We start from the raw sequence: 144,179 nt of genomic DNA, 5'->3' as shown, positions 1-144,179 counted from the left end.
CAGGTCAAACAGGGACCCCTGGGGCCACATCCACTTCTTGACCTAGTCAGTAAATACAGAGACAAAGCAGAAGGTGGCTTTATACTTAAAACTTGGAAGACCGCTTGGCTTTTCCTCTGGCTCTGATGAATCGCATAGCTATTTTCCTTAATCAAGTTCCAGGGTCTGAGAAAAGCAACTTAAAGCAGAGTCTGAAGACAGGCTAACAGATGAATGGAAAGGTTGAAGAGTTGAGAGAGAGAGCGTCGCATGAGATAAAGTGAATAAATAACTAAAGTAACCACCAGGCTCTCACACAGCCGGCTGGCCTGCACCATAGCTCTCAGCTGGCTGGGCCCCGGGACCCCGCAAATACAGGGGAATTTAATTACGCGTGGAAGATGGGCTCTCAAGGGCTATGTTCTGAGAATTTTTAATGTTCTTGCAAAATTTTTGGAATCGTGGTTCTAAAACCGCATATGGTGTTCCCAAATAAATTGGATACACAATGTCTACTGTGTTTTCATGATGCGTCAGTGTAGCGGCTGCATCTAAAAGGGAAGTGGGGTGTGTTTGGCATGACTTACTCATAATTAACAAGGTTGATTCCCATTCATTGTGCTTCCTTTTCTAAGTATTTGTAAGCATGTTTTAAAAAGCAAACCCAGTCTAGAACATCGGCCTGCATTGCCATTAAGCTCAACTGCTTGTAGTTTGAAAAATGTAACCCTTCTCCCCCTTTTTCTGAAAACCAGGACTAGGGCTTCATTTGGGGTACCTCCCCAGGATTTCTCATTTCTTCAAAAATCATTTGAGGGTCATCCCTGTAAGTTCTGAGAGTGATCTGAGACGAAGTTCCCCACCAGGACACCTCAACCTCGCCTTCCTTCACGGCCTGATTCCCTCTTACACATGTATGTCCAACGTGCTCTTTTCTGCTGAAGATCATTTTCTCCGAGAGGAAATGACAGCATTCGCTTAATGGTTCTTTGCCGCGTGTCTCTCACGGGTAGACTCGAAGCGCGGGTTCCTCGCTTCGCTCTCTCAACCTTCCGAGAGATGAAACTGCCAATAGAACAAGTCAAGGACTTATGTCTTCCTGTTTTCTTTAAATAGGTATTTCTTTCTCGAGGCCAGAAGCAGCCTGAAGGTTTAGGCAGTACATTGTAACTTTCCCTCCAGCCTCTAAAAGTCATGGTGCTTAGCAGAGTTCCTGGTACGGATGAGACTCTCACTCGGTGCTGAACTGCTCTGTTTTATAGAGCTGCATGTGAGTGGGAAGTGTGACGGGAGGTTGTCCTAGGTGTTCAGAGCCTCACTCCAGTCTCTCCCTGACCTTGTCCAGGGGGTCAGGGATTGCCTAGGCTACGGAGGATTTCTGACTCAGAGCGCTGAGGGGAACAGGGTCTTTTTTCCCAGAGAAGGTCATCTATCCATGACGTGGTTCAGTATGTGTGTGCGTTCTTGATTCTTATTCCTGTGTGAATAAAGCAGTCCGTGCCAAGAAAGACCTTGTAATTCGCAAGCACTCTGTGTTAGGTGCCCAGAGATCCTCTCTGGCCTTTTTCATTCTTCCTCTAGCAGTCGTTGTTTCTTCCAAGGATGCACAAAGTTGGCTACTAAGGTTAGACAGGTCTGCAAAGTTAGGCCAGATGTTCTCCAAAGTGCTTCCATCCCTAAAAGTCCACGCATCCATAAGGAACTTGGGAAAGTCTTCTGCTGCTCAGGAAATGCTAAGACCCTCTGCCAGTAGGAAAGCGCCCTGCTAGAGCCTGGCAGCGTGCTCACTGCTTCTTCTGCAGCTGCGCTTGGGAGACACACGCGTGTCATTTTTGCTTGGATGACTTACAAGCACCTTAAAGGCAAAAGGTCCAAAACCAAACTCATTTCCTCCCCAATAAGCCCAGTCTCTCTCCTGCATTCCCAGCTCAGTGACCGGTTCCTTCATCCACCAAGACACTCCAAAGAGAAACCTGACAGCGATTTCTAATATTTCCATCTTTCTCGCCACCCAACCCACTTCCTCCCCAAGGCGGTGAGTCATCAGATCCTGTATATCCTTTCTACTTAACTGCTGTAATCTACCCATGTGGACTACTCTCTCGCCTGATAACTGTGACAGCCTCCTGAGTACAGTCCTACCTGCAGTTATCCTTCACCTTCCAAAACTCAGCTTCAGGACCACTTCCTCCATGCAGGCTTCCTAGACTCAGCAGTCTGATTTCAGTACACTTTAAGGATATGTGTCAGGGCACTTACCTTCTGTGTTGAGTGTTGGCTCCCTGTGTCCCTCCCATCACCTCCTGAGTTCCTTTAGTGGAGGCAGCCTGGCTTTCCAGTCCCAACATCCGTGAGAATACTTTTAGACTGAGCAAATGAGGAGGTGCTTGTTTTGAGATTCTTCTGACTGTAGATGCTTACTAGTAACTGAAATCTTTTCTATTCGAAAAGCTCCCCTTCCCTTTATGACTAGAGTCTAGAGCCTTAGGCGATGCCAGAGAGACCATCTGAGTCAACTCCCGGGATGCAGACTGAGGCTGCCCAGCTGCCGCCGAGCACACGCCCGAGCTCTCAGTGGCAGCAGTGAGACCACAAAGAAGAGATGCTCTCTAGTGGGAAAAAGGAGAGAGCGCCCAGAGTTGGTGAAAACCCAGGCCAGAAACGGGGCCCTGGTCCATCCGGCAACGTGCACAAGAGTCCCCTAGAGGAGGAGAGGCACCCCTGCCGGGAAGGGCAGGGGGAGCAGGGAAGCAGAGATGTCAGTGTTACCCGTGGGGACGCAACAGAGGGCTGGGGAAGCAGCCGCCGGACAGCAAATGGAGTGCACCCCGCCAGCCTCTCTGCTTAATGGAGGCGATGCAGACAGTCCCCAGTCTGGCAGAGAAAGAACCAGATGGGAGCGTGGTAAAGCTGACCCCAGCCCCTTACACACACACACACACACACACACACACACACACACACACACAATCACCTGGCATCTTGAGGCTGCAGGTGAGGAGTGCAAGAGGGCTGACAGCTGCAGAGGCCTCACCCACAGAAGCAGTGAGCAGAGATGGCCCTTTTCGGAGAAACAGCAGACGTAGGAGCGGGGTGGCCCTGGGTGGCACTTGAACCCCAGAGGATTACTGTTCTTGCCTACAGATCCCTTTCCGAGAGCCACGCCACCCTGTCTGGCTGTCATCAGTGAAGCGTCTGCTCCCTACCAGCCACGTGGTGAGTGTCTGCTGGCTAAGGTGATCCCCCCCCGCCCCGGGACAAACCCCTTTGATCAGAAATTTTGTTTGGTTTCATCTCAGGGAGACAGATCACAGAGAGGCTTCTGGGAGTCAATAAGGAAATGTTAATAGATTTACTCTGGCTGGGGAGGCCCGTACCAGTGTTTTAATCAGCTTGTGGCTGCTTAATTAACATTGTTGGCATTATTTCTGCTACTGTTAGCAAAATGTAAATATTGAAATGGCGTGTATTTTTCATGGAGCAGGAGAACTGGGCACATGGAACTTGAGGCAAAATCTGGCCGCACCTGAATCCCAGCCCTCAGAAAACACCCTCTTGAGCTTTTGACAAATTTCTTAACTTCCTGACTTCTCTATCTCAGTTTCTTCACTCATAAAAGAGAGACCATGCAAATATTTCTACCGGGGGCTATAAAGATTCATCACCAACTATCCAGAAGAATTTTTTGCAGATGAGAATGGGCCAATGTTGTGTTTTCTCCTATGAGTGAAAGGGCTGGGAGGAGACAGGACACCAGGGGATGGGGCATCACGGACACGAATGATTCTCTATACTTGGCGCTCACTCGGTCTTAGCTGCTCAGGGCATATTCAGTATTTCCGCTCACAGACCATGATGAGCGATGGAGTGTTCCAGAGAATAAGCTAAATAAAGATAGAGTTGTTTGCTGAGAGCTGTTTATTTTCAAACCACAGCTAACATCCAGGTGAATCCGTTAAATCTCTTCGGATCCCAGCTTTCTGGCTTAAACTTCTAGATTCAAACTGTCCACAAGTCAGGAAAAGAGACACTGCAGAAAATAAGGGTATTGGGCCTCACTGAGCAAGCGGTCCTCAAGGGGAAATGTACTCGTTCGTGTCAGTTGAGGAGAAGAAAGTTTGTAGCATCTTGACCAGATATGCATGGTGACTGGTCCTTCTTCCCAGGCTCCAGGCCTTACTCGGAGCTCAGATGCTGCGCTGGTCCACTGAGCAAGGACCCACCGCCACAGGCTGCGGGAGATGAGCGGGGCTGGAGGGTGAAGTCTGCAACTTCCTACACTGGCTTTAATAGTGAAAAATTACCTTCCCTCTGTGTCCTCTGTCATCCTCCCTTCCAGGTTTGCCTCGGGCTTCCATTTTGAATTTAGCCCCAAAGCGCTAGCTTTTGAAAGGGAGGTTGTAGGAGGTGGAAAGATGACGGAACTCGGGGCTCTACGTCTAGCTCCCCCCCCCCCCCGAAGAGCGCCGGTGGGACCTCTGTGCCAGGCCCGTGCAAGCGGGAGGCCGCCGGGGCGCACAGCAGAGCGGGGCGCGTGCAGGCTTGCGACCTTCGGGGTAGAGTCCCACACAGCTGGCGCGCCTGGGACGGGTTACTGAGCCCCTCGCCGGGTCCTCACCAGTAAGGCCGGACGGGGATGGTCATGGGGGTCCTGTGAGGATGAAATGACCGTGTGTATACATCACTCAGAACTGGCAGGGGCCCTTGTTAGGGTCCGTTAGAGGCTAGCTGCCGCGGGCATCTCCGTCCTCGTCACCCTCCAGGCTACTTGTGTGAAGCCCAAGCGAGTGCAGAAATTCATGGCCGACTACACAGAACTGCGGGAATGTGAGTTACGAGTACTTTAAACAGAAGGTCCGGTCCTGAGAGTCTGAGGCACCCCAGACGGCGTAAAAGCCGTCGGAGGGGCTCTCAGCTTGACGCAGGACACGCCAGCGGGCTTGGGAAGGGCTCCTTTGTTCGGCAGACGGGCCGGGGCTCAGGACGGCCGCCTGTCCCGCCCCGGTGCCGCCTGCCGGGAGACTTTCACCAGCTTCGCGGGGCCCGTGACTACGCTCCAGGGCGTCGTGGCTTCCACCGCCTTGCCGGGCCACCTGCCCAGCCAAGGGGGCCCCTGTGCCCTGGGCGAGCGGCGTGCTTGCCGCGTAGGAAGCCTGCAGGCGGTCCGGGGGTGACGGAGAGTGACGCGCGGTGGGACGTGCAGGGGGGGACTCGGGGTCTGCGGCCGGGGCTGCTCTGCCGGCAGCCGGCCTGGGGCGGCGCGAGCCGCCCAGAGCAGAAATGGACCTGGGGGGCGGGACGGGGAGTCTCAAGGAGCAAGGGAAGGACAAAGGCAGACAGCAGGCGGCCCTTTTTATTGGCAGCACAGGGACAAACTTCAGTCTGTCCACCCAGGGCAGAAAGAACGCAACTCTGCTGTCCTCTCACTGCGCTAGTTTCTGCGCACCTGTTTCCACGTGGCAGCGATGGCCTCCAGCCACCCCCGTCCCAATCTCTGTGACTCACACTCACCCCTGCAGCAGCCGTCCACAGCTCCCGGGGTGCAGACGCCGCATCGCGTGTACAGAGCCCACTGACAGCCCGATTCCGATCCCTTACCTTGCTCACCTTTATTTTTTTTTCTCCACTGCACTTGTCACATCTGCTTTCTGTAGAAGATGCTTACTGTCTGTCTTCCCCCACGAGAATGGAAGACCCATGAGAAAGTGGTCGAGAATCGAGACCCTGTGATTGCGGTGGCCTGTGACCACCCACACGGCCTGACTTAGTGTCTGCGACAGAGAGCCTGCGCCCAGGAAGGGCAGGGCTGGAAGGCAACAAATAACTCTACTGTTTACCTCAGGAAATTCCCTCAGAACAGTTTATCAAAGGCAGCGACCTGCTCACCGGCACAGTTTGCTCATCAGCCATGGTTTGCTTAGAAAGACTCACTGTGAGACTCTCCCGCCTCCGTGCCGGCGCGTCCTGGCAGGCTCTGGCCCGGTCTCAGTCAGCACCACCCAGCTCTCCACTCTGAAAGGCCCTCCTTAAGCGGCTTGAGCTCGTGACCCCAGAGTCCTGCAGCATTTTACTTTCAGCTTTTTTCTGAGACACTCTTCAAACTCCGCCAAGGTGGCGTTCTTCCCTTACCTCAGCAGGTTCCAGTCAATGCCCTTTGCTTTATTAATAGGTTGTCTGCTGATATTTTGGGGAAAATCAACATTGTTTTGTCTAATTCTGTTTTCTTCTGCCTAGACCAATAATAGAAAAGATAATAGGTGCTGTGTGCAAATTTGTAGCATGGATGAATGAGCAAAGGAATGGATAGAGGGTCTCCACCCTCTGGTTCCTGCAATTTGCTGAGGGGATTACGCATCTGGCACCTTGGTGGTGGTGCAGGTTCTCAGTCCAGACGGCCTCTGTCATGCCATCAGTCATCCCTTTGGGTCCTTGGCCATTGGATCCTGAAGGTTGCTGATGGGCCCGTCCTTTGCTCTTGGATGTTCTCAGGGCTCCTCCAAGCCCTGAGGGTTCTTGGTTATTTCTGAATCATCATCATTCCGCTGCTTCCAAGCCGCACACAAGCTGCAAAAAACTCACTAGGGCTGTCTCGGCTTTTTCTCCATCTTTTTGATACTTGGAGTTGCACGGGGAGCTGCCCGATGCCTTTGACGGTGCTGTGCTGTGCTGTGCTGGTGGCCCCTTCTCCTACTCCCACACGGCTCCCGCACTTCTGTTTGGGGAACTAGAACCTGCCAATGCCCTAGGGCAAGGGTTGGCAGACATCTTCTGTGAAGGGCTCCATGGTAAATATTTTAGGCTATGCAAGCCTCAAGATGTCTATGGCAACGACTCAACTCTGCCACTGTAACACCAAAGGAGTCGCAGGTAATACACAAATGGATGGTATGTGTTTACAGCAGCAGGCAGCTGGCCTCTGGGACATCAGGGTGTGCTGGCCCCGCGCTCCGCTCTCCTAAGGAATGGAAGATAGGCCTTCCCTCCTCTTGGGTCCACAGATGTATCAAGGTTTGATCACTTCCCCCCACGCCTCAGCCCACGGTGGGGGACAGGATGTATAGCTTCTACTCAGCCCTCCCAACATTGTAACCTGTTTACTTTCCCTTTAATCATTTCTTTCTCCCAAGATAAAAGTCTAGGGGATGAGAAAAAGCTGGCTTTGACAAATGACTTTTTTTCCCCAAAATCTTATTTTATTTTTGTACCTCAGCTTGAGAAATGCCAGGAATTTGACTCTCTTATCTATTCTTCTTGTGGGAACAAGGCATTATTTGTCCAATTGGGAGAAAGTAAAAAAAATAATGGGATATTCCAGAAAGACAGATCAGCTGATGTTTGAAAATATCATTAGCTTTTTATTATAAGGTGGTTCCTCGGGAGAAGGGGGAAGGGAGAGGGAAAAGGCTCGGGCGGCCATCCGTGGGGTGGCTGGGGGAGCGCGCCGTGACAGTGGGCTCCACTCGGGCTCCCACGTCCCCTGGGATGGAAGTCGCTGTGAACCACAGTGTGGCAGGCCTTTCACTCACTCAGTCAGGTGAGGGCCAGCAGATAGGCTTCTACCACTCACACTGAAGAACACTTGTAGGTGGGAGTTACAGACCAGAAAAGAAACTGGACTCTTTCTGGGGGTGGTGTCAGGAGGAAAGAGGCTGGCAGAAGCTCTGGGATGACGTCGCCGAGACCTCTGCCCATTTTCTTCAGGACTGGAAACTGGATAGTGATGAATGAGCAGTTCGATAAAATCAGCAGAGAGGTTTAGCCTGGAAGAAATGCTTGTGAATTAAACCATGGCAGAGGGAGTCTTGCCACGGTTCTCAAACAGGTGTTCCCAAAGTTATGTCATACACGTGGCTGAAGATACCACATGCGTTTAATGTTACGCATCAGAGAGAGGCTCCCATGTAGAATCGGCCACAGTAGTTCCTCCTCTAAAAATGCCTGGCTTCCTGCCTGGAGGTAAAGAATGCCACTTGCATTTACATAGTGCCTTCTGATTTCCAGGCCCGTGCACAAAAGGATGCCCCTTGCACAAAAGTATCTCAGAATATGGGACAGAGACACATACAAATGGGTCAAAGGTCTGGGATAAAAAAAGGAACAAGATTAAATTGGGTAGTATTTTCCCAAATGACTGTTACAGAAGCCGCTCTGGAGGGTGGGGTAGGCTGTAAGGAGGGAAAGCTGGAGGGGGCACTTCAGAAAGAAAGCAGGAAGGAGAGGGCTTGCAGGGGGTGGTGAGAGCAGAGGCAGAGGGAAAATTAATCTGATGCGATCAGTGGGACAATTAGAGAAGAAAATGAGTGTAATTTTAGATCAAGGAAGAGATCCAAATCCTAGAGGAGCTGGACGTGCTGCTCTGCATTTTTATGTCTGAGAACTTGTGTGTGAGAAGTCCTAAGAGGTGGTAGCATGTGACGTGGACAGCGTAGCTTTTAACCCCATTTCCCCTTTGCCTTCACCTTTGGTTTTATTTTCCTTACGCTATCATTTATGCGCTATACCCTTAGGCACTGCCTTTAACCCTTTTTGGGGCAAGACCTAGTAAAAATAAACACACACCATGTTCTCTGCTTTGGCCGTAACCAACACTCATTGCTCTGTTTGCCTTGAATCCTTCTGAAAGTGGGTGTAAATCAGGGGTTCTCATCCTGTGTCTCGCGAAGTCCTGGTGGTTTTTGTAAGAAGCCTGCAGACTTTGAAAGTATACAAACACTGGCTGAAGTGGTACTGAAATTTTTTTAATTACATGTGGTTAATAAAGCAGCAGATCCATTTAAAATCAGAGTTTTCCACTGCTTTGTAGTCTCAATCAAAAGGTACTAAGAGGAAGAATTTTCATAAAATCACAATTGTTTTTTGACATAATGAAAGGTCCTCAAACCCAAAAAGGCTGGAGAGATTTTGTAGGAATGGTTAGCCCTGTTGGAAAAGCATGGCATTTTTTTCTCTTTATGGATATTCAGAGAATATGTATCAAAATAGATGAATATATTAAAGGTCCCATTGGAAATTTCTATAGAAAGTAATTTTAGGGAATTAATTTAGTGGGCAGGTCACTCTCTTTTGTGTGTGTGGGACTCAGGAAATAAAGGGAGTGGCAAAGGCATCAGTTTTATCAAGATCACGTGAGTATGATGTAAGATTTGTAAGCAGACCAATGGAATTCAAGGCGAGATGCCAGCACCCATGGCGCCCAAAGACCTTGCCAGGGAAGTGAGCGTGGATGGCCTTAGGGAAGTCGGTCTCTGCCCTCGGCTTCCAAGTACTCCTTCAAGCCTGGTTTGCCTGAGGACCTGCCTGGGTTCATAAAAGACCCTTTGCCCTTTACTAAATAATGCACATCTCTCCTGCATATTCAATATAACTGTGATTTATTGTTGGAGGTTTGAAAATCTGACTGTGGTAGCCCTGTCTAGGTTCTTGGCTCACAGAAACTGAGACACTTAATAGGACTTGTTTTAAGCTGCTAATCTTGTGGCCATTTTTCTCACAACAACAACAACAAGAAAATGCATACAGTTGATATTTTCATTCTTATAAATATTTTAGTTACAAATGATGATGGAGGTGCAGTCAATAAGAAGGACAGAAATATTTGGGAAAAGGAGGAATGAAAATGCAAAGAGAGTGTAAAAGGAAAATTTAAAAATGTTAAATGTTAAAGAAAAGCTTTGCAAATCAATTTTAGGTGAAAGATGGTGGGTGTCCAATGAGCATGGGCTTCAAATACCATTAGTTTTATTTTAAAGTAACATATAGTTTTATTCTTAAAAAATGTATAATCTGGGAATTAAATCATTTATTTAAATTTATCAAATTTATAATAAAATTTTAGATGTCAATTTTAAGTACACCAAGGGATACACACCTTTCAAAATTGTTTTAGGAGGCATATGAGCAAAAAACACTGAAGGCCATAGTTACAAGCTTTTCATAGTCGAGGCTGTCTGTGTGTTGTTCTTGTACTGCCTCTAGGATCTAATGCAATGCCCAAGACATGGTATATATACATCTCATAAATTTTTGGAAGTAAGATTCTTTTTACGGAAAATCTGCTACTAGAAGAAAACGCAGAAAAGTCCTTTTTGGTGGAAAAATTCATAACATAAAAGAAATCGTAGCACATATAAAGGTGGTAAGCTTTTCCTTTAGGTAATTTCCCTGTTCTTAGTCTATGTGCTTAGGACTGCGGGGGGTGAAGCGCATGAGTCAATCCTGGCCAGTCAGACATCAGCCTCCCCCGGGTGCCGCGCTGGCTCGGAGGTGGGCACGCAGCCCCAGCCTGTCTGGTCAGGGCGTCTGTGCCCTGATCCCAGCGATTATCTCATGAATCGGCAGGTGACTCAAGCGGAGGCTACCAGGCTAATTTCTGAGATTTTGAGGGGTTATAGGAAGGGAAGTTCTGCATCTGCAAAACTGGGATAAGGGTGTACTCTTGAGAAGATGCTAGCAGATTAAATGCAGTGACGCATGTAAACTACTCGTGTCGTAAACTTGGGAGTCAGAGAGCCATTAATGATGCGCGCGCGTTAATGGTTTGGTGAGAAACGTTTCTGTGGAACGTTGGTGGCAGAAATCGGACTGCAGTTGACGGAAGGGGATTCAGTCCCGCGAGATAGTGTAGGTTACACCTGTGAGCAGTGTGACCGTGAAGGAGGAGTGAGAGTCAGTCACAGGAAGGGGTATGAGGTCAGGAGTGCGCGCGCGCGCGTGTATGTGTGTGTGCGAGTGTGTGTGTGTGTGTGTGTGTGTGTGTGTTCTATGCAATTTGAATATGTTTATAGACCGAGACAGAATCCAAAGGGACAGTTCAGAGAAGAGAGAGCAGTTCACAAAGGAGTTTGTTAAATCAAGGGCAGGAAGGGGGCACTGAGAGGAATTATTATTGAGTAGGTTGGGCCCCTCCTCTGAGACTCCAGAGACGGGCGTATGTGATGGTTCTGTTAACAAGAAGAGGCTGAGAGTTTTCACTTGATGACTTCTGTTTCGATTTAAAGTTTGTTTGAGAGTGGGGAAGGATCACTTTTTTTTCTCTAATTCAATGAAAATTTTTATTTTTTAATTTAAAAAATTAGCTTTATTGAGATACAATTGACAAAGTTATAAGATATTTAAAGTGTGCATTGTGGTGATGTGATATACTTACACACTTGTCCCTCTATGTCCGTGTGGGATTGGTTCCAGGACCCCCATAGATACCAAAATCTGAGGATGCTCAAGTCCTTTATATAAAATGATGTAGTCTTTGCATATGATCTACACACATCCTCCCATATACTTTATTTTATTTTTGGGGGGGAGGATTGGGGAGGTACTTGGGTTTAGTTTATTTATTTTTAGAGGAGGTACTGGGGATTGAACCCAGGACCTTGTGTGTGCTAAGTATGTGCTCTACCACTTGATCTGTAACCTCCTCCCCCACCATATACTTTAATTCAACTCTAGACGACTTATAATAACTAACACAATGTAAATACTACGTAAATAGTTGTAAATACAATTCAAATGCTATGTAAATAGTTGCCAGTATGTGGCAAATTCAAGTTTTGTCTTTTGGAACTTTCTGGATTTTATTTTCCTAATATTTCTGTTGTACAGTTGGTTGATTTCTGCAGATGTGGAACCCACAGATCAGGAAGGTTGACTGTGCATTGTGAGAGGATTCTCTCCATCTAGTCGACATATTTATCACCTCACATTTTTATCGTTTTATGTGTGCGTGTGTGTGTGTGTGTGGTTTTTTGGGGTTGGGTAAGAACATTTAAATTTGCTCTTTTGGCAAATTTCAATTATACAATACAGTGTTACCAACTATAGTCACCATGTTTTACATTAGCTCCTCAGACCTTATCCATCTTACAGCTGAAAGTTTATGTCCTTTACCAACCTCTCCTTACGTCCTCCACCCCCTGGCAACCTGGCAGCCACTGTCTACTCTGTTTCTATGAGTTTGAGTTTGTTTGTTGTTGTTTTTGTTGTTGTTTTTAGATTCCACATATAACTGATGCCATGTAGTATCTGTCTTTCTCTGTCTGGCTTACTTCACTTAGGGTAATGCCCTCAGAGTCCATCCATATCCACATGGTCACAAATGGCAGAATGTCTTTCTTTCTCACGGCTGAATAAGATTTCATTATATATATAATCCATTCATCTGTTGACAGATGCTCAGGTGCTCAGGTTGTTTCCATCTCGTGCCTATATGAATAGAGCTACAGTGAACATAGCAGTGCAGGCATCGTGTAGGCACCCTATTTTCATTTGCTCTGGACATATACACAGAAGTGGGTTTGCTATATCACATAGTAGTTCTATTTTCAAGTTTTTTAAGGAAACTCTTACTGTTTCCCGTAGTGGTTATACCATTTCACATTCCCACCAGCAGTGCACAGGGTTTCCCTTTTCAATGCATGCTCATCAACACTTGTTACCTCTTTTTATGACAGCTGTTTCAGCAGGTGTGAGGTGATATTTCATGGTGGTTCTGAGTTGCATTACCCTGGTGATTAGTGAAGTTGAGCACCTTTTCATGTGCCTATTGGCCATCTGTATATCTTCTTTGGGAAACTGTCTGTTCAATCTTTCTTCCTATGTTTTAATTGAATTGCTTTCTTTTTCTTTTCTTTTCTTTTTTTTTTTTTTTTTTTTGCTGTTGAGTTGTGCGAGTTCTTTATATAATTTGGATATTAACCTCTTAGAAAATACATGATTTGCAAACGTTTTCTCCCGTTTCCTAAGTTGCCTTTTCATTTTTTGATGTTTTCCGTTGCTGTGCAGAAGCTTTTTAGTTTTTGTAGTAGTCCTGCATGTTATTTTTGCTTTTGTTGCCTTTGCTTTGGAGTCAAATGCGAAAAGCCACTGCAAAGACAAACATCAAGGAGTTTATCACCTGTTTTCTTCTAGGAATTTTATGGTTTCAGGTCTTACATTCAAATCTTTCATCCATTTTGAGTTAACTTTTGTGTACAGTGTAAGATGGGGTCTAGTTTCATCCTTTTGCCTGGCTGTCCAGTTTTCCCAACACCATTTATTGAAGACACTGTCTTTCCCTATTGTATATTCTTGACTCTTTTGTCATAAATTAATTTACTATATATATACATGGATTTATTTCTGGACTCTCTATTCTGTTTCATTAATCTGTGTGTCTTTTTAAGGCAGTACCACACTGTTTTTATTATTACAGCTTTGTAATATAATCTGAAGTCAGGAATTGCAAGGCCTCCTGGCTTATTCTTCTTTCTCAAAATTGCTTTGCCTATTTGTGGGGGTGGGGGTCTCCCTTATGGTTTCACACAAATTTTAACATTGTTTTTTCCTTTCGTCTGAAAAATGCCATTGGAGTTTTGATAGGGATTGCACTGAATCTATAAATTGCTTTGGGTTAGTGTGGATGTTTTAATAATATTAGTTCTCTTAACCCATGATCACAGAATAGCTTTTCATTTATTTGTGTCTTCTTTAATTTTTTATCAATGGCTTACAGTTTTTAGTGTACAGATCTTTTACCCCCTTGGCACAACTTATTCCTGGGTACTTTATTCTTTTTAATGCAATTGTAAATGGAATAGTTTTCTTAACTTTTATTTCTGATTGTTCCTTGTTAGTGGGTAGGAATGCAACTGATTTTTGTACATTGATTTTGTGTCCTTTACTGAATTTGTTTAACAGTGTTGGTGGAGCCTTTAGGATTTCCTATATATAATATCAAGTTATCTGCTAATAGATACAGTTTTATTTCTTTCCAATTTGGATGCCTTTTTTCTTTTTCTTGCCTAATTGTCCTCACAAGGATTCCCAGTACAATATTGAATAAAAGTGAGAGTGGGCATCCTTGCCTTGTTTCTGATCTTGGAGGTAAATTTTCAGCTTTTTACCATTGAGTATGGTGTTAACTGTGGGCTTGTTATATGTGGCTTTTTAACGTTGAGGTTTGGTTCCTCTGTGCCCAGTTTGCTGAGAGTTTTTATCATGACTGGATATGGAATATTGTCAGATGCACTTTCTGCATCTATTGAGATGACCATATGGTTTGTACCCTTCATTTTGCTAACATGGTGTCTCACACTGATTGATTTGTAGAAGTTGAACCATCCTTACATCCCTGGAATAAATCCTAATTGCTCGTGGTGTATGATTCTTTCAATGTATCATTGAATTTGGTTTGCTAATAATTTGTTAAGGATTTTTGCGTCTGTGTTCATCAGGGACAGTGGCCTGTAACATTCTTTTCTTGTAGTGTCCTTATCTGGTGTTGGTATCGGGGTGATGCTGACCCTGTAAAGTGAGTTTGGAAGTGTTCCCTTATCTATTTTTTTGGAAGAGCTTGAAATCTGAAGGGACAGTCAGAGATAAGAGTACTTCACAGAGGAATTTCTAAAAGGGCAACAAGAAAGGCATTGAGAAGAATTATCCTTGAAGAGGATAGGCTTGTTCTCTGAGACTGCAGAGAAGGGTGTACGTGATGAGTATGCAGGCGGGGAGTTGAGAGTTTTCACTTGATAAATTGATTATAAAATGTGGTGGGGTGAGGGGAAGTGTATCACATGATTACGTCCTGAGTAAAACAGCCCATGCAGGTGTGCATTAGGGCTGTGTGTGTGTGTATGCATGTTTATTACATAGGGGGCTTGAGTAGCATGTGCTGAGAAAAGGGAGGCAGGGGTTCACCAAGGTTCAACTAGAATGACTCATAGGGAGCAGTGAGGACCACGTAGGAGTAGAACCCAGATGTGTGGTGGCCTCAGTCTGATGGTTGTGAGCCTGTCTTCATCTTTGAATTCTAAACCAGGTATGTGAATGGAGAAGTCTGATGATAAGACTTCACTAACAGCATAGGTAAAACACGAACAACTGGTATCTATAGCACATTTTGGAGAGACTGCCATTTGGATCCTGTCTAATGTACTCTTTAAAGAATCCCGTCTCTCTACAGCGAGTGTAGTAGTTTTCCAAGGATCTCCCCATCATCATTTTATGTATAACATATCCTAGGCCTTAATAAGGCTGCGGATCTTAAATCACAGACGTTAGATCTCAAAATTCATGTAGAGATCTTCTAGCCCAACCATGCTTTTCGAGACAAAAACAATGATGCTCCGAGTCCGTATGCTGGCTAAGGATAGATCCCGTCTTAGGAACTTAGTTCTGCTAACCCAGATCAGTGTCTTCCCCACTGTATTGTAAGTTTTTTCTCCCACATACTAAATTTTTTTGTACTTTTTCCTCCTAGAGGTCAAAGCTCCAATTAATTTATCATTAAAAAAATTATTTGTTGTCAGAATTTTTTTTTTAATGTGTGGTATTTCCTACTTTTCCAAAGTGGAAAGATACGTTATTTTCTCTGAAATTGCATCAATTAATTACAGTAATCCTATTCATGAGAAAACTTATTTCCTAAATGGTTAAATGATTTATTCAAAGATTTAAGTCTGTGGCAATACTGGCTCACTCTCCTGGACTTTTCAATGTTTTCCCTTATATATGAGGCTTCAGTTTTAAGTCTAAGAATTTTTCAAGATGGAATAAACATTTTCTAGATGAAAAAATAGACTTAACGAAATTAATATAATCAATTAGAGGCTACAAAGTCTTCAGGTTGTATAAATAGACCAGAATAAACAAATTAAATGTCTAAATAAGTAAGTTTTTATTTAGGAAGTGTTTACTTACTTACAAGTTCAGTTGATCATTTTTGAACTGTATCTTACCTAATCATTTGAAAGAAAAAGCTTAGTTTAATACAATTATCTGTGGGAGAAAATGCCCTGATTTTACTCTGGATGGAATCCTTCCAGTTTTTCCTTTCTTTCCCCACTGACTTTAGAAAGTAATATGTTCATTTTAAATGCTAAAGTAGTGTTATTTCAAATATGTAGTCTTTTTAGCCCTCACAAATTCTTGCTGGATCAAATATAAATAGAATGGAACTAACCTGCACGTCATAAGAAAAGGTTTATTAGAATTTAAAAAAAAAATTTAGACGTGCCGGTAGGTGCAAAAACAACATTTAGATGAATATACAAAAATAAATTATTTTTTATTTAAAATATTTTGGTGTATATCTTCTGGATTTTTAAAACACGTTAGATTCCTCCATTTAGGAATAAAATACTTTAAAGGTAATAGATACTAGCACACAAATTGTTTCTATAATTAAGCTTTTTTTAAAAAAAGAAAAATAGTCACATTTTGAGAAACTAAAAATAATGAGGAGTTTTTGTTTCCACCAAAGGGTATTTTTTGAACCAAAACAATGTATAAGAATTTGCGCTACCTGTGAACAGTTTTCAAAGGGATAGACACTTGTTCTTGTTTTAGTAAATGGTTTGTCCTAACATTGTCATGGATCTATCAAGTATTAGATTTGCATCAGTAAATCACAGTTTTGAAAATCAGCCAAAATAATGTCAGTCAAGTTAATTTCAAAGTGGAAAACATTCTATATAGCACATCGTAGTGTCTCTTATCTCTGTGAAATTGAAGGCTGTAAATCAGCCGTAATTGCAGATTTTGGGGTTAGTATGTGTTGTGCTGAAATCCTTCTGCTATCCCCGCACATCTAAAATCTGTGACATGAAGGGTATGGCAGACTTCCTGATGTGTCTATAGCTAAACAAATGAAGATACACATATGATGAAGGCAGCAAACCACAGAGTACTTATCCTCAGAGAATGCTAACCTGAAATTTATATTAAAAAATAAATATAATAGGCAATAAAACATCTGTGATTGACTGAGAGGCATTCCTCGAGAGTTGTGTGAATAAATTTGAACCTCAGAGCCAGAGCAGTATTTTACCACTGACTCATTTCCTATGATAAAATAGGTTTCCTGAGATTTAACTTGAAAATAAATGAAATTTCTAGCAGCTTCATTACAGCAATAAGACAACTTTAAGACAGTGCTTCTTGAAATTATAATCATGTTTGTGAATTTCAAACAAAGCTCGAGTTCAGAATGCCTCAAGGTCATGATAATATCTTTTCCTCCAAAGTACTTGTAACGAATGGATAAAAACCTGAAAGCCTGTAATCTGCATGTTGTTTTGGTGCCATGATATACTTTCAAAAATATAACATCCTGGGAGAATCGTGCTGAGAACGACCAATGCAAAGCCTTGTACAGATCAGATCATTAAGGACACCAACTAAGGGCGGTAAGTAGTCAGTAGCTGTGAGGAGTGGACAGTTATTGGCCCCCCGTTACTGGCTTGCGAAGTATGGAGTAACTAAGGATGTGAAGTGCTTATTACAGACTGGATAGTTATACAGATATATATTAAGAACTGGCACAAAAGTGATAAACTGAACCGTAGAAAAATGATTTTGAAGCAATTACTAATCAGGAAAAGATTCTAATAAATCAATCAGCATCAAGGTTGCTCTTCATCAGCTGGATTCATGGTATTGCAAACTATTTACATTTGTAAATGGCTCACCTGGCTTAGCAATGATATTCAAATAATTTCCATAATGTCGCCTGACAAGGACATCTTAGAGAATTGCTTATTTAACTCTGAGGTTCTAATGGAACAAGGAAGATGCAGGGGAGTAAAGGAGGAGAGGGGGAAAAAAAAACCACACAAAACCATATAGAGAGATGAACATATAAAGAAAACCCCACCAAATCCAGAGGAATAAAATTTTAACAAGTATCAACAAATAGAGATTCAGCTAATGTCACAGTGTGTGTACAGATGTAGAATTGTGCAAATTCTCTATGATGGTGTATCTGTAAGTAATTTATATAATTGCAGAACAAGCATTGATATTCTAAACCCTTTGTCATACATTTGGTGAAAACCATACAGTACATGGGCCTGTTTGTATGCTGTAGCCTTTCTGAGTAGCATATATTTAAACTTCAAAGCAGAACAACAGAAGTAACAATACAGCATTAACATTACTTTCCAAAAAAAATCAGTAATAACTTTCCTACATGCTTGAAAAGCCTCTAAGGTGAAACTGTGTCTGGAGTTACGCAGTAAGTTCCACAGAGCATTTAAATTTTACCCTGTGGTGGAATTTCATTATATTATACACCTCGCCAGAAATTACTTTCCAAATTACTCTCTGTGCTGAATTGAACAGAGAGTGCATAAGCAAAGAAAGAAAAGTGCTTTAGAGATAAAAAAGCAAAGAGGGACAAGAGTTCTTTAGCAAATACTCATTCACAGTCAAAGTCCCATTGTCTTCTGCTGGCCTCTTAGAAGCATATGAAATTGGAATCAATCTCAGCCCTCAGTGAGCACGCACTCTACTCAGGCAGAGAGGACTGGTACAATAGGAAACAGATAAAAATGAAAAATCTCTACTCACTCTCTGTGGATGATCTCGCCCACTCTTCTTGCTTAGCTATTATCTGTATGGTTTGGCCAAAAACTCCCTGGACATTATCTCCACTCCCACCTCTTTTCTGTGCCTCATATGTGCTTTTACAGCCCACGCTGGTATTCCAACAGTTCTTTAAATCGATCTCTAAAACCAGATGACAAGAGCTACTTCCTTTTCTGCCTTACAAAAAATACAAATTGTAGCGTAACCCTCCGGTCATCGACTCTTCCCTTTCCTTCACATCGTCCCATTTAATTAGACTCCCAGCCCACCTCTGAAATACTCCTTAATTCTCTCCCTTCCTACTGCCTGAGTTCATAGCATCATCTTTGGTTTGCCCTGTTTTAACAGTTTCCCCAACTAATCTCAGTTACTCCAGGGTCTCTTTCCTGCAACCCACCGTCATCATTGCTACCAGTTATCTAATGCAGATCTGACCACATGGAGCCCTTATTTAAATAGTCACAGTTTCTATCTATAGGGAAGACTGAAATCCTCAGCATGACAGACAAGACTTAACAACTTTTCTAGTCTTCTTTCTCACCACTCCCACCTCCCATACTGTATCCCATCAACATTGAACTGTTCATAAGAGCTGAAAATAATGTCTTTCCATTACTCTGTGCCTCTACACATATCTTTTACTGCATTAAGATGTCTTTCTTATCCACTTACTTACCCTTCAATACTCCAGTAAAATGTCACTTCCATCTGTGGCATTAATTTATCCTTCCCATGTGCTCTCATAGTACAACTGCATACACGTCTCTGTTATAACCATGGCAATATGGTTGTCTTACTTTGCTAGACTCTGGGTCATTTTTGCAACTTTTGCTTGAATTGAACAAATTTGACAAGGGCAGTGATTCAGAGAAACAGTTTGTTAGGGGAGACAGTTTACCAAGTCTAGGCTGAGAAATCAGGGAATTACTCCAGTGACACAATCCAGTCTTAAGAATAATTACAAATCAGCAGGCTAGGAAGGAGAGAAGTAAGACCGTTACAGGCAGAACAACAAACATGTACAGAAAAGGACTGTTACGGTCAGTAATCCCTACGTACGGGCTAGTGGTAACATTAGAAACACGTATATATAAGCTAAGGGAAATATAAAAAGCGAATTGATCTTGATCCTAAAAATAATTTTAAGATGCTGCCAAGTATGTGGATGAGTTGGGCTAATGTGCAAGGATGCAAGATTTCATTCAACTGTACTTAGCAATTCAAGCAAAGAATTTAGATTTTTTGTACTGATCTGGGTTGGCATTTGTTGGGTAGGTGGGACATAAGTAGACAGGTGGTACAAGGGAAGCAGAGATTTTACTAAGAGTGGTTCAGATGACAGATCTTAGTTGCAGGCTGGGCAGAAGAACTGGGAAGAATCAAGGAACATAGGCTCTTGTTTTCAAAAACCGGATATACTGAGGCCGAAAAATTGAAAGTTTGTAATTTATGGATCAAATAGGTATTTATGAAGGACTTACTATGTGCAAATACTGTTTTAGGCCCTGGGAATACAGCAGAAGGGGAAAGTCAAAAATCCCTGTGATGCTTGTTGAAGTTCACGTTTTCAGAGGTAGAGCAGTTCTGGAAGATACAGAAGGCGTATGTTGCCGTGGGAAAGCATTGTACGTGAAGCATTGCACGCGAAGGCATGGGGCACTGGAGTTTAGGAGAGCAAGAAACTCTCAGGAGAATGTATTACGTAAGTCATAAACACGGGAAGGAAATCAGTCAGGACGCTGTCAGCACTTGGATGATAAGAAAAAAAGCCAGGTGCAGAAGTCTTCAGTGAATGTGCAGGAGTCAGCAGGAGGCTGCCACGTTGTAGAGGTGAAGGTGGGCGAGGCAGGTGTAGGCAGATGCAAAAGCTTCACTGGAGCAGGGGTGCTTACTAGAAGGCAGATGGCGAGAAGCGGAAGTTGAGAGGAAAGAGCCTGCCCTGCCCTCTAACCCCACAGGGCACACGGAGACTGAGAAGAGGCGGGTTGTAGTTAAGCAAGTGGAGAAGGCATTTTAGGAGCCCTCTCGGGGCGGTGTTTAACCGCGGGGTGAGTGAGGGCGCCACAAGCCTGGGAAAAAGGTAAAAGAGGACGAGCAGCAGAGGGAAGCTGGTTCAGAAAAGGGAAAGCCCAGGGAACGGTGAGGATGGGTGTGCGGTGGGCGACAGGTGACCTGAGGAGTTATGTTTTGGGCAGCGATCAAGGACTGGATGTAGCCAACTCAAATGTTACCATAAGCACAGATGGAACAGGTTGAGTCCAGATTTTAGAGAGACTTCCCAAGTGAGATTTCCAGCCTCACCAGTCATAGACTCTATGACTTCGAAGTTCTGTGAAATGCTTCCTGTAGAGCTTGCACATAGCAATTCTTAATTATTAGCTATTGCTGATGTGCGGAAGCCCACGGAAGTGCTGGAAGTTGGATGGAGCTGGTGGGTAGCTGACACCCTGGGAAAGAGGGCCGATCTGTTGATGTTGAAGCCAGTCCGAGGGGAGGTCCCTGGTGGAACTGGAGGCCAGTGTACTGAGAAGCTGAGCGTAGGCTGACGTCGGACTCAGTGCACTGACATCGATAAAAACAGAAACACCCAACTTAAAGCCTCAGTGGCAAAGACACCATCCCTAGTGGTCTCTCCTAACATTCTCCTACCAGAAAGTGAGCCTAGCTCTGTGTTTATTTGTCCCACCACTTGGCTAAACCCGAGAGCCTGGGGTAGGCAGTAAGACAGGATAAAGAATAGACGTGTCAAAAGAAAACCATGCCTGTTTGTAGAGGTGTGTGATCTCATTAAAGGTGCGGACTGAGGCGGGAGTGGAAGGGTTAGCATGTAAAACGTGGCCTCAGGGCTTTGCCCTTTACTGTGTGACTTTGGTCGTAAGGTCTCCTGAGCCTCATTCTCTCCAACACGGAAATAATATTTGCCTCCCGCAGTTGCCACAGGACAGATATGCACCGCTGTGTACAGAGTTCAGCATTGTAAGCACTGCTATAAAATACTCTTTAAATTCTAGCTACTTGACTACAGGACCACAACTGTAAATCCAGACCTACTGGACATGAGATTCGTGTTTCCTGTTGCCACTGCTTCAACATGTGTGTCATTTCCTGAAGCTTTACTAAACCCCCTCCATTATCTGAACAAAAGGAAAATGCGGTCTCTGGCTCATCCTGAAGGAGGAAGATGGAGGATAGTAGACAGAAGGTTCTGGCTCCCTAGGGCAAACATGCATTTAGATCTTACGATAAAAATGTACAAGATTTACATCTGAAGGACAGAAGAATTGTTACATAATGTAAAATTGTGTCAGGGATAAGAATTATATAGATAAGCAAGTAGGACCAAGAAGAATAAGGTTCAAAAAAGAGTTTCATCTTCCTGTGACCGAAGGGCTACCATATGGGCAGCTCGCTTTTAGTGTCGGTTGCTGAGACAAATTAAAGGAGTTGGACTTCTTCTGGCACTGCGATCTAACAAAGCTAGATTGGGTCCACGATTGATTTTGATGTCTTCACCACAGCATATAAAACTATGAATTTAGGTTCTTAGAGAACGCAATATGTTTTTCCCCCTTGAAGGAAAGCGGGGAAAGAAAAGAGTTCACTGTGATTCCAGATCTCTGTGCGTGAAGGGTTGACTGTTGAGTACAGATACAAAGAGGAAAGGACACACCTAATTGTTTGTGTTCTTTCAGAAATCCTGTCACATGTTATATGACTTTGCTGCTCTGTGTCTTGTTTAATCATCTGAGTTGTTTCCTGTAATGTGTTTCAACACATTTGTAAGAAACGATGTACTCAAGCTCTCCTACCTAACAGAAGACATCCTAACTACTCTTGAAAACAACAAACTGAAAATCTTCCTGTACGAGTATACGAGTACCTGTGTTCAGATTTAGAATTTAGTAAAAATGGCGAGATGGCAAATGAAAACAGAATTTGGATTTTGTATTTATTACACCGAGTTAGAGCAAGGTGGTATAAAATTTATGCAATAAACATGTTAAATATAGATAGAGAGTTCTTTGGTATCCTTAGGTTAAACACTATTAAACTAATTAAAACTAAATTACATCTGTTTAATAACAATTCATTTAAAGTGTGTATGTCAAAAATGTGACAGTCTTTGGAGTTTCTAAAATGGGATTTGACCTGAATATCAACTCTGTACATCATCCCAGTTAAGAATGATTAATAAAAACAAGGAGGAGAGACACAGAAAGGAAATATACTTGAGGAGGAGACAACGCATTGGTAAGGAGCTTCTGGAGTTCGAGGTTATGTATAGTGATTCAGTGATCAGAAAAAAAAAGCAAATGCTAACAAATATTTTCAGCAATTCTGTTTGTCTATCATAAAGCTCAGTATTCCCAAAGACATCTTAATTTGTCTGCTTGATTCAAGTTATTCTCATTAAACTCCAATAATGTGACTCGTGTACAGAATGATAAGCTGAGGCAGACAGCAAATTCAGAGGCACAGACGGCAAAGAGAAGTACGCTGAACTTTCAAAACTGGCGTTGGGTGTGACTGTAAACTCGATAGCACCTTGCTCGTGTAACTCTGCTTGAATTAGCTAAAGGTATTTCTTAAGGCTATGCTGGTTTTCTTTTTCTTTTTCCTTTTTTTTGGGGGGGGGGTGGAGAAGGAGAGGTAATTAGATTATTTTAATACTTCCCATTTTTGTAGCCTGTGCCATTTAATACATACATTGATTTAGTAATAAATATGCTACTATTACATAAAGTATAGTATTTTTAGTATTCATAACTCACTGAAATTAGTAGTTATCTCAAGAAAGGAATAAATATCATACCCAGATTCCAAACTAATGCTTAAGAAGTTACGATGAACAAAATCTAAAAATAAACACATTGGGCATTATTTTAAAGCATGATTCCTGCAAACATAGGAAGACGGAAAGGGCGTGGATGAGAAAATGGGCTCAGACTAAGGCACTTTGTTCAAGCTGCCACGATCTGTGAACTGTGCTGTCCAGCCTCGAGCCCTGCGTTCTGATGTCCAGTGTCACATTTTGCTACCTACTGTCATAATGTGAATGGCACTAGAAGCTCCTTCAAAGCACAGTCCGTTCTACGGTAACGAAGGATAAACTCTTCTAGCAAGTGCCACGTTATGCAAAATCACACAATAAAAACCACAGAGCTTATGGGAAAAAATGGGGTTAAGGGCACAACACTCAAAAACGTCATTAATGAAACAAAAATAGAAATAATAAACAACGGCAGCAGAGTTTTACATGCTAGATGGTTAAGGAATATGTAAGCCCTGCGTCATCATGAGAAAGATCTGAAGTTCGCAGGTGTCGCAGCTTGCTGAGTTACTGTGGAGCGCTGGAAGGAAGGCTGTCTGAAGTCGGAAAGTTGGTGCCACCAGACGAGGCGGCGCCTCACACACGTGAAGAGCTGAAGGCGCTGACAGATGTCGGAAGTGCGTGCATGCGTGCACTTCACGCATGTCTACACAGCCTGGACTGGCCGTGTGCAGCTTTCTGCTTTCATCCATGTTTCCCATTGTGAAACTGCACATTAAACGTAAAATGCATGTAATGCTTAAATCACTCCCTAATGTATCAAAGATGTCGGAACAAATCTGCCTTTTCAAAGTGTTACAAAGGAGCTGATTGTCCTGTGGTTCCACATAGCTTTGAATCCCCTCCAATGCACACAGCCAGTGTCCAACAAATGTCTTCTGAAAAGAGGTCTAAATTAACATTTAGGGGAAAAAATTCTATAAATGGAATGCCAAGAATCTTCCTGAAGCAAGAGAAAAAAAGAAAAACCACCAGTGGAACAGAACTGTATTTGACAGAATCCTCAGAGTCCACCTACGAGGTAGATATTCTCTGGTTTACAGATGGGAGAGTTAAGGCTTTGAAAGCTCTGGTACCTAGTGAGCAGCAGAATAAAGTTTGAATACAGTTTAGCCTAACATCTTTGCTTTTTACCAAACAAAAAAATTTATAATTTAATATTTTATAATATACTTTACATTATAAAATCCCAAACTTAGGGAAGAGACAACAGCAATGTTACCATGCTCCCCCTGGAGCTCTTTTACTTACATCTTTTAAAAATAGCAATAATTACTCTTTTAAACATATGCACTTTATGTTCTAGGAATGACTGAATGAATTGGAATCACCTTTTAGAATTTTACAGTGTCCTTTAAGGAGCTCTTTAACCACAATTCTTTGACAAATGCCCCTCCACTAGTGTTGAACACACCAGTGATAAATACCTTAATACTTCAGGTTGCTGGAGGCTTTTAGTGATGTCAGCCACATAGAATTGTTACCATCTCAGAAGTTAAGAAACGAAACAAAAAAAGGGAAAGGGATTCCAAGTGGAACCAGACAAAAAGAGAACACGTGTGACTGTTACACACGATGCACTATCATGTCAGTCCATTAGCCAGCAGAAAGGAATCATCTAATTGTTATGTTATTAGAACAACCTAATCTAATTTGGTTACGGTTATACGATGTTAAGTCACAGGAGCAAGAAACTTAATGACAAAGAAGATGGGTGAAAAATGAGTAGAAGTGTAAGTGACAGATGGCTAAAGCAACAAGGTTTAGAGGCAGGGATGGGAGTGTTAAGCAGGAAACACTCAGCAGACAGGACGAGAAAGAAAACTGCTGGCCACAAGGACACACAAAAAGGAAGCCAAGGGTATGGGTGACAGCTGCTGAAGATAGTGTGGCACAGCTAAGTCCGTCCATCAGCAGCCTCACTCAGTAAAGCTTAGGTATTTCGACTCTAAAACTGTGGAACAGTTTTAAAACAATTTAAAACAACAGCCTGAAGTAACTGGAGGGGGAGAGGAACTGAAGCAGCATCCAGCGAGCAGGAAAGCTATCACTCAGGTGACTCACAGGTCGTTTCATTACACCACACGCTGGAGCAGAGACAGGGCGTGAGAGTGTGAACTCCCAGTCAGGTAACAAGATCAATTCACGTGGAAGTTCCTTCCCCATCAGGTTGTAGTTGATGTTTAGTACTAAATAAAAAACTCATATTGACTTCTTTCATTAGGCATTTACCTATTAACTTGTACGTTAAATTACAGTTTTAATTTACGAGTAACTAACGGGAGACCCCTATTTCCTTTAATTACTGTAACACAGTGGAGAACTGACTTGGAAACCCAGGGACCTGTGTTCTAATTACAAGTCAATGTAAATTTGTTGCTGAACTATTTATTTGACCTCTCTAGAATTGTTTAAAATGATTAAAACCATATATATAGGGTCCTTTTCAGCTCTACAATTATTCCTTAGTGTTGTTAACTACGTATCTTTGAATTAAAATTACCAATAAAGTGTAACAATTTTCACACCCGGGGCGGGGGGGGGGGCTTTTGATTTTCATCGGACTGAAAAAAACACGTTCTACTACAGTGCTTCTCAAACTTCAATGTCCAAATGGATCTTACCTGCCAATCTTGTCAAAACATAAGATTCGGCGATCAGAGACGGGGCTAGAGACCGAGCGTCTAATAAGCCCCCAGGTGACAGTAACCACCACTGGTCTGGGGGCCGCACCTTGAGGAGTAAGGTTCAAGGATCTGAAGAAACTGTAACGCTAGGCTTGCCCGGGTATTATGGGAGAATGGCGACTATGACCAGGAATAAAACACTCATTGGGAATATATTCCAGATTTGTGTCTGGGATTTGTGCTCATCTGGGAGGTGAGAAGTGGGCGGAGGAACGAGAAAGGTCTTAAGTTGATAACTGAAGCTGAATGATGGAAGTTCGTTAATACAGTTGTCTAACCACAAACACCAATTAAGGGGAAAACTCTGTCTACTGAGATAGGACGGAGGCATTAAGTTGCAAGAAGGGTGGCTATAATGTGAAGCTAGAAACGGTATGTTTGTATTTGAGGATCTCACACGTGTTTTCAGCTTTTAAAATACAAAATTGCTTGTTTACTTTTTACATCTTTGCCTTAGGACAAACTTGAGACTCAACTTACTCAGTATTTGAGAAGAAATCAATTTAAAAACCTTAAATTGGTTAAGTGGCATGAGATTTGATAATGTTATCAATGTCCAGACCACCTAACCTTAAAAACAAGGATATACAGTGTGTTAAACAAAATGTTGTGCCATGTAAAAAACATGAATATCGGCAGTTTATTTTTTACAAGGCAGAAAAAGGGATTTAGGCCATAGAATACGGAACAAATAGCCTCTGAAAAGCAATCACTGGTGAAAAAACCCCACTAAATTCAAGGTAATGATTACCTTTGGAGAAGGGGCGCGGTAGGGCCAAGGCCAGGGAGAACGTAAGAGGCGTAACAGTTCCATCTGCGCTGTTCTGTGTGTATTTCACACATTACAAGGGGTAAAGGCTGGAAAGCACGCGGTGGCGAAAGAGTAAACGCGCAGGTGTTTGCTGTGTGCTCTTCGTATTTTTGTGCCGTTTGAACGCTCCATTTTGTCCTTAATGTGGGTAATTGATACTTTTCTATTTATACTTCATTTGCAAAATCTAAACCAAAAAAAAGGTAACTTAGAGGGAATAAGTGTATTTAAGGGACCAAAGAATAACTGAAAAACCAAGGGTTTTGACGACCAGTGCACGTATTCTAATACTACGGCTTCGAACTGAGATTTTTCTATTGAATTCTTATCAACAGATTTTCTGAAAACAAGTATTCAGCCAAGATAGAATCCTACGTTATGTTCAGTTTCACTGAACAGTTCTGTACCCTTTTCTCTTGAATGAAAAAACGTGCTTTCACATCTATGCTCCATTTAAAAATATTAGGGCAAAGAAGAAATTTTGTTTGAAGTCCTGAGCTACTCATGAAAGTATATCATTTCTTCATTTTATAGCCTTCAAAGACTTTTTACGTGTTAGAGTTACTTCCAAGTTTCACAGCAACCTTTAAAAGTGTACACATAGAAGATCTCATTTTTAAGTGGAGTCTATTATTAAATGTTTGTATTTTATTATTGGGCTATTAAATAGTCTGAACAGAAAATACAAGGGTAAACCCAGAATCTCCTTTCTCTTGGCTTTGGGTTGCATTATATACTTGCATTCTACATCTTTTTGCTTTTAAAATAATTTTAGAACATTACGGAAATTTCTTTGTAGCGAAGAGAGATTAGAGTAATACTTATTGTGGATGACTAGATCTGTCAGCCGTGAAACTCTGGCACTGCAACTTTTTCTCCTATACAGCAGTTTATCAACTGCACAGCGTTTCTGCATCTATACTGTCTGAGCTTCACGATACCCTGTGATGTGGGAAGAACAGGATTTACTGACTCAACCCCATATAGATAAGGAATACTGGGGCTTAGAAAAGTGACTTGTCCTTTTCCTGGAAACTATATGGTGATCCAAGAACTACATGAATGAATTACCAAAGTTTGATTATACTAACCTTATATTTAACGTTGAAGTAAAAATGCCTCAGAAGTATTAGCTAAAATATTCCTAACGTAACGAGGCAGCATGGCTCCTTATCCTTCCTGGGCAAGCCTGGGTGTTCGTGGCTGCTCCACACTAAATTAGATCTCTAACATCCAGTATGAACTCGAGGGACCCATTCCTTAAGTAGGTGCTTTGAAACCCACTTCTGAAATAAATCCTAATCTCAAAAAATCAGTTTTTCTCTCAGTTGTAGGAAAAAAGTCAAGCTCTCTTAATAGTCAAGGTGAGGCCTCTATTAACAGCTGCATCTTGCGAACACTCTCCCGTCAGCTAGTTCACTGTGAGAGAGAAGACTCTGAGGTTCACAGTGGTAATAGTGATGGCAAGCCTTTAATTCTCACCTAACATTTAAACAATTTCCTGTATGCTAAGGCTGGGCTAAAATAACGTATGAAAAGTAGAACACTCTGGAAAGTTAAACCCCCGCTCCAGCGGCCGGTGCTGTGGCGGGAAGGCTGTGCTGGAGCGCCGTCGGGGTCCGGAGAGTCTGCCGCTCCCCGGGGAGGCAGGGCGCGCTCTCCCGTCAGAGGCCCTGCGAACTCTCCTCAGCCCGGCAACTGGAGCGACCCCAGCGCCCACCCTCTCTCAGGACTTCTGTCTCTTCTTCCAAGCCAACCTCAGCCACAGGGAGCTACCTGAACAGGGACGGGCTACTTTCCGATATTTAAGCTACCGCCCAACACTGAGAAAAGCTTCACTTAAAAAAACTGTTCAGTCACTATCCCCTCATGGTATTTGTTTCTCATAGACCGAAGCACATCTGCTGTGGCTCAAGTTCTTCTGTACTACAGTGCTGGTTTAAGCAGCAAAAATTTGATGGCTTGGCTTCCACATCACCCCCATGTTGATTCAAACGTAAACATTTTTATCTATATTTCTTTCTTGGAGGTGACTGAATTACTGTATTAATACAGCACACTAAAGATACCTCACACGCCTTCATTTTTTATTTTCCCAATGTATGAGTTTGCCTAACTGTCAGAACAAACCTAGGGGACACGACACGGATAACTGCAAAGTTATTCGACACCAGAATGGCCTGAATGTTTTTATAAAAGGACCCCCTCCAACAACAAAAAAATATCGTGAGTAATACGAATAGCACCCTAATTGAAATCCTTTAAAAAGGGAAAACCGTAACATCACAAATTACCCTTAAGTTTTTAAAAACCTGAATGTGTGTCTTCCTTCCCACTCAAGACAAACAAGTTTCTATGATCCTGTTTCTTCCCAATAACATTAAGTACTTTTTCTTAAAACTCACAAGGCGGTCTATGATTAGTAGGAAACCTTTAGCAGAAACAAAAGATGGAAGATGAGACCGCAGCAAGAGAGCACGGCAAATCCAACAAACCTACTAGTGCGCAAGTCACCGGAAAACAGCAACAGCAACAGAATAGATAGAAAGAATTAACAAGATACAGTAAAAGTTATGTCTTTAAAGCAGTAGATTATAACAGGGTGGGAAATGTTTAATATGTGTCCTCCTGAAAAGCAGTTACCATCTTTCAAGTTAAAAAAAAAAACAGCTGGTATACTTCCACAGCATCTAGATTTATTTATGGTATAAAGCCATAGAACTGTAGTAGTATTATTCCTTTCCCACCCTGGCAGAGAATAAACATGAATTCAGAAGCACAGTGGAGTGAAAACAAAGAAGAGTAGAGAGAAAAGGCAGCAGAGAAAGACAGAGAAGGTGACTACAGAGCCACAGAAGTGTTTATTGAGCATGCTACAGAGGCGAGCAGAGTACACACAGAGGGAAATTAAACCACCACCAAACCTCCCAACTTTGTTAGAAAATTAATTTTTAATTGTGCCGCTTTCAAACTATACTGAATTTTACATTTCTAAAGATGTAAAAACTCAACTAATAGAAAATATACATGACCATTCTGTCTACATAGATAACAGAATCTATGAATCTTGAAACTAAGTACATCAATTTCAAAAAGTATTGGTCATTTAAACAGAATCAACAATTCAGATTGACAAGAACTGTTCAAAGTAATTTGACCTGTAGATTCTGAGCCATGTTTTTATTAAAGTCAGATCTATTCCTAAATACAAAATATTTTGAAGATTTATTAAAACTGAATATTACAATGCAAGGTAAATTAAGACTAAAGGCACATAAACTTTGGTCCCACCTGGTTGTCAGTTTTAGAAAACTGCCACAAAATTAACCTTCCTGCAAATTTCTGCAGTACACTTTCTTTATCTTTGAAAAATACATGCACCAGTTCCTGAACTAGCTAGACCAGTCTGCACATGCTCAGAAATCCACAACCATGTTCCAAATCTTAATTACAAACTAAGGATGGCAATATATATTTAAATGCACGTAAGTCATGTCAACTTCAAAAACATCTACGGAAAATATTCAGCCACAAACAAGACATTACTTAGTGCTGACATTTATATGATACGTCCCACAAGAGTGTGTACAAAAAGGTTAAGATTCCACAATGCTTTCCACGTAGGGCTCAAACTTACAGAAATCACTTTGTTGTCTTAAGAAATTAATACTCTGCATCTTGTTAATTGTAACTAATGCCTACATTCATAACTGAATCTAGACCAGAATTGTGAGATACAAAAGGCCAATGTTTTTTCAAAGCAATAAAGCCTAAGGTAGTAAAAACTAAAAAACGTTGCTTTATTCTTTCAGTGTCATGTATCTTATTTGATTAACTAGAAATAAATGTGACAAGCCAATAATTCAAAATAAGTTCCAAGCAGGAGAAACAAAAACTTAACCTTTTTACACACCCCTGCCTAAACAGATTATAATTCCCATGTAACAATGTGCCCTAGACAACCAATGCCTTTTTTCCTAGTAAATGCACAATAGCAACACTAGTTTTCCTTTTTAAGGCACGTATGTCAACTAAGTTGAAAAAGGAAAGTAAAATTAAACTAAAATTTTAAACAGACAATAAAAATGGCTTCCCTACAGAACAGATGAAATAGAGCAGTTAATGACTCTGCCTTTACGTATGCCATTTCATTTCATAACCAAGGAATGACAACAGCATGAAAAAAAAAAAAAAAATCAAACTCTGGTCCCCACTTTTCTGAACAGTCAGTAGGTGATGACACCAAACAATGTGATTCACCTCCAATCTTCATCTCCCCCTGTTTTTAAATTGTTGACTTGGAAAAAGACACTCTCAGATGGTGGTTTTCACCAAGGTTATAATTGTGAAGATCAATCAAGGCCTGGATAGCTTCCTCCACTGTTGCCATCTGAAGAAGAGCCATTTTGTGATCTCTTCTGAAACAAAATTATAAAATTAGAAACTTTAAAAAAAATATAGGAAAGGCTTAAATACTTAACTTTTGCTCATTCCAGAATTAAAGATTTCTATAAACAAACAAAACTATTTGAAGACAATTTTTACTTCTATCAAATCACCAATTTAAAAACAAGAAAGCTTGCTTACTGAAAAAACTTAAAGGCTTTCACAGTGCCCCCAGTGTTAGCGAACAGTGTTCGCAGATCCTCTTCTGCTACTGAAGGACTAGGGAGATCAGATGGAAAAAAAGAGTAGAGATTAGTAACAAATTTTACATTTTATTCCTAAAATGTACATCCTTAATACACTCTAGCTTTCATACTTACGGGATATTGGATAAGTGAAGGGTTGCTGAAGGAGGAAAAATGTTCTGAAAATTTTTGGATCCAGGTTTCTTAAAACGATGCAATGGGGAATTACCAAAATCTTTTGTTAGCCCTTGATCATCGAGTCCCTCTCGAGGTAGCTGAACAGTCTGATGTTTAGACAGAGTAACACGAATAATTTTTCCATACATTTTCTGTCCATTAAGATGATTCATGGCTATAAAGAAAGAGTGCCTATTAAAAAACAGTATCAAGGTTCAAAGCAAAAATAATTCTTCTTTTAGAATAGCTGAAATGCCCGAATTGTCATAATTCTAGAATAAATCATGAATTTACAATAGCCACTGGTGACAAGACAAATTCCTTTGCACTAGACAAGGCATTTACACAAAAAAAGCCAGCTTCTTTCACAGAATGAAAATCCAGATTATGAGTATCTCTTTCCTGACAGTCCTGATAATGCCCAAGAAGGAAACTAAGTACCCGCCTGTAACTTTTCTCCCTTCTGCTCGGTATCCTAACTGCCAAGTCTCACGATACTCTTCCTCCTAATTCTCTCTCAAATTCATCTTCCCTCCGTTCTGCGCTTTGCACTGCCATTATTTTTCATCTAGGTAACTCAGTCAGTCTTTTATCTTCTGGTTGGAGTCTTCTCCAATCCATCCTGTACACAGCAGCTAGAGGACTCTCAATTACAAGTCTGATCATGTCTCTACTGCTTAAAGCCCTGAACTTACTCTTCAACATGGCTTACACCTTCCTCAGTCTGACCCCGACATCCCTCCCGAGCCTCCCTGAACAGGTGTTTATTGGTGATACACAGTATTCGTTAGTCCTGAGAATCAAGTGGTAAGACAAGAACCATCCCAGCGCTCACGGAACTTCATTCCCGTAGCTCAGTACTCTACTCCCCCGTGCTCAAGTTCCAGCTGGAGAAAACCTACTTCCTTCAGCTAGAATACTGCACTTCTACCCCTAGCCTGGTGTGCATGCTCTTCTCCTTGTACCACTTCCCATCTCCCTCACTATCCCTCCTAGTCTACTCATCCTTCAGTGTTACTCTCACAGGACGGCCTTTGCTTCCTCCTCTAGAAAAGTTCAGAACCTCTCTAGCCATTCCCCATGCAGTGTCCTTTACTTTTTATAAGTTCATCACAATTTAATTATCTACATCCTCCTTCAGACTGTAAGCTACATGAAAGCAGGGACCAGTGTCTCCATCCCAGCACACACCACAGTGCCTAAACACAGAACATCACAGGGCTACTTCTTGAGGCAGCAGTTAGGTTATTTTTGAACTAAATGAATTGGTCTGAGATTAGAGAACAGTTATACATTTTATGTTTTATTCACAATTGAAGAAAACCATTTCATAAGTCATCTAGTTTAGCTACACTGGAGTCTATTTGACCACTCAGATCAAAGTATTAGAGGTATTAACAACAGAGAGGTGAAGGCAGGATGGAAGAGCAGGGAATTGAGACCAAAAGCCCTCCTCTCCAGTATTTTTTAATTGGATTAGTATTCTACGGTACACAGTCTGACACAGGAGATACCCAGAATCTGTTAAATCCATGCATCTTGTCATACTTACTTGCATAGTATAAACCAGTTAAATATAAAACAGGTCTGAAAAGGAAAATGCTATAAAAGTGTAAGGTACCATTCTGAAAAATCTTTTTTCTCTTACAGCTTCCCTAATTTGTAAAAACAAGTTTACTCTCCCAGTTGTAAGATAATTAAGTACTAGGGATGCAAAGAACAACGCAGGGAATATAATCAACGCTGCTGTATGTCACTAATACAATCTGTTAAGAGTACATTCTAAGAGTTCTCATCACAAAATTTTTTTCTATTTATTTCTTTAATTTTGCATCTATAGATGATGGATGTTCACTAAATTTATTGTGATAATTACTTCATGATGTCTGTGAGTCAAATCATTACGCTGTACCTTTTAAACTTATACAGTGCTATATCTCAACAAAACTGCAAGGGAAAAAAAGCTTACTGTTCCTGATTGTTTTATTGCAGTTACATATTTGTAATAGTTTTTTCTTAGATCTTCAGCTGAGGCTAAAAGAGAAAAATCATCTATCAGGCCTAAATTTTTTTTCTCACTAGTTGCTTACACTGTATTTCGCATACACTTACAAATTTACACTTAAAAAATCAACTCAATTACCCAAAATTATGGTATGTAAACTCCTTTAAAACTTACTTGAAATATAAAATATTTTTTAAAGTTCCGTAATTCTATTGTTATAAGTGAACAGAACTTTGCTTATGAGGAAGTGCTATTACCTCACACAAAATGTGTTATAAGGAATGAGTTTTGGGAGTAACGTGGCATAAAGAAGTAGACTAAGGCTGTCGTAAGAAAAGCTGTTTTAGTTCAGCTTTGAAAAGTTATAAAAATACTGCACCAACAGCTGAGCTCTGAGATACTGAAGGGCACAAATAAGAAAACAATAAAAAGCTCTAGGCATAGTAATCTACCAAGAGAAGACGGATGAAAGAGAAATGGGACTAAAATAAAGCAAAATAACCAAACAGCTACCTCAGGAAGCAGCCAGGTAATGAGAGAGATTCTAATTCTCGTCAGCTGATTGCTGATAAAAGGATCTGAAGTAACCTAGTGGACGGGGATTGGCGGGGGTGAGGTAATTTGAATACCAGGATTTTTAAGTGTATTAAAAATAAAAAAAGCTTGTCAAAAATTAAGGTATATATATTGATTAAACAAATCAAAGCAGAGGAAAATTATTGGAATAATTTTAAATGGGTCAAGTTTAAATAACGGGACTCTGAATATCCTGAAATCTGTTTCAAGAAATACGGCATCAGTGAACAAAGCAATCAATGATAAAGGAGGGAAAAGTCAGTGTTGCACATTTTCCCCCATTTTCTCAGTATCATTTTTTATTTTCCCTCTTTTCTTTTTTTGGGGGAAGGTCTACTGAAATCTCTCCTCTGTCAGATTAGCAATACCTCAAAGTGTGACTGAGAGTTCTGCATTATTCATTCATGAAGAAGTGAAAGCCCGTGTGTACTTAACACACTTAAAAATTACTCAAATACTGTTAACACTAGAGTTACAAGATTTTTACTCACTTTACAGCATACTTTGCTAGATATAGTTTAGTAGGTAAAGGTCTATTCTATGAAGAACTAAGTTTACTTTTAAGAGGGCAGCTACATATTAAATAAACATAGTTGAAGCGTTTTTGTAGTAGTTCTTGAAAATATGACTTGGATAAACTAGATAATCACTTCAAAGAAACTACTCTGGCATTTCATTAGAATTCGTTTATTTTAATCATTTAAGATCAGTACAGTATTTTTAAAGCTAATTTACAAATCATAGTATTTCTAAAATACTCAGTTTAAGAAAATACTAGTACATCAATTAAACAGGCTATGGTAGAAATTTTATTAAAGAAACATTTTAATGCTGGGAAATTTTAAAACTCTGGTCTAAAATGATTTAAGACGGCCTCTAAGATCTGCAAGAATCCCACTCACACTCCTATGCCACTGGCTGTATCTCAACTTTCCTTGCCATTTATTCCTCCCATGCTACTGCCTGAGCATGAAGACATCTACCTACATTATTTCCAAATAGAGTCCCATGAAAACAAAACATAAGAACAGAGCCCAGAAACAAAGCTTATTACTTTTTTTTAAAATTTCACTAATTTTTTTCAATAGTACACCCTAGTTTCACGTGCCTGTGTGTCTGCATGTGTCTTTTAAAGGCAATGGTGCGAGTAGTACTTTTACGGTCATACACTCCAAGAAAGCAAAATCTACCCTAACAGCAGTGAGAAATAGTTATTTGCCTCTACATATAGTCCAAAAACTATAAATCATGCTATTAGTGAGTCAAAGCGTTAGTGTTAAAAAAACCTTATAAAAAACTAGGGGTAAAAGATTTATAAATGTAAGTACTATTATAGACTGAGCCATATTTTCCCAAAATTCCTTACGTTGAAGCTCTAACCCCCCAATGTAACCATCTGGAGGCAGGGTCTAAATGAGGTCACAAGGGTGAGGCCCTAACCCAGTAAGACTGGTGTCCTGAGAAGCAGCGGAAGAGACACCAAAGCCTCAGAGGCTGAGAAAAGCCTGAGCGGCAAGGCCACGCCGAGGACACACGGAGGAGAGCGCTGTCCGCAAGCAGGGAGAAGGCCTCACCCGCACCGGAAACCCAACCTGCGGGCACCGGACTGCGGGCCTCCAGAACTGGGAGGAAGTAAATTTGTTGTTTAAGCCACTCAGTCTGTGGTATTTTTTAATCACAGCCTGAGCAGGCAAATATAACTATAGTAAAAATTAAAATATCATTTATTTAAAATAGTCCTTGTGTAAAACAAAACCCCCCAAAATCCAGAAGAACTCGGTTAACTTCTACTTCAAGTACTTCTCAACCGTAATGCCCATGTGTCCCTTATTTACATGAGCGCGGCCAGCAACAACGCACTGTAAAACGCTGCTTTCAAAGTGTACAGAGACAACGGCAAGAACCAGCACCCCCCCCCCGAGTACAGACGGGGACACAAGCAGAGGCAGGTCAAAGGATTTAGTGAGCATCTACCTATGATGCGATCAACACCAATGTGACTTCCGTTAAAGATGGCTATCTCCATTTAAAACAACAGCCGGATGTATGAAGTGTTAGACACTGAGCCACTGCAACAGCTGGTAAGAAACACTGAATCTCAAATTTACTTCTATCTGACTCCAAACACTAAAAGGTCCAGTTCATCATGTTGTTAGTTTGTAAGTCTTATTTGGTATTAAGAAAGAAAATACAAGAGTTTTTACATCCAAAATGGCAAATTTCAAAATGAACAATGAAAGTACACCCAGCCTGAGGTATCTTCTTCCCTCAATCTCAATTAACAGAATTTTATGCTAAGAACATACTGACATTTACAGTCAATCAGAGTAAACATGCAGCTATAGTCTAGATTTATGATTTAGCTTTGTGCATGAAGTCAAACAAGATGTTAAATAATTGATGATTTAATTAAATTATCTATTAATGTAAGCGTAACTTGTCTAAAGCACATTTTAAGATTCCAAAAGAGATTAACAGTGGGGTATTTGGTAGAAGTTTTCAATTTTGTAGGAACCTGGTTATATCCAAGATACATTTTCTGTGTGACTCTTTTCATTATTAAGTTTAGTCAAATACTTAGAAATTACTTTAGAAGAATTAAAATAACATAGCATTAATCAGAATTCTGTGGACTCTATGAACAGTTAACTTCAATTACAGGGAGTAACCAGGAATGAAAAATACTAAGGATCTTTAATATAAATGTCATAATTATTATGTAAAATTGTAACTGCAATTTTGGGGTCAAAACATTTTTCCATTAGACTGCACCTGAGAAATGGCTAAGAGGATAGCAGAAAAATACAAATATGTTCATTATGTACAACTATTCTCATTAAAATATGAAAATTAACATGACATTTTGAGCCCTGACTATTAAAAAAATAAATGGTTTCTTACTGACAAAAAGGGGTTTGTTTTTATTCACAGATTTAATTACAAATTTGAAATCAGATTTGAAGCTGTATAGAGTTTAATCTTACCCAGTTGTGACTGGTTTCCATCAGCCATCTGTATTAGAGCACTGTCTTTCTTATTGTACAAAATCTTCACACGCTGCACATCTCCATAAACACCTTTTTCGGAGCCACAGAGAGGTAATCCAAAAATGGAATTAATCTTACGTGCAAGTCAGCTAAAGATTATCTTTCTGACATATTAATGAAACATTCAGACATCAACATGATCACTCATTCAAACTCATCATTCTCACAAATGAATAAAGAAGATCAAGATTTTGAACAGTGAATTTTGAAAAGAATAATTTTTGATAAACCCTCAAAGCTATGTGAATGATATTAAATTAAAGACCATGCAAAATAAATCAGCATGCATTAAAACAAATTTTGTGTCTATGGAGAGTTTTAAATAGCAAAGAAAAATAGCAAAAGATTTACTATTCAACTTTAAGCCAAAGTGCTAGCTACAAATAAGAATTAAGGTGAAACAAAAATCAAATCAATAATAAAAGTATAGTGCTAACAATAACATACCGAAGAGGGTAAACAGACTTTGGGGCGTAACCATCTTTAGAAGGAGAGAAGAGCAAGCAGCGTAAGACAAGAAGAGAGAAGAGTCGAGGAAGAGCGGAGATGAACAGATCATCCATAACGAAGGGTGGTTCCCGCAGAATGGTGAGGTGGTCATGGATCATGGTTCAAGGCGGTTAATTGGGGCAAGTTGGTCCGAGGAACATTTGTTCAAGCACAGAAGCATGAACATAGGGAATGGAGACGGGGAATGAAGACAAGGACAAGGAAAATAAAGGATAAGACAGGGAAGGGAATGGGCATTTGGGAGAAGACAAGGAAAGGGGAGGTGAACACACAGGGAAAAGGATGAAATGGGGAAGGGAAACAGCAATGCAGAAGAAAAAAATAAGGAATCGGGGAACAAAAAAAAAAATAAAATATAGGTCAGTACATAGGAAATGCAGGATTTGGTCAGAAAATGGTTGGTTTATGTACTGTACAAGAAAAACTGAGTAAAATGTAGTCATCCAAGACAAATATGGGTAAAGTACATCTATATCAAAGAGTAAATTACAGCATTTCATCTCAACATAGGGAAGGAAAGCATGCACAGGAATTTTAAACTTTGAACTTTAACTGCATAAGCATGGCTGGTTATGAAATGCAGGCAAAATTCTTAAATAAAAAATAAAGGCACTCTGATTCAAACATTTTAGCATGCAGAACTGTGAATGACAACAGTATTAAATGATAAAATAAGCCTAATGTTCGTATTAACAGAGGCCAATTAAAAATGAAACAAATATTCAAATTAGACATCATAAACTGATACACTGAGATTCCCACATTTCATACCAGCTTTCATAGCAATCAAAATAAAATATACCAGACATAAAATGTACAACTAAAGAAAATAACTCAGCAATAAATTTTACTTAACAGGGTGGGGGGGGGGATAAAGTTGAAAAATATTTTTAGAAGACAATGACTAATAACTGCAAAGAAAAAATTACTAAGAAAGACTGGAAGAGTGCCTCGTCAAGATCTTTGGAAGAACCTTCAAAGAAAAATGTATTAGAGTAGTTCACATAAAATAAGATTTAAAAAAAATGCAATGACACATAAGCATGAAATGAACAAGCAAATAATTAGAAAAGGCAAAGAGCAAAATTGTTTTACAGTTAAATTTGCAAATTAGATCACATTTGCCTTTAAGAATAACAAAAAGATAAAAAGCCAAACAATGGTACTTCACCATATTTTTCTTAGGAAAAATAGGTAGTTAGGTTAAAAAAAATATATATTTATATATATATAAAAAGAGATATGACCGTCTAAGGAAATAAAGTATTACCTAAACAAGTACATAGATTTTATTCAGAAGTAGAAACATACAGAAAATACTCTGACTAATGAATGTACATAAAAAGAAAGGCAAGTGCAAAATGAAATAAACATGAAAAACTTTCACAAATGAAATGAAGTTACAGAACGAACGCTACCAAATCATTTTACTAACCTCTTCATTTAAATTGCTAACCAACAGGACTGTGTTGCCACCAGCTGAGACTCCAGGCATACCCACTCGGCCGGCAGCCGCCGCGGCAGCCGCCGCGGCAGCATTTGGAATAGCCAAAGGACTCAGAGCTCCTGGAACAGCTGCAACAGGAAGCCCTAATTTTAAAATAAAGCATATTTTACGAAACACACACAAGTCGTTTACAAAAACCAATTTAAGCATGATGGCTGCATGGCTTAGGGCTGGCCGTTCCAAATGGTTCCTGAAAGTTAATTTTTATAACATTTAGAAAAATTGTTTGCTGATAAGTGTTAAGTTAGTGAAAATTAACTGGTTTCAATGAAATCATTAAATATTAGAACTAAGGTACATACCTGTATTATGTTAAAAAAAATTAAATACACAACATTCCATTTCCTTTGGAAAAGCAAACCAAGCATAAAGGATATATTTCCAAGTCAGAGACTTGAAAAACTCACTTCCACGGTTTATAATGAGGAGACAAATCTAAAAAAAAAATCATCTTCAACATAACAGTAATTTATTTTAGACAAGTGCTATCTTCTTCATAAACTCGTATTTGAAATCAGACAAATTATAGATTAAAAGAACATATGTGAATCCTTCATTCTTAGAGACAAATCACCCTGATCATTATTTCATTTACTCAAGTGACCTAAAGAAAATCTTACCAAAATTTGTTTTTCTTCATTCCACACACTCAAGTAGTTATAATGAACACAAGTTTCTCGAACACAACACTTGCCCAGAAGAATGAGAAAGTCACTGTATCACACAGGCTTTCTCTTTCAGTACTTCCCTCTTTTACCTACCAGTTTTAACATTTTCTTCTTAATTCTTACATACTAGCTTATTTCTCAATAAATATTACTGCACTAAAGAAACAAATTATACGCCCTTTTTTCCCTTCTCATGATAAAGGAGACAGACATTTTCAATCCACATAAAGTTAATTCATGACATACCTGGGTAGAAGCCCTTAGTACTGTTGTCCCATAAATTCATGTTTATTTCTTTTCTCTTTCCAGCCTTCTTGTATATGTCATAAGGATGTTCTGTTACCTCTGGTTTCAGATCTTACTTTTAGCCAAGTTTTTCTTGTCTTTTTACCTTACAGAAACTACTACGACCTTTCACTGGTAGTCTGAAGGGTTCTCAAAGATTGATAATTCTTCTTAACTTCTTTAGTTTTTGACTTATAAAATTTTCCCCTCCAATCTCCTTTTCTCTCACCAGTGAAATGACGTTCCTTATTTGTATTATTTCTCTGTATGGGTTTATTTTAGCTTTCTCATGCCATTTTTTTTTTAATCCCCCTCCTTTTCCCCTAACTTCTCTATTTTTTTTTAGACTTTACTTTTTTGTTTTGGAAATTTTCCAACATACACAAAAGTAAAGAGACTAGAATAATGAGCCCTGTGTATCCATCACAATCATTTAACAAATACTAACTCACTGCCAATCTTGTTTCATCTACTCACCAATTTTATTTTTAAAGTAAATCCAGAAATAAGGATCTAATTTTAAAATAGAAACTTCTCATGTCTGGTAATTACTGATGCACAATAGTGTCTAGTGCCCTTTAGGACCCACTGGTGTGGATCTTTTAACTACACTGTGGCAGCACTGAATCCTCCCCATTAAACACCACAGGTCTCAGTACACTTTACAGGCTGTTTCCATTTAACATTGAATGGCTATCTTAATACGCTGCCAATGTCAAGTATAAAGATATATTCCTAACTCCCAGGCATGTACTCACAGTCATTTTGTTCTTGCATACTCTTAGACATGTAGTTAGATTCCAAAATGTATAGTTCTAAGTTACTTATTACTTGTCTTTCCCTGTTGGTATTTCAAGAAAAATGACTAATTCATGAAACATATAAAATACCAGTAAATTTGACACATCAGTCTAAACACAACAGCCTAAGGTTAACATTTCATTTCTGCAGAAAATGGTTTCTTCTAAAATACATTTCTACCATGCCAATATACAATTAAACAATCATAAAACTTTATCAAAATATTCAAAAGATGAAAAATTTAAATCTGGGATTTATAATGGAGCAACTTGGTATTATTTAAAACATTTCAAGCCTTATCATGGAAAAGTAATCACTGAGAATTAAAACAATAATTAAAATGAATTTAAAGGTCTAGGCTAAAGCCCTTTTTTAAGTGTGAGGGACCTGAAAGACTTAAAACAAAAAATACCATATTTTAATAAACATTACACTTTAGTATAAAAATAAGACTAATTTTCTAGGGGAAAAAAATCAGTGAAATTTTGTGGCTCAAAGTAGACACAATTTACCTCCAAGTAAGGAGATAATGGAAAGCCTAGCAAAAAGCAGAATGTAAGCTATGTTGCTACTGTCCAAACACTGCTTCACAGTCTCCCCACTTCCCCTCACTACGCTGGGCCACTGCACTGAGCCAGAACATCTATTCTCCTGTCAAATGATGGTTCTTCATTCTAGGCAGCCCAGAGCACGGTGCAAGAGGACTTTAAGAGATGAGGGCAGGCACTGTCCTTAATGCCACTAGCATGTACTTCTCTTCCACTATTTCTTCTCCCAGGCTGGTAACTTAGGAAAACTACTTCGGCTATCCTTCGGAGTTCTCAATCACTGGGATAGTCTGAGGTTCTTACTGAAGTCTCAGAAGACAGATCCCACAATTTCCCTCAGTACACGCTTCTCTAAAAAACTACTTTGTCAATAAGGTAAATTTTTTAACGTTTAATCTCAATGCTGTCTACTACACAAAAATATAAAAACCTACAAAATGTTTCATGATGCATTATTTATACCATAATGATAAACTGTGAAAAGGAATTCTTTATTGTATTTTTCATATTAATGTTAACTCCTGGCCATAAGAGAAGATGATACATTTACAATCTTCCCTTTGTAAAAATTATATAAAACATGTTATACAACACTGACTCTAATGGATTACTTTCAGCTGTAGAAATAACTTCGATGACTTACATCTTTAGCTAAGGTAGCAGGTATGCTGGAAAAAAAAAAGCACTTTATGCATACATTGATGATGGAGGATAAAAACGCAAGGAAAAAAAAGGTGTCACAAAGATCCCTTCTATGTGAAATGATCTTTATCAGCTGGGCCACCCAGACACTGTGAGGGATTCAGCAATTTTATAAATTTCTTCTACTAGGTCTGATACATTGCTCTCTCTTCCCTTACTACATGGGTGGACATAAAGCCCCATGTCTATCTGATAGAGACTGAAAGCCCGGGGGATGAAGTGATATAAATTGTGTATCTACCCCTTTACCCCTCAGGTCACATTTTGCCTAGGCACACTGACACCCCTAACCTTGTTCACTTCAACTAAATTTGGTAACTTACCTTAAATCATTCACAAATTTTACCTATGATTTTTAATAAACTTTTATTTTAGAACAGTTTTAGAATTACAGAAAAGTTAAAAGATTCTACACAGTTCCTACATAAACCAGGCACGCTTCCCCCCTCCATTACTACCATCTTACAATAGTATGATATAGTTGTTGCAATTAATCAGCCAATATTGATATGTTATTATTAACTGAAGTCCATGAAGTATTCAAATTTCCTTAATTTGCATCTAACGTCCTTCATTTCCCCTTCCTGACTCCATTCTCACGGAGCATCTCAATCCTCCTACGCCCACACAACCGCTGAGCCTGCTCGCGGCCGGTGTGATGACCAGTCCCCTTCCTGCTCGCCCAGGGCCAGACCTGACCATGCAGCCCGAGCGAGCTGCAGTGCCTGCTGCGAACCTTTTAAATGCTCTGCAGTGCCAGGCCCGGGTAAACCTGGGCTTACATTTGGGCTATGCTTTTCATTTGGATTTGTAAAGTATTACAGTGAACACACACACACACACACCCCCAAAACTGATTCCACAAACATGATGTTGTTCAGTGTCAGCAGTTTTCTAGTCTATTCTCAAGAGTTCCCGAAAATTCCACCAGACGTATGTCTTGCACCCTATTTTCAATCTCTTTATGTTCATCAAGTATCTTATACGACTAGGTTCAGAATTCTCTCAAAATTTTCAATCGATTAGTTCTCACAAAGGTCCTAAGAAGTATCTCTGTATTTCATAGGCCCCAACATTTCCACTATACTCCTGATTCAACCCACTACAATCAAGTCTAGGACTTAAGCTAGCCTTCAAAGCAAATACTAGCGAGTATGAAGTGAGCATTCATTTTACACAGCAGGCACTGTGCAAGGTTCTTTTATTTATATTATTAACACATTTAACCCTCATACTAGCCTTAGAACGTGGGCATTACCATCATTATATCCATTACAAATGTGAAAGCTGAGACTGAAGCCGAGCCAGCTTTTGAACTGAGGACGTCTGGACTTGGAGCCCACACTTAATGATGAAGCATACTTCCTCGCTGCCAACATTTCTACTTGGGCCCTGATTTGCTCTTCAACTACCATCCCATTTCTCCTTCCTTACTACAGCACACTTCTTCAATGAGCAGTAAAAACTATCATATTTACATCTTTAATCCTTTATAATTCGATTTATACCTACTCCTGTGAATAAGGATAAACCTTATGGTAACTACTGAACTGAATAGGCACTTCTCATTTTAATCCTATTTCACCCCTCAATTTCTTGCTTCTTTATTTTCCCCACAATATAAATGGGCACTGCTTAAAGTTTCAAGTCTTTAACCTTCCTGCTGGCTTATACCCGGGAATTTTAACCAAAGTTTTAAATATCACTCTTCTGGCCTTTCAGAGCCTCAGCCCCACAGAACTCCTGTCCCTGCTAGGTGGGCTCCCCATAAGCTTCACTCTTCAGGAGTAACCATATCAATAAGATGCCAAGCCCTATTACTTTTATGTTTTATTTTTCCCGTATCTGTTTCTTTCTATTCTCATTTCTATCCCTACTTCAGACTGGCAATTGTATCTTACTGAGACTAAGAGTCCCCAGTCTACTCCTTGGGACAGCATCCGTTCCAAGATCCAGCCACAAGCTAGTTTTTTCTGGTATCACTGCCTTTCATATTTTCCCAGTTACCCTAATGTTTCATTCACAACTGAATATCTGTCATTCCCTTATAACATGCATAATATATTCTTTATCACATCTGCTCATGTTGTATTTTAAAAATTCTTTATTCTTATCCAAATCAAATGGACTTTGGCCCATAAAACCCTTCCATTTTTTTTCTTTTGCATGATGAATTACTCATTTCATTATGCTCTAATATTACACTAACTTTATTATATATTTCAGTTTGCCTCACATTAGAACTACTTGAATGTTTGCTGTCTCCACCAGATTATAAAGCAGATCATAAGCACAAAAGTAATACAATAAATGAATAAACCAGGGTGCCACTGAGGTGAGGCAGAATCCCTTCAGGAATGTGAAAAGCTCATGGCAATTACTTAAGATGGGTATCAGAAAACTCTAGAAAGTGGGGCAAAAAGGAAAGGTAGATTCAGAAGGAGAATATCATTTTAAAATTAAAATCAAGATTAAGAGGAAAAAGAAAATATAGACACTAAATGGAAGAGAAAATGAAGTTAGGAAGAACTTGGAAAGAAAAAAAATTTAAATAAAATTTCCTGGATATATCATTGCTTTCTTGGTGTGTGTTTATAGAGTGTGAAAATCTTCTGCATAATTTTTACCCCCCTTAGATAGAGGCATATTTTTATACTATGGTCACAAATACATAGTTTTTCTTCTACTAACTGCAGAAGTAGAAGTAAATACGCTTGAGAAGGCTCTTCTTTGTTTTAGCCATAACATATTTAAACTGTCAACTCTTAAAAGCAACATTTTTTCAAGATTAAATCTACAGTCTGATTTAATTTAAATCTATCTTCTTCTATAATCCAAAGGCTGGAGTTGATTCCCGCTGATTTCAGGCTGTTTAACTTTTAAGAACATGAACATGAGAGAAGTTTTCACACACATGACAAGCTCTCATGGAAAAGAAGGTAAAAATAGGTCAATAAAAGAAATTTCTTAAAGCTACAGCTGATAAAAATATAATGGGTGACTATACCACATCAGCTCAAGCAAAGCCTTTGCAATCATCCATTAAGAACTTTGAATGCAAATCTGTACCCTGGATAGTTAAAAAGCAGCCTACAAATAACATCTGAGTCTCACAGTAACAAGCTTATTCCACTGATGAATGCTGGTGAGTAAGTAAGTATGAATGGATGCAATAACGTGTTTCTTCTATGTTTATATCACATATGCAACTACCACCAACCATTTCCTTTGCTAAGAAGACAAGAAATTCCAGATTTAAACACATTATTTAAAATGTACTCAAAGAGTTAAACTATATGTTTTTGCTTGAAGCTAATTTATGATTCACAACTTAAAATTTTACCCAAATTTTAAAATGAACAATTCTACCTCAGCCCTTACAACTTTTCTGAGACATTTTAAAGACTGAAAAAACTAATATATTTAAAATTCAGCCATAGAGAAATAAAGAATATTTCAATAATCCAAGGAACTCAACATCATTTTCTAAGAATGCGCACACAGACAGACGTAGGCGAGCTTAACTATAGTTTCTAAATTCTTAGTTGTTAAAACAGCAATAAAATGAGAAAACGAAAGTTATCAGACAGGTATTTTCATGAACTTTGGGCCAAATATTTCTGATTTATTTTGAACATGATAAAATACTGCTTTTTAATTACATGATTTTTAAAACTTTTAGTTTTACCATGGCATTCAGTGATATGCTTTAAAAATCAATGCAGTTTAAAAAAACAAATCTATGTAGTTTAACAGTTCCAGGAAATAGTTCTAGGATGTTTGCTAATTTGTGAGTAATTACTTTGGTCTCCTGGAGGACAGCTTTCAAATGTGTTTACATTAGCTGAGTTATTTGGTTTGATTTTATGGCCATAAGTTTCTTTGCTATAATTAGTCTTATAATGGAATATTATAAATTTTGTCTTTGCTAAATTAAAGATTTTGTTATGTAAGTTTTATATTTATGAAAAGATAAAAACAAATTCAGTTTGCTATATTGTGTTTTGCATATTATGTATTATGAATATATATATGATCTTTTATATTTATCTCTCTCTTTTGGATCCAATTTTAGATGGATACATGAACAATACTCAAATCTGGTTTTGTAATCATGATATAAACATTGAATGGACTTGGCAAAAAAAAAAATCTGTCATGGCAACAGAAAACATATTACTATACGAAAAGAGAAGGAAATTAAAACTATAGGGTTTAAATATTTATTGTATAAATGACATTATGCTACATTAACTCCACAAGGGGGAAAAAAGGAAGGCTAAAAGGCCTAGCTATCTATAGCACATTTTATTCTATTGCTTATTATTTGGGAGCATGAATTTTAGAGCCAGACTGCCTGGCTGTCTCAGCCCCTCACTAATCATTGGAATCTGAGTAAACTGCTCATCTCTTTGTGCTCCAGTTTCTAAATCTGTACAACAGGGGCAACTAACTTCATTCAGGACTGATGTGAAGATTAACTCACAAGTAAAGGGCTAAGAAGGATGCCTGGCACACAATACATCTCATAAGTGATCAGCTGTTACTAACACTCACACACAGCAGACAACCTTTTGGTTCCTAGGATTGAGACAATTCCATTTTAAGGCATAGTATTTCAAATTCTGCCACAAAAATACATAAAATGAAGAACTGTCAGCAACACAAGTGGAAACTAAGTTACTACTTTTAAAGTAATAAATTTCTTAATAATTATTCCTGTGGTAGGAACTACCCCAAAGGGATCTATCTGAGGCATTTTGATAGTAGAGACAACTTTTACAGGGAGAGCAAATGGTGGAAAGAGAAACAGCTAAATCCCTTCTATCAATTATCAATCATCCCCCAAAATTCCCACTCCATAGAAACTGGTATATGTGCATCTTTAAGACTTCTTTTCACCAGCATTTTTTTTTTTTTTAGAGTAGTCTATTTAATGGTCTACATCACAAAAATTAACTGGGAGTTGACTTACGAACTCATGAAAATTCCAAGTGGCAATTTTATTCTTCCTAAGCTCTGGGCTATTGAATGGTTCAGTAAAATAATAAACAAGAATATCCAAATAGCATTCATTTTTAGAGGATACTGAAGCCCTGAACAGCCTAAATTTATTAAATAGTATCTAGAAGATAACAGTAAATATATTTTATTTTCTAAAACACACACACACTGTAAGAAAATATACGATTACTGCTCTATTAGCTCAATGCTACAACAATTAATTTCCAATTAGTCTCATTCTCTAGTTTTTCCCACTCATCACTCTATTATAATACCATATATAAGACAGTAATGTTTCACAAAAGATATCTGTTTTTACTGCACACCTTACAGAATCAAATTAAAAAGAACAAGCAGGCACAGACTGAACATACACATGGATACAAGAGAAAAAACACCTGAGGAATGTTAATCTTCTGACTGAATAGATAACTCAAACTCGTATTTGGAGGTTATTTTCTCTCCCAGTTAGCTTTAAGAGAGAAGTGATTTATAGTCTGTTAGTTCTAATGAATAAATATGAATGCTTCCAGGTTATTTTATGGGATGAATTTTTTTCTTTGAGATACACATGTCTCCGTTTTTATTAGCTCTCTTCAGTCCTTGATCCAACCCTCTTACTTTTTTAGGCCAATAGGACAAAAAAATAATAATTACATAACTCAATAAAACCACTCACCCCTAGACTAAAGTCACTATCTCTAAGCAGTGTGGGGCTACCAACACCTGAAGTAATCAAGGTTTCAAAAGTTCAAAGGAGAAGCTGGGAAGAATCTGGACTGTGCCCATTCATAAACAAGCTTAAGTAATTAACTAAGAACAAGCAAAACTAGGCACAAACTTCCACTAAAAATTAGTAAATAAAAATAAGGACTTAACTGTCCTGCACAAACTAAATAGCTAGCTGATAAGGAACACTACTTTACAAACACTGCCAACTAATTTACTGCAGAAGGATGTGTAAATTGGGGGGGGGGGGACCAACATGTGCAACCTCCAGATAAAATAAATTAAGGCAGCAATTACTAGTGAGCACTAAAACTAATAGAAAAATATAATGGAAGAATCAGAATGCCATCACCTGGAACCAAAATCAATCTTAAAGCATCACTGAAATCACTCGAAGTGGGACAACCAGACGTTTCATGTTTCCAGCTGACATCACAAGGAATATCTTGCTTTAAAATGTAGATATTCTTGCTTTAAAAATATAAATAACAAAATCTGAATCTAATCAAGCTTTTGGAGTTCATATAAAAAAATGCAGTGAATGGAGGAATAAAACAAGATGAAACTATAAGGAAATAGCCAGACCAATCCAAACTGCAGCATTTTCTAAAGGGATATAATTAGATTTCTTCAAGTCAATGGAGCTGAGGGTGGGAGCAGAGGGACAGAGCAACAGACACCTGGGAGACTTCACTTCTAAATGTCCTTTGCGATCCTTCAGAGGATCCTATTCTAAACAAATCAAAACATTTTTTGAGACAATTGGGGAAATTTGAAGATCGAATGGGTATTAAGTAACATTAAGAAATCATTGTCAGCTTTGACAGGTATGATATTATGGCTTGGTAAGAAAACGTCATTATTTTAGAGAAATTATGATAATGTTTGAGATGACATGATGTTAAGGATTTGCTTCAAAATACAATAGAAAAAATGAACAGATAAAACAAGTGTGTGAACTGAGATAATGGATATGTGGGATTCATTGTATTAGTATAAGACAAGCAAAATCTCTGATAAAGTTTTTTTTTAATAATTGCCATGTAAATAACCCATTCAAAAGTAAAAAAAAAAACTTTCGGAAATCATTTAGAAATAAGTTTTAAAATATTAAGTTTAAAACAAGTTTTAAAAAATTTTAAAAACAGGTTTACTTGTTAATTTTATGCACCATAAACACATAGAAAAGAAAACCAAAGTAAATTCAATTTAACAGCTAAACTAAACAATATTCTATCAGAAAAACTGTACCAACAGATTTACATGGCATGAATAAAGAAAAACATTAAAATACTGCTCAATAGCTATAAAGAATGTTTTTATGAGAACACTGATAACTTGCTAAAAAGTTAAAATATGGCATCTGAAAAATTACAGACTTCTCTCTACAGCAATAATTCTCAACTCCCACTAAACAGTAAAACCATCTTGGAATCTTAAAAAATTACAAATGCATGGGACCCACTCCTAATGATTCTCAGTCTAAGGTACCTGGTGATTCTGATGTGCAGGGAAGTTTGAGAAACACTGTTTTATGAGGACTACGTATTTACCCATATGGATAAGTGCTTACTGTATCTGTTATCAATTATCTTAATGTCAACAGATAACCTATACAAAGTTTGCTTTGCCTTATTGTTAAAATCATATGAGAATGGCTGCTACTTGATTCAACTCAAAATACATGGAAAGCTCTAAAGTATTCTTTGTACATACTGTCTGCACCAGTTTTTAAAATGTAGACAACATGATCATGAAAAATTACTTACAGCAATTTTTCTAAAAGTGATCCACCCCTTAATAAATTAACTACACTTCTTACACATGATAAAATGATCATTATAACATCTCAATTTATAATCTCAAGAATTTTTCATCACCTTCTTCATTGATGCAGAATATATGAGTAACTATTAGTCTGCCAGGTTTGTGATTATGTATTTTAGATGTCAGATTTCTAACTAATTACAAATCACTCAGTCTCCATTCTTGAATAAATAACATTTTCAGACACTGATTTTCTAGCACTAAAAGAAAAAAGTAGAGAAGCCAGGCATAAATTCTAATCTGAAAAAAAAATACTGTATAAATCAATCAAAATTTGTAACACTGATTCCAAAGTAATTCAATTTAATCAATAGTGTTTAAGTATAAAAATCACACATGGTAAAGTGAATCCGCCTACATATACATCAGAGATTTATAACCTGGTATTTACGTTCTTACAGTTTTTTTTTGAAATAAAGACTAATCAATTATTTCATTTTGAACAGCACTGCTTAATGAAGACTCAAGCAGGAAATGGGTACCACTGATTGCAGTTTCTTGTACTCTGAAGTAACCTGACTTTAAACATCACTGGGGGCAAATAAATGTAGAAAAATATTTTGGTTACCATTCCAGAAGGCATGATCTCACTAAAGCAATACTGTGTGACACTCTAAAGAGTGTCTTAAGACTATGTTAGAAAGCAAAGCAGTAAGAGGTTCCTCATAAAGATCACAGCATCCACCAAACACGTGTGCACATGTGTGTGTGTGGGGGGGTTACTTTAATGTCCTATAAATGGACATTTTTGGATTGAGATGAATTATTTTACAATACTTTTCCTATAACTGGTCAGTCTAAAACACATGTATAAAGTTAAAGGCTTAGCTCATAACAAATACGAACATAGTATTAACACATTTTACGTTTGTACATCCCAACAGAAAGAATCCAGACAACTAATTCAGAGACTTAATTAAAATAACATGACATATTCTAATCAAATTAATATTCTAGCAAATAAAAAAAAAAAAACAAACTCAATGCTGGTAGGGGGAAAAGTAGGAGAGCCAGTCTCATTTACCATCCATGTTAATATAAATTAGTATCACCATTTTAGAAAGAAATTTGCAGGAAGAATCAGAAAGCTTTAACATTTTCTTTGGCCCCGTAATTCTAGTTTTAGGAATCTAGTCTAAGGAAACAGTCTGAGAAACAAAAAATACAGGTGTTGGTCACAATGCCGCTTATATTAATAAACAGTATAAAAGTTGACTAACTGTCCAACAAACATACTTTCAAAAGCATTTGTATATCCATTATAACATGCTACGCAGCTATTAGAATTATTTTTTCCAAAAAAATTCTTAGAATGACAATTCAAATAACACACAAAACTGCAAGGGAAAATACATCAAAATATAAGTTGTTACCCTTATAAATTATAAGTAAATTCTATTATTTTAAAACTTAAAACTCACCCACTTTCAAAAACTATTTGACAACATTTAAAATAAAAAACCCAGTTATAACAAAATGCAAAACCATTAAAATAGGTAAGGAATGTAAATTCATGTATTTTAACCACAAAATATTTTCCTTTCCTTACCAGGCAGAGTGCAGGAACAAAAACATAGGCATACCTGAGAGAGATTGTGGGTTTAGTACCAGACCACCACAATAAAGCAAGTATCAATAGGACAAGTCATCGTAACAAAGTGAATCACAGTTTTTTGTTTTCCCAGTGCATGCAGCAGCTCCTGCTTACGCTACATACGTAGAGCATGTTTACACTGTAGTATAGTCTTAAGTGCACAAATAGCACTACATCTAAAATAACAACGTTAAAAATATTTACTGTTAAAAAATGCTAACCAGTACCTAACAATGCAGGGTTGCCATAAACCTTCAATTTGTAAAAAGCACACTATCTGGGAAGCACAATACAACAAGGTATACCAGTAAATTATATTAAAATATTCACCACAGAGCTGGAAGAAGACACCAGACAAATTTATTTATTAAGAACTAAGCAACTTTACTCACATTCTTTTAATTCAAAAGCGCAGAACACTTGAAAAATAAATAATAGAAGTACTGAATAAGATAGCAGATAGTTATGCCAAGGCTTCATAATCTTTCATGAGACTCTATTTATTATGACTGTTTTAAAACATTCACCATGCGATTACAAGGAAAACGATAATGAATTCTCTAGAAGAATCCAAGTGCCTATACTGTGACACAACTATTAACTTGTAAGCTGAGTTGAGGGAATAAAGGCTTAAATTAGGCCCACAAAGTGGTACAGATTCTCTCAAGAATGTTATCAACCTAAAGAATCTATCATGATAAACTGCTATGACTTGTGCTAGATGAATCAGAAAATTAGAATAAAGGGTCAGTTTTGTCTCAGACTACCAGAATTAATTTCAAGTATCAACTGCTTCTCCTGCGCATTAGTGTGTCTCTGTTCACAGATGAACCAGTTATAGCACACATTTACAAATGGACAACACAACTGTTACATACACACAATAAACAAGTATCTATTTCCAAGAATTACTTCATTATAATGCTTTTTCTTTTTAAACTGATGAACATAAACTAAACTAAGAGCTAGTTTGTGACTCATCAATCTTGGGTTCCATATGTATAGAAACTGTCATTTAAAGATAATCTTATAAATTTCAGAAACCAAAAATTTCCTGAACACATCAAATCAAACCGTAAAATTTCATCTTATGTTATAAATCACATCAGTTATTTTACTTACAAAATAACATTTGCCCTTCTTTTTTCTTCATCTTGACTCTATCAACTATTAGTTGCAAATTTTTGTAGGATTTTTTGGTTAGGCGAGTCAAATCCATTGTAGAACGAGGTGAAATATAATGAAGACAAAATGCAAATAAATACCAAAATAAATTTTACATAAAACTTTTTCTAGTGAAAATTGTTTTTTAAAAGAGAGGCTATATAATACGCTTTAAAAAAACTCATACACCTACTCCCATTACATGTTGTATCTGTTAACTTTTTGCTGTTTTTATGCAGGGCTAAATTAAAACAATCTGATTAGCCCTAAAGAATATGCACAAAGGACCTAGACTTAACTCTAAGCAGCATGACATCAAATTCACAGTGTAATTATTTTAAGAGCTCAACAGTATTTCTTCATCAAAGCTTTACTTCTTTTATTTTGAGAGAGAAGATGAGGGTGGTGAAAGAAATGTAACTGATATAATTTTAATTATAGTTATGAATTTAGGGTTTTTTTCACAATAGATTCATACCTGAGAAAAATAAAACCTAATATAATTTCATATATTCTAAAATAGATTCATCATACTTACTGGAGTTTAACAGGCACTTTTCCCGTTTGGCAAAGTGGGAGAAAAGCAGTACAGACAATAAAAATCCTACCTAAGAGGGATGTCTCCTTGGCAAATGCTGCAGCAATAGCTGGGTCCAGTGCGGGCTGTCCATCTCCAGATGGAAGATCAGGCCGAGTATAATCCCTACTTTTATCATTGTTGTATTTTACATTCAAATTTACAAGTTTGGAAAAATCAATCCTTAGGGTACAGCAAGCATTATAAATGTTCTGACCATCTAGGGCCTGTAAAAGTAAACAAAGTATATCAACAATCTTCACAAATAAAAATTAGAGAAAGTATCACTGTAACAATAAAATTCAACAATGAAAACCTGCACATAAAAGCCACCAGGAAAGGGATGAAATTCCATGCCGTGTTCTTTGCTATCCCAGCTGAATATACATTGGTTTCCACAAACACTATCATCTTTAAATAGGAAGTACTACTTAAATCTAAAATACAACCAGTTAAACATATGTGCTAATACTTTGAATTAAAAAAATCTGCCAACATTTTAATTAATAAAAACAAGGGTCACAAATATATCAGTCTTCCCAAAACAGGACCATAATATTTTGTACAATACTTTAAAGTTAATTTTATTATACATATACTTGTTGCTGGATGGCAATGTAAGAACTGGTAATATTTTATACGGTAACTGCTGTTTGATGCCACATTAAATGAGTTGCCTCAAGACAAATAAATATCACTAGAATGCAAAACAGCAACTCCCATGAAATAGGGCAAAACCTATTATCTTCCTTAACCTGAGATGTCCAACTTGAATCAGAATAACTTGTTGAACAGGCAAATCCAATGTCATCCCAGGAAGTTCTGGACTAGAAGGGTACAAGCTCGAGAGTTGAAAATCTACAATTAGGTCATCCTGAGCAAGTTATTAAACTTTTCTGAATCTCAGAATCTCTCTGAATCTGGAAAACAGAGATGACAATGGCCTCCGTGCTTTGTCATAGGGTTATTACGAGGATTAGGAAAAAAGATCACATATGTAAAAAGTACATCACGAATTATAAAGGACTGTGTGCTGTTATGATTATTATGTTTTTGTTTGTTCCTATATAATCACGATTTCTACTCCAGCTGGATAGACGCCTGGAACAAACTAAAGAACATGGGAATACACTGTTAGTTTTTCATTAGAAGAATAAACATTTACCATATAAAATAATTGACGTTTAGCTCTATAGATCACCTTGAAAAGGAAGTAACAGTTGTTCTAATAACAAAACATAAACAGAGCAAGCCTGATGTTTATGTAGACCAAGATCTATTAGGTGTGTAAATCTGGAACTATATTATATTAAAATTAGACCAACATATTTTTCACACTTGATGTTTGAAAGAGAATTTTTATACTACCTCATTTAACTACTTTGTCATACTGTTCACTAAGAAAAGTAAGTGAAACAGACTTAAAAATAGTCAAGAGTATCCTGTTATGGAAAAAGCCTCTATAGTTGCTTAAATATATAATAAAGCTTATAATTCAAATATTCCCACTCTCTGAAAGAAAACCCTTTCCTTTCATATACAAAATTAAGCTTTATGTGACTATACTTACCAAGCTAAAAACTAACCTAAAAAATAATTCAACACAAGTTCACTCTGAAATGAATACAAGATTGGTGAAAACTCACTTAAAGGGACTACACCAGGATTTGTATTATATTCGAACCAGGGAAGGCACCTATCATATGAGAATGAAAGCCAAGCATCTACTCTCAGCCAGAGTAATATAAATTTAATTCAATATCCTGCTGTAAAGGCAAACAAAGCTTTGAAAAACAGGTCTCCATTTACTCATTTCTATAGGAAAAATGTTGAAACAAGTAATAGGATCTACGTTTCTACCCAATATGTGAATATCTAAAGATGAGCTGCAAAACTCACTCACAGGTGACTATTTCAATAATGTTAAAGAAAAAAATACTATTTTGTACAAAATTACCTGGCTTTGGGGTCACAGTAACTAGATTAATGCAAAAAGTTCAGATATAAAATTACTAACTTCACAATAAGGAGTTTCTTTGGGGCTGAGATCTTTCAAAGAGGTCAACGGCCAAACAGCTACAATGAATAATGCCAACTGCTAGAACGCCGTCTAGAAACACTTGACATTATCATTTTAATTAAAAAAAAAAAAAAGAAACCACCTTTATGTAGGTGGGAGATACACAAGTACACCTATGGTACACGAGCTGGAAAATTCAGCAAACAATATGTAAATTAAAATCACCTGTCACCAACTTAAGAGAGGACAAGAATTGAGGATGGCAGAGAACAGGAATCCAGGCATTTTCAACAGTTGGCTGAGGTGACTCCAAAGGAGGTAAGGCGAAAAATCAAATCAAACTGTCTATGCAAGCTCACTTCAAGCTCACGTATTAGTAAAACTCCAGGAAATAATACAAGCATACAAATCAGTCTGTGTTCAGCAATCAGGACTGCAGTGATCTTGCTGGAACAAAGACTTCTGATAGTAAAAGCTCAAGTTAATTTGCAGAAAAGACCTCTCAAATGTGTCTAAGCAAAGGGAAAGTTTAGAGTGAACAGAAAACATTCAGGAAAAATACTTTCATAGTAAATGTAAGATTTATGGCAAACACATGACATGATAAACTCAGGAAAGATGTCAGACACGGAATGCATAGTTAACATAATGAAAAACTGCATTTGGACTGAAAACAGGGAAAGCCACAATAAAACTATTCCTATTAGATTTCTATGGTTTTTTTTTTTAACCTCTGTATCTTACTGTTTATAAGAGATTGTTGGGAGTCATAGATTTAACACTAGCTCAGAGAAGCCATAAGCTCCATATTCTTTAAATGTTTAACTTCAGCTAGTCATGAAAAAAAATCAAAATCAAGAACAGAAACAGATTTATTATACTAATAAAATACTTCAGACCAATTATTTACCAACATAAAACAAACCCGGTCAGCAGACTATGCAAGATTTTTCTGAAACATCCTAAAATCATTAGTTTCATCATAAATCTTCCCATGACATGAATACGGAATGTACAGATTGTAAGCACTAAAAAGGTAAGTAGAACTAAGCAGATGTCAAAGATAATCTTTGCCCAAGAAAGGCAATTTCATTAGGTGTCTCAAAGAATCTACACAAAGCAATGAGTACTAGGTGAGAGGGAATTAATGACATGATCTTACTGCTGCAAATATTTTACCTCATGTTTATTTTCACTATTAGTGACTAATGAAATACAATCTTCTGGAAAGAATGGTTAATGAGAAACAATCTACTTGCATGCTAAAACAGGATGACCATGTTAACGATACATCGTTACTGTCCAGTGTCAACTGTACACATTCCTAACAGAAATAATGCTCCTGAAAAGCTGTTTCTAATAACATCAAAACAAAAACAGCTATTTTCTACCATGCAAGTTATAATTTCAAGGCTGTATAAAACAATTTTTCAAAGTACAGCTGAAAAGGAGATTATGTCTATTTCTTGAAAACAGAAAACGAACTAGAAAGCCATAGTAAGGCAGATCTTTGTTGTCCAACACACTGCTTGCCAATAAAAAAAGATTTCTGAAAAAAGCATTAGGGTATTTTAGTTAATAAAATGTGAGGATCATTTAAAACAATTTACTTTTTATTTGATAATCACAAGTCATAGTAACTGTCGTAAGTATCACCTTACGTGTCAACCCTCAACATACACAGTATTATCTTTTTTATTGACTTTAGAGGTTTTTAAAGAGACTGGACTGCAATATATACCAACCTCAGGACAAATTCAGGAGATGGTTCTATCTTTCCCTCCAACTCTCACTAATAAAACTCCATTGTTAATGTTTTTTTCTGATGCTGTTCTCTTTTATAAAGCAAACTGCTAGGGGGAAAGAATTCCAATTAACTGAAAGTAATTGACAAAGATCATAACTAGTATGGAAAGAGTCTGGCTGGCTCTGTCACTCAAGCTGCCTTTACACAGCAATGATTCCCAGGGCTTGGACAATAAAACAAAACAGAAGCCACAGAGTAGTGGGCTCCCAACCCCAAGGATTGTAACTTAGTTCAGGATGGCCTAAGAGTCCTATTTTTTATGAGCAATCCATATGACAAGACCGTAGGTGGGCTCTGTAAAGAACACTATAAACTTTCTTCCCCAAAACATAAAGGTCCATTTCGCCTGCTAAATGCATTCCCAGTGCTTGAGTGATATTTTTTCATTTCTCATTCATCTGAACAACTATCACTACAGAAGCAGAGAGGTATGCTTGAGATTCTCTTCCCAAACTCATATTCTTTGCCTATAAATTTTATGTAACCTCTGTTGCTTTAATGAGCATAAAAATATAGCAACTGAATTACAAAGTTTAGAACCAACTCATTTCATAATACACTGAGATGTACGTGGGTGGCTGAAAGAAAAGAAGGGGTCGACAGCAAACTAGATGCTGGGAAAGTTGTGACATGGGTTGAAAAAGTCCTAACACCTATAGTATGCCACACACCACGGCAGGTTCTAGGAACAAAGCAGATATGGTACCCGTTCTTTTATAATTACAGTCTGACAGAAAATACAGATATTTAACAAATAATTATAAATTTGATGTGTAGTGGTGAGAACTAAGAAATGAGGGATCTAATCCAGTTGAAAGGTTATGGAAGACCTCTCTGAGAAGAGACTTCTAAACTGACACTTGAAAGAGGGAGGTCAGGAGTTGGGCATAAAGAGATGAAAACAGTTTCAGCGAACAGAACAGCAACTTGTAAGCCTGTGAGATAAGAGAATAGAGCATATGCAAGCAACTTAAACAGTCCAATACAGTCAAAAAGGTGGGAGGTAAGACCAGAAAAGCAAGCTGACAAATGATTGAGTTTTGTAAGCTCTGTTAAGGATGGAGGACATTATACTAAGGACAAAAATCAGTCAGTGAAGGGCACTGAGAGAGAAGAAATACGACTTTGAGATCCACTCTTAATACTCAAAAGTGATGGGGTTAGTCAGAAGGCCAATGAAGTAAGGATTTAAGAGATGACAGATTTGTGCTACTCAAACTGTGGTTCATGGATTAGCAGCCCGAGTCACCTCGTAAAGCAAAGGAGTTTGTATCAGAATTTATATTTATAGCAACATCGACACTAAACATACGCCGATCTGCATTCTGGTACAAGCTCCTTGTAGCTTCAGAGATCAAAACTTTGAATAACACTGACAGACTATGGTGATAGCAAGAGACTTGGAGACAAAAGGGTAGATTAAAGGAAAATTTAGGATCTAGAATTGGGACAATTTGGTGATAGGCTGAAAGGAAGAAGAACAAAGAAGATTCAATGTTTCCTGGCTTGATTCTTAGACTAATTGGTACTTTGACCTTTGCTGACACAGGGAATACTGGAAGTTGAACAGGTTTTTGGTGGGTGGGGGTTTTTTGGGTGGGGGAGGTGTGACAGGAGTTGAACTGAACATGCTAAGGTTTGAAGGTGCCCCATGGTCTGATGCTTTCCTAGCCTGTGTCTCTCAAATGTGGTGTGAGCTAGGAAAAGTGATGTGAGTACTGTGAGAATCACAAAGGTGTAACTGAGCTGTAAGGTCAAGTGAGGTTCACCTGGCAGGTAGGGAAGGAGCCGCCAGAGAGGCAGATGAGAAGTGTCAGAGACCTGGAGAAAAGAGGGTTTTAACACAGGAAATGGTTCAGTGTCAAATGTTACCCAGAAGTTAGGGTAGATAAAGACCAAGCAGTTCTGTTGAGATCACAGAACTGAAATGGGAAGAACAATTCACGTAAATGGGAGCTGAAACCAAGTTACAGTAGGTAGAGAAATAAGAAGGGGATAGTAAGTATAAACTGCAAATGAAAACAGCTTATTTAAGAAGTCTGCTTATAAATGAAAAAAAGAGAGACGTGGTAAGATTATGTGGAGTTACGGGTAAATTCACTTTAAAAAAGTGAGAGAGGCTTAAGCACCCTTGAAATGCTAGTGAGAAGCAGCCAACAGAAAGAAACACATGAGACAGAGAGAAGACCACAGAGGGCAAAGGCTCTCAGGAGGCAGGGCAGGGATGGGATCTAGCATTTTCTGGTCTCAGAAATATCTCCTTTCATTTAGAAGGGAAAGGTATGTGTGGGTATAAGCAGATTTTGCGAGAAAAGTTGGAGTTTTCGCCTGATGGTTTCTATTTTTTCTGAGAAGCAGTAAGTATGGTCATAAGAGTGAAGAGAGACTTCGTGGAAGGAGAAATGTCTGACACAGTAATTGTGCAAAATAGGGGAACATGCTGACTGGAGAAATGTGGTGAGATTTTTCAAGGAGAGGAGAGGGTCTATTTGTAGTTAAACTGGTACTAATTGTTAGATTATGTGATACTCCCTAGGTATATACTCAACAATCTAGATAAAAGCATGAAGAAAAATTACTGGAGCCATCAAAAGTGTACGTTTTAATAAGGAGTCTGGATTACAAGATAATGGGGCAAGCAAGTAAAAAACCAACTCCCTTTTCTTTCTCCAACATGTAAAATATAGTTGAGTTCAGATAACAGAATTAAAGCTTAAAAAAATAATTACCTTTCTTAAAATTACGATTGTATATCTTCACAGAGACCTGAGAGAGTGTGTATGAACATTCACAGACACCAATAGTTTAATACTTATTTTCTGTGCACAGAGGATTGGTTAAACGAAAACCTCAAATATTTAAAGATATACATATAAACTACTTTCTCCACTGAACTATATAGCCCAAATGCAGTATAATTCCAAATCAAATTCCACTGGTCCTTTACCAAATACTCTTCCTCTGGATCAGAAGGGAATGGCAAAGAAAATATTCCGCATTAAAAAAAATGTTCACTGTATTTAAATTTCTTTGAAGTTGTGAAAAATGCCATTGAGAAGATGGCTTCAGATTGTCTGCTACTGATGAAGGCTCATACTGCAATGATTTTGGTAACTCTTTAAATATAAAACATCTCCAAAGTTGGAGGGCTGGGACATGTTAACAAAGATAATTATTAAAAAATAAATCAAAGAAAGAAAAGAAAGAAAAGAAAGAGGAAGGAAGGAAGGAAGGAAGGAAGGAAGGAAGGAAGGAAGGAAGGAAGGAAGGAAAGAAAAAAATTCTAATTGTTAATTTATTCCTGAAAAGGGAAATAAAATATGATTAGATCATGCCAACTGGGAACCAGTGAGAGCAACATACTGGAAAAAAGTAAACTGAAAAAATGTCTATCTTAAAAATACTGTACATTATAAGTAATTTACCTCTCTGAATCTTAGCACAGCTGTGTATAAGAACCATTCCTGTTCTGATTATAACATAGAAAAAAAAGAGATAACAGAATTTGGAAAACCATTTCAACTATGCTATTATTCCTAGTATAGCTTTTCTGCTACCTGAAGCTATTTCTGCGCCCCAAGTGATATTCTAAGGATGGAACGCAATGGAACAGTAACTTTAAATGGCTGCGGTTCCATACAAGTCTTCTTGATCTGGAGGAAGCACTGGTAACAGACCATAATAGTCTGAAAGTGAAAGAGTGAAAGGGAGAAAAAGAAGTAAGACAAATACAAGTAGAGAGAGCAGATTTAAAATGGTTTAGTAACAATGGCTTCGTCGTAAATATTTAATAGTTTAATAATGGAATAATAGTAACAATGAGATAATACGGCACAAGAAGTTAATGAGACAGAGAAAGGTAGATTTAAATCAACGTACAAACAGAAGATTAGGCATTTACTAAGCAAAGATGTGGTACAGTTTTCAACGGCAGCCATGTCATGGGTAGATTTTACTTCTTTAAATAGTTTCTTACCCTCATATGTTACAACAACAAAAAGGTAAATGATGTGAATGAAAAGAACCCACACAGAAAACCTGTGTTTTAAAAAAATATTTTAAAAGAATATTGAAAATAAGCTGAGAGCCTATCATAGCAATTGAGCCACATGTGTATTGATACATTTCAGCCAAACTATTTTATAGTTAAATTAACTGCTTTGAAACTCCCACTGGAAAACTTAAAATTTTATACAGAAAGGCATGCACAATACAATCTTCTGCTCTAGCCTCAAGAGCACGAAACTTTTGGGCCTAAATCAAACAAAAATGCAAAATAAGCCTATATCATAGGTAACTAAACATATAATTATTGTTAAAATAAGCATTTTTTTTATTACAAATACTAAGCTTTTATAGTATTATTTTACTGAAACCAACCTGTGCCACCTAAAATGCTCTGTATATGGTATTACTAAGTTATCCCAGTATTAATATTATATATAGAGAGATATCTCCATCCGCCATCAAAAATATCACCATCTTAAAAACAGCTAGACTTACTAGTTTTGCTTGCTGAGCATTAACTGGATCACCGTACTGGAGGAGAGCTTGAAACTGGTTATTTTTTGTAAATGTGATTATCTTCAATACAGCACCAAACTTCGAAAATATCTGTTAAAACATTAAAATCGAAACAAATTTTATCTATTGTATTATTATTTCTCCAATTTACAGATTAACATGCCAATTAGATTACACTTACTTGGTGAAGAACATCAAGTGTTACCGGGTAATACATGTTGTCAATAATTATTCTAAGCACTGGACTCTGGGCGGGAGTCACTGCACTCTCACTGACCGTGGTGCCACTAAGAGGGGTATTTGCTGTCTGGACAGCTGTCACAGCTTGAAGAACGGCCTGAGCACGCTGAAAATGGAAAGATAAGCACCTTAGAAACTTCCCTGGTATTTTCAACATATACAGATCAAATAAAATCTAACACTCAAATACTTCTGAGCACCTGCCAGGGACCAGGTATTGTCTGTTTATAATTCAAGAATTCTAGTAGTATTTACTTCAAAACAATTATCTAGGGGTCGAGACCAGTGGAAAACACAGGCAATGTAGCTTATTCTCAAAAGAACAAGACTTAGTCTGACAGATTCATATAATCATAAAATGTGTAATTCATAAAATGTTTTAAACAGAAACTTTGAGAGAACAATAAAACTTTAACATATTCACTCATAAAAAAGGCACATAGTGAACTTCCACAACGGGGTTATAAGATTATCGAAAAACTCCAATAAAACTTATGTCTAATAAATCCTAAAAGAGAAATATTCAGATACAAATTAAGTCTTTTTTCATAGTAGTGTAAATTCTGAAATCAGAATCTTTAAAACAGAAAATGATGTATACCATGGTACAAAGCCAAAAAATTCTCAGGAATACTTCAAGATAAAATATAAAGTATATTCCCATACATTTTATGGTATCTAATACACCATTAAGTACAAAACATTATTATTTTATGTAGGACTAATAAGATATTGCTAACTGAATCATGACATCAACTATTATAGGTTGACATGACATGTTAATTTGAGATTTTAAAATGTGAAAAAATATACATATGGAATTGAAAAAATACAGCATTTTTTTGTGAAACCTGTCTACTAACTCATGTTGAATGCTCCAAAAATATTGCATTTATTCTATTATGCCTTTCCTATTTAACAACAGGACAAAACTGACAAAATTCACTGATAAGGAAATACTTTCTTTCTGCCTTATCTCAGGTCAGAAAACCTATGTAAAGGCGAATTAACTGTTAAATATATAATAATGACAAATACCGCTACACTGCTTCATAGTTTGAAAAAAGTCTACTGGCAGATGAGCAGGAATATAAACAGAGCACAGTGACGAATGAAAAGGAAGGAGAACACAAAAGAATTGGGACACTTATGCGAATAAAGAATGATCAGTGCTCGCTTCAGCAGCACATACACTAAAACTGGAACAATACAGAGATGATGAGCACGGCCCCTGTGCAAACATGACACCCAAATTCATGAAGTGTTACATGTTTCTGGACCTAGTAGCTAATGTGGTGGTGGGTAATCATTGTGCAAAATATAAATATATCAAATCAACAAGTTGTATACCTTAACCCTCACACAATGCTTTATGTCAATTATATCTCAAAAAAGCTGGGGGGGCGGGTGGTGATCATTTCAATGTAACATATAACCAGGAAATAATACAGCTTGTAACTCAAAGAGATCACATACTCATCTAGTCAAACTTCATCACTTATATACTAATTAAATAAAACATAACCTATAAATGTATTTTAGCTAAAGTGACTCATTAATTGAAGTCCAACATTTTGAAACATGATAAATATTTGATGCATTTACATTACTATGGAGAACATAGTTATAAAAAAAGGGATAAAGATTTCTATAGCAATTATTTATTCATTTAAATGTTTGAATATATTTAACTCAATACATATTTAAATGAAATACTCTCAGTAGCTCATTGCAGCATCCCTTTCTTCATGAGGGAGCACATTTTTACATACCTTCGTGTATTACATAACAAGCGTGGAAGTTATCACAACTTAGAACAATACTGTAGCTTCCTCTGCAACCCCGTCACCCCGTCTGCTTTGCCCTACTCACCCCCACCAGTATTATCCTGGGTATCCTTCCGCAGATACCATCTACAGGTACAAGCACGTATGTATATACATACTCCATACAAGCCATAAAACATCACAAATCGAATTTATCTGTGAAAGGACAGTCTAGGTAAAAAACAGAACATTACCAACTCTCCAGGAGCCATATACATGCTTTCTTTCTTCCAGTTATATACATGGAATCACATAGTACCTGTTCTACTTTGGTCTGGCTTCTTCCAGTAAACATTATTTTATGTTCATCCAAGTTCTGGAGGCACCAGTAGCTTGTTCATTTTTTTTGCCAGACAGTATTCCAATGAATGAATATACCACAACAATTTCTACTGCTGCTGAACATTTGGATCATTTACAGCTTTGGGCTATTGCATACAGTATGCCATGAACTTTCTCATATACATCTTTTGATGCACTTCTGTATGTGTTTTTTCAGGTATGTAATCAGTAGACTTACTAAGTCAAAGAATATGTATATGCTCAGCTTTAGTAGATTATTTCAAGGTTTTAAAAATGATTCTACCAATTTACATTCCCATCACATATTTACGAGAGTTCAAGCTTCTCTACATTTGTTCCCACATTTGGTATTACCTGGCTCAATTTTAGCCAATATAGTAGTAGATGGCAGTATCTCATTGTGATTTTAATTTGTATTAAAGGTTCTTAATCCAAACCTAATCCACTCTGTGGATCAGAGCATAGCTTTGAAGGAAACTAGCTAACGGGAAACCTGAAGGTGTCTAACAATGGGGCATATGAAGGGTAGGATGGAAAGATGGTGCAAAGGCAAGCAGGCCACAATATTCCAGGCAAATGTGACAGCACAGAAACAAAATGGACTCAAAAGACAAAACAAGAGAAAGCGTGCCACGTTACAGGATCTACAATTACTACTGGAATAAGAAGCGCTGGCAGCTAGGGTGAGAGGATTCCTCAGATGTAAACAGCAGTCATCTCAGAAATGGCCTTTATCCTGAGCGTGAAAAGGATGTGCTACAAGGGAGTAACTTAGTGAGATTTGTGCATTCTAGAAAGACAGTGTATATACACATACATACTTGGCTGTACTAGAGAGAAAGAATTTAAGAAGAAGAAGTAACAGAGTAGACAAATAAGAGAGCTATTATAGTAAAATAGCCAAGGTATGATTGTGTCAGAGCTACTGAAGTAGCAGAAAGATGAAGAAAAGTGGGCAGATACCGAGAAGAGTGAATTCACAGGACTTGATAATCTATAATCTGACCAAAGGTTATGGAAGAATTCATGGCTGACACACTCATTTGCCTCTTCTATTACAAAAACCTATTAAAATGCCTATAAACGAATACAAAATGGAATAAATACGGACACTGAAGACAGAAGGGCATCACTAGCTGAGAATAATTTAATCAAACTCCTGGAACACAGAAAATGAATGGAACCAAATGGACAGAAGACGTAGTGAACACAGAGCATACAGGGTTTGCACCGGTAGCCACAGGAATCAGAGTAGAAATTAGGAGGCACACCAAGAGGAGAGAGAAGCTGAAAACAAGAGCATTAACAGAAAGTCCTGCTAACAAACAGCTGAACTCCTCTTCCTCCCCACCCTCAACCATACCCCCCATAATTAAACAACAATAGCAATTAAATGCTTCCTTAAAATGAACTTGAAAGGGAGTTCTGTTGCCAAGAATAAAGATCTCTGGCATTTGGGGGGAATCACAGCTTAGTATCCAACTCCTCATTTCTCTAGAGGAAAGCATCCAAGTCCAATAAAACCTAACTGTCAGTTCTGAAATATAAACAGACAATGGGGGGGGGTTGGAAGAGGAGAGAGAACAAGATAAACATAACAACTAAGACTAGTGAAAGAGATACAGTGAAGTATTTAAAAAAACACCACTGATCAGTATTCTTAAAGAACTGTGAAGTCACAAAGTATGACCAAGTGCAATGTAACAAGGAGGATCAAAGAAGATTAAAGGGCTTTTGAAAATAAAAAATATGGCTACCAAAAACTGCTTTTCCAACAGAGGGAATATTGCTTTAACTGATCCCTGTGTCTGTAGCAAGTGCCATAGTCCCTGACCACGCTGAAGTCTGGTCCTCAAACATCACCTCCTCATGAGGTTTTCACTGCTCATCCTATTTAAAATTACAAATTCCCCCTCCTCAACCACGCATCTATCTATAGATGCCTTATCTTTATCCTTTACACATCATTCCATTTGAATCTTTTAGAATGAGAGTGCATTCATGAATTACTTTACTGGAAATACTAACACGCAGAATAAAGTTGGGATATTAAATGCTATTTAAACTCCATGTAAAAAGAATAAAGAATAAATATTTTCGTTTACTATTTGCCCTTGTGATAAATTCTGAGAAGTACAACTTCTGGTTCAAAAGAAATGAAAATTATCACCAGATTATAAAAACAAAAACAATTGAAATTTTAGCCTTATCTTTGAAGCAAAAAGTTTTACAAGATTATTTTTCATAAAGTATCAAAATATCTTGTTACCCTTTATAAAGGTTAAAATCTATAAGGAATTATTTTCCATTAAATATTGAATAAGACAAAAGCTAGACACAGTTTAGATTTTACTGAAACGGAAAGATGTAACTAGCTAAAAACTACATTAAAAGAGCTTAAATTTTCAGACCAGTTTTTACTGCAGTCCTATGTATTTACATCTAAAACCGTTCTTATATTTTTCCTTAAAAAATCAATTTTGAATAATATCTTCTACATCATTTTTTAAAAGATCAATATATTCATATATTCTTCTATTTTTTTCTCCAGGAAAACCATGAATACATCTTCATAAGAATTTTTCCATAAGAAATTCAGACCTATAAAAAGTCAAATAACCAAAGGCACTGAACTGCATACACTCAAGTCTAAGCAGCAGAGCTATATGAACAGCTGATGCTTAAGTCCTACCTCCTAGACAGTGTCTACACGAAAATTTTAGTTTGCACAAAGAAAGAGAACCTTAAAAGCTCTGAAAAAATACTATTTAACTAGTATCCAGTACCAACTTGAAATACAGAAATAACAGGCTGTATATACTTTTTATAAATTAACATAATATTTACTACGTAGGGACATACTGCAAGAAAATACTGTAAAAATAGTTTTTAAAACTGCCCACAGAAAGATCTTCTGAATGGTTAACATTCTTATTTTCTATTACCATGTTTATGAGATTCTTAGTATGTTCTGGGCCATTTTATTTGTGTGCTGCACATACTCACTTGGTTTAATGTATTATCTGTTTTTAGTTCTTTGTGATTGGAGTACTGGATGTAAATCGGTTGATTACGAAGATGAGGTGTCACAGCAGAATAGTAATTAACCATAGTAACAGCTGCTTCCTCTGTTGCTAGTTCCAAAAATGCCTGGAAATTCAAATAGCAAAAATTTTAATACTGTGAATTAAACTCAAGTAGGGTGAACTTCAATGTCTGTGTAATCTACTTAGCTCATTAGAAAGATCAGTGTCTAGCATATAGCCTTTCAAGTTACATTTAGATGCCCTAGCAGGTAGAAGTAGAAATCTTTTATTGAAATTTAAGTATACAATTAAAGCTAACTTCGAAAGAAAGCTCTCTGAGCACATCATGGAAGACTTGCCGTCCACTTGATTTTTCACACACCACAAACATACCTCCCCCAACAAAGGCTAGAGGAAGTAAAATATAAACATTTTCTAGCACCAAAATTTTACCACTCCTAACTTAAGAGTACATAAGAGATCTCCAAGTCATTTTTAAAGCAGTGTAATTTAATAGAGACAAAGAAAAAAATTAAGTATCAGATTATTAGCAACATTAACTATATTTAAGAGAATATTAAACTTCTCTAAATTCTTCTATATGGCATCATTAGAAACTTTAAAACAAAATTTGATTTTTAATATATCTGGGCCCTACTGCTACCAGTGCATCTATTCAATACAGAATATCTAGAATTAATGGCTGCATTTTTTTCCTCATGCTATCAGATAAGTATTTCCCTGGAATAAGCTTAGAGGACAAGACGCTACTAGTGTCCCTACTGATTTCTGGTATTACAAACAGCAAAGCCACAATAAAAGAAATACTTCATCTGTACTTCCCACGAGGTCACTGAACAATGGTTCAATTAGAGCTGAGTCCTAAAGTGAATTCAAAAGGTAAAATTTGAAAACTATGGTGATTTATTCATTTTAGCTCCCTAGCATTAGCTTCCCGAACACAGCTACCAGGGAAAGTCAGAGTAAGACTTCTGTCATGTTCTCTGAGAAAAGCAACTTACTATATACCACCTTCTAATCAGGCGATAGCTAATTCACACCTGCTGGATAGCTTCGGGGTTAACGTTTTGTAAATTCTCAAAGAAGTATACCTGATTTTTTCCTTTCAGCATAAGGATGTTGGTCACCTTACCAAACGGTAAGCCTAATGCAATAACCTCAGTTTCTGTCACTTCACCAGGTAATTTTCGAATATGAAGTACACGAGAAGGAGCACCATCCATTTTATCTTCTCCTTTAAATTTTTTACTGTCATTACCATTGGCTGAAAGACATTTAAAAAAGTCTTTATTAATTTTCCTTATTTGTGTAAAAAAAAAAAACCACAAAAAAACTTTAACAAAGAACTTACAAACATAGCTGAACATACCTGAGTAACTCCTGAAAAGTCAAATTCTGAGCTTTCAAAGTAATGGAGAAAATCATACCCACCAATTACTACTAAGTGAAATTATCAATTATATTACTATTGGGCAACTGTATTTCTCAACAGTATATGTGAAGAGTAATAAGTGATAATCAAAAATATTAAAATACAATTTCATAAAGAATGGCCCAATGGCTATAGAACACAATTATTTTACAATTCAATCAGCTTACTAGAGACTAAGAGAAACACCAAAAAAAGTGAAAAATCTGACTTAGCAAAAATAAGAGATTATAATTTTACCTGAGAAATTCTAAATTGTTCAACTTGGAAGGTATGCTAAAAAATGCGATCAAAGAAGGCGATGCGGTAAAAATAATTATGCAGTCATTCCACATTATGGCTTACAATCCTCTACTTAAATATTTTGTTGTTATCAACATCTACCTACTATAAATCATTCATGGACTTAATTATCTTATTCTGTTACTCTGAGCTTTAAAGTAAACTGATATATTTTAACCAACAAAGTAGTTGCCTTTTATTCCAAAGCTTCACCAAAAAATGAAAACAAAAAACAAAACAAAATGAAAAAAATCAAATTTACTGAAGATGCAATACAATAACTGGTACTTTGGTGGTTCTTAATCTTCTAAGAACTAAAGACTACTTCCGAGACTGTAACTAAAATGAAGAATCCTTACACACGGAGAAACATACTTCATTTTGCATATAATTTTTGCTACTTTATGGTATATCCCCTAAAACATTCACCACTATTAAACACTAAGACTATCTTGATCTTCTAAGTGTCTTAAAAATGTATTCAAACATTGATTCTTTAAACACTTATTGAGTATCAAAAATGTGTCTGGCGCTGTTTTAGGTTCTGGGGGTACAACAGTGAACTGAAAGCAGGATGATCTCCGATGCTCCCCTGCAGTCTAATGGGAGAGGTGGACTGCCTAGGACACGAACCAGTTTCTTATAGTGATTAAGTCTATGAAGAAAATAAAGCAGAGGAATGTCACGAAAAGTAACTTAGCAGAGGATTAGAAGGTGATGTGATAGTGATTTTATTAGATCATCAAGAGATAATACGTGAACTCACTTGATAGGTGTACCTTGAAGTGTCAATAGTCACAGTCCAAGAGTTTCCCTCAAGTTTATACACATGAACAGACAGCAAATTAATTAAAAATCCCCTTAGGTTGATTTTGCACGAAGAGTAGTGAGCTCTGGTTTCTGAACACATTACCAGAAAAATCTTGCTATCTAGCTCTTCTTCACTCCAGAAATACCAAAAACTTCAAAAAGCTCTCCACACATCCTTTCATAGGTAACGAAGATTAGTGTGTGCACAGGCACCCACACTTGTCGGAAAGAAGAAAGAGACTGAATTTCGTATTTTGCGGCATCTATCTCACAAAATCTTCACTGGGTCAGCTAAATGATAATGTAAACCAGAGCAGGTAATCAGAAATACACATGTACCTTAACACACATAACTGGCACACAGACGCACATTCTTTTAAAAGCCTTTTCTTAGAAAAGCAATCTGAGTACAGATTCCTGATAGCTTGTGCTCCTGTTCTTTCATCTGTTTGAGCAACAAGAACAAGCATTTCATAATTCAACCTAGTCCTCCTATGAGTTACAGCTTATGGTATCAGGAAACTCAAAACAGCAAATTTCAGTTTTTCCTAATTTAGTCATTTTCCTTCTGGGTAAAAGGCAAGAAAAAACACAATAGACACTACCTATCACAACACATACAGGGGGAAAAAAGGCTTCCCTTTTCAAAGGATTCTCAGAATATGAACCCCCAAAGACAAAAGCCTGCCCAAGCCTATTAAGATATACAAGGGTTATTTGTTTTGAATTTATGTTAGGTTATTTCTAGACAGTGAATGCTGAATAAGAGAGCTGAAAATAAAGAAACAGAGGTAGGGGAGACAGTTTTAACAGAGAAGATAACTTTTTTTTTTTTTTGAGATAGATAAGATTCTACTTTTTTTTGTGCTAATACTTAACATACACTGAGGGTAGCCTACATGCCAGGTACTTCACAACTCTAAGGTTGTTATTGTGAACCATCAACCCCACTTACAGCCCACAGCTATGCAAGTTAGCCAAGGCCAGAGAGCTACCAAGTGGTAAAGACAGGAAGTGGCAAAAAAAAAAAGGATTAAAACTCAGGGAGTATGACTCCACAGCCTGTGCTCTCAACACACTACACTACAGGAGGACCCCAAAGAAAAGCTTCACATAATATATAATGGCCTAAGGAGAACCTGTTCCTTTCTTCCAACTCCATTGCCAACATTTACATTCTCGCTCTTTATACTATCCGATACTCCTCTCAGTTATTGACAGCTTCAGAGAGGGCGGCTACTACATACTTATATTTTAGTGCTATGTATTACGACAGTCTTAATCTTAAATAATAGTACTATGAGAATATAAAATTCGGAAATGACTTCTTTAATTATATAATTAAGCCTACTTTCATAAATAAAAATACCCCAACCCTGGGAAAGAAAAAGGGCACAAAACGTGTGTCCCTCAGCTTACGAAACATGTATGCCATTTATTACTCTGTCAGAGAGGTATGCAAGACGAGGTCTTTCTGGGTTATAAACCTATGATCCTTTAGAAGGCCAAGTACAATAATTCGGACTTCATTCCATGATCCTTTCCATTCATTTCCCAGGTAAATTCAGAAACTTTTGGTTTGGGTATGTAAAACAAGGAACAGTTAAAATAAATTTTAAGAATTTATGCAATAATGGATGTTGCAATGCTTTTACTAGTTGCATATAAATTGTAGAAATGTTCAATTACATCATTTTTCATATACTTTTCAGTCTTCTTAAAAACCTTTTGCTTATGGAGGATGCTGTTCCACTCACAAATTCAAACCAACAAAAACTTATATTTTTTTAATTGATGTACAGTTGATTTACGTTTCAAGTGTACAGCATAGTGATTCAGTTCTACATATATATACATATATACATTCCTTTTTATCTTCTTTTTCACTATAGGACACTACAAGGTACTGACTATCCAGTTCCCTCGGTTATATAGTAGGCCCTTGTTGGTTATCTATTTTATACATTAACCCGAACTCCTACTTTATCCATCCCTCCCGCCTTTGGATTAAGTTTGTTTTCTGTGTTCGTGAATACTATTTATTTTATAAAGAAGTTCATTTGTATCATTTTTTTAAGATTCCACATGTAAGTGGTATATATTTGTCTTTGACTTAGTTCACTTCATATGATAATCTCTAGGTCCATCCATGTTGCTGCAAATGGCATTATTTCATTCTTTTTTATGGCTGAATAATATTCCAGTGTGTGTGTGTGCACACACACACCCCCCACACACACACACATCTTCTTTATCCAGTCATCTGTCAATGGACATTTAGGTTATTTCCATGTCTTGATTATTGCAAATAGGGCTGCAAAATAACAGTGGGGTGCATGTATCTTTTCAAATTTGAGGTTTCTCCAGATATGTGCCCAGGAGTGGGATTGCTGGATCATACGGTAAGTCTTACTTTTAGTTTTTTAAGGAATCTCCATACTATCTTCCATAGTGGCTGTACCAATTTACATTCTCATCAACAGTGTAGAAGGGTTCCTTTTTCTCCACATCCTCTACAGCATTTATTATTTGTAGACTTTTTGAAGATGGCCATTGTGACTGGTGTGAGGTGCTATCTCATTGTAGTTTTGGTTTGCATTTCTCTAACAATTAGTAATGTTGAGCAGCTTTTCATGCACCTGTTGGCCATCTGTATGTCTTCTTTGGAGAGATGTGTTTAGATCTTCTGCCCATTTTTTGATTGAGTTACTTGTTTTTTTTGATATTAAGCTGTATGAGCTGTCTGTATATTTTGGAAATTAGTCCATCGTCAGTTGCATCATATGCTAATATTCTCTCCCATTTTATAAGTTGTCTTTTCATTTTGTTGAGGGTTTCCTTTGCTGTGCAAAAGCTTTTAAGTTTAATTAGGTCCCATCTGTTTATTTTTGTTTTTATTTTCATTACTCTAAGGGGGTGGATCCGAAAGAATCTGCTATGATTTATGTCAAAGAGTACTCTGCCCATGTTTTCCTCTAGTAGTTTTATACTTTTCAAGTTTATTTTTGTAGATGGTGTTAGAGGATGTTTTCATTTTGTTCTTTTACGTGCGGCTGTCCAGTTTTCCCAGAACCACTTATTGAGGAGACTATACTTTCTCCATTGTATATTCTTACCTTCTTTGTCACAGATTAATTGACCTTAAGTGTGTGGATTTATTTCCAGGCTTTCTGTCCTGTTCTACTGATCTGTGTGTCTGTCTTTGTGCGAGTACCATACTGTTTCAATTACTGTAGCTGTGTGGTATAGTCAGAAGTCTGGGAGTATGATTCCTCCAACTCTGTTCTTCTTAAGATTGTTTTGGCTATTTGGGACCTTTTGTGTTTCTGTACAAATTTTGAAATTTTTTGTTCCAGTTCTGTGAAAAAAGCCATTGGTAATTTGATAGGAATTGCACTGAATCTGATCTAGGTTGCCAAGAAGTTTTATAATTTTTAGGTTCTACATTTATATCACAGACCATTTGGAGCTGAGTTTTGTATGAAGTATAGATCTAAGTTGTTTGTTGCTGTTGTTGGTGGCATATGGATATGCTAAAAAATCGTATTTTTTTTCCTTCACTGAATTGCCTTTGTACTTTTATCAAAAACCAGTTGTCTATAGCTGTGTGGCTTTATTTATGGACTCTCCATTCTGTCCCACTGATCTGTTTATCTTTCTTTACACTAATACGCAATTTTGATCGCTGTAAGCTTTATAGTAACTTTTGATAACACTGAACCAGCCCTCCAACTTTCTATTAGTTTTTAATTATACCTCTTTGTGTCTTTTCAAAGACACTGTTTCAATATTCAACCTCAGTTTACCAGAATTTTCTTATGTTAAGAGTTAACACTCTTATCATTTCATGTAAAATACAGGAAACTTAAACTGTAAAATTTCATTTATCTTCACTTTGTGCTCTTGTCATATAAACATCTATGTACAGAATGAATCACATATTCCAAAGGCTTCTTTGATAAACAATCTTTCAAAGAAATGTAAAAAATTAAGACACAGCCTTTTTAATTTGTGCTTATGTATTTCCATTACTGGTACTCCTTGTTATTTCCTGCAGAGTCAAGTTTTTGTCTAGTGTCATTCCATTCAGTCTAAAGCACTCTTCTTTCATTTCAATGCAAGGTGTTAGCCTCCTGTGAGGTATCTTTTCTCCTGTCTGTTTATAAGATTTGCTCTTTATTATTAGTTTTCAATAATTTGAATGTTACATGCCTTAGCATGTTTTTTTTAATCTAACTTGGTATTTTTCTTCAAATTTTATAAGTTTTCAGTTATTACAGCTTCAATTACATGTATATTTAGCCCATTCTTTTACCCCCTCTCTGAAACTCCAGTTACACATATGTGAGCCTGCCTAATTGTCCTAAAGATGCATTTTTTCTTTCTTGAAAACAGAATAATTTCTATCAAACTGTATTCAAGTTCACTAACCTTTCTTCAGTTGACTTCAATCTGCTGTTAGTCTCAACCAGTAAATTTTTCATTTCAAACACTGTATTTTTCAGTTAGTATTTCTTTACGCTTTCTTTATAGTTCTTTTCTCTTAACACATTCTTCCATGTGTTCACTCATTATTTCAATATTTTCTTTTATAGCTTTAAAAATATTTACAGCACTTACCTGCGAATTCCAAAATCTGTATCATACTGAGGTCTATTCCTACTGATGCTTCTTCATGTGATTTGTTATTTTTGATGGTATCCAAGATATCATGGATGACAGCTGTGGGAAGACTGAATCATGCTGTCTTCCTTAAGGGGTGCTGTTTTATTTAGGCAGGCAATTAAATTATCGGTGAAACCTTTATGTCTTGTCAGGCTACACTATCATAGTTTCTTAACTTACGCTGTCACTACTATAGTGTACAATTCTTTCTCCTAAGCCCTGAGCTTTCTGTAGTCTCAACTGAACGTCTGAGACACTACCTTGCAAGACGTCCGCATTCTGACTTTTCACATCACACAACCTATGGAAATGCCATTCTGGCTCTTAGCCCCAGAGCAGGTCATTTCTGATAGACCATCAGAATCTAGCCTGCACATACGCAGCCCTGCCATTACTCAAAATTCTGAATGAAGTGAGAATCCCCACACTGAATTCTTCCCTCTGACCTATGCCCAAACCCCTGCACAACTTCCTTTATCAGGGTCTTTCTCCACAAATCCCACATGTCTCAGCAGCTTTGAATTCCAATCTCAGTCTCTTCATCACAATGAGGCCTCCTTGCTCTGCTGGGGCTCCACCCCCCTGTGCTACAACAGCAGGGTACCCAAGGCAGAAAAGCCAAAGTATTCATGCGACTCTCACCTCATATGCTCCCTGTATCTCAAGGATGATCTTGTACTGTTTACTCATCAATTCCAAACAACAGCTGTCCCACGTATTTTATTCAGTTTTATAGTTTCTGATTTTGGGGGAAGATGGAGAGAAGGAAAGGCTGCTACCAGTACTCTGTCATAGCCCTACACACTAATTTTAAAAACATTTCCATTATCAATCATTATATGTACTATTTCAAAAAAAATGAAACCAGTAAAGCAGAGATAGATATTCGATCCTATTTGCCCAATTATTTGTACATAGTACCCTGACTATCAAAATCATGGCCTAGTGATTTTCCTTTATAATCATGACACAGAAAATTCAGTAATAATGATATGTGGACCAATTCATCTTAACATCATTATAACTATATTTGGTAAGTACTTCATTATATGTTTTATTTAACTGTCAGGGACGTGTATGTGTGTACATTTACATAAGCAATGGCTACCTAAAAAAAATTTAAATGCTTCCAAGTCTTTTACACTCTCTGTATTGCCCAATATAATTAATTCCTCAAACAAGTAATTCAGGAAGGGGTTTAGAAAAATGAAACTTTGGTTTTAGGTAAATAATGTAAAATATCAGATTATAAGGCAAACTAATTCAGTCATCAACAGATTCAAATTTAGTCCATCTATCATAAAACTAAAGTCTAAAAATTAGTCTATATTTATAGACAGACACTACAAACAACCAACAGATACTACGAACAATAAACATTGTTTCAGACATAAAATTAAAGGAAAAAAATTCTAATTATGAAGATTAAATAAATCATCTTACATTTCCAAGAAAATAACATAAAGGAAATCAATTCAAAGAATTAAAATATTGTTACAGCAAAGAAAAAAGACTGCACAAAAAGACAACTATGTAATTGAATCTTTTGGTACATATTTACAGTTCAGACTTTAGGATTTGTAGGACAGAAAAGAAATACTTAAAAATATTCTATAATACACAAATATAAAAGCTAAACACAAAGTACAAAAAGGGTGAGAGTGAGGGAACTGGTAACATGAAAGAAAAAAATTTTATTTCTGTGATTTTTCAAAAAAAGCAATCAGATTTACTTACCCACAAAAGTAACCTTCAGGCTTTTTCACTTGACAGATATACACTCTAGTAAAATTTCATCTAAAATGTCTTTCCATAAAACATTTAAAACTAAAGGCTGTTCTGGTAAAACACACTCAATTTTAGTTTTAACGTTCTGCCCTGTAAAATGGCAAACAGACACCCAAACATTCATTACAAGAGAGGAACACTTACCTGTAACTACCATGCTGCTCATGTTAGAGTTTGGACTACTGAGAACACTGCCTGAGAGTAGTTCGTCAGATCCTCTCTATAAAAAACAAAAACAAATAGCGTAAGACTCCTTTTAAATTCAAAAATACTAATCTGGAAGTCTGTCACTTACCTGTAACTTTTCAAATAGTTACTGAAAAACCAATGTCAGGTGTTACACAATTAAGAATAAAAATTTTAATCCCTAAAATAAAAAGTCAACTCCACTTTCCTATTCATCTCTCTTCCTTTTCCACAAAATCGACAGTGTTTCCTTCCTTTCTTTCACCCAAATCCAAACGACGATAGGAAAAATGACTAGGTTCCATAATCAAAGCTTTGGAGAATTACATCATTTTTTTTTTAAATAAACAAACTAATGTCACAGCAGCCAGACTTTCTCACAGACATTCTGTGAATCCTCCAACCTCAGAGCCCTTTATTCATCCAGGTAACTCAGGTATTTAGAAAACGAGAACTTTACACTGGTGAGTTGGACAACTCACTGTTAGCACCATCATTCAAATTAAACAATTAGGTATATACTTCACTATCTAGAACACTATAAGCAAAGGCAAAATCGATGGAATGAGAAATTTCTTTCTGCCAATATAAAAAGAGATTGAATCATGTCTTTAATTCTTTTAGAGAAAAGGCTGTAAGTCACATGGTCGCAGAACCACACAGCTGTTCAAACCAGCCAATGTTGCTTCAGCAATTTAAAAAAATCTGTGTATTTACAAAAGTATGTGTGAACAGACTAATATTTAAAACAGCTAAATCATTTGTTTTGCCTATTTTAAGTATGTGTATATTTACATACATGGGTATTAATATTTAAAATAACTAAATCAAGACTAGCTGATTTAAACAATCAATCAGTACAAAGTTGAATGCAACCACCAAAATGGAAAAAATGTATAAAGGAGACAATTTACCAAAGCATTTCATAAAGTCCAAAAAAATCCAAATTAACCATAAACTTTATGCTAATTTGTGTTTAAACTCACATTTAATAAGTTGTATTATAACTTCAAAATGGTAAACAAACATTCACACATCATCTCCCTAGCTGTTTTCAAAGCTTTCTATCCCTTAGCATCATGCTCAGAGAAATACATGCATGAGAAAAATTAAAACATACTATCAAGTCATGTTGGTATCATATTTGTATCAAGTTTAATTTTTTATCAAAGTATGGAAGATTCAGCTGGCCCTGTTTTATAAGGACATGATATACAGAATTAAATACTTTAGAAATTCTCAAAGTGTGGTCCCTAGGCCAGCATTAGACCTGGAAACTTGTTAGCAATCTCTGTCCTCAGATCCATCCCAGACCTACTGAATAAAACGCTGGGGGCAGGCCCAGCAATCCTGAGTCGCTTCTGACGCATGCTCAAGTTTAAGAACGGCTGATAAGCATCACTGGTTCACTATCAACAAGAAAAATATTTCCTAGTTTAAAAAAAAATTTAGGACACTTCTAGATTTATAATAAAATTGAGAAGGGAAAGATATCCCATATACTGCCTGACCCTACACATGCACAGCCTTCCTCATTATCAACATCCCCCACCGGTTTGGTACCTTCATTACCAAGGATGAACCTATACTGACGCAGCACAATCACCCAAAGTCCAGTTTACCTAAGGGTTCACTCATGATTTTGTACATTCAGTAAGTTTGGACAAATATGTAATGACACATATAGCCATCATTATAATATAATACAGAGTATTTTCACTACTCTAAAAATTCTCTATGCTCTGCCTATTCATCCACATTCACACCCCACCCCCAAGCCCCTGATCTTTCTGTTGTCTCCACAGTTTTGCCTTTTCCAGAAAATAGCTGGAATCACACAGCCTGTAACATTCTCAGACTGGGTTCTTTCATTTAGTAACGTGCATTTAAGGTACTCCCATGTCTTTTCATGGCTTGAAAACTCATTTTGCTTTACTGCTGATAAACACCCCACTGTCTGGATGCACCACAGCTTATTAATCCATTCACCTACTGAAGCGCACCTCGGTTGCTTCCATGTTTGGACCATTATGAATAAAGCTGCTATTAAGATCCATGTGCAGGTTTCTGTGTATACATAAGTTTTCAACTCCTTTGGATAAATACCAAGGAGTTGCTGGATCGTATTGTAAAAGGATGTTTAGTTTTGTAAGAACAACCAAACTGTTTTCCAAAGTGACTATGCAATCTTGCATTCCCACCAAAATGTACTACAGTTCCTGGTGCTCCACATCCTCATGGGCTTTGATCGTTGCCAGTGTTCCAGATTTTGGATATTCTAATAAGCTGTCTCTCGTTTTAGTTTGCACTTCCTTCACAACATATGACGTGGATCATTTTTTCATATGCTTATCTGCCATCTGTATATTTTCTGTGGTGAGGTGTCTGTTAAGGTCTTTGGCCCATTTTCTAATCAGGTTGTTTTCTTATTGCTAAGTTTTAAGAGTTCTTTGTATATTCTAGGTGGCAGTCCTTTATCACATGAATCTTTTGTAAATATTTGCTCCCAATCTGGAGCTTGTCTTCTAATTCTCTTGATACTGCCTTTCACAGAGCAAAAGTTACTGATTTTAATGACGTTCAGCTTATCACATTATTCCTTTCATGGATTATGTCTTTGGTGTTACATCTAAAAAGGCATCCTTATACCTAAGTCATCCAGATTTTCTCTTGTTATTTTCTAAGAGTTTTATAGTTTTGTGTTTTATATTTAGGTCTATGATCCATCTTGAAATAATTTTGTGAAGGATGTAATGTCTGTGCCTCAATTCACTTCTTTGCATGACGATGTCCAGTTGTTCCAGCAGCACTTGTCAGAGAGACTACCTTTGCTCCACTGTATTGCCTTTGGTCCTTTACGGAAGACAAACTGACTGGATTTATGGGAGGCTCTATTCTGGGCTCTCTATTCTGTTCCACTAATTAACCTGTCTATACTTCCATCGAAACCAGACCGTCTTGATTACTGCAGCTTCATAGTACGTCTTGAAGTTGAGTACCATCAGTCCTCCAACTCTGTTCTTCTCCTTCAATAGCATATTGGCTATTCTGGGTCTTTTGCTTCTCCATATAAATTTTAGATTCAGTCTGTTGATAACCATAAAATAACGTGCTGGAATTTTGACTTGGACTGCACTTAATCTACAGATCAATTTGAGAAAAACTGAATTCTTGACAACATTAAGTCTTCCTATGCATAAAAATGGAGTATCTATCCACATTTATTTGGTTCTTCAAATTCGTTTATGAGAGTTTTGTAGTTTTCCTCATGTAGATCTTCTATATTTTGTTAGATTTATACCTAAGTATTTCAGTTTTGGGGGTGCTAATGTAAGCAGTATTTTGCTTTTAACTTCAAATTGCACTTGTTCAACATCACTGCAGGAAAGCAGTTGACTTTTGTTTATTAACCTTGTATCCTATAATCTTGCAAAACTTGCTTATTAGTTCCATGAGCTTTTTTCATCCATTGTTTTGGATTTTCTATAGACTATCATGTCATCTACAAACAACAGATACATACCTTTCCTTCTCAATCTGTATACCTTTTCCTTTTCCTGCCTTATTGCATCAGCAAGGACTTCTAGGAAGATGTTAAATGGAAGTGATGAGAGGGGACATGGTGCCTTGTACTTGATCTTAGTGAGAAAGCACTGAATTTCTCACCATTAACATGATGTGAATTGTACTTTTTATGGTAGATGTTCTTTGTCAAGTTGAGTGAGTCCCCCTATATTCCTACTTTACTGAGAATTTTTATCATGAATGGGTGCTGAATTCTGTCAAAAGCTTTTTATCAGTCTAGTAATATGATCATGTAGTTCTATTTTAGTCAATCAACTGATGTGATGGATTAACCTAGTTTTCTTTGTTTTTGTGACAAGTATGCAATATGGCATTGAAAAAAAAAGGTTCTGTAGTTACACTTCCACCTACTAACCATGTAACTGGCAAATTGCTTAACTACTCTAAGCCTTAACTTCCTCATTTATAAAATAAGAAATAACGTCTGTATCATAATCCTTGAGATGAGATATTATATTACTCAGGCAAAGTGCCTGGCTCACAGTGGTGTTCACCGTACTATTCCCAAATACACGTTTATGTATTTTTTAAAAAAACTGAATTCATCTAAGCAACTGATCTGAGATTCAGTTAAAAAGATTTAGTTTTAAGATAGATGGGCACTGTCTATCTAAATCTGACCACAGAAACTTTTCCTTCTGGGTACTAACAATGACGATTTCACTAAAACTAGCATTGCAAAAAGACACTTAGGAAAATATAATCCATGTATCAACAAGAGAAAGAAATAAGTGAGAAAAAAAAGTAGTTAAACATTTGGCATTCATTCCAGTAACAGAAATTGCTTCCTTTTCTCTTTCCTTGCTTACTGGATATTCTGTTCATCATGATGGTTCAACTACCATCTATCTCTCCCAGATGGAAGAGTTGCTGGAACTATCAGGAAAGCAAGCAAGACGGGAGGCTAACAGTCCCTGGGCACCGACAGTCTTTAGGACTGAAAGCAATGAAACTAGTTTCTCCTCTAGAGAAGAGGGAACCATGACAGAAAGACATGGGACAAGGATATGAATTATCAACTTTCTCAGGAAAACTAGATTTTCAAAGAGAAAGGAAGATTCTCACTCATGTGAGTATTCCTGGCTTTCTTGAAAACAAAGGTGTTGCCAAGGAAGTGCATGAGTGATCCCTACCTATGAAATACATATAACAATGACACACTGAATAGGGATCAATAAAACCAAAACCTGATCTTTTGAAAACAAAGGCAACAAAACAAGCAAACTCTGGGTGAGAATTATCAACAGGGGAAAAAAAAAAAGACTGCAACAATTATACATCATCAGACCATGCAGACAAGAAAAGCTCAGGGAGTCACAAAGCAAACCAGATGAAAAAGATAAGCCAATGAATAACTTTACAGAGCAGCAGACTGATACCATTTTCTCACATCTGCAGGACTTTTGCTTACAAAATATAAACTCCTAGGCTATTTATGGCACTATGTTCTGCATTTTGTTACAGTAGCTTAGCCTTTACCCTAAGATAGATACCTCTGTAGTGTGAAAAAACACACTGCATATTTTAATTTAATGACTAAAGAAACTGGATCCCTACTTAATATAATAAACGAATTCAAAAGATTTCTGATGAATTAGAGTCAAACATAATAGACTAAAATTTTTCAGAAGTATCTTCCTATTTATGAGTATGTAATGACTTCTTAAAAAAAAAATACAAGACAACTAACCATAACAGAAAATACTACTAAGTTTTACCACAAAGTGGCCACAAAATCTCTATGAAAAAAACTTAACAGATAAAGATTGTGTCCCAACAACAGATAAAAACTTAAAAGGGATTATTTTCAAGATTTTCCAACAATCAACATGAAAGACATCCAGAAGAACAAGAAAAAAGTTAAAATGGGTGGATAAAGAATGGGAACACACTGATAATGTCAACTAGGATAGCAAAGGAACTCGTGGCCCTATTAAAACGCTATAAATTAAAATTAATAACTCTTATTCATCAAAAGTGGTGACAAAGCAACCTACAAACTAAAAGAGGATGTTAGTAACACAAATAACCAGCAAACAATCAATACCCACAATGCATAAAAAACTACAAAATTAGTTAAATTCAAATTTTTGTTAGGCACAGACACAAGTAGGTATTTGAAAGAATTTCACAAAAAAAAGAAACACTAATGACCATAAATATGTTAGGAGGGAAAAAAAGATTAACACCTCATGAATCATTAAGGAAATACAAGGAAAAACTAAAGCAGATATTATACACCAGAAGGGCAAAAATTAAGAAATTTAATTCTTAACCAAATGCTGATGAGGATCTGAAACAGCAAGAACTCTTGCGCACTTGGTAAGAACACGAAATGGAACCATACGTTGGAAAATAACCTAGTACTACTTCGTAAAGCTTAACATACTCCACATTCCAGTAACAAATATCCTTTTATATATACTCTCAAAAACTCTTGCAAGTGCCAGTAAGTATAAAAATTGTTCTTAAAATCAAAAACTTTAAATGACAGACATCCATCCACATGAAAGTAACAAACTGGGTTACTTAAAAGATTACAGCAATTAGTATTATACAACTACATACAAAAATAGGGCTATTTAAACAGCATTGAATTTAAAACACAAGTCATAAGATAAACAAGTTCACGCTGTACAGCACAAAGAACTATATTCAATATCTTGTAGTAACTTATGGTGAAAAATATGAAAACGAATCTACGTATGTTCATGTATGACTGAAGCATTGTGCTATACACCAGAAATGGACACAACATTGTAAACTGACTATACTTCAATAAAAATACATGTATACCAAAATAACCCCCATAAGTCACAGAAATGTGAGACCTACTATTTTTAAAAACTCAAAAAAAATATTTTAGTAAAATGATTATAAATCAATAAAAAATGTTTAAAAAAACCAATATATTTTTGTTGTAACATGTGACAAAATCATATATGAAAAAGTAAGACATAAAATTTATGGCAGTCACTATCCATGGCAGGGCAATAAGAGGGCTAAAAAGGAGCATAAAGGTATATGCAACGGTACTGGTAACATTCACTACTGATTATTATTTCCAAATATTAATTCAGAAAATTCAAATCCAAAAAGATTAAAGTTCTTCTCAGTCCAAAATTTATTATTCTTCTCCCAAATTTACATATATGTACAAGTTTTTAATATTCATACAAAACAGGATCACACCACGTGTTGCTTACTATTATTCTTTTTATTTGATAAAATAGCTTACTGATTTTTAAAAAATCAGCACATATTAATGGATTTTATTTTATCAACAGCTTCAGAGCTTTCCAGTATATTAGTGTCCCGCAGTTTTTTTAATTCTCCACTTGATGTATATGTCAGTTATGTGCAATTTACACTGTATTTAAATGTCCACGAAAGTCACAAAAGATCACATACTATGTAATGAATACCTCAGTAAGTTCCATAAAGAAGAAATTATACAGGTCATATTATCTGAGCAAACACAAAAGGATATCTGAAGAGGAAAACAAAATAGAATAACTCAATTGCTGTAGTTTATTCAGATAAAATTTTGAAGTAGTTCCTAAAAACTTGGGTCAGAAAGAGAACCTAAACTTCAAATACAGATTATTATAAAAATTTAGAAAGACCAGTTACTCATAAAAAAAAACAGGCAGGACATAAAATTAGTTCTTAGTACATGAAATGGGAATTATCTTTAAACTGTAAAATTGTTTAATATCTTGCTCACATTAAAAACAAACTCAAATTAACACCACGTTTAGATGCCAGCTCACCTATCAGACTGGCAAAATCTCAACTACTTGACAATAAACCTCACCGGCTATGAGGAATCGAGGCACTCCCACTTTCTACACAGCGGTCCAAAGTAAAGATTTCCCATATGTAGCCATGAAGTGATTTCCAAGGTGTATTTATCATAAAGTAAAAAAGGCAAGACATAAAAATCCTGTGTATACTGTGCTACCTTTTCTCTAAGGTGGTGGGAGGAAGGATGTAGAAATTAACTTTTGCTTAAAATAAAAGATAAACCAAGAATTAATGCAAATAGATACTTACGAGACAGAAAAAGCAGAGTAGAAAGGAGTGAAAGACTACTACGAATGTAGCTTGTTTTACAGTTTTGACTTTTGGAAAATGTAATCAAACTGAAAAAAATAATTTCCTAAAAATCAAAATAAAATGTAACAAACCTAACTATCAGCTTGCTGGTAGAACCACACAGAATTCTCTCAATAAACTTTAAAATTCTGTAATTATACTATATACTCTTTGCAGAACACATTTTGAGGACAAAAATAACTGCAAACAAATTGCAAAACTATATTACAATATTAATATAATACTGATTTAAAAAAAAACTAGTATATTTGCAATGATGTTAACATTAGCAAGCTAGTGTTCAATGTATAAGAGATACAAACAAAAATATATTTGCCTTAAAAAAAACTTTGTTAGCTTTGTCCATTGATAAGGCCTTGAAACAGTAACAACCTACAAGCAATCCGCACCTTTGCACGTACATTATTGTGCTTAATGAACAGATCCCACCAACGGACACAAGACTTTTTAAAGAAATGGCTAACTAAAGTTTGGGAGCAAGAAATGATACTTAAAGCAAGTATCAAAACTACTGGTATTATGAGGTGCTGCTGGCACAAGGTGAGAAAATTTAAACATTTTTAAATAAATGATCATTACAATAAGATTGGAAAATAAATGTGAAAATCCTTGCCTTCACAATGACACTAACATCAGCAACAAAGCACTCACATTAGTTACACTGGAAATGCTAGAGTACTAACTCATCAGGAATTTTTTTAAGTGATCATCTATCTTGCTTTTCTTGTAATAAGGGTGTTTCAGAATGACCAAATATTTGATGAAAGAAGTTTTCCTGAATAGAATACTAATACATACAGGAGAAAAAAAAAAAAGAGTATCAGCGTTTTTGCAATACCCAATGAGATTCTGCAATTATTAGTTACTAAAACCCACTAGGCGAAAGGATGATGGAGCACTCTACATTGGATGCATCAAGCTGACAACACCTGAATCCATGGATAAATGTCAACATCACAAAGAGGTAACTAGACATTTCCCTCCCCATGTGTTACATCAGAAATTACACAGAGCACATTTACAAAATATTCTTGCTAAAAATTAAACCTCAATCTGATCAAGCCTCATCTAACAAGCACCCAGTAAATACAGGATATGAAGAACACATAAAGTGACAACAGGGAGGCATAATCACTAAAAGTACAATTTTCTGAAAATTGTACAGAACAGATGACCCAGTTTCTCTAACAAAGAAAATCAAGAAAAGGGGAGTGGGAAGGAGAACTGACTTATAAATAGACTTAAAAGACATTAACCAAATCAAGATGTTGACTTTCTTGGTTCCTAATTCAAAAGGAAAATACAAAGGGCTTTTTTGAGGCAACTGAGAAATTCTGACTACTGTTGAAGATTAAATGATTAAGAAATTATGTTAGTAATGGGGTGGGGGTGGAATTGGGCGAAATAAGTGAAGGGGTATAAATGATACAAACTTTCAGTTATAAAATAAGTAAGTTACAGGGATGTAATGTATAGCACTGGGAATGTAGTCAATATTACAATGGTTTTGCATAGTGACGTGGCTACTAGACTTATGATCAATTTGTAATGTACATAAACGTCAAATCATGTACACTTCAAGCTAATATAATATTGTATGTCAACTATACTTGAAAATGTTTTTATTTTAAATTGTATTAGGTGTAATGACATAAATGTCATCTTTAAAGATTATATCTGTTAGATACAAAGTGAAGAAGATAAGAATGACATAAAAAATGGTCTCTATGATTTGTTTTAACATTCTACAACAGGAAGGCAAAAGAAGTGTATTATTATACCCATCACTCTACTTTTGTATATCGTGACGCTTTATAAATAAAGCTTAAAAAAATGAAGCACCGAGACATGAGACACTGATGAAAGAAACTGAAGACACAAATAAATGGAAAGATATTCCATGCTCATGGACTGGAAAAAATATTGTTAAAATGTCCATACTACCCACAGCAATCTATAGATTCAATGCAGTCTTTATCAAAATTCCAACAGCATTTTCCACAAAGTAGAAAAAACAATCCTAAAACTTCTATGGAACAACCAAGGACCCTGAAGAGTCAAAGCAATCTTGAGGAAGAACAATGAAAGTAGAGGAGGACACTTCTTGGTTTCAAACTATATTATAAAGCTATGAATAAATCAAAAGAGTACAGTTTAGGCATAAAAGCAGAGACACAGATCAATGGAACAGATCAGAGTTCAGAAATAACCCCATACATGTATGTCCAATTAATTTACAACAAAGGAGCCAAGAATATAGAATGGGGAAAGATAGCCTCTTCAATAAATGTTGGAAACTGAAGAGCTAGATGCAGAGGAATGAAACTGGACCACCATCTTGCACCCTACACAACAATTAACTCAAAATGGATTAAGGACTTGAACACAAGTTCTGGAATCATAAAACTCCTAGGAGAAAACGGGTCGTAAGCTTCAAAAGCAAAGGCAACAAAAGCAAAAATAAACAAGTGGAGCTGTATCAAACTTTTAGCTTCTGTAGAGCAAAGGAAACCATCAGCAGGATAAAAAGGCAACCTACCAATTGGGAAAAAATACTGCAAGTCATATACAAAAGGTTAATATCAAAAAATATAGAAAGAACTCATACAACTAAAAAAATGAACAGTCTGATTAAAAAATGAGCAGAAGACCCAAATAGGTATCACCTCACATCTGTTAAAAAGGTTGTTATCAAAAAGATGAGAAATAACAAGTTTTGGCAAGGATGTATAGAAAAGGGAAGACTCGTGCACTGATGCTGGGAATGTAAATTTCGGTATAGCCACTAACAAAAACAATATGGAGGTTCCTCAAAAAATTTTACACGGTGTAATTATACGATCCAGCAATACCATTTCTGGGTAGTTATGTCAAGGAAATAAAATCAGTATCTGTAAAGGTATCTGCAGCCATATGTTCACTGTAGCATTATTTACAATAGTCATAAGGAAACAACCTAGGTATCCATCAGCAGATAAAGAAAATGTGGTTAATCTATACAATGAAATATTATTCAGCCATAAAAAGACAAGATGGATGGGCCTTGAGGGGACTAGGCTAATTGAAGTAAGTCTGACAGAGAAAGAAAACACTGTATGATCCCATTTATATGCAGAATCTTAAAAACAAACAAACAAGCAAAACCCACTGAACTCGCAGGAAAGCAGAACTAAGTGGTTTCCAGGAGCGTTAAGTGGGGAGTAAGGGAAGGGCGGGGTGGAGGGCAGAGCATGGGAAGGCAATTGTCAAAAGGTACAAACTTGTTATAACATAAATGAGACCTTAGGGGGTAATGTATAGCATGATGGTATAGTTAAAATATTGTATGTCTGGAAGTTGTCAAGAGTAAACCTTAAAAGTTCTCATCACAAGGGAAAAAAAAATTTAACTATGTGTTGTGATGTTAACTAAACTTATTCTGGTAATTGTTTCACAATATATACAAACACTAAATCATAATGCTGTACACCTGAAAGCAATTAATGTTTTATGTCAACTATATCTCAGTTTTTAAAAACAAAGGAAAAAGTATACTCTGAAAGTCAAAAGCTTACTCCCAAATGTATCAATAGATTTTTCTCAATCTTGAATGCATTTTTAAACAAGAAAATAAACATGTTCAGGATGTAATTTAAAGTGGACCAAAAGAATAAAATACATCTGTGGGCAGAATAAGAAAGATAAAAACAGAAATCAGTATATTATGAAACAAACAAACAAAAATTACAAAAGCTGGTAGTTTGAAAAAACCAGTAAAATAAAGTCTCTGACAAGAAACACAAAGAAAAACGATAAACTTAAAAAGGAATATTAACAAAAATAAAAACGGGGAGAATTCAAAAATGCCAAAATATTCTGAGAAATCTGAAACTCAGTAAAACAGATAATCACCTAGGAAAGTACTAAATAACTGAATAAATCAGTAACTTTGAAAGAAATCAAACTATCTACCAAAAAAAGCATCGCTCTTTCCTCATGCCTTATACATAAGCTGTTTAAAATCCCTGTAATACACAGGGTAAATGATTAGAAGTACATACAATGCTGATTAGCTTTGGTAAAATTTGCCGTGATTTATTTTCCTTTTTGCCTAAAGCATTAAGTTCTCTGAATTAAGCATGTCTTTCACAAATAAAGAAAATACGAGGAGGTAATGGAAAAAATTCTTCAAAGAAATATTACCATTCTCTCAAGCACTGCCATCTTATTTTTTGATAATGCAAATACAGTGCTCCTCAACTGACTTATAAATTTAGTACAATTATAATCAAAACCTGAGAAGTCTTCATGCAACTTAGCCAAATGATCTTAAATATATATATTTTAGTAAAGAAAATGCCAAGACAATTTTGAAAAAAAGTTCTAAAACTCACTCTGCAAGAATCTAAGACTTACTATATTAAATTAAGACATTGTGAGTGGGACAGGAACAGACAATGAAGCAGAACAGACAGCCCAGGGAAAGTTGCATACATGTATGAAAAGCTGACAGCTGACACTGCAGATCCGTGGAAAAGACATGAACTAGTCAATGGAACTGGTGCTGTATCTGCTATCCAGAAGAGAAACCAAAAATCACTAAGCCTTTACAGTACACTATACAAAAACTAAATTCCAGGTAGACTGAGGCCCTAAATGTGAAAATCAAAATTTAAACATGTTCAAAATAAAATCCAGAAGACTATATATAAGACCTTGAGTTAAAGAAAGATTTCTTAAAACTAAAACATAAATGCGATGCTAAAATTTCCAAATTCTGTTCTTCAATATAAAAAGCAAGTGACAGTAAGGAGTTATCCATAACATGTATAACTAAGAATGCTTTATTATCCACCATACATAAAAACTCCTAGGAATCAGTAAGAAAAAAATAACTTTAAAGCTGACTTCTAGTAAAGTGCTCCTTCCAAATCAGATTTACAGATGAAAGAACTACAAAAATAAGCACCATCATCATCTGAAAACTTATGTACCATTCTGTGCTAAGTCTTTTACCTATTACCTAATCCTCAAAATAACTTTTGAGATAGGTACTATTAAACCCATTAAAAATCTGTAAGACTAAAACTTAGGTTACTTTGTTCAGTGTTAGAGGCCAACCCAAATCTGTTCATTCTAAATCATGTGCTTTTTAATTTGACAAGACCTCCACTGAAAAAATGTTCTTATCCACCATCAACAGTCCCAACTGATGTTCAATTTTAATACTGTATTTCTATTATATGAATTTTAATTGGACTTTTAAGACACGCGCCTTTGTACGCAGCCTTTAAGAATGCTGATGAACAGAGGTTTACTCAGCACAAACTATGCTGAGCACAAGGTGAAGAAAAAGTTACAAAGAATGTTCTCGGGAAAAATATCACACACAGACATATGCAAACAAAATTAGATACCGTCTGTCTTCTAATGGACAAATATACCATCACTTTTAAAATATTACTAAAACAAAGATAATCTGATAGTCTCTAGATCCAACTGCCAACTGACGGACATGGAGAACATGTTAAGTTATATGATCAGTAGACGCCGACTCTGGGTAACTCTGTGAAGACCAACAACCAGTTTTCTTCAAAAATAAAATGTAATTTAAAAAAACCCACAGGAATAAAAGGAGAATCTGTAGGTCAAAAGAAATTTATAAGGCTTATCAATCTACTGAGTGTTGCTCTTACTTGATCCTGATCCCTCACCCCCCACTAAATATAATCCCTGCAAAAATACTATGATTTTCATGAGACAAATAGAAATCTTCACACAAACATGGCACTTGAGAACAATAAGTAATTGTTTCTAATTTTTCTTGGGGGGAGGGATGTCCTAACAGTATTGTGACTGTATTTCCTTAAAGGGGAGAGGGGACTGACTTTATCTTTTAAAGGGACACACCAAAACATCTATGAATGAAATAATTTCTCAAAATAATACAGAAAGAGAAAAGGAGAATGTGAACATCCTAAGATTTAGCAATGAGTTGTTTGTTGACGATTGCTGGGACTGAGTAACAGGTAACTGTCATGGTTCATGAGTACTATTGCGTGTTTTTTCTGTGTTCAAAATTCACAATAGTTATAAAAAGAATCACTGCTCAAAAACATAACTTTTCATAATTTTTGTCATTCATTACTTTTAAAGTAAAAACACTACCTAAACATCTCATCCCCTAATGAAGTATGTCTAAAACTAAATTAATAAAGCTGTAACAGTTTAGCATCGCAAATGGACCAAGTAAGAGATCAGAACAGTTAATGACTATATAGAGACTCATGATTGTAATTCACAGTGCTCCATATAATAACCAAAGCCCACTGTTCTGGAGCTCAGTCTCCACATTCTAAAGACAGCAGAATAACGAGCTACTTTCCTGTATGGACGCTTACAGGTGTACAGACTAGAGCCTACCACATGAAGTTCAAGATTCATAACCTGCACTTGAGGCTTTTCCAACCTATCTGCCCTTCTACCCTTCCTCTCACTCTCATGTACAAACAGTTTGCTATAAAATGCAAAACATTCAACTAATTGTTCAATGGCTGTGAATTTGTGCCAGCCTATTGACCACCTCTGGCCATGTCATTCCTTCAACATACACTGCTCACTTACAATGCACAGGTCACAATCCACTTCCACAAAAATCTACTTCAACTGTATCTACCAAAACTAATCTCCCCTACTATAGCCATATGGCATTTGCTGAAATCTTGTATACTTAATTCTTCAACTAGATGATGTCCTATAAGATATAGCTCTTTTGGATCTCCAGCAAAAAGAATGTTGTGCAATAAAATTGGTATTTATCTTTTTATTGATAAGTGGCTCATGAGATTATGCACATAATTGAAGCGAGAGACCCCTCAAGAGTCGCTGAATATCTTCTGAGTCTGCACCACTTAGCATGCACTACTGATGGAGGAACAGCAAATGAGGTCTCTGCCTTCAAGGAGCACACGCTGTTCTTGGCGTCTCTGGATCACCAGTCTTTAACTCAGTGCTGTCATTTAGTAAACACTGTCTTTAAGTGAAATTCTAATATAAATACCCCAGCAAGAACTATGTAACATTTTAAGAAAACTCAAAATCTAAAAACCCAAAAAACACAGTTTTTGGTAACATACCTGTTATAAGTCAATTATGCTCAACTACTACCAAAAAAAAGGTTATTTTTAGCATTATTTCACTGCATTTATCTAAGGAAGCCAATGATGGTGAATAAAGCAGCCAAGTGACATCTCTAAACTGTCTGTGCACTCAGCAATTTACAACCAGCGCTTTCAAAACACTAGTGAAATTTAACTTGAAAAAAGCCAACAACTTACTTTAACAAACAGGTCCTTCACTATGGTCCAGTTATAAAGGTTGCATTTAGTTAACTTACTAAAAACAGAACTGCCACAAATTTCATTATACTTAAAACCTGCAACCAAGAAGTTAACATTTTATGATATTAAGTATCACCTGGTATTATTCTGCAATCATTTCATGCATTTCTATCTTCCCGAGTTATATACCCATTATTTTCCAAGGATTTCACAGTGGTAAAATGACTAAGAGTACAGAAAGGAAACCCTGAAATTAATAAAAATATCAAAGAATGTAAAAAAAAAACTTGAAGAAACGTAACACTTCATATTAAAAATTCACTGTTTTATAGTCTCACTGACCTAACCAAATAGAAAGGAGTCTAAAATCAATGAGGACTGAGTAACTACAGCACATTTTTAAGGGAAATAAATGAGATTTCAACATACCCTAGAGCTACAAAAAATTGGATATTCTATATGTAATATAAATCAGTTAAGATTAACAGAGGGTTGAGCTCATGGAAAATGCTTTTTATTTATAATCACATTTAATCTTCAAAACTATTACAGTCTCAATTTTTAAAAACTGAGGCAAAAAATTTAAATATCTAATAGACAAAAAATGAGATTATACTACTTAATAATTCAAATTTATCTATGTGTCCAAAACTATGAAGAAAGCAAAAAAGTAATAAACTGTAAGGAAAAGTATCTCTGTACTACTCAGCCATAAAAAAGAATGAAATTTTGCCATTTGCAGCAACAGGTATGGACTTGGAGGGTATTATGCTAAATAAAATAAGTCAGAGAGAGAAAGACAAATACTGTATCGTATCTCTTGTATGTAGAATCTAAAAAATAAAACTAGTGAATAAAACAAAAGAGCACACTCACAGATACAGAGAACAAACTAGTGGTTACCAGTGGGGAGAGGAAAGTGATCAGGATAAGGGGGAAAAAGGGTCAATATGGGATTATATGCAATCATGTGTGAGAAACTTCAAAATTATAAAGCACTATAGAATTTAAAGAATCTTTCAATTAAAAAAAGAAAAAAAGAAGTATTTATGATGCATATGAATCAATTTTCTTTTTATATAGCGTTGTAACAAACAAAATAAAGACAACCATTAAAATAGATCACATATACAAAGAGGCAGTTCACAGAAATAGAAACACAAAGTCAAATTTTAAAAGCCTCACATGTTGCAAAACATAAATTACAAAATTTCTTTTACCCTAAAATTAGCTAATATTCTAACTATTTATAAAACCCAGAATCGGTAAGGATGTGGATAAACAGGCACTCTCACAAACCATTGTAGAAAACAAATTAGTAATTTTGGCATTGTGGTTTTCACAAACCAGCCAAGAATGTATAACATGAACCCGTTTACCCTACTAAAACAACTTAAAAAAAAAAATCACACAAAATACATAGAACAATGATTTTCAAGACCACTGGACATCAGACAATGATGGACAGTGACCCCTAAGAGTCAGAAAAGAAATGAAGTGAGCCCATGACTATTCCAGCTTACTCCCTTGAGAAAAAGTCCAGGTCACAGCATAGCTCACATAGAGAAACCAGGCCATGAGGCTGTGCTTCAAAAATTCCCTAAGAGCCAAGAATCCAAGACCAAGCAACTAGAGTTTGTATTGCAAAGTACCAAAGAGAGCTGCAGAGAGAGACAACTCTGGAAACCTGCAGAGAATCCTCCCTGAGTATTCAATATATGTGCATAACTGTAAGTAATGTAGAAGCCATTTTTCTTGCTGTTTAAGTCTTAAAAAGATAATTGGTTGTTTAAACAAACACAAGATGCAGTGTAGAATTTATAACATTAAAAGTAAAATGTTACGGTAACAATAGTACACAGGCCAAGAGGGGGGACGTTTTTCTTATCCACATAGTGTATGTGAAGTGGCATAAATATCCCTTCAGAGAAGACAATGGTAAGTTAGAGATGTATGCTATAAATCCTAAAACAGCTACCAACAAAACAGTTACAAGCTATCTCGTTTTCAGCTAATAAGATAAAATGCAATTTTAAAAATATACTCAATCCAAAAGCAAGCAGAAAAAAAGAAAAAAGGGAATAAATAACCCAAGAAAAAAACAGAAAACAGCAAAAAGTACTTTAAAAACTAACAATGTAACATCGAATGTGCAGGGTCTTAACCAAAAGAAGAGGGTGTAAGATGGGATTTAACAATCAGGTTTCAACTTTATGCTACAAGAAACACACTTTAAGGATGCAAACAGGCTGAAAGTAAAAGAATGGAAAAAGATACACCATGTGAACTCTACTCAAAAGACAAGATGGCTATATTAATACCAGAAGAAATTTATTTTAAAACAAAGATAACCAGGAATAAAAATGGTCACTGTATAATAATAAACAAGTCAGTGAATCAAGAGGACATGGTAATCCTAAACATTTATGTACTAATCATAAATTCAAAAAACATAAAGCAAAAACTGGCAAGACTGTAAAGAAAAACAGACAAATGCACAATATAGATCACAATATCGTCTTCTCAACAAGTGACAGAACAACAGGCAGAAAATCAGGAAAGCAGATCACTTGAACAACTCTATCAATAAACATGACCTAACTGACATTTATAGAACACATCACCCAACTGCAGTATGCACATCTCTACCAAGTACACATAAAACTAACAGGATATATGATATTTGAACCATAAAATAATAAAACAAAATTACAAAGATTAAAGTCTTCTAAAATATGTTCTCTAGACACAATGAAATTAAATAAGAAATAACAGAAAAATATATTTTAAAAATTCCAAATATGTGGAAGTTAACTAACACGTCTCAATAACCCATAGGTCAAAGAAATAAAAAATATGTATTAAAATGTATTTTAAACTGAATGAAAAGAATATTTATATAGAAATAATGCTATGTTATTTCAAATTCTGAGAGATGCCATGAAAACAATAATTATGTGGAAAACACAGCATTAAACCTTTGTATTAGAAAAGGATCATGTCAATGACATCAATTTCAACGTTAACTAAGCAGAAAAGGAGCAAACTAGAACCAAAGGGAACATTAAAACTGTAGAGATCAATAAAATGGTAAACAGAAAATAACAGAGAAAAACTCAAGGAAGCTGATTTTTGTATTATTTATAATGAATGAGAGGCAACATCGCTACAGATTCAACAGATGTAAAAAAATGTAAGAAGGCAGTATCACGAACAAGCCCATGTGAAATAAGCTCAACAACCTGGGTGAAAGGGACTAATCCTACAGAAGACAAGATTACCAAAGCTCACTCTAGAAGAAACAGATAACGTGGATAGTCCTGTATCTATTCAGTAAGGTGAATGTGTGGTTTGAAAACATTTCCACAAAGAAAACAAACACAAGGCTCACACATGTTCATGGGTGAATTGTACCAAACATTTAAGGAAAAACAACAGCATTTAAGGTATTCACCCTGATGTCAAGACAAAGAATGCCTGCTCTCATTTATTCAAACATTGTACTAGATGCCATAGACAAGACAAAGAAAAAAAGCATCCAGGTAGAAAACATGAGCAGTCAATGTAGAAAATCTATGGCATCTACAAAAAAAATGTTAGATCTAGTAAGTGAGTTTGGCAAAGGTGCTTAATACAAGAGCAATCAGCAAGAATAATCTGTATTTCTATACATTCATAACAAAATTTTTTTTAAAATCTTACCAGAAAATACAAAAAAAGGATAAATCTGACCCCCAAAAAACACAAATTCTGTACAGTGAAAATTAAAAACAATGCTGAAAGAACTGAAAGATACAAGTAAATGGAGAGAGAAATTGTGTTCATGGGTGAGAAAATTCAACAATGCTAAGATGTCAATTTTCCCCAAATTGCTCTACAAATTCAAGTTAATTCCAATAAAACCCCATCAGGTCTTTTTGTAAACTGACTCATACAAAACTGTAAAAGACCCAGAAGAGCCAAAACAATTTTGAAAAAGAACAAAGTTCTACTAGATCTCAAGACTTAATATAAAACTACAGTAATTAAGACAGTATTTTGGCTACTAGACAGACAAAAATGGGTCAATGGGAAAGAATGCAGTACAGAAACAGAATCATACATCCATACACAACTAATTTTGGAAAAAGGTGCAAAGCCAATTCAATGGGGAAAGTAGTCTTTTCAACAAATGGTGCTAGAAAAAGTGGAGGTCCCTATCCAAATCCAAAAAACATGGACTAATACACTGTACCATAATCAAAATATTAACTCAAAAAGACTTAAATGCAAAACTAAAAACTTCTATTAGAAAACAAAGCAGAAAATCTTTGTGACCTTAGGTTACATGAGATGGCTTAGATATGACACCGAAAGTGTGTGTGATCCATACCAAAAAAAAAAAAGCCTGGTAAACAGAAGTTCATCAGAATTAAAAACTGCTCTCTTCAAGAGAGAACGAAAACACAAGTGGCAGAAAATATTTTAAACCAAAGACTTGACTGGTAACTAGAATGAAGACTTCTAAAAACTCAAAGAAATAGGCCAATTTAAAAAGTGGGCACGAGATGTAAACAGACACTTCACCACAGACGATGTACAGCTTGCAAAAAGCCCACAAAAAGATGTTCAACACCACAGATACTAGAGAAATGCAAATAAAACGACAAGAGAGTTCCACTCCATACCCATTAGACTGTCCATAATCAAGGAAAACAGATAACAGACATTGAAGAGGATGGAGATAGACTGGAAATCTTATACTCCGCTGGTGGCCACGTACAATAGTGTAACCACTTTGGAAAATAGTTTGCAGTTTCTTAAAAAGTTAAACATATGTCTACCAGATGACCCAGCCATTCCAATCATAGGTATTTCCCAGAGGGAAATGAAAGCTTATGCCCACAAAACGACTTGCACAGGAATATTCACAGCAGCTTTATCTATAATGGCCCCAAATTAGAAACAACCCAAATGTCCACCAAGAGTTCAGTGGCTAAACAAACTGCTGAACACCTACCCAATGCAGTATTACAAGCAATAAAGAGGAATGAACTAATGATACACAACATGAGTAAAACCTCAAAATAATTATGCTGAGTGGAACAGTCCAGGGTACATATTGTATAACTCTCTTTGTTTAAAACTAATGTATAGTGACAGAAAGCGGATCAGTGGTTGCTTGGGGAAAGAAAGGTAGATGGGAGGGATTACAAAAAGGCAAAATGATACCTTTGGGGTAATGGATGTTCCTTATCTTGATTGTGCTGATGGTTTCACAGGTGTATGCATGTTAAAACACTGTATATTTTAAATATATGCAGTTTGGGTCAAATCATACCTCAAAACTTTTTTTTTTAAAGGCACCATATGGGCCAGTACACATGGCATGAATCCATCTGTGTAAATAAACAAGCATGTTTATATGTGTGGTAATATATAAACTAGTAATTTCAGGAAGAACGCACCAGAAAAAATTTAAGATAAATTACCTACACCTAAGAAACATGACTGGAAATCAAGGAGAAATACTTCCCATTTTCAATTTTTTTTTTAACCATGCAGATGTGTTACTTGCATTTTTTAAAAAAATTTCATGAAAGCTTAATTACTCATTCATAGGTCTGATGCCAAAGCAAAAATTCTTACTTATTATCCTAGAAAATTATATAAAACATAACTTTTAGTTATCAAAACTTTTATATTAAACAACAGAACAAAAGAGGTTAGAAATGACTTTTGTATCATTTTCTATCTTATGTTTTCTCTTCAAACTACTAACACAGAAAACTGATGCAGCCAATACACCAAATCTGGGCATCCTCTAAGCCCCCTCATTTCTCTCTGCTCATTCTGAGTCTTGTGGGTTCTTTCTTTCCTCACACACTGACAGCTGACAACTCAGACTTGCATGACTTATTCTTTTATAAAATGCACTTCCAGAGTACACCTGTTTGGATTGTAACTACAGTAGCTACATCTTGCACTCTCCTTAGAAAGTATCATTGCCTAATAAGAATAAATACACCTTCCCACAAAAACTCATTATTTCTCCCCCAATCTACATCATATGAACTTGACAAAAGCCTAAATATTAAAGCAAGGACAAGTGTCTATACTAGATACAGAGGGCAGAAAATAACCAAGAAAACATAAAATATCTCCAAAAGTATTCTAAAGAGTATCACACTGTCCTGGGTGAAGTTGTCCGGGACAGTCAGCATCGCTGAACGTGAAGGGGGAAATGTCAACGCCTCCAACAACTACCTGAGTACCGGACGTGACACGCTCGGGAAGTTTTTAAAAAGTTACTACAAGACCGGGCCCCAACAGGGCAGAAAGGCTTACAATACATCACGACGCTAAAATATGCAAGGATCCAAGGGAAAAAGGCCTAAGCATTAGAACTAAGGTTTAAAGGATGAGCAGTTTTCCCGGCCAGAGTGAGTGAGGAAAGGTTCCAAAAGATCTCTCCATGAGGCCTATCTTCCTTTAACACACCCACAAACCAGCTCTTAACTTCTGACTCAAATCTGAAGCTCATTGCCTAATCGAGTTTCTTTTCTTTTTAAAGATCAAGGTAACTGATTTCTAATGAGGCTTATTAATGGCAAAATATATTTCAGTCTCCGTAAGACAAAAGACAAGTGAAAACATCTCAGATTAATAAAATTCTATGATTTAGGTCAAATCACTTATCTGTCCTTTTAAAACTGTAATTTCCCCTCAGAAAATTAGGTTATCATTTTTTATTCACAAGAAGCCATGTCTCAAAGCACCTTTAATTCTTTGAACACCATTCATACCTACTTTAAAATGATATTCTCAGACTACCTTTCTAGAAAAATTTATGGTTGTCTATTTAAGTTATAAACAATTTACACAGTCTACCTTTAAAACCTGAACAAACCACTTTACCCTTGAGTTCTGAGTTTTGTCAGCTGTGTTAGTTTTCAAACGTCAACAGAAAGCTTCCATTAATGACAATACAACCAATTTTCATTAGTTTCAATTTTTTCCTACCTTTACGCCAACTGCAACCTCAGTGACAATTCTGTAATAAAAAAAAAAACAAAAAAACAAGTTTCAACCTTTTGGTGCTTCTTCAAACGGTCACTGTTTGAAACTTTTTAGGGTAATTCATCATTCATAAATCTTCCACTCACAATGCAGGTGGAAAACAATACAGTGATGGTCAGTGACACATTATCAACTTGGCTTTCTAGAAATGACTTTCACACGTGAGACGAAATTCACACTTTTGTATTTTGTTAACACTTCAAACAGCAAAAAGAACAAAACCCCAAAGCCTATAATGGCCTTTCTATAGAGATGGTACACTTAGATTAATAGTTTAAAACTTAGTTCAACTCTTTAGTAACCTGAACAGAATCAGGAAACATGAATTCCAGCGCAAGTTTTGCCATCTTTCCCCACTGATCTGGGGGAGTAAGGAACTTCTCTGGATTTATGTTTCATTTAGCAAATAATCTCTAGAGAACCTCTAGGATGTTTTAAATTCTATTACCCTGTAAACTTTTATATGATTTTCATTTAGCATCTTAAAAAAAAAACACCGAACTCCAGACGCTTAAAATAAACTCGTATTTTACTTCTGACCCTTCAAATACTGTCTCTGATTATAACAAATGTACTTTTCAGAGGATACTGTTTCCATGTCTCCACAAACGAGCTGAATACAGCTGCACGTTCGTCCTAAAGGGTGCCTCCTTTCAAACACTGAGTTAAATTATTCAGAGTGTTTTCAGATGTGGAGCATTAAGTACCAGGGAGACCCTGGTCCGTATCACTCCCCAAAGCCCTTGCCTCACCTAACTCAGCATTCTATCTCCACTCCCAAAGATGCAGCAAGGTTCTGGCTTTTGGAAGTTGTTTTTGTTTTGCCAGAAACTGGTCAAAGTGGCTGAAAAGACGGCCCTGTGTTGACTAGCCGCTCTGGTTCCTGCCATGGCTGGTGGCCTTTGCCCATGTGATTGATGTCGACCACAAACACTCCGTTTTTTGGATGATTTAATTTCTGGGCCCTTCTGCCAAGTCTTGAACGTTCTTAGGCCCCACAAAAAGGCATTTTTTCCAGCCTCCCGCCCCCACCGGCGGACTCCAGTGAAAACAAAGAAGGGTGACATCTGCCCTCCCCTCCTCCCGCCGCCGCACGCCTCCCCGCCCCCCCTTCCCCGGCGGCTCCCGCTCAGCTTTCCCGGGAGCTCCCGCCACCGGCATCTCCGGGGCGGGCCGGGGGCGCCTCTCTCCTCTCCCCCGGGGACCCCCACACCGCCGCCTGCTCTCCGGCCGCTACATGGGCTCCCACAGGCGCCGCTCGCCCGGGTTCGGGTCCCACGTTACGGATCGAAATGGCTCCTAGAGGGGGCAGGGCCGGGCCCGCCGTTCCGGGGCCCCCGCCCCACCCCCGCCGCCCCGCCGGGGCCCGCTCCGTCTCGGCGCTCGTCGCCCCCGCCGCCGCCCCCACGCCTGCCGCGCCCACGAGCCCGCTTTCCGCCCGTTTTCGCGAGCGGAACCCGCCGGGGGGACGCCCGGGGAGGGGTGTGTGCGATGGGGCGGGGGTGGGGTAACGGCAGCCCGGCCCTGGGAGGGGCCGCCGGCGGCTTTCGGCCCGACCCCGGCCCGGGCCCAGGGCGGGCCCCGCTCCCCTCTCACATGCCGCCTCGCCGGTCCCGCTACCTACCCGTCCATTGCCGAACCGGACAAAGCTTCGCTCACAAGAACCGAGCCACGCAGCCAGCGAGACACACAAGCGGAGAGAAAATGGCGGCCAGGGCCCGACGGAAATTGCCGAAGGTGCCGGAGCGCACGGGGCAGCGCGCGGCCGCGGCGGCGGCGGAAAGAGCCGAGCGCGCCGGCGCCCGGCTGCGGGCGGCGAGCGGCGGGGCGCGGGGACGAGGGGGAGTGGGCGCCGCCGCCGCCGCCGCCGCCGCCTCCTACGCGCCGACGCGCACCCGGGGCCTCCGCCCTCCGCCCTCCGCGCGCCGGCCCCGGCCTGCTGCCGCGGGGCAGCGCGTGCTGGGCTGCTCCTGTACGTTCCCCCGAGAAACCCCGTTTGCCCTCATCGGGCTGTGTGGGTGGGACACCTCCCTGCGCTCCGCACCCTCCGCCCTGGACCTCAGGAGGGTGGGCCCTGGCCCGCTGGGCGCCCCCCAGACAGCCGCCGCTTTTCCCTCCAAACCAGGTCCCGGCTTGGCTATCCTCGATCCAGGGGCCAAAGAACTAATTTATAGCTTTTTTCCTATGCCATCTTTTTATTGACAGACCTCGGCATCCTCGAAAAACAAACAAACAAAAAACTTTATTAATCAAGACCACTGCTTAGTAAAAACAGTATTTCCCAACCAAGTACACATCATCAGGTTGAAACACAGGCTTCTGCTTCCAGGCACTTCACGTTCCACGCGAAGGAAGATGTGATTCTCACCTCACTCAGTTGATGGTTAGTGGGCACCTGTGGGGAATAGTCACAACACCCTGGCTGGGAGAGAGCACAGGCTGAGCGAGGTGTGAAAGGGCTGGTACAAAAACTGCCACCAAAAGTCAGGCTCTACCTATTTGGTGGCTTGAATGAGCAAGTGGGGGTGGGAGTGGTGGCGCCGTCTTCACCACTGGTTAGAGATGGAAGAAACATGAAAATACCCTGCTCAAATTGACTTTCTCTTATGGTCTCCATTTTAATTTTACTTCCATATTGGACATTTCCTTCAACGTGTTTTTTTATCAGAGATTCAACAAAATTTGAAAAGGCATTTGTTTTTGAAAAATTGCTCAGTGGGTGACTGCTTTGCCAGCAATGTTCCCTGTCCTCCACCCTCACCCCCAAGCACAACACACACACAAACACACACACACACACACACACACACACACACACACACACACTTAATCCTGGGAAATGAAAAATAGCCCCTTTGTCTTTCAGTTTACTCTCAATGCCCAGTCTGGGTTTCCCTGTGTCTCCTTCATGCAAACCTCTCATCCTTTTATTGGAATTTCACAGTACTAAATGGTACTTACTGTATGGTTTATAAAATTATATTTTTTCAAGTTGGGCAGACCTTATAGCGCATCTTGTCCAAATAGAACTCTTCAAAGCACTCAGAAGTTCTTGATTTGCTTCAGAGATTGGCATTCCTTAAAAAAAAAGTCCGTTTCCTACAGTGCCTTCCATTTGCCTTAACCATTGACTTATGATACATAAAGGACCCATTATCATGCCATTAATAATCACTTTTCACTTATCTGAGGTTTTGAACATGCACTTTCACTCAACAATTAAATATGTAAGCTCCCAAAGGGCAGGGACTCTAGCATAACTCTCTGTATTCCCCACATTGATACAACCAACATTGATTGATTAGCTCTTGGTTTATCATGGCAAAGACAAACTGTTCCATGAGGGGAAGCCTGTCCTTAGGTGGCAAAAGAAAGTATAGTATTCACAAAAACACATTATTCTTTTTTTTCTCCTAATAAGGTATGAGACTACAAACAAACAATAGTCAATATGCTTGCTTATTTAAACCCCATCACTTTCTAGAAAAGATTTAAGGTTCTTTACAAGTCAAGACACATAAAACACTAGATGAAATAAATTAAGTGAGATAAGAAATAAAAAGACAAAATACAACACGGAGTCAGTAATGAGGCTAATGAAAACTCTATATCACAAAAGCGTGGTGATTAAAGACCGGATTCAGATTTGAGCACTTTTCATTTCATAGCTGTGTGACACTATGCATGTTCATTAGCCTCTTCAGGAAAAAGTTTCATTTACTGAAAATAACGGGAATTTCCTTTACTGAAAATGAAAATGGGATGAAAAACAGGACCTTCATCCTAGATGGCTGTGAGATCTAAAAGCATTCACGTATGTAAAGCACCTCTCTAGCTCAGCGGAGGGCTCCGGTAAATACTCAATAAAGGATGCTATCATCATCCTTATTATTTTTGTTATTAAGTATTATTATTCACTTGAGAAGCAACAGGTCACAAATTTGACTCTTGGATTTTTAACAGCAACAATATTCATACAAATAAATCTATATAGAGACTTTCACAAAGGTTAAACATGTCACTAACATAATTAGATTGGCTGGTATCTAGAGGAATAAATCTGGGAAAATGTTATAGATAAATTTCTAAAACCTCATCCAGATCTAAATTTGTATGATTTTATGAGTTAACCATGGAGTAGATTATTAATCTCAACACTAGCAGATGGTCAACCTTTGTAATATACGACACGATCATATTAGTGTTTATGGCTTCCTAACAAAATAAGGCAATAAAAAGTGAAGTGCTTGTACAGTATTATTTTCATACTCATATCTTTTTTCAGTATGATTTGTTCTTTCCTTTCTGAGTGGTAAATGTTTTGACCTTTTACAGAGATTTACACTTATGTGAACAATAATTAAATCTAAATTTCAGTGTATGCGAAGCCAAAATGAGGTCTAATATTGATGCAATAAAAATAGGAGACAGGATCTTGTTCATAATGTTCTGATTTTATTCCTAGCCTCACTTCTCATCTGCTTATGTACTAAAGACTTCCTTTAGCTTTTTTATGCTGCGTTTTTTTCCTTTGAGAAGAGGCAAAATAATAGGATCAATTAGATAATTCTAGGGGTATATATTTTTGAATAGGGGATATAAATTCAAAATGGTATAAATTCAAAAGGATAAAAGCATATACAATGTGCCTGGAAAGGGCAAATTAATATAAGGACAAAAAGTAGATAAGTGGTTGCCTAGTGCTAGGAAAAGGAATGAGGAAAAACTAAAAATATACAAGTTTTCTTTCTAGGCTAATGGAAATGTTCTAAAACTAACTGCGGTGACAGCTGTACAATCTACTACATATACTAAAATTATACACTTAATACTGGTGAATTTCATCATATGTAAATTATGTATCAGTAAAGCTTTTACAAAAAGAAAAAGCACGTATCTTTAACTCCTGCTCCCTACCTGCTGTGTCCCATGTTCCAGAGGCAACCCATCCTGCCAGTTTACTGCATATTCTTCCACAGACGTGCTAATGTATAGATTGATTAGGTACACACATAGTTTTTCTTTTTATGCCAAAGTGGTAACCACAGTACACATTGATCTGCAACTTATTTTTTAGCTTAAAATATATCTTAGAGCTCTGTCCTTCTCATTCAGTATGTTTAGAACTACCTCATTCTTTATATATGGCTGCATAATATTCCACCAAATAAAAGTCATGATTTACTTAACTAGATCTCATTGATGGACATTGAGGTTGTCTCCAGTCTTGCTGTTTACAAACAATTCTGCAATGAATATTTCAGTTTATAAGTCATTTTTCACATGTGTGAATATATGGATAGATACTTTACTATAAATTAAATTTCTGGGTAGAATGCATTTTTAATTTTAAAAGATGCTGCCAGTTTCCTTCCAGGTCCTTGAGTCTTTGCAGGAAAATATTACCAATTCTTATCATAGAAAAGGGCAGATTTCTTTAATATATAAGGAGTTCCTAAAAGTAAAAAAGTCAAAGACCAACAACTAAATGAAAAAAGTGGGCAAAGCATATGAATAGAATATGAACAAACATTATGAAAAGTAAAAATAAAAATATTCAGCCTCACTTATACTAAAAGAAATTCAAAGAAAAACTGTACTAAGATTCTCTTTTTCACATGTCAATGCCCACCTGCCCCCTCCACCTCAGACAAACGTCACGCAGTGCTTCCCGAGTACTGAGAAAAAAGGTTCCTCTCCAAATTATCAGTGTGTGAAAGTAGAATAAAGATACTTCTAGATACACTAAATGTCAAAAAAGTTTGTTTCCTACATATTTTTCCTTTGAAATCTTCTGGAAGGTGTATGCCTCAACAAAGGACTATATCAGTAAAGAATATCTGGTACCCAGGAAACCAGAGATCCAACATATAAAAGAAGTAAATTAGGTATCAATGAAAGAAGCCTAGGCCAACAGCTGTACAGCTCCACCGCTGTCCTTGGGTTCCAATACAATATGAGATGCAAGGGCCCCAGGAAAGATTAGTCCAAGAGGAAACATGGAACTGGTAGACCAAAATGTCTGACTATATTGAGCAGGGTTTATAGTACTGTTGGCAAGCTTGGGGGAAAAATTAATAAAAGATACATGGAAATTTTTCAAAAATTAACTTCAAGATAAATAAAAAATTGTAAGGAGATGTAATCGTGTACACTTTGAGGATCAGTTGTAAAAACAGTTACATCTTCATAAAAAGGTAAACACTGAATATTAATAAAATTAAGAGTGCAAAACAATTTCATGGGAGGACAGAAGAGAAGCGAGGCTGTGTACGTATGTGTGTGTGATGGGAATATAAATTCTCATATTCCACAGCAGGAAGCCAGTACATAAGGTCTAGAATTGATAGGTGAGAAAATAGCGGATGAACATATTATTTAGAAGCACGGAGGTAAGTATCGGGAAAGTCGGCGCGAAGAGTTGAAACTGGTTGTTTCTCAGACATAATAGTTGAGGATAAGAAAAGGGTGAGACAGAAGAGTACAGTATGGGTTTTGTTTATTTCATGATAAATCTTCCAGAGCTATTTACTTTTTAAGCTTTGTGCATGTGTTACTTTGGTAAAAATAAATTTTACGTTAGAAAAAGAAAGGATTAGATGGCAGCGAGCAAAAAGACTGCCTTAGCACAAACACTGCCTCTTTTGTATTCTGCAAAAGTGACTGCTTATCTACATGTTCACTGAAAAAAGCTCAGCATAGTTGGCTGGCCTTCCTATACTGTGCATATAATAAAGATTATTCTTGGAAGAGAACACAATACTTTGAGTGGATCAGCAGTTTTTAGAATGATCATGCGTAAAGAACTAAACTGGAGGAGAGAATGAGAAAAGTGAAGAAAAATACACAGAAAAGTAAAAGATTTTTAAAATGCTAAATACAAAGGAAACAACATTTTGCTTTATCATATTATAAACCATGAAATATTGTAAATATATTACAAGAGCCACATTATAATTTGTGTAGCTTTATGCAAATAACCACCTGAATGATAACTGACAAATGGCATGCAAATAAAAATACAGCTTTTAAGCTCATTCCCAGAATGAGTAACTCTTCCAAACTAAATTCTTCTTTGGTAACTTCACAAAGAAAGGAACCAAATAATAAATGGAAAACATCAGCCTTTTCAAAATTTATTTTAATATTTCTAAAGGGTTCAAAGTAGTTTGAATACATTTCCTTAAAACTGACAATGAAAACCTGAGAAATGAGAGCTGAAAATCGTTCAGATTTAGTTAAATCTCTTAATTCTCTTGCAATAGATGTTTCTATTGGAGCATTGTCACTTCAGTCTATGATTCCTTCACCCCCATTTTCTAATATAGAAATAAAGTACCTTTTAATTTTTTTAATTTTTTAAATTTTGGGGGGGAAGGGAGGCAATTAGGTTTATCTGTCTTTATTTAACCGAGGTACCGGGGATCAAACCCAGGAATTCATGCATGCTAAGCAGGCACTCTACCAGTGAGCTATACCCTCCCCTCCAAGTGTCTTTTTAAGAAAGGGGAAATGAATGTGATTTTGTCCTTATTTAGTATTTACAATGAAATACATTTACCAAATTTGCAAATGACAGATAACTTATATTAGGAAGACAGAATCAGCATTCAAAATGATATTGAAAGGAGTACAACAGGAATATAAATGTAAAGTCTCAAATTTGGGTGTTAAAAATCAGCTGCAAAATGCTCTGCATGTTAAGGGATACATGGTTTGGTGATAGACCCTATAAAAGAAATCATGAAACATTGACCTAGACCAATTACAACATTAGCATTTGTTAATGGGATAAAAGTATTCAATTTAGGATGTAATAGTCCCATTGTGTTCTACTCATATTTTGCCCACAGATTATGTTTAGTTAGAATAAGTGTTAAGAAAAAACAATAATATTTATCCCAAGATAATTGTGGAGAACAATATTATTGGCAGCTCAACGTTCATGCTGTTCTCCTCTTGTGGAGTAGCCATGCAATTTGGGTGAGTTTAACCTTCATTCCCAGCTTCAGGGCTAAACCCATCAAAGTAACCATCCCCCCTTCCATAGAGATCGTTTCACAGTGTTAAGTTCAGATCTAAGGCCAATCAGAGCATCGCATTCCCTTAAACCCAAGGGTTGGTTCAGAGGTGGGCCAGTCAGCATGAAATTTACCATCGTTTGACGATGGTAGCAATCAGCATCTCTCTCCTGATGGACTGGCAGCCACGCTCAAGTCACCACAGGAGCCTACCTAAACATACAGCCTGCAGAGAGACAGGAAGAAACTCTTGCCTCCCAGCAATCTATCTTCAGTAGGAGCCAGGGAGATTCTTGTCAAGTGCAAGTAAAATTATGTCACTTCTCTGCTCAGAAGCCTGAAATGGAGCCTGAGTTCATTCTGAGTAAAAGCCAAGGTCCCTACAGAAGCGTATGAATCCTCCATGACCTGACCTAGTCCCCGGTCCTCTCCCTCTCCTCATCTTTGATGACGCTCCTCTTGTTTACTCATTTCTTGCCAGTGTCCCGGCTCTTTCCTGTCCCTAGAATATGCCAGGCACTGTCTCACCTTAGGGTCTTCTTTGAAGTTGTTTCTCTGCTTTTCTTTCAAATATCCCCTGCCCACCTCCTATACCCCCCACCACCTTAACTTCCTCACCTTTAAGTCTTTATTCACATTTCAATGAAACGTACTCTGACCTGCCACCTGCCACCCTTACAGTCTCAGCCCCCTTTCCTTGTCCACTCTTTTTATTAAAAGCACTTACCATATTCTAACATATGTATAATTGGGGCGGGGGGGGAGAGTTTGTTTGCATTTATTGTTTATCATCTGCCTCTTTCCACTGGAATATAAGCTCTAGAATGGCAGTTTGCTTGGGTCCTGACATATCTTGAATGCCTGGTACAAATGCCTACCAAGCATTCACTGAAAGATAAATGAGTAACTGAGCCGTTGGCTCACCCACTCTCTGAAGACTGACTAGATTTGCCAGTGATGCGAGCCAAGCTGATCCCTTCACTGCTTTGTACATTTGGAATAAAACTGTCTTTTGTAGACAACTGAAAGTGAACCAGTTATGAAAATTGCAAAGGACGAGGGATTCATACCAAAGGAAGAATGTTTGAAGGAGTTGGAGATGTTTACCCTGGGGAAAACCAGTGAAGAGCATGTTAATCATCTTCAAATAAATAAAAAAAGGAATTAGGCATCTAATTTATTACTCCACAAAGTAGTATGGATTAAAGTCATAGAGAGGCAGATTTCAGCTCAGTGCAAGAATGGAACTTCTAACAATGAAACTGCCTCACCCTGGAATGAGCTGCCACATGCTTTGGTCAGCTCTCTGTTATTACGAGGGTTTAAGCAGAGGTTGACTACATCGGTCTGAGAGAGGACAGAAGAGAGCAGTGCATTAGGCAGTGGATTGAACTCAATGATTTTTTGGAGTCCTTTTCTACTCTAGAATTGGGTCTGAAGTATTTGGATGTGGGCCCTTATAGGCTATTTGCTTAACCTATAAAAACATCTATCTCTTTCCTCATTCCTGGACTCTTCACATGGATGGGTTTTCAGCAGCCATATTTGTACTGTGAGAGTCCAGGCCCTTTGGCCACAGCTGATTAGACCAGGAATGTGCAGCTTAGCAAACTGCATCGGATTCTCCCACCTAGAAATTTAGAGATAGGAGAAAAGATCCTCAGCCGGTCTTCATATGTGATTAGAAAACCCAGAAGTAATGGACAAAGGCCACGTTCTACCATATGTGCTAATGAGTAGTGATAACTGGTCTGTAGATGGAATAAAAGAATGAAGCTGATGCAAAGAGAGAGGGCGAAACTAAATGAGAGTCTATTCTGCCTGGGTATCAGGCGTTCCAGTCCCTGTGTCAGTACTCCCTAAGGCCCAGTGGTTTTCTTACCCTTGAATCTGCCTCTGTCTCTGTCTCTGTCTCTCTGTTTTAAGCTAGTAAGCCAGTCAAGTTATTTTTCTTACTTGCACCTAGCAAACATTTTATTTTGCTTTTAACCACTGTTTATCTGTATGTATAGGCTCTGGGTTAATAAATGAAATCTATCATTTACATATAAAGGGTAATGATAAGATCCTTTCTGCACAATAATTGGAACTGCATACACTGTCAATTAATTGAAAAAAATAAGTTGTATGACACTTTTTGCAATGCATTAATTGCTTTACTATCATCACCATCATATTAATACCTGACAATAAAGCTCTAAAAATGTGATAACACTTCTAAAATGAGTATTTTGGGGCTTAAAGCCATTATTATGTCCCCCTTACTTTGGGAGGTTTTAGTGTTTTGTGTTCCTGTCCTCTACTTAGCCTTTCTATTCTTTCAGGTTTAGTTGTTGATGGTACCATGAAAGCGATAAAACAGGTGTTACAGACTAAACATTTTTAAAAAACCAGAATGGCACCTAAGTGCAAGGAAGGGACAAAAGGGTTTTTCATTGACACCAGCTGCCAATTACAAGGAGAAGTAACTGCTATGGTTGCTCCCTCCGCCTCCCATGCTGGGCTAGGAGGAAACTGTCAGGATGCGCAAGGAACCAGGCACTAGCTTTTGGCCAGCTCTCCACCACGGGACCGGGTCTCACAGAAGGCAGATCCGCCCCCTGAGATGGCTTCACTACCACCATTCTCCCCTCCAGTGCGTGGGAACAGAGGATGTGGTATAGTGCCAATGCTTAACAACTAGAGAAAGCTCTGATTGGTCATGTTTGCTGTTTTGGATGACGTAGTACTCCCACCACGGCTGACTTCAGGCTACAAATATGACTAAACATGGAAGTCATGGGAAGTTTGGGAAGAGGTGAGCATAGTTGGCTCTGGAGGGTGTAGAAAGCCAGAGCCAGCACACCACCGACATGGGCCACATTGCTGCATCCAGAATCCACCGCCGAGCGCCTCAACCTCAGGCTGGGCTGTCTGTCTTGAATGCTCTCCTCCCACACCTCTGCATGGTTTCCTCCCTTCCTTCATCCAAGTCTTGCTCAGAAGTGACCCCTCACCTCCAAAAGGGCTTCCCAGATAGTTCTATTTAAAATCACAGTTCTCTCCCATCACTCGATTCCCTTGCTTCTTTCTTCTTCTAAGGAATTAACAACCTAACATTATATTGTTTATCTAAATGTTTAATTATTTCTCTCACATCCCCAAATGCAAACTATATGAGAGTAGTAAATTTGCATTTTTTGTTCTTTGCTGCTCTTCCAACACCTAGAACAATGCCTGACACAAAGCAAATAGTCAATAAATCATTATGGAATGAATTAATGAATAGACTTTGTTAAATCAAGTAGTAATCATCTCTATGTCGGATGTGCTTAGCACAGAGCCTGGACCGGAATTGACACTCAATAAAAATGTTTGAATATATGAATAAGTAATTAGATATATAAGACAAATGAGCTAAAGTGGGAAGTTAGAGGAAAGTTCACTTAGGAACATTATTATTTCTAGTTATCTGCCTGCACGGCAGATGGCAAATCTTTTCTTCCTTATCCTGTTTCATAGTTTGGAAGACTGAAATACAGAAAAACAAATAGACTTTACCTACCAATATAAAATTTGTGGCATTTATATAAGGCTAGTAGTTGGATTCAGAAATGAAAATTTGGTTTTGAACCAGCCCGATCTAATGGAAAGAGCACTGGATTGTAGTTCAGGAGGCTTGGCTCTTCCTCTGGCTGCCTACACTGGGTGGGACATACCACAGCTTCTTTGCACTAAAAGAACTGTTGTGATATGATATCACTACATGGGGGATCTAAAAAAGGACACAGATGAACTTATTTCCAAAACAGAGATGGACTCACAGACATAGAAAACAAACTTATAGTTACTGGGGGAAAATGGGGTAGGGAAGGATAAAATGGGAGTTTGGGATTTATAGATACCAACTACTATACATAAAACAGATAAACAACAAGGTCCTACTGTATAGCACAGAGAACTGTATTCAATACCTTGTAATGGCCTATAATGAAGAAGAATATGAAAAAAATATATACGTATAACTGAATCACTATGCTGTACACCAGAAATTAACACAGCTTCGTAAACTGACTATACTTCAGTAAAAAAAAAGAATTGTCAAAACAAACAAATGAAAAGAAATGTTGTGAAATGACATGTCTAGAGGGGTACAGGTTTACTTCCAACTCAAGAGATTCAATAATCAGGGTATCTTATTAAGAACATAGATTTTCAGATCATGTTGACATGAGGTGAAATATCCAGTTCAAACAAGTTTCCGTTCTAAAAGTTCCCATTCATGATGGTGAGCCAAAGTTATTTAACTAATCCAAGTTTAAATATATATAAAACAGCTGCACATATGGAATAAGAGCTATTCATTCATTAAACAACTGTGTCGTCACAAAATACATATTTGTTTATTCAATTAATATGTATTTGACCATCCTGTTTAATAGCATCAAGTGCCCCCTAAGCACAGCCGGTCCTCTTCACTCTACTTTCATTTTTCATAACGTCTTCCAGTATAGCAAACAATTTCCTTATTTATTATGTTTATTTTTACTTGTCTTCCTTTCCCCTCACCAGTCCCTTGTCCTGGACACTCAAAAGGGAACGAGCGTACTTTGTTCATCAGTGTATCCCAAGCACTTAGAACAGTCCCCTGGCACTACAAAGTAGTAATATTATTAACATAGATATCTGTTAAATAAATGAATTTACACTTTCTATGTTTGAGACACTATTTTAGAAATTAGTAATACAGCAGAGAACAAAACAAAGGCTCTACATGCTAGAGGGAATGACAGTAAAAAAATATGTATGTATATATATATGTACATATCAGGAGATGAAAATTGCTACATAGAAAAATAGCAAGGTAGGGTAGAAAGAGGGTAATAAATGAGAATTGAATGATATGCTTCAACAGGGAGATTAGGGAAGGCCATTCTGATAAGGTGACATTTAAGCAGAGACTTGAAAGAAGATAAAGAAAACAGTATGAGAGTGCAGGTGTAATAAGCCATATGTGAAGGTATGGAAACATATTGTCTGTGGCTATTCAAAATTTTTGAAAGTTAACTTATTTAACATATAATTTATTGAAAATTTACCACATCTCAGTCTCTGCATGAGGCACTGAAATCATAAGGATGAAAAAAGGTGAACAGAGAACACAACCTGACTTTCTTCAACCGCAAGTAACTTGACTTCTGGTAGACAGAAGAGATGAGAAGATCAATTACTGAAGTCTGGTTCAAAAAAAAAAAAAAAAAAACAATGCAGCTCCAGTATAACCAGAAGGACAAAGGAGGTCCCTACACAGCTTTTTTGGAATGTGAGTTGGAGAGGGTTGGTGATCAGGTGATCTGAGTGGTTGAAGTTTCAACTCTCAGGTTGCCAGTGGATGCGGCACAGAAGGGCATCGCAGGTAGAGGAAACAGCATGTGCAAAACAGGGAGTCAGAGGGGAGAATGAAGTGCTTGAACCTGTGGACAGAGAGGTAATAATGATGTTGAAGATTTAATTGTAAGGAATAAAGGGTGAAGAGGGAACCCAATACTGAAATGTCTGCATTGCCAAACTAGTGAGTTTGAACCTCTTTCTAAAGGTGATGCAATAGGAAGCTTTGGAAGGTTTTAAGCAACAGAGGACATGAGGTTCCTCTAAGATATTTGGGTAGAGAGTCAGAGTAGACATTTAAAATTTTAACTTTTTTTAAATCCCAAGACTATTTCATAAAACTGCTGCCCACGTGAGACTCTTGATATCTCAGAAGAGGGGGAAAAAACCAATATAATGAATTCATAGTTTCTCTTTCATATTGAAATACATGAAAGGTATTTGAACTCTAAGATATTTATGTTCGTTGCTCTTTCATGATATTTGTACTCAAACTGTCTTTGATTTGAAACTTCTACAATAGGCCAATTGGATATTTTCCCACTGATATTAATGCTGATAATATGATAATTACTTGGATTTTACGTTGGTTAATGCAATGGACTGACACTTTCTTTTGATATTAACAAGAAGTATAATTTCTGTATATCTCATCAAAAGCTGATCCCCCTTTCATATTTTCTACCAATACTGGAAGGTTTGTTGGGTTTTAACAGCAACAAGCAAAATATTGTCCCTGAAGGGTAGAAGAGTTTACCACCCCAAATATGCCACTTTGGTGTAAGAATGACTTTGAGCGGAAGGCAATTGAGAAGCAGATACAAGAAAAGATCTCTACTCTCCCTCTATTTGTCTAAAAGCAGGACAGAAATTTACAAAGATGTCGCCACTTGAGACAAATTAAGACCCTTGTCAGCCAACATGCAGGCAGCATCAGAGGACTCAGCATAACAAACTGTGCTAACCAGCCTTTATTAGCTATTAATTTCCCAAATTTTACCTTCTAGCAATTTGAGACCTGTAGATTCCAGGTCCTTTTCCTTTGTTTTGTTACTTCCCTAAAAATGTATCATTCCTTTGTTAAAATGCTGTATAAACCCAAGATATAGCCACCTCTTACTAACCCCTGAGTTTCTCTCATGTGTATGTGAGATACACACGTTAATAAACTTGTTTTCCTCTTGTTAATCTGGCTTTAGTCAGTCTGATTTACAGGCCCAAGTTAGAGAATCTAAAATTGGTGGGGGAAGAGATTTTTTTTCCCTTCCCTCCAACCCACTGGACACAAGAATATAGTTAAATAGAAGATACCAGCTTGGCCAGTCTGATGTTGTATGTGCTTTGGAATGCACAGTGACCAGTTAGGATATATTTTAAGCTAAGGTTTTAATAATATATGAAATATATCTTTGGACTCTCTTTTTATACTCAAGTGTAGGCATATCTTCTGGATCTACTTCCTGGTATAACTAAAAAAAGAAAAAAAAGGGAATTTAAAAGCTATAATAAAACCTTTTTTAAAAAACTCAGCAATATTCAGATTTTATGGATTTTGGAACTTCCGAGGTTGAGCTAGACTTGAATAAAGTTCATCTCTGCTTACTTACAAAGAGTACAACTTAATTGTCTAAGTATAAGCAGAATGTTTAAAATAACATTGACCGTAAACTATTTCTAAGCACCTTCAACACCCTTAAGTACTTCAGAACTAGTTCATTTACATACAATTGAAATGCTAATTATGGTTAATTTATGAATAATTCTTATCTATTCAGTGAATCAGTCCCCTAAGAATTTTTATTAGTCAACAGACTGTTAGCTGTAAGAGTTTTGAGTTGCTGAAGACTTGAGGTTGAATGAGTAAGGCGTAATGGTGAAATATTTTCTGTCTTTCATCTTTGTCAAATGAACTTGGACATTCCCCCTCTCTCCAGCTGACTATCCCATCTTGTTTTGATACTTTTTTGCTTAGAACCCAACACCATTATGTTTGTGGAAAATATCCACCTACATAGGCCATAGAGTGACTTTTGAAGGCATAATTACTAACAAAAGTATGATTTGCATCTTACGGGGTTCGGGACACACTGACCCAAAATATGTGGCCATATCAAATACCTTAAACTGAAGGGTTTTGAGAAAAGGCAGAAGCAGGAAGGTCACTCTGACTTCCTTCCACCCCCTCACTCTTCTTCGTTAAACAGATGACAAAACTCCCACTTGAAAGATGCTCTCCCTGTACCAGGAGGAAGGACAACCCCCTCATCACTGGAGACGAGGAATCTGGGGTTGAGAAATCTGAACAAACAAACCTTGTTAAACTCACCCCTGTCTTCCTTGTTACTTCTTCGCCACCTACTACACCTAGCCCAAATCCCTTCGATCGGTCAATTCTTCACACATTTATTGTTTCTTTATCTAAAAGGAATACCAGCTTCCTGCTCTTATGGCCTTCGTTTCCTGGTGAAGTCTTCTACGTGCATGTAAAAACGCAGAGAATTTTGTATGCTTTTCTCCTGTTAATCTGTCATCGTCAGTTTGATTTTCAGACCCATCTAAGAACCCAAGAAGGCTGAGGAAAACTTTTTCTCCCCCTACGCATCTCTCCAGCTCCCAATTTAATCCAAAATTTAGGGGGGAAAGACCCCAAACAAACAAAACTAAACCTTGCCTAATACATTTTCCTCTAATGACTACTTGGAAGACTTTCATTGAAAGAAAATGCGATGCCCCTGCCATGCTGACATCCGAAGCACGAACTTAGCCTGATTATTAGATAATCCAGTGTTAGCCGTTACAGTGACCAACCTGACAAGCTTTTTGCGGACAATGTCCTGGACCAGCCAGAGGACAACTGAGAGCCAATACTTCATCTTTAGGACCCAATGCCTACAGGTGTTGGTGCAGGATTGTTATAGGGGTGGCTTTACTTGCAGCCCAGCCACAGGGATTTACAATAGTTACTGAATGTACATGTCTCTTGTTATCCAGTCACTTAGAAAATTTACACGTGCTATCATAGTACTCTGATGTTTGAAAATGTCGTGCCCTTGTTATGTGAAAATGACAGCACTGAGGTGTGCTTTGAGTTGTTTATTTGAAGGCAGTGAAAGGTCAGAGATGCAGCCACTCTTTTCTTTCCTGTTCCTCTTAGAAAAGGTAGCATGCATCCTTGGGAAGGACGACTCAGAATAGAGTTTGCTTATATGTTGAACGCTCCCTATCTGTAAGGCATAAGCTTGGCAGTCAGGAAATTCAGAGCGATCAGTTAGAATTCTGTCTTTGAGAGAAGCTATTGTGTGATTTTCCTGCCACCAAAGGTAAAACTGGTGTGAATTACCAATGTCTACTCCTGAGAGCTTAAATTCTCCTGATCGACTCTGCCTCCAGTTCCTATGTCTATGTTTCTTGTATCTGTACGCCTTGCACTAACATATGTGTGAAATTCAGTCACTTGTTAAGTTTACATGACACATCAGTCTCGACCAAGTGTTCATGAGATTCTCCCTGAATTTTTGGAGTTGTCGATGAAGAGATATATTGTGTGAGGGTTAGACTTCTGCGACAACTTTCTTTTCTTCCTTTTCTTTCTCTTTTCTTTCTCCCCTCTATTGAAGCAACACAAAACATCCTCCCTCTCTCATGCATATTGTTTTAGTGAGTATCATTTCTTCAACATGCCTTTGGGGCCTCCTTCCCAACTCCAAGAAAAAATTTTCCGAATAAAACTGAACTGTGTTCTTCCCCAGAGAAATCCCAATGAATGTATTTTCTCTCCTTCATTATAGGAGTGTGAGAGAACTTTTAAAAGATGGGTTTTGATTATTTAAAGAAAGCTCTTAATGGCTACTCAGAAAAACTCTGAAACCCTATCCTCCTAACTCAGCCCAACAAAACTCCGATTAGGGCTTCAACCTACCATGTTCCCTTTCCTACAGCTGAGCAGCTGAGTCCCACGGGTGAGAAATCTCCCAGTCTTTTAGATGCTGCTGCCATAAAATCATATTTCCAAACCTTAGTTGGATCCTCAGTTTCTGCTATCAGTCCCTTGAGTTGTACGCAGCCTCCTCTCTCTCAGCTACTCCTTCAGATCGGCACAAATCTTACCAAATTCTCCCATCACTTTCAGACCCCTTTCACTGGGAAAACTGAGGCCATAATTATAATCTCTCTTAACTTGCAGATCCCTCACCTATGAAATCGCTTAGATAAACCATTCCTGCTTGCTCCTTCCCTCTAGTTTTGAGGATGAAGGGTATCTCCTACAGTTCCCTGATGCTGTGTCATCCGGTAACCCGTCCATTACTCTCCCTCTTCTGTCCCTAAATTTTGTTCAGGGGCAGGCATCTTCTCTTAACTCAGTTACTACAAAAACCTTTGACTCTTGTACCCACTGTTCTTATTCATGTCAACTCTACGCTCCACAGGACATATGCAAAAACAGAGCTGTTTACAGAACCCACCTTCTTAAAATTCTTTAATGGCTCCCTTACACTGTAGGTAAAGTCCAAGCTTGTTAACATGCTGTGTAAACTCTTCATGGAGTTGAGCCTCATTTTCAGACACCACCAGTCTCCCACTTCATGCTCTGGACAAATAGACACCAACGGTTCCTGCACCGAGTGTGGTATTCTCGCCTCAATGCCCTCGTTTACGCCTGTTCATGACCTCCCCAGCTTTCCCACCCCACACCACACCACACACGTCCTTTGCCTAGTTAATTTCTGCTGACTTTATTAGAATCATTTAATATGTCACTTACACTAAAAAAAAATCTTTCCTTCGTTGCTGCAATAACACCTTTGGCTCTCCGGCACCCATTTTTATCTGTTATTTTCTAATTGTCTCTTTAAGCCCAGGCCCCCGAACTCTGCCACCATACATACCTTTTAGGTCCTTCAGGGTAGAAACTACATTTTTTTTCCACCTTGTTCTACCAAATCTTATATTGTATTGCAATATGAAATATATTTAATCAAGTTTGTCACAGTAATTAATATTTTTTTTCTGAATATCTTAGCTTTAGAGTTGATGGTCCATTGGCAGATGAGTTTTTATTTCCTGGTTCGTTTGTGTGTTGTTTGTTGTTTTTTGATAGCAATGTGCCCACAGGAATATATTTATGTCACAATGACTAAAACCCAAAATATGAACTTGATAATTCCAAAGTTTTAACCTTACTGTAAGCAAAACTCTTAATTTTTATTGTGAATTATTTCATACTTACTATACACAAATGTTCATAAACAGTTTAAAGAATGTTAATGGAATTAATACCACCTGGGTTAAGAAATAATGGTCAAGATCCTGAGTGAATCCCTGGGAGCAAAAAGGTTCACCAGTCTTGGGCATCTGGCCCAGCCACAGTGAGGACAAAGCCCTTGAACTGTCGTTGAAATAGTGTCCACTGAGCAGGTCATCCCATCCTTTTTTTTTTTTTTTTGCTTCTAAGATTGCTACGTTCCATGCCCAGCCCTCAGAAGTAAATGAAACTGAACATACTTCTGTAGAGGGAAATCCGCGATCTCAGCTAGTATGGCAGGGAGAGCAGAAGCTTCACTTGTAAAGAGTCAGGACAAGTCAACCACAGATGAGGATCCAAGCTTGGCTGACTCGTGTCCTTAGTCATTAGAGTAACTGGGACCTGACTTGCCCTCCTACTGTTAAGATAAAAAACCCTAGAAAACTTGAAAAAAATATAAAGAATGGCTTTCATACATTAGACAACAAGCAGTGCAGGACTGACTGAGAAAGGGGAAGAAACGAGGTGAGCCCTGTGATCTCTCCAACTTCGCACCTGAAGGCACTTTCTGAAATACGGTGAGAACAGAGTTAAGCAAAACAGGATATGGCAGTCTCAGTGAGCTGAGGTGACAGATCTAAGATTTAGGAGAGGCTAGATCACTTGAAATCTGAACTGATGAGAAACCGGAGAGGAAGGAGAGCAGAGAGAGCTCCCGGAATCTGCAAGCGTTACCCGAGAGCCTGCCGTGAATGCTGAGCCGCCCGTGCACAGAGTGGAACTCCGTAAGGCCGCTCGTCAGTGACTGAAGAGCTGTAAGCGGAGCAATGCCCGCTGCTCACACAAGGCCAGGGGATATTTGAGTTCCAGTAAGCTAGTGGAGAGTCCTCACTGGATTTCTTGGATATTCAATAGAGACCCTAGAAATGTCATCCTTTAATGGTAGGACTAAAAGATCACGAAAGAGTCAAATTGATCCAAAAGTAACTTAAATGCCTACCAAATAGAATTCAACACTCTTTAAAAGACTACAAAACACAGACACACAACAACATAAAATTTGCTATGTTCCGAACTCGATATAAAATTACAAGACCTGTAAACAAGCAGAAAAATGAGACCTATATCTAAGAAAGATGTCAATCAATAGGAATATAACTTGAAATTACAGAGATGATGGATTTTAGCAGATACTTTAAAATGGCAATTATAAATATACTCAAATATTTAAAGAAAAAACAAATATGACAGAAATAAAGGTATAAAAAGATTCTTATATATAAAATTATATACTATATATAATTAAGAAATTTAAAAAATCACATGGAAATTCTAGAGCTGAAAAAGATAATATTTGAAATTAAAAAATTGGGTGGACAGGATTAATGGAGTTTTTAGACACTGCAGAAGAAAAAATTACAGAACATGAAGATGGAAATATCAGTAGAAACTATCCAGACTGACACAAAAAAAAGGAAGAAAAGACAAAAAAATGAACAGAGCTTCCATGACCCATGGTACGATAGTAAATAGTCTAACACATTTGTAATTGAAGTTCTGAGTTGGAAGGGAAGACTGGAAAAGTTTGAAAAATCAATGATGAAAAATTTCCAAATTTGATAAAAACTATTAATCCATGGATCCAAGAACTTAACAAACACACACACACAAACACATAAAGCCACATCATAATCAAGTTGCTGAAAATCAATGATAAAGAAAAAAATCTTAAAACCAGTCAGAGAAGATAATGATTATAGATTTCTTACCAGGAAAATTTGCAATCCAGAAGATGTGCAGTGACATCTTTAAAGTGTTGAAAAAAGCTCCTTTCCAACGAAAATTCTACGTCCAGAGAAAACATCTTTCAAAAGATAAAGAAAAAGAAATTCTTTTCCAGACAAACAAAGCTGAGCAATTTATCAGCATGTCTGTACTACAAGAAAAGTGTTCTTTAGCAAAAAGGAAAATTGTATTAGATGGGAAATTGAATCTTAATAAAGGAATGAGAAGTGCTGGAAAAGGGATATATGTGGTATATTTAAGAGTTTTTTTTTTTTCATTTTAAAAACTTCTTCAAATATGATTGACTGCTTAAAGCAAGATGGAATAAGAATTTATTAGGCCCAGGGAATTGAGGAAGGTACACAAGGCAATCCTCACACAGCAGGCTGCTTAGCCCAGAGGAGAGCTATTAAACAGTCACCGTAAGATGGGATGAGTGTCATGATGGGCGAGGCAAGCGTGCCAGGGTTGATTTATCTTGTGCAGAAACAAAAGGAAAACTTTAGACTACCTCTCTGCATTTTCAAGTAGGGAGAAAATTATCTTCCCTTGATATCTCAAATTCAGTTCTTCGCCCTTTGAAGCCCAAACCTGAATTACTTGATATTTACATTGAATAGTTCCTTAGCAACCATCTCATATATATGGAGAACAGTACAAAATTGCTTTAATAGAGCTGAAAATCAAACAAATCTCAGCTATATCAAAATATTATTATACAAACATATTTCCAAAGATGTTTTCAAGTTGAACCATGGAGTTAAATTTATAGTCCCCATACATCATTTCAAAATGGCCAATGGTGTGTCAGTGATGGCAAATTTTTCAAAATAATAAAAAAGAATTCAACTCATGCTAGTAAATATTTACTATAATTGCTTACTGAACATATTGTAATGGGCTATGACCCCAGCACAGAGTAGCAGTTGGGGAAAAGGCTTTGGTAGGGATCTATGGTCAGACAGTGTGTCACAGGCTCAAGATTCAGCCAAGCTAGAAAGCACAAGTCCTGGCTCTGGAAGGATTGGGTTGATAAGCTCCAGGATCCGAAAAATGGGGACAGTATGATTGCTGGAAGCAGCAGCGCTCAGGGACAGAAGAAGGAAATGGGGACTCACAGCTCTAGCCTGCAAAGTGCTAGGATTGGGGTAAAACTCGAAAGGCTACATGAGGACCACAGGGTGGTCTTTATGTCGGCACTCTAGCAAGATGCTCTAATGAAACACATGCACTCAGCTTTAAACAGGATGGGTATTCTGATACATGATACAACATAGATGAGCCTTGAAAACATTATGCTAAGTGAAGCCAGGCACAAAAGGACAGATGTTTTGTGATTCCACTTACATGAGAGACCTCCAAGAGACAAATGCGTAGAGGCAGAAAGTAGAATAGTGATTACCAGGGCCCAAGGAGAGCAGAGAAGGGACAGTCATTGTTTAATGGATACAAAGTTTCAGTTCGGGATGGTGAAAACATCTGGAGGGGGACCATGGTGATGGTTGCACAACAGTGTGAATCTACTAAATGCCACTGAATTGTACATTTAAAGTGGTTAAAATGATAAATTTTGTTACATATATTTTACCACATTAAAAATAATCCACATATAAGCATTCTTATTTATTTGACATTAGTGAACGTCTCTTATTAGGGTTGCCAGATAAAATACAGGACACTGGGTGAAATTTGAATTTCAGGAAAACAATGAATACTTTTTTTAGTGTAAATATATACCATGCAATATTTGGGATCTACTTATATCAAAAAGTTTTTTTTTTTCTGAAATGGGACATATTTATACCAAAAAATTATTCATTGTTTATCCAAAATTCAAATCTCACTGGGAATCCTGTAGTTTAATTTGCCAAATGTAGAAAATTACCTACTATTCATCAGACATTGTCCTAGTGACTGAAATATAGGAGGCAAAAGATATGATTCTGGCATTTGAGTGGTTTTCTTAAGTTACGGTAATTCTTAGCTACATTAGCAATTTGAGTTCTACCTTTATATATAAGATACTAAACGTAACAGTGATATAACTTCAAAAGAAGTCTCAGAATTTTAATTTTTAAATAATTAGAGGAAAAAAGCCTAATGCTACTAATAAAAAAAACAAGAAGAGGCCTCCGCATTCGTTCCCAGTTTATACGATATTTGCGTGTAGCATTGTCATAGTTCGCTGCAGTATAAGTTTTCATTCTTATTTAAAAGAACACAATTAAAGGGAAAGTTTTTTTTAACTTATTTCTTTATAAGAAAAACATATCTCTATTTGAGATTATAATAATGATTCTTTACACTATTTTAGTGTTTTAAATTTATATTTTTGATGTGTATATATGTATTTCTTATCTTCAAAATAACAAACATCTCTCTTGTTCAGTCAGTATTGCAATATACCACTAATCTCTCTCCCACTTAGAATTTCTACTTCCTGCTATCTGTAACCGATGGATTAATCCTAGTACACATTCTGATATTGCTACGTCCTGTCCCCAAACCTTCAATGGCTCCCTTCTACTCTAGAAAAATAACCTGATGTCTCTGGCTTGGACTTCAAGTTCCTCCAAAATTCACTCCCTTCCTCATCTCATTTTACTTTTCCAGCCTTATCCCACTCCTCTAGTCAACTCCATCTTCCTGATACTGAATTACTTTGTCCTTCAATATGTTTTCTGGCTTTTGACCTCTGCCAAGAATGTAGACTCATTCTCCCAGCTCATTTTTCTCCTTGAAATCTTTTCCACTTTTAGTGGCTTTCAAATGTTTTTTTGTCTTGTTTTGTTTTGTTTGCTTATCTATTTATTTTTTTCACTGAGACTCACTGCGAGGAATGTGTTTTACTTGCAACCCAACACAAGTAAAATAAATGTACATACAAAATATAAATGGAACATGTACATAAAATATACATGTACATAAAAACATGTACATAAAAATAAAATGGAACAAAATTTTCATGAAAGCATATTTTTCCTTCTTTGAATCACACAATTTTCTTTTGGATTGTACTGTATTCTCTTCTATTCTACTTCATTAAAGGAAAATGCTAGGCTCATCCCCTTAGGTTGGTGTCTTGACCTATTTATGGGCTACAGTTCTCCAGTTGAAAACACTGCTCTAGTGCTTATCTAAAATGTCCCCGCCTGCACAAAGACATTTCTCCCCCTAGTCAGAAACGGCCTTTCCCTTCTCTATGCTCTGATAGGGCTTTTTAGTGTTACTCCTGATGCATTTACTAACACAAAACCAAACAATATAGCTATTTGGGTGCATTTTATGCCTTCTTGCAAGATTGTAAACTTCTTGACAGTAAGGCTGATATCTTGTTTATTTTCTGGCTTATGTGGCATCTGTGATATAGTAGCATCTCCCTGGAAGTTAGTCAAATGAAAGAAACCTGTTATTAGTCTTGATATGCCTCATTTAATCTACTCTCCAAAATTTGTCTGTCTCTTCTTTAGCTGTATCTGATTTAGGGATATGATGATGAAATTATTCTTTGAGGTGTTCTCTATTATCTGTGACCAATTTATGACGCTCTTGAGTAACTCATCCAGACACTGCCAATTCTTACAAAACCTCCTATGTTAGGTCACATTTCTGTGTTGGTTCCTTCTATGGGGAACTTGTTATAGTACTTCTGAATCTGATCTGAGGCAGGGTGAGGCTGAGAAATTCAAACCTAGCTTTATAGTACTTAGGAGGAACTCTGGTAAAATTCATTTCCTCTTATTACAATAAAATAATTAAAGGTATGGTAGCAATAAGGAAAAAATGAAAAGAAAACCACACCACTTGAATAGAGAGTAACATTTTTCAGAAAAGCAGTACTCAGTAACGTGAAAACATTCAAAGGGGGAAATCCTTTAAATATTGTTTTAAAACAAAACTTCAAAGAGGATACCCGAGTCATGCAACTGTTTTTTAACATGAAAATCTTCAAAGAATACGTTTCCCATGCAATGCTTAAAATTCTCAAAGGGGGCTCCCTCTGGAGTAAAACTCTTTGAAGGTGAAATCTCTTCAATCATATGAGTTTTTTCAAAGAGAAAACCTTTCCCAAATTTTCTTTAAGCCAGGGACATTCTTTAAGGAGTAATTATTTCAGAAATAGAAAAACTGCCTTTTTGTGATATGTACATTTTTAGATTTCTCCAGGTGAAACCCTTAAAAATAATGAAAATAAAATATTACCAATAATACATACTACATTAAGCTTGGCAAGAGAAGGGAAGTTCTTATCAGCACCGTCTACAATGTACTTCATTTTAATGTTGCAAAAAATGTAAGTGCTTTAGCTTTAAGATTGTTGAATATACTGATATAATTAAAATAAGGGAAACAAAAGTATTTTTTCCTAGAATTTTCTTTCTGGTTCAAAAAGAAAGCAGAAAGAAACTTAATATGTATGGTTCAACTTAAGTTTTTCTAGCCTTTATAACTAATGTAACCTTTGATGAGATCTTATCGGCAGTTTCTCTTCAACTGTTTCAAAGCTGATTTTGTAGGTTGCTATGACATCTGAAGAGAAAAATTGCCAGACATGTTAGATCAGATCCACTGTCCCCAGAACCCAATATTCTGTCATTGGTACCAGGAAATGTACTTTTGTGGCCTGGCCATTTATTTATTTACTCATTCAACAATTTATGTTTACAATGTGCCATGTATTAAACTTTGTGTCATCAATCATGACATCAGTATAAGAAACTTAGATATTTGCCTACCAGATAGTCTCTTTCTCATTTTTTTTTTTTCTCCCAAAGCGGCTGGTATTAGTCACTAGAAGAATCAAAACAGGAGCAGGTGTTTTCACCCAAGCATTTAATTTAGGCCTTGACCACCACTGCAGACTAGGCGTCCAGCTTACCTTTGTATGTCTAGAATATGCATCAAATTGTTCTGGTGAACAAAAGAACTATCTACCAAGATTTCTAGGCTTAGCACAGTCCAAAACTGGCATCAAATTGACATGTGTTGCAGGTAATACAAAATGCTGACTTTGCTTTGTCAAAATAGCAACATCATTCGTAATATAAAAATTAATGAGTAAGGGGGGAGGGTATAGCTCAGTGGTAGAGCACATGCTTAGCATGCATGAGGTCCTGGGTTCAATCCCCAGTACCTCCATTAAAAAAAAAAATTAACAAATAAGTATACTTAACCTCTGGGATGTCCTTCCCCTAAACCTCACTCTAATCATGATGCAGTAGACATACTCAAATTAAGAGAGATTCTGTAGAATTCCTGACCACAAATCTTTGTGTCTGTCAGTTGAGATCATGAAAAACAAGAAAAGCCTGAGAAATTGTCAAAGGTTCGACAGGACTAAGGAGATATTCTGATTAAATGCAATGTGGCGTTCTGGATTGGATCCTAGAACAGAAAAAGGACGTTAGGAGAAAAACTGGTGAAACGCAAATACAGTATGTAGCTTACTTAATGGCGTTGTCCCAGAGTTAATGTTCAGGTGTTAACAGACGGACCACGGTTGTGCAAGATGTCAGCATTAGGGGAATCTGGGTGAGGGGAACACAGAAACTCTCTGTGCTATCCTTCCAGCTGTTCTGTCAATCTAAGATCATTTTATAGTAAGTAATTGAAAAATATATCAGTGCAGCTGAGGTGTAGGGGAAGCAGCAGCTTTAAAAGTTTTATTTAAACGCTTGAGGCCTGGGAAATGTCACCTTAGTCCGTGCTCTGTCCTGAGAAATGCGTCAGCTTCTGTGAGGATTGTGTAGAAAAACGAATTACATCCTCATCCTTGTCCTTGAGCCCCGCGGCTAGCTAGACGAGCTTGCAGGACACCTGATAAACAAAAGCCACAAAAGATATCTCTGGATTGGAAAGCCAACATTTTTTTTCTGTTAGTTCTTTTTCCAAATAATCAATTAATTAATTCAACAAGTATGCACTGATGTGAAGCGGTCTCAGTCAGTGAACTGGATGCAGGATATACGAAGCCTAGTTCAATATGGGTCTTGCTCCCAAGGGTCCTTTAGTCTCCTGGGGGAAGGAGGCCTATTCATTCAGCACTCAGTTCTTTTTTGAGTGTCTGCTCTGTGCCAGTCACTATTCTTAGTGCTTGGGACACACAACAGTGAACAAGTCTACAAAGGTAACTGCCCCTAAGGCGCTGATAATCTCTCAGGAGTGGTATGGAGGAAGACAGGCGATTTACAAGCAGGGAAATATATTAGTAAACGATGGAACTTCTGATTCAAACCCAGGGTTTATCCTTGCCAGTAGTCTGTGGAGACAAGCATGGCTGGCCTGTGTCGTAACTCCCCCTCACCTGTGCTGGTTCTGTTATGACCCATCTCCACTCATCTGTGGCCAAGAAGAGGCATAATGTGATGTAGCCATGACTACACATTCTCCAAAGGACACTTCTTTTGGGATGAGGGAACGCAGCCTTGTATTTGTGAAGTAGAAACCACGATATGGCTGGGACCAAGGAACTTGTTACCTTGGCTGGTCTTTGTAATGGCTCCCCCTACAAGCCAGCAAACTCCATACCCACTGTAAGCAACACTACTAGCCTCTCATTTACTCTTGTCTTCTTTCAGTATTCTCAGCACCATTTTAGTCTTTTTCTAGATGTCTTACAGATGTCTCAGTGGTGTCCCTTGACAGTTCACACTAAGATAATTTTTCTTTGATAGCAGGTATACAATTGTAATGACTTCAGATAATGTTTTCTGTTTTGTCAATCAATTCAAGCATTAATATATTGTAGTTTTTATGTTATGTTTTAATGTTTTTACAGGTTTTGCAACTTATTGCTCTTCTCTTCCAGGCATTCTTTCAAAATTATTTTGAATATTTATAATAAGAAAATAACAATGAAACAATTCAATGAAGCACACTTGATGTAAAATTATGAAAAAAAAAATTCTTACATTGGGTCGACAAGGCATATCCAAACCATTGCTACCAACCTAGTGAAAGTTAAATTGGAGTCAGCAGCTGTTTTAAAAATTAACTAACATATAGCATATATTTGAAAGATCCTTAGGTATAAGAAATACTATTTTTTTGACCAAAAAAAAAATCATCTTGACTTTCTCTGACTGCTACTAAAACAGAGTAGTTTGATAAGATCTTTTAAAGTAAACTTTGCTTTGAATTTCACAAATGGCTAACCATTTAATTTTGTGAAATAAAGAAAAATGAGCCACATTAGTCTTTCAGTTCCTGGTTTTATAGAAGTCATTCATTGAATCATTCAACAAAGATTTAGTGAGCACCTACTAAGTGCCATCATTGTTTGCTAAACATTCTACTTTCCCTATTTATGTACCAGGAAATATCACAAATTTGGCCCAGTTTTGAAAGACATGGCCAATTTGATTTAGTGAAAAGTCCAAATTATTTACTTATTTGAAAATCTGCTGTTACAGGAGCGAGAGAGTTAACTGGTAGAGATCTGAAAGACCATTAAAGACAAAAGCTTAACTCAAAAACACTGGAAAGATCACTTAGCAAAAGAGATAGTAAATGTCTGCACTTAATTCCTTCAAAAAATTAAACAAAATTTATAAAAGTACTCTTAGGTATATTTCATGGACAATCTTTTTTGTCCCACTGACACTACTGCTCTAAATTATTGATTTGTTACTAAAGTGTAAGTCAGGAATACATTTAGTTAGATGTTTAGTTAGATGTTTTTATGCAGAACATCATGAAAATAGTGCACCGCATCTACATATGTTTATTGGGTTACATATGTATGTAATACATATGTGTATGTATGTGTGCAAAGATACCCACATGTGTGTTTGCATGTCTCTCTCTCTCTACCTATATAAATATAGATTTTATAGATATAGACAGATATAGATTTTTTCCCAGCAAAAGTCTTTGCTGAATTATTCAATTCAGTTGAAATATTGATTTTTTAAAAAATAGGTTCTCCAGAGTTTACGGATCATGCAAGCTTTTGTAGGGCTCTTACTCTATCCAGTAGAGATACATATATTCATAGTAATCATTAAAATGCGTACAGAGATCAACTCAACAATTTGGATATTAGCGGGGGGCAGCTGAGAGGTCCAGGAAGGCGGGGCAAGACAACAATGGCTTTTCACTAAGTTTGCATGAAGACTCTATTTCCTGGGCTGAGAAGGAAGAAAGAAGATGAAAAAGAGAAACAGAAATTATCAGGAGAAGGTTGGCCTACTTCTCATTCTGCCTATTGTTGCCCCTGCTTGAGTTTTACCAGCTAATTTGCTTAAATTGCTTCTAAAATGAATTCAGACTGTTGAACATAATGGTCAATCAACCAAATCCAAGTGATACTGCCATACGTCTCTAAGTCCTAATTAAATGTTCTTTTTAGCAAAGTCTAAATAATGTACAAAAATCTTAATGGTTAGCTATACTTGATTTGTGAAATTCAAATCAATGTTTGTCTTAGACTATAATGTCTCTTTGAGGTGAGATAAAAAAACAAGTTCAGCTACTGTATGATGTATACATATATATATATATGTGTGTGTATATATGTGTGTGTGTGTATATATATATATAACTTTTTTGGTTAAAAGTAGTATTTCCTATGTTTAAAGAGCTTTCAAATTGTTTAAAAAAAGAAAAACAACTAAGAATTTTGTTTGAGAAATGCTGTTGCCCTTAGTCAGCCTTCACCAAAATATGTTGTGTCCAATGTGCTAATTGATTTGTAATATTGCAAATGATACTGCTATTCAACCAAGTGAGCATTTCCCATCAAATGCTACACATATTCTCATTCACACAAATGGTGAATGCTGTTTCTAGAATGAATATAATGTAGACACAAATGTGTGTGTTGAGACAATGAACAAATGATCCTTTTCCTTTTTGCGAGTAATTTATCATGCAGTTTGCTTTAGTGTCTGCTTACAGTGAGATGATAGATGATGGCTGGGTTATATATTACTCCGTTAACTCAGTGTTACTGGCAGCTTGCCTTGTAAGTCTTTTACTGGCCTTCTTATTTTTGAGAAAAAAAAATAGGTAAAATCTGTGGTTGGAATAGTAAGTTCCTAAAATGTATTTCTGTGAAATCAGCAGTGCTCAATAGAAATAATTTCATCTATGTGTATATGGTAATTTAGATTATTGTTCAACAAATGTTTATTTTCTCCCTATCAATGGGAGATTATATTCTCCCATTATATATTTATTATATATATAATATATAATTTAAATTATATATATTAATTAATATATATATATTAATTAAATATATATATACACATATCTATGTAATTCCCAAGAGAATCATATTCTCTGCCCCATTGATGTTGAGATTGGGCACATGACATGCTTTGCCCAGCGGAATGGAGGTATCAGTGACTGTGTAAATTTTGAACTTAGGCCTTAACAGGCAACAAGTTTTCACTCATCTCTGCAGAAACATCCGATCTTTACCACGAGAAAAGCATTTTTTTGGCTGTTGTGTCAATCAGTCTGGGCTCCTGAATCGTACGGAGCTGAACCAATGCAGTGGACCTAAAAGCTTAAGTTGTCCTAGACCAGCAGCAGATCTGGAAGCAAAATAACAACAGCAATTATAATAATAGTTATAAAAGCTGACTGTTGAATGCTGCGGAGACATGTTGGTTGTTTTGCAGCAAAAACTTATCTTTCTGTTTAAACACATTTTATATTTTATTTATTCATCTTTGTGTATCTCAAATTTCTTCCTCTTGAGCTGAATTAAGGAATGGTCATAATTCACATTAAAAATCAACTTACCCAGCTCACACACTTTTATTTGTAGGAATATATATATATTTACTTTGTAATAGCAGTTTATCATTTTTCCTGCCAGATGACAGGAAGACTAATTAACTTCATTTTAGCCAGGGTGTTACCTTGACACCAAGAATTTCATAATTTTCATAAGACTATTTACTTATGATAAAAGTGATAAAAATTGGTTCTCCTGGAGGTTACTATTGTATCTCTAAGTGATATGCATGTACCAGTACTTTTTGATTGAGACAATATTGGCTGCATCAGTGTTTCAAGTAGAAGTTGACCACAGTTACACCATCTAATTCCTCCCTCTCTTCCTCCACCACCAAGTTCATGATTTTAATTACTCTAGTGGTTGTTACTATAATTTTAAATATTTAAAGTTACATGTCTTAATTCATCAAATTTAGGTGGAATGTATAGAATTCCCTTTATATCCCTTACGTGTTCCTTCACCTCTCCTCATGCCATCTTCCAAATGCTGTCATTTTTATCATTTCTCTCACATTCTAAAGGGTTATTTAACTTAAATCATTCTATGACTATAATCAAAGGTTTTGTGACCTTTGACAGTAAGTTAAATCTGAATCTTATAAACCAAGAACAGCATTTATAATAATTATAAAGCATCATTCACCAATACTCAAATTGTATGATTTACTGTAGAGAAAAAATATAATCATAGGTGATAAAAACTGTGCTGCTCAAAATGCAATATTTTAAGATTAAGCTAAATGGACGTTGTTACAGAACATAAGTTAATTATCGAAAATCATGCCACATTTTTTATTCTCATTCTAGAAACATGGCTCTCTTATACAGCTTTTTGTGTTTTCCTGAGTTTCCAATTGCCTTTTCTTTTCCTTATTGACAGAAGAAATTCACATTTTGTATTCACATTTTTGTTGAAGGAACTACTATCTTTTTGAAGTGATGCTTCACAGAGCCCTCTTGACTTCTGTATTAATTTAGACTAGTAGTTTCCAGTCTTAGTATATAGATGTCAGCTTGTAATTTTCTTAGTTTTATATTTTGTATTAATTTCATAACTCCTCAAAACCCATTTCCAATTCTTTATAAAATTTCTTTTTTTTTTGTTTTATGGAATGTATTTTCCAGTAGTTTTACCAAAACATACATAGGAAGTAAACATTTTGAGTTCTTGCATGCATCCAGTCCCTGATTACATTTCAAATTCTAGTTTCCAATTTTAGACTGTCAAGCCTTCTTCTATTGTTTCCTAATATCCAGAGTTACTGATACAATTCTGCTTCCTGTTTCTTTGTAAGGCACTTACTCTTTCTGTCTTTAAGATTTTAGAATTTTTCTCTTAATTTTTGGTATTTTTATATCTCATGAGTTTTCCTCCACATATGTCTTTTAAAAAATTTCCCCTGCTGAAACTCACACCCTTTCAAAACAGGCTCATGCCTCAGTTTATTCTATTATTGCTTAATCATGCCATTTCTTCCATTGTCTTTTATCAACAATACATCTTCTCTTCCATTTTCCTTCATAATTTCTTTCATTCCCTCTTTCCCCTCTCTCTTCCCTCCTTCTCTCTCCTCCTTCTTTCTCTCTCTCACTCTCTTACTGTCACTTTCCCTCTTGATCTCTTTCTTCCTTGAGCTCTTAATAGTCGGATGTTGGGTGTCTGAGATCAATTTTTCATGTTTGGTAACTACTTTTATCATCTTTTTAGTCTACTTATCTTTTTACATTATGTTCCTTGAAATTTCTTTACCTTTATCTTCTATATCGTTTGGTCTTATATGGTGTTCATTATATTCTTTAGATATACTATCAAAGTTTCTTTTCAGCAATGATATTTTACATTTCAAAGAACATTTTCCCCCTGATTGTCCTTTTGTCAAGACATTCTGTTCATATTTTATGGATGCAAGAGCTCCTTGACACTTTTCTAAGGATACTATTAGGATTTTACTAGCATCTTGAATTAATTTTGTTTCCCACAGTGTTAATCGTTCTCTTTGCTCCTTTGGTTCTGTTTTTGGTGTTGTGTATTGTTTTCCTTAGTTTTCATTTCTATTATTAAGTTGGGAATGAAGTTGGTTACCAGGACAATGATGTGAGTTTCTTCTACAAAGACAGTAGCGGTTAAGTGTGTTGACCATGGAGCAGGACTTCCTGGTTAGAGTTCCAGCTAAGCCGCCTAAGAGCTTTGAGGGCTTGGGGTGGCCAGTTCACTATTTCTGTACATCATCTGTAAAATGGGAAGAATGGCAATTGTTCCTATCTCATGGGGTAGTTGTAAGAATCAAATAAATTAACATACTTAAAGCACATATAACAGTGCCTAGCACATGGCAAATGCTATTGTGAATGTTAATTCTAATTACAATTGTGCAGGTCTATATTTGAATGTTTTCTTCCCTGACTTGGATCCCAGATTTCTGGCTCTGTGTAAATAATTATGTCCTGCAGATGAACAAGCTTCAGTTTAGGAGAGCGAGGACAGGAGCAGGCAGGCTGGAGATGTGTGTGCAGGAATGAACAAGCTTGCTTCACTGAGGGTATTTTCCTGAGGCCGAGCTGCCTTCCTTCCCTGTGTCTTTTCCCCCTTTGTCCTATAGGTCTGTGTTGACTCCTGTCTCTACTCTCCTGTCTCTGTAGTGTTACCAGCTCTATTTACAATTCTGGATACACTTTTAAAAGGAGTTTTCACTTTCTTCAGAGGATAGCTGATTCTAATTGGAGGACAAACGCTATGCAAGTTATTTTGTATGGGGCACTGAAAGGGTGGGGATCCACTGTCCCAGGTGTTTTATAGATGGTCCTTTAGTAAATAACTCTGCTTCCTTCCAAGGCCCCTTCCGCTCCACATACTTGATAACTCCAAGTTTGGAACCTTTTCATTTGCACTTCCAGGAGACATGACCTCCACCTGGCTGAGGCTCTTTCCTGGGCATGTGGTGTATTGCGACATCCTTCTTAATGTACTCACCTTGCAAGTATCTACTGAACTGTACTGTGTATCAGGTACTGTTTAAGAAGTTGGGGAAACAGGGATAAAAAACAAACTCCCCGCCACTACAAAGTTTATAGTCTAATGGGGCAAACAGGTAATTAAGAAATAAGCAAATAAGTTCGTAATACCATTTCAGATGGCTATAATGGCCATGAAGAAAATAAAGAACAGAAAGTGATAGGGAATTGGGATGGAGAGAGGAGCACTGCTTCATACAGAATCTTCAGAAAGAGCCTCTCTGTGGAGTGTGGCACCCTCTGACTGCCACATGAGGCATGGGATTTAAAGGAAGCAAGACAAGAAGCAGAGAGAAGGGTTAGGAGGCGGTTTCAGGAGTCGTGATGGGGGATGATAGAACATTTCTTTACGCACTTGAATGTAAACTCCTCAAGAGCAGGTGCTGGAGTCATAAAACAGCCTATCCTCTGACTGGTCCTCAATAAACACGTGTGACACAAGGGCATGGGTGACTAGAGCCACCTTATGGCCCTGTGGCAGAAACAAGCTTGGAGTTTTTGAGAAAGAACCAAAGGACCAATGTTAGGAGGGCAGAGAACAAGAGATCAGAGTATTTTAGATGAAGTCCGTGCACTGGAGAGTGACCAGATATATAGAACCTCGTTCACTATGATAATAAGTCTGGATGTTTTTCTGTGATGGGAACCTGCTGGTGGGGTCTGAACTGCGCGATGCCATGCGCTGATTTATAATTTTGAAAAGGTCACTCTGCTGTGTGAAGGATGGACTGTACAGGGAGCAAGAACTGAGGCTGAGACAGGTGTTAGGAGTCATGGTGAGAGTGGTAATGGCTTGTACCAGCTAGTCACACTAGAGGGTGTGGGAGTGGTCTGAATTATGATCTATAGTCAATATAGAGCCAACAGGAGACACTTCAGGGTTGCAGTAGGAGATGGGAAAGGATTTAAAGATGCCTTCTAGAATTGGGGGCTAAATATGTATGTGAAGAGTAGTGCTATTAATTGAAAAGGGAAAGACCAGATTTGGATGAGGTAGGGGAATCAAAAGTTAGTTTTTGGCCCTGTTAACTTTGACAGGTCAGTTACACATCAAGGTGGATATGCTGACTCGACAACACATCCATGAATCAGGGGCAAAGGCAGGCTGAAAATCCAAATTTGCTGCCAGGGTTAAGATGACATTTAAGGACATGGGAAGTTTCTTGTGAGCAGGCGCAGACAGGAGCGATCAAGAATTGAATCTCAGGGCTCTTCAACATTTAGAGAGACATAAGTGTGCTTTCATTTCTCTGTCTCCTCAAAGGGTGTCCTTTCTGCCTTTTCACAAAGGTGCTATGTGTCAGCACCTTAAATATGATCTCACCCATATTTTGTTCTGAAGTTTAACCAAATGGCCCCTCTGCAAACAGCATTCTTCCCCACTGTCAGTGGTGAGATGGATCTTTGTACTTGAAATGTTTGCTGTGTGGAATTTGGGGAAGAAAGAATATAAAAATGTAAGCTCAGAAGCTTTATTTGATAATTGAACAGTATCAATGGCTCCAGGATCTTTCACATTTTGATTAACAAAAAAAGAAAGACTGCACTCTGGGGCTAATATTATTTTTGGAGACTCTGAGTAGCCTTATAACACTTGACATCTTCACAAAGCTGAAGAATTTCCATCTTCGTATGAGAATCACAGTTTCTTATTTACAGAAATGGTTAATGAAAGTTTGCAAGAAATAGCCAAGCAGCTTAGATATTAATTAAAATAAATTTAATGCTGAAAGTGTTACTCTGGCATTATCCAAAAATACTAATGAATAGATAGTAACAATGAACTCATAGTTTTTAGGTGCTCAGGATCAGAGGTTTAGCAGCAGCAACAAAAAACTCAGAAGGGCATGTGTTAAATAATGCTTGAAATGACAAATCTTTTTTTAAATGATACTTTTTATTGAACTATAGTTGATTTATAATGTTTCAGGTGTAGTGCAAAGTGATTCAGTTATACATATATATGTATTCTTTTCAGGTTCTTTTCCATTAGAGATTATGATAAGATATTGAATATAGTCCCTTGTGCTACACAGTAGGTCCTTGTTGTTTATCTATTTTATATATAGTAGTTTGTATCTGTTAATCCCAAACCCCTAATTTGTCCCTTCCCACTTTCCCCTTTGGTAATCCTAAATTTGTTTTCCATGTCTGAGTCGATGAAATGACAAATCTTTATTAAGTTGCTTTGTGGGGATCACCTGACCATCCACTGTTTCTGCTGTACACTTAGTATCCATGAAACTTTATTTTTACAAGCTGTTATTATCACAAAAAAAGGAGAAAAACAAACAAATAAGACGTACTCTTCCGATTGCCAGTGCTCTGAGACGATTTTGATTTCCACGTGACCATCTCAGGAAAAGTGAGTCATCATTCTGGTCTTCTGTTAGCCACGTGGGTGAGAGGAATGGAAACACCGAGGCTAGGAGCAGTGAATTAAGTGCAGGTTAAAGGAGCTATAAACAGGTGTGGATTAGGGCAATGTTTTTGTCCTGGACCCGGCACTGCTGTGCTGGGCTTCACTGCACTCATTTTGCTAGGGAGTCGGACTTTGACATGGATCCTTGTGTGGAACCAGAGACGGAAGTTTTTTTTTTTTTTTTTTTTTTTTCTGACAGCACAAGAGCAGCAGAACCACCAGCCCCCCACCTTGCAATGTGACCCTGGTCTCCGGTTCCACTCCTGATTCCTCTATTCAGACATCTTGGCCATGACAGATGGGACCAATTTCAGGGACATGCAACTGAAACAAACAGTAATGCCCAAAGCAGAGACACACCTCACAGATTATTTATTATTAGTAAAGTACTTTGAGAACAACAAACGACAGACACGATGAGTTCAAATAGTTCTGCTATTAGAAGTAGAGTTTTAACTATATATGCATGAGGATTCAGTAGGAAAAGGAAGAGGATTCTAAGATCATATATTCTATACTTTGAGGGAATTCGACACTGTCATTGCTCGCTGGAATATAGTGAAAATATTTAAGTGTTCGGACAATTATTTTAGCTGCTGACAAGTTATGGGGCTTAATGCATAACAGGTGGATGGTGGGTTGTTATTGCTTTCAATTCGGTGTAACAAACAGAAGAAAATTTAGGGTTGTCATTGTGACATTCAGAGTTTTCCCCACCTCTTCAAATTGTCGCCTTTTGCCACGTAGACGCCGTTTCATCAAGTTTTGCTTTAAATTCAAAATTGGCTCTCTATGTAGAACCATGGTAAGCCCCCCCTGAGAACCCTAATACATCCCTAATAATGTCAGCATGTCATTATAAACGTCCCCAGCCCAGACCAACTATGGCAGTCATCTTCCTCACTCTCATTGAATTTGTTATATTTGACTTTTGGTTCTTTAACAGAAAATTAGTAAATCTATCATTTTAAGCACAGCTAAAAGATGAGTGCATTTAGTATTCTAAGACAAAGGTGTCCTTTTTTTTAAGAAGTCCTTTTTTGAGAAGTAAAGCTACTACAATTATTTTAGATTATAAATATTGGCACAGAGAATACAGTGCCGAAACATTCATATTGAAAATGTGCATTGTTGTATCGTTAAGTCAGCTTAGAAACTTCAGCATAATGCTCTAGACCTACACAGTATCTTGCCTCTGAGTTTCCCAAATGGTTCTATGTATCTGAATTAATTAAATTTCACAGTGTCCTTGTCAGAAAATTATTATGCTAAAATTCATTTTTATAGTAGGACGAAAACTTGGGGGAGGAAACAACATAAAATTACAAAGCAACTTAGTGATAGAACAGGATTGGAATTCACAGCTTCTGAGAACATTTATGGACATTTAAAAATATGGGTTCCTTATGAACTGCACGCGGGAGCAGATGGCTTCAGGAACTATTCAGAGGTCCCTTGACCCGGAATGGTTTTTGATGAGAAATAATTCATCCTGTAACTGCTTCAATAATTAGGCCTAAAATTAGGCACTGCTTCGTGGTGGGTTGGCAGTTTGTTCTAAATACAGAGTTAGACATTTGTAGTACACTGACAATATTTTTTACTTTATGATACTTCTCTAAAATGATTCACCAAGTCCTTAATAAAGTATGTATAATACGCAGCCAAAACTCACAGTTGCAATGTGTCAGAATTCTACCCTGAATAATCCAGTAAATGTGTTTTCACATCAAAAATGTTTTTCTTAGAAAGAAGACATTCACTAACCTCGTTTTATATGACCATTAACCTTACAAAGCAGTTTATATTAAATATTATGGCTTACTGCTAAATGTACAAGATGGATCTCGAATCCCTGGGAAATACGTGGGAACTCCCAGTAGTTGCGACGTGCCCTCAATATTTTCTCTCAGCAAGGAAAGCAATCTGCTAAACTTAATTTTAAAATTATTGAAATGGGGGGAGGGTATAGCTCAGTGGTAGAGCACATGCTTAGCATGTATAAGGTCATGGGTTCAATCCCCAGAACCTCCATTAAATTAAAAAATAAATAAATAAAACTAGTTACCTCCCTTCTCAAAAAAAAAAAAAAATTATTGAAATTGAATGTTACACTCACCAGTGGTATTTATACTCTTTAAGAAAATGAGTTTAAAAAAGGACGTTCTTGGAAGTTTTGCCATCCGTGGGGAGGACAGTTTTGGTTGAGTAGCCTTTTGGGTGAGTCAGTGATGCGTGTATTTGAAAGTGCTTGGTTTTCACAACAGGATGCCTCTGAGAAGACACCCACGAAGTTTCTGGCTAGTGATTCGAATTCAGGTAATGGGAAGTGGGAAGGGCAAGAAGGAAGCCTTAAGAATTCACTCAAGCAGTTTGGCACATGTGTAGACAGCTGGGAAACAAATGGAACCATGATTCAAGCCTGAAATTCTGCTATAAGGAAAGAGATTACATTTTGGGAAGAAAGGTTTTGATTCACAATGACTAAAATGATTCAGAACACAGAAACAGACCTTAGAGATGAATGTTAATTCAGGCATTCAGCAAATGCTTTTTCGACACTTACTGTGTGCCAGACACTAGGTGGATGCTAACAACTGAGTAGAGAGCAAGACAGACCCCACACTTAGCCTCTGTACCATGAGCTTCACATCATGTGCTATGAATAAGGAAAGAGGCAATTATGATATCAGGCGCATAGCAAGTGCTCAAAAAATTATGTCAAATGAATTAATGAATTTAAAATGTGACTATCTATCCTACTGTGATAAAATTATTAGATACTGTTCATGAGATTTCTGGTCAGTGTATTAGTTGCAATATGGTTACAAACATACTCACAATTGTAGAATTGTAGTTTATGTACAGATATTAAAAGTGGATTTTGAAGTATTGTTGAAAATGAATACTGTTATTATAGTACTAAGATGGTGGAGACATAAAACTTAAATGGAAAAGACATTTTGTAACTGTTTTAAGTCTGTGTTATAAGTTTGTGGCAAACTGTACCTGCATTTTCATGCAGAAGGGTGTAAGTTAGGATAAAGGAGAACACTAGACAATGGAACACGTTATTGTCGTCCTATCTTGTTTCATTTAACAAATGAAAGAATTAAAGGGAATAATTTGATGGGGAGTTCGAGATTTGCAAATATTAACTACTATATATAAAAGAGATAAAAAACCAAATTTCTTCTGTATAACACAGGGAACTATATTTGGTATCTTGTAATAACCTTTAATGAAAAAGAATATGAAAACAAATATATGCATGTATATGCATGACTGGGACATTGGGCTGTGCACCAGAGATTGACACATTGTAACTGACTAGACTACAATAAAAAAGTCTTAAAAAAAGGGGATAATTTGAAAACATTTGCTCCCTTATAAGTTAAGCCATATGCTCTAATATACTAATATCTCATTTTATTTACAAACACATGTTATTAAAATGTGTATACATTTTATTTAAATCCTATGGAGAAATATAATATTATTTGAATTAATTTGTGTGTGTATGTGTTTATGTATGTATGTTTAGGGAAAAGGCGAGCAAGCAAAAGAGAATTTAAAAAAAAGAATCTTTGATTCACTCCAATTTTATATGTAGTATGTTGTTAGCAAACTTCTGAGTACATTTTAAATCTACTCATTGGTTTTAATTCCTCAGATAGAGAAAAACTTGTTTTCTTTAGCCTGTGGCCTAATATTCGTACCTAGCATAATAAAGTCAACATTTTTTTCATGTTTGAAAATGATCACATACGTGTTTCTGTGGAGGCGGAAGCACCTGGACCTTTTCCTCTTCTGTAGCAGCCACATCAGCACCCCGTGAAGATGAGACTGAGAGCAAGTTGACTTTGATTTTGAGGAACTTCAGATGGTTACGAACTATTTCATCACATTTAATTCAGTTTTCTCTCCTCTATCTTCCATTTATTAATGTGTTTCTTTTTTTATTATTGCTGCCTGTCTTCTTCCCATGTTTATTTCACATACTTTGGCCTTGCAGTATAATCTTTAAGAAGTTATTTTGCAAAATGTTCATCATTTGAGAGTTATTTATGTAGTGCCTAAAACACCCCAGTCAAAGCCATAATGAAATGCAAGAGATATACATTTCATAAGGGCAATTTCCTTAAACTTTAAGAAAAATGTTCTGATTTAACCCTCAAGGGAAGGGATGATATGTTGGTAAAATTTGTGTCTTCTACTCTAGGGGCTGGAAAGTTAAAACACTTGATTTTTGAGTCATGGTTGTAGGCTTGATTGGTCATAAGACACAGTATTGGTCAATGATAATATAAACAGAGACTTTTTGGGAAGGGAAGCCCAGAGGAGAAACTCTGTGTGAAGACAACATACGACCCTCTGCTTTCCTCCTGTCTGGAACACAGATGTGATGTATGGAGGTACAGTAGCCATTTTGTAATTATGAAGACAAAAACTGCATGCTTAGTACACAGCAGAAATATAGCTTAAATGAGCATTTGTCTTCGATAGCACTGTGGGATAGCTGTAGAGACTTCCTGCTTCTACATTTTTGGTTATGAAAGAAAACCAGGGCTGCCATATTAGCATGACCACAGAGAACACCACTTGTGTGTAATGTGGCAGCCCTGTGAATCGGGAGCGTGTGTTCCCTCATTCTAACGGGACCACCACTAAGTGTTTTCTTTCACCTGATAAGTGTATAATATTTATACAATGTGATTTCATACAGCAGTGAAGATGAATGATCTACAATTATATGCAACAACATCAATGGATCCTTGAAATAGAATGTTCTTAAGTAAAGGAAATCATAGAAGAATGTGTTCTTTAGTTACCATTTTCACAATCTCCAAACAAAAACATCAATGTATTGTTTAGACCTAAATACATTTATGATAAAACCATTGTTTGGGGGCAAGGGAAGGATAAACACAAATATCAGAATAGTGTAACTTTGGGGTAATAGAGAGTCAGAGAATTGGTATAAGGAAGGGACACACAGGTAGATGCAACATTATTGGCAACATCCTTAAGCTGGGACTAGGTTAATAACTGTTCAATTCATTGACTTATAATTTGTTATATATACTCTTACATATGTAGCAAATATTAATCAATAAAAAAGGATGGAACAGAAACCTATTTGACAAAGTTAGCTCTTTTTGTTACCATGCTACCATGGGCATTCTAAATTACATATGAATCTTTTTTTTTTTGGCAATTTTTTTTAATCTTTATTTTATATTTTTAGGGGGAAGGCTAAATTATTGATAATAAATGTTACTTTTCCATTTTCCAGGAGATTGCCCATTATAAGGTCTCAAAGGAAGATTTTATTTGACCCTTATTATTTAATTTGGGGATAAGGATAATAAAAAAAATCAGATATAAACTCAGAGGAAAGAAATTTTGTGTATGTGCGTACAAGCACATTGCTTGTCACATTTCCTTCTTCCAGAAGCCAAATTATTCAGTAATTATAGCAAGCTGTTTGTGATCTCTGATGCTAGAGGGAGTCACAGGAAGAAGAAAAAAAAAAAAAAAAGGTAGGAAGGAGAAAAAACAGGTAGGAAAGAGAGTGATAGAATTCTAGTCCTGATCAGTCTGACATGCTAATAAGAAGCACATAAGCAAGAAAAAATCCTATACCTTGTTAAATTCCCACTATTTCAGCTTGAGGAACAATCATTTAACATGTTTAAATAAGGCTATTCCTCATGTCATACAATTTGGAGCTGTGGTGGTTTGACTGGAGTTGAGCTCAATTTAAGAGTATATTTCATCATTAGTGGTAAATATTTTCTCAGAAACCTAATATTCTGCATAATTAGTGCTTTCCCTAAATTTTTAGATTTTTGCCTACAGTGAAATCTGACTCCAGCCTTTTGTATGCAAAATCAACTTCACCATCAATTTGAAGAGGAAAATTACTTTGCTGTTTGTTTCTGGAATATCTGCCAAAAAGAAGGGCCAAATATAATACTAGATCGTCTATGCTGGAACGTCCGTTATTTAAGCTGCATGTGACTTTTGATACCGTAATGTTTCACAAGTGAGACAGTGCAGAGCGCCGTGGTCCTTTTCATGCTCTGGAAGGTGGCAAATAAGCATCTCCTGGTCTGAGCTGGAGAAGTTTCTTTCCTTTATGCCTCAAGCAAGTCTCTGGGATGCTACACATCAAAACGGAGCTTTTCTTCATTCATTTTAATGGGTAGCAAGGAGTTTGGAATTTTTAGGTTCAGAAACTGATACGGGCTTGCTTTGACCTTTCTCAGCATGCTAAATGCCCTCCAGTCCTCTGCACTGGAGTGTGGCGAGCAGAGCTGAATTCTCATCAGTCTCGTGAAGGAAGGCAATACATCTGATCTACTGAATAGTTCCAAGCCACTGCTTCAATAATTCAAAATACGTAGTTGCAGTCCATTTGCTGCAGTGGTGGCTGCATCAGTGTCTATAATCTGGTGCACTGAATATTCATCCAAGAATTGATCCTTGTCCTCCATATCACAAATGCCCAATTTTCTGATGTCACTGCTTTATAATCTTTAATTTAGAGGAAAGATGTAGAATGTTAGCAAATCCTTTTCAGGAAAAAAGTTCTCTAGGGAGGCTGTAAGCTTCTTCCCTAGTGTAACTTTGGAGAAGTTTAATCTCTGCAGATGGGAGAATCATTTGAAATCATGAGCCAAGGCCAGTTATATTTGCAAGATGCTAAGACAATTTGTAAACAGCTTCACAGGAATGAACACAGGATACTTCCAATTGCAAAAGAACTTCTTGAATTTTGAGAGAAATTTTTAGAGATGAATGATAATATAACTAAATATTGTCACCCAATGAAATAAAATGTCCTATGCTTTTAAAAAAGAAAGAAACCCAGGACTTTAAATTCCAAAGTATTTCAATCATATACTTAAAAAACAGTACATAATAGAAACAGCAATTTGAAGTTAAAATTGTAATCTTTGGCTTTAATCTCACTAAATAAAACTCATTGCTTAATCTAGCTCATCACTGAACTTTTCCTGATAACTAATTATCTTGGGTCTATTGTCCCAGAATTTATCTCCAATGGTTGCCTCTGGTATTAGCTTCAAATCTCCCCCCTCCCTCCTTCCTTCACTTTCAAAGCTCTTGGCAGGCCCATAAATTATTCTTTTTTCCCTGGTTTTGTAAATATTATTTTTAGAAGACTTGATTACTAGAGAAATCACTCAGAAATCTTTCCACATCTGCTGCGGTATGGATTTGAATGCTTCAGACGTGTCTAGGATTTTTTTTTTTTAAACCAGTATAGGTATTCATATAGACTTGAAGTTGTAGGTGGAAATAAATTTACATTCCAATCACATCATACATTACTTTTTAAAAACTTATTTTGAAATAATTTAAGACTCACAAGAAGTTGCAAGAATGGTATGAAAATTTCCTGTGTCCTTCACCCAGCTTTCTCCAATAACATCTCAAGTAACCACACTAAATCATCAAACCAGGAAATCACCATTGGTATAATACCATTAAATAAATTACAGGACATGTTCAGATTTCACTGGCTTTTAAATGCACTCTTTTCTTTATGTTTGTGTGTGTGAAATTTTATCCCATATATAGATTTACATAACAATCTCCACGGTAAAAATACTGTCCTGTTGCCGTGAAGACAGTCCCTTGCAGTAACCCTTTATTATAACACCCTCTTCTCAGTCCGAAAATGTGGTCGACTTTCATCTGTTCTTCATCACTATCATTTTGTCCTTGAGTGTTATACAAATGAAGTCCTCCAGTATGGAACGTTTTGTGTCTGGCTTTTTTCATTTTGCCATAATGCCTTTGCGTTTCAGCCGTGCCGTTGCCTGTATCAGTAGTTATTTTTTAATCTGTAGTATGGACAGTTTCTTTATCTACTCCTAGAAGGACATTTGGGTTGGTTCCAGTTTTCGGCAATTAAAAATAAAGCTGCTATGAATATTTACGTACAGGTTCTTGTGTGGACATACGTTTTCATTTCTTTCTGGTAAATACCCCAGAGTGCGATTGCTGAGTTGTATGGTAAATGAATGTTTATAAGAAAACTGCTCGGCTGTTTCCCAGAGTAGTTGTGGAATTTTACATCCCCTCTAGCAATATATGAGACACCTAGTTGCTCCGCGTCATTGTTAGAACTTGATAACTGTCATTATTTTTCAATTAATCATCCTAACAGGTGGGTAATAGTAGCTCATTGTGGCTTTAATTTGCATTTCCCTAATGGCTAGTGATATTCAATGTCTTTTCATGTGCTTATTTTCCGTCTGCATATCCTCTTTGGTGGGTTGTCCATTCAAGTTCTTTTGCCCATTTCCTAACTGGGATGTTTGGCTTCTTACTGTTCAGTTTAGAGAGTTCTTTATGTATTCAGCTTACAAGTTCTTTATTAGAGATGTGATTTGCAAACATTTTTTGCCCAGTTGGTGATTTATCTTTCATCTTCTTAGGGTCTATCATACAGCAAAAGTTTTAAATTTTAATGAATTCTAGGTTATTGATTTTTTTTCCCCTTGCTTTTCTTAGAACTCTTGTTCTAACCCCAGGTCATAAATATTTTCTTCTATAAGTTTTATAGTTTTTCATTTTCCATTTAGATCTATGATCCATTTTGAGTTAATAGTTTTATAAAAGATGAGGTTTAGGTCATGGTTCTTTTTTTTTTTTTTTCTTATTTATGTCCAATTGTTCCAACAGTATTTACTGAAAAGACTATCCTTTTCTTGAACTGCTTTTGCACCTTTGTCAAAAATCAGTTGAGCACACATTTGGATCTAGTTCTGTTCCATTGATCTGTGCGTATATCTCACCTTCAATACCACATTGTCTTGATTTTTGTCATAATTATTTATTATTTGTAAAATTTCTTAGGTAAGAAATCACTAGATAGCATTGTCATATATTTCTGTAACCATATTTGAGAAATAAGTCATTGGTAGTGTGTGTTCTAGCGCTCACATATTTTAGGAGTTCATTCTCTTCAAATAATATAAGACACTGGTAGACACTCCATACACATGAAGTCCTCTTTTATTTCTCTTTCCTCTACATCACTTGCTTGTCATTCAAAAATTAGTGTTTCATGGTGATTAGTATTGTGGTCCGCAGATGACCAACTTGAGGTTTTAAATGCAACGTGATTTTCTAATGCAGCATTTTCTGTTTGAACTGTTTGAACTCAGAGACATAGAAAACAAACTTATGATTACCAAAGGGGAAAGCACGAGGGGCAGGAGGGATAAATTTGGAGTTTGGGATTAACATATAAACACCATTATATATAAAACAGGAAGATAACAAGGGCCTACTGTATATCACAGGGAACTATATTCATTATCTTATAATAACCTACAAAGAAAAAGAATATGAAAAAGAATATATATATGTATAACTAAATCACTTTACTGTACACTAGAAACTAACAACATTGTAAATCAACTATACTTCAATTAAAAAAATGAAAAAAATTCTGATTAACAATAGATTGAAAAAGATCAAGATCCAAAATCTTCTTGGATACACACATATTATTTAATATACATATATATTATATAATATCTCATATATATATATACATACACAATATTGTTGTTAAGTTTTATGAAGATAGAGTCAATCTTTGGTATACGAATCATGTTATAAATTGAAATGATAGTCACAGTTATAAGATCTATTGGATATTTTCTTATTCTGTTATAATTTAATGCAATTTTCCATGACTTACCTTTTTTAGGCATAGCATTTTAAAAGAAAAGCATCAACTCTTTTGACAATTAAAACAAAAATATTAGAAAATGTATTTGAAAATACCATTTTCAATGATTGTAAGTTGCATCTTCTTTGGTGTTACGACTGGGTTTCAGAAGCATGTCATTTGCATTTGCTGTACTTAAATATGTGATTGTGAGTGACTCTTACTTTAGGTCTAGAGGGAATTTGTGCTAGTTAAGAGAAAGTAAAGCATTTTACTGTATAATGTGAATAACCCATAACTCATGGCTGCCCAAGGCTGATATTTAATTTACATAGCACACACCTTGGCATTTTCTCAATATCTTCAGGAGGGAATTTCATATAAAATACTTAAGTTTCATATTCAGGACACTTGTCATGCAGGGTATCTCTGCTACTGTCCAGACTGACTATATAAAAATGAACAAAACCAATTCTTTTGATTTATGCTTTGTTAAAAATATACACACAGCAGATACCATTCTTTTGTGAATGCGCAGTGAATTCTAAGGTAATTAAAGCAGAGTGCTAATCTATATGGAATTGAACTAAGAAAAGATCTTTATTTTAATTCCAGCACTATACTTGTAATTGTAAAATATGGCACAGGAAAAATTGATTCCTATTAATTCTCATTAAGCGTAATTGATGGGGAGAAATTTTATGCTATGACTTAGGAAGTGATTTGAGATAATTCATGGATTTCAATCTTCCTGTACTATCGTTGTTATTATAGAAAATTATCTCTAACATTATCCACATGTATGTTATATTTGTTTCTTTGACAGTTAATTTAAGCAATAGTATAGGTATATTTAA

The 144,179-nt window shown here is 37.1% G+C and overlaps 1 protein-coding gene and 2 non-coding genes across 11 annotated transcripts; 2 read left to right on the top strand and 1 right to left on the bottom strand.

Annotated features, from left to right (window-relative positions):
• Positions 1-29,579: 29,579 nt before the first annotated feature.
• PTBP2 (polypyrimidine tract binding protein 2) lies at positions 29,580-99,891 on the bottom strand. Of its 9 annotated transcripts, none has more exons than XM_074370015.1 (15): positions 99,633-99,891; positions 97,952-97,982; positions 75,885-75,960; positions 67,858-68,030; positions 66,726-66,869; positions 61,532-61,696; positions 61,330-61,440; positions 53,031-53,226; positions 52,381-52,425; positions 39,029-39,183; positions 37,531-37,564; positions 37,021-37,113; positions 31,414-31,630; positions 31,235-31,312; positions 29,580-31,065 (listed from the first exon to the last, which is right to left on the bottom strand). In XM_074370015.1, exons 1-15 carry the CDS (start codon positions 99,638-99,640, stop codon positions 30,933-30,935), a joined length of 1,659 nt encoding a protein of 552 aa, XP_074226116.1. In that variant the 5' UTR covers positions 99,641-99,891; the 3' UTR covers positions 29,580-30,932. The 9 variants fall into 9 exon arrangements, 7 of the variants coding, with proteins under 7 accessions (XP_074226116.1, XP_074226110.1, XP_074226111.1 ...); XM_074370009.1 differs by having other exon boundaries at positions 29,580-31,062; positions 99,633-99,760; XM_074370010.1 differs by having other exon boundaries at positions 39,029-39,168; positions 99,633-99,760.
• On the top strand, positions 62,760-62,866 carry LOC123615520 (U6 spliceosomal RNA). The gene has a single exon (XR_006723151.1). It is a non-coding gene; the product is annotated as a U6 spliceosomal RNA (small nuclear RNA).
• Positions 99,892-123,489: 23,598 nt separating the features above from the next.
• Positions 123,490-123,562, top strand: TRNAA-AGC (transfer RNA alanine (anticodon AGC)). The gene has a single exon. It is a non-coding gene; the product is annotated as a tRNA-Ala (tRNA).
• Positions 123,563-144,179: the final 20,617 nt, after the last annotated feature.

This window comes from Camelus bactrianus, chromosome 9 (genome assembly GCF_048773025.1).
Source record: "Camelus bactrianus isolate YW-2024 breed Bactrian camel chromosome 9, ASM4877302v1, whole genome shotgun sequence".
In the NCBI taxonomy this organism is placed as follows: Eukaryota; Metazoa; Chordata; class Mammalia; order Artiodactyla; family Camelidae; genus Camelus; species Camelus bactrianus.
The sequence above is the reverse complement of the archived record's forward strand: the minus strand, read 5'-3'. Positions and strand labels throughout refer to the sequence as shown.

Bases quoted from the DNA above. Each gene is read 5' to 3' on its own strand.
- PTBP2 (XM_074370015.1), bottom strand. The intron at 75,961-97,951 runs GTAGGAAAAAAT...TGTTTTTTATAG, and splicing joins AGGTTGCAGTTGGCGTAAAG to AGAGGATCTGACGAACTACT. The intron at 37,114-37,530 runs GTATGTTATTGT...GCTCCGAAAAAG, and splicing joins AAGTCTGTTTACCCTCTTCG to GTGTTTATGGAGATGTGCAG.